This window comes from Poromitra crassiceps (genome assembly GCF_964638095.1).
Source record: "Poromitra crassiceps genome assembly, chromosome: 18".
Classification (NCBI taxonomy): Eukaryota; Metazoa; Chordata; class Actinopteri; order Beryciformes; family Melamphaidae; genus Poromitra; species Poromitra crassiceps.
The window spans coordinates 2,957,112-3,101,290 of record NC_139636.1 but is presented as its reverse complement, the minus strand read 5'-3'; the positions used below and the strand labels follow the sequence as shown (position 1 = coordinate 3,101,290).

The 144,179-nt window shown below is 44.3% G+C and overlaps 3 protein-coding genes across 3 annotated transcripts; 1 reads left to right on the top strand and 2 right to left on the bottom strand.

Annotated features, from left to right (window-relative positions):
- Positions 1–29,161: 29,161 nt before the first annotated feature.
- Positions 29,162–66,731, bottom strand: tmtc3 (transmembrane O-mannosyltransferase targeting cadherins 3). Its single transcript, XM_083654916.1, has 14 exons — positions 66,670–66,731; positions 65,411–65,624; positions 64,921–65,139; positions 56,756–56,855; positions 52,127–52,242; positions 50,326–50,498; positions 45,268–45,520; positions 42,369–42,517; positions 41,808–41,928; positions 41,408–41,519; positions 37,523–37,626; positions 36,790–36,959; positions 33,696–33,922; positions 29,162–31,838 (listed from the first exon to the last, which is right to left on the bottom strand). Exons 2-14 carry the CDS (start codon positions 65,597–65,599, stop codon positions 30,955–30,957), a joined length of 2,817 nt encoding a protein of 938 aa, XP_083511042.1. The 5' UTR covers positions 65,600–65,624; positions 66,670–66,731; the 3' UTR covers positions 29,162–30,954.
- A 1,903-nt stretch (positions 66,732–68,634) lies between these two features.
- cep290 (centrosomal protein 290) lies at positions 68,635–116,219 on the top strand (the record flags this gene model as incomplete). The annotated part of the gene is made up of 47 exons (XM_083654148.1): positions 68,635–68,778; positions 69,001–69,054; positions 70,342–70,488; positions 71,252–71,434; positions 72,775–72,864; positions 73,637–73,759; positions 75,074–75,197; positions 78,741–78,913; positions 79,446–79,608; positions 79,743–79,843; positions 79,932–79,998; positions 80,498–80,607; positions 81,846–81,930; positions 82,365–82,498; positions 83,242–83,400; positions 83,720–83,869; positions 84,155–84,270; positions 84,412–84,514; positions 85,088–85,318; positions 85,934–86,107; positions 86,271–86,382; positions 88,211–88,416; positions 89,685–89,836; positions 91,318–91,429; positions 92,180–92,635; positions 93,285–93,449; positions 93,830–93,937; positions 95,158–95,292; positions 96,198–96,467; positions 97,553–97,660; positions 98,880–99,079; positions 101,224–101,437; positions 102,287–102,424; positions 102,827–103,048; positions 104,061–104,177; positions 104,615–104,757; positions 105,897–106,052; positions 106,366–106,489; positions 110,177–110,311; positions 110,661–110,747; positions 111,030–111,194; positions 111,363–111,485; positions 112,841–113,010; positions 113,424–113,565; positions 114,084–114,157; positions 114,584–114,678; positions 115,557–116,219. 47 exons carry the CDS (start codon positions 68,635–68,637, stop codon positions 115,799–115,801), a joined length of 7,005 nt encoding a protein of 2,334 aa, XP_083510274.1. The 3' UTR covers positions 115,802–116,219.
- A 600-nt stretch (positions 116,220–116,819) lies between these two features.
- Positions 116,820–124,129, bottom strand: LOC310792900 (carboxypeptidase A2-like; the record flags this gene model as incomplete). The annotated part of the gene is made up of 11 exons (XM_083654670.1): positions 116,820–117,007; positions 117,137–117,221; positions 117,445–117,644; positions 117,770–117,860; positions 118,477–118,587; positions 119,579–119,680; positions 120,320–120,421; positions 121,323–121,421; positions 121,742–121,876; positions 122,780–122,861; positions 124,065–124,129. The coding sequence occupies 11 exons, from the start codon at positions 124,127–124,129 to the stop codon at positions 116,820–116,822; spliced, it is 1,260 nt and encodes a 419-aa protein (XP_083510796.1).
- Between the last annotated feature and the right edge of the window lie 20,050 nt (positions 124,130–144,179).

Sequence of the window (144,179 nt, the reverse complement as noted above, 5' to 3'; positions counted from 1 at the left end):
GGTGCTTCACAGAGTAAAAACAAACCTAGCAATAATAGCAACATAGTAAAAGCACATAAAACAGATCAGCTAAAAACAGATCAGTTCACATAAAAGCAACATATTAAAAGGCACATAAAACAGGCAATAAAAGCAGACAACATGGTCAAACTAGGGCCTAGGAGAAGGCACAGTGGAACAGGTGAGTCTTAAAGAGCATGGTGCAGGTTGGAGACCACATTGCATTCATATGTGGAAGGGGTATATAGCAATGGGATTTGGGGGATTCTTTTTTTTTCCCCAATCACAGATAGCTGCATTTAGACTAGTTTTTGTAACCAGCAGGGGGCACTGGTCAATTTCATGGAACTCCCACTTGTGATGTCACAGGGATGCAAACTAGTCACCTTTAGGTGACAGTCACATTTTTCAGCCCAAAATATGAGGATGAGTGGTTTTATGTCTGCCCTGGTATCTGTCACCTTTTTTCACTCTCCATGACTTTGCATCCCTGTGTCAGCCCCAGCAGAACATTCTCCTCTTGTGATGTCACTCCTGTTGTTATGTCACACACCCATTTATAAAATGCCACCTTTTCCTCCATATTTATACCCTGTGTGTGTGTGTGTGTGTGTGTGTGTGTGTGTGTGTGTGTGTGTGTGTGTGTGTGTGTGTGTGTGTGTGTGTGTGTGTGTGTGTGTGAAATCATGAATGGTTGCTGATAGTTTTCTTCCAACCAGGCGCGGCCCTCGGCCATTTTTCGAATGCACTGTGACTGTCTTCTTTTTTACCCTGCTCATGAACAAAAAGACGAAAAACTAAAAGCATTTCACATATATTTGTATTCGATTTTAGTCAATGTTACAAGTAGACAAAATGGTTTTAGTTTTGTTAGTCTATGACAATAACACGTCGTTTTCATCTTGGGTTTTAGCTTTGATTTTTTTTTTTTTTTTTTTACTTTGATAATACGCCAAGCATGCTGTGAGCAGCTGGTCATGGTGAGACACAGCAGCACGTCTTTCAATGGATCCTTTCTGTGCTGCAGCTACAAGGCCTCCAGCCGAGGGTCAGCGTGAGGCCACCTCCTGTGTCGTTTAACGGTGGTCTGACACATTTCCATATACTTTAAAGATATGACGGGTGTCGTGCGTCAGCTAACTTACTTTACTGTAAAACACTTTCATCTTCTCCTTCCTGGGATGAAATTAGGCAGAATAAACGGAGCTGTGCGTGTGAGCTTGCTGTGTCCCGCAGCGTTTGACGGTTTCACTCTCTCTTAACTCATCTGTCACTGCTGTCATCTTGACAGTTACAGTATGTCACATGACAGCTCACGTGACCCTTTAGACTGAGCTGCTTTCATCACCCTTGGCCCACATTGAGCTCACCTCACTGTCAAAAATGTGTGTGGATCAGGGGTTAAATGTATTTGTGCAAAGCCCCCCCAACAGCGGTGACAGATTGATTGTTGATCTTGAAACTAACCATCCGCACAACATAACACAAATATGCAAATGTTGAAAACAAGCCAGCACCAGCACGTAATTCAAAGGGATACTTTCGAAGGGAGTTTTCCATATGTAACTGTTTGGGAAAGCATAATGTATAGCAGATGTACGGTATGGATTTCACCGCTGTTTGTTTGTCCTGGTTTGACCTATTCTTTCCCACTCAGGCCTGATCTACTGTATAATTATAATGACCTGATCTATAATTGTATAAATATAATTGGTTCATAGATTGACGCAGATGCTCCCCTGCCGATCATTTACTTATGTCCCGGAGTCACTGATGTCGGGTTGGCTGGAAATATTAGCTGTTCTGTGATTTATGTCAGGAAGAAAATTCCAATGGCTGCATACACTAACATTCAGATACTGTATACACACAGTAATATACACATTAGGGTTTCATTATGATATGAGATACTGTAGCTGCTATGAAAGATCAGGCCCCTATGATAGAATTATTGCTGGCATGACATTACAGTAAAACCCACATTTAAATATTTAGCTATCTTCAGTCATTTATTTACACAAAGAGGCTTTTGCACAAATAGTACACTTTAGAGGATGTAATCATATCTGGGTTTTGTCCATATGAACACGTAGCATTGAATCACCTTTTTTGCACTACTCTCGTTACCAAAGATAAAGTGATTAGTGCACTAGCACCTCCTCTGGTCAGTCGGGGGGCGCCTGTTCGGGGCGGAAGCGAACTGGTGGGAATAGCGTGATCCTCCCACGCGCTACGTGCTGCCGGTGAAGCTCCCCGCTGTCGGGTGAAAAGAAGCGGCTGGTAACTGCACATGTATCGGAGGAAGCATGTGTGTGTCTACGGCTCTCCGCGACTGGGGCAACAGGGGGAATTGGGCCAAGTACAATTGGGGAGAAAATGGGGTGGGGGGGAGAATCTGTCTCCACAGACAGCCTTCCTGTGTCCTCTTGCCCTTCTGGTCAAAAGACATTTCTCTGTAAAAGGCTTGTTGCAAATACATTGATATCAGTCTCATGTGATTCAGTGGCACAGACTCTTGGGCACCATGTGAAGGTATGCAGCGGCATTCCACACTGAAGCATTTCTCCACCGGGGCTTTAGACAGTCTCACAGTCAACCAAACCAGCTCCCTCATAAGAAACTGCATATAGGTTCATTCCACGGTTTACTGGCCTCTCTCATTACTGATGTGACTGACGAGCTACAATTCTTGAAGAGCTTGAGCAGTGACCATCGACCATAGCATTGAAAACTTTGCCCACTCTTATGTGTTTTTTATCTTTGAATGATGTCCGTAACATCTCCCAAAAGATGTACAGTATGGCACTCTGCATGTTGTAGAGAGTGTGTGACCCCCACCCCCATAATCTGGCTTTTATGTTGACAGTCAACAACATCAAACAGATAAAACCAGCTGGCTACCGTCCATGTGAACATTGTGTCCTAAACTGTACTGCACGCGACTGCAGGGGGAAACAAAACGAAGCACAAAAAAAACGATCCATGCGCTGTGTTTTGTGCACAATGGAAGCGCTCTCAACATGATTTCCATAGCGTTCTTACTGAAAAAAGCACGTTGGGTGTGAACGCTTAGAGTACCAGTCAAATATTTTGGCCCAGAAGTGAAGGGCAGAACCAGAAGGCATGAGACAGAGTGCCCTCTGACACCTGACACCTGTCACACAGTGGTGAGACAGAGAGGAAGAATTTGTGCAACTTGTGTTTAGAATAGTGAAGACGATGAGCGACTTTAAATTGAATCAACTGGTGTCTGCTATTAACTGAGTAGAGTTGTACCACAGACAGACCCCTTTCCCATATAAAGTCAGATAAGGCAATACCAAGTTGAAAAGGGCCTTTCTGGTGCATGTTCTCACTGTGCTGACCTCCATAAGAACCCCCCACTAAAAACATGCAAGAAGATCGTCGCCTGACCAGTGGAAGAACGGTCCCCGGGCGCTTCACTGCACACTGCCTGCCGCTCCTGGCCTGAACCACGGAGGATGAGCCAGGATGGGTCAAATGCGGAAGATAAATTTCACAGCACCTCCAAGCGTGTGTGTGTGTGTGTGTGTGTGTGTGTGTACTGGCTGCCGTGCATGTGTGTGCTGTGCATGCATTGGTGCATTAAGATGGCATTTGTCCATCCTGCTTAAAAAGCAGCAGTTGGTGTTGGCACTTGGGCAGAGTGGACAGGTCAGCAGATACCCCGAAGTCTATAGCCTATCTGATCAAGTTAGGGGTAATGTCCACCAGCTCCGGAATAGATGTTGTACGGCTCCGGTACGGCTGCGAACAGACACACACTCATGTAATCTGTCAGACGTTTGCGGGATCCGACAAAAATAGAACAGGTGCGTACTTTTTCCATAGCGCATGTATTGCCCATCTACTGTATTAACACAGGGGCGAGAGTCGATCCGGCAGTTTTACCAGATCCGCATTGCAGCCGTAACGTATCTGGTGTACATTGCCTGTTACATTAGTCCAGATGAATGGGGTTAGTTTAGGACATACTGTAGCTGTGGAGAAGAGGGGCTCATATATCGCACAGTGGGGAAACATCTGGAAGCATTTTGTGAAGCCTCATCTATAGCTTATGTGTAGGCTCAAAATGATTGAATAAGGCAGCGTCTAGTGTTAGCAGGGCATTTGTGTCTGATCACTAATGTGCCTTTCCAAAGCTCACCCTCAATATTCAATCCCACTTCCTGCTCCCAAAGTACTTTAATTTCTTCCATAGAAAGTGAACTAACATTGGTTTATAGATTTGAGAAATTAGGTTGGTTTCTCCTGCTCCCAAAATGTCATCAGTCAAACAGGTTGTGTTTTCTCAACATTGGGAGAATATTTCCTCACATAGTCCTCTGAAAATATCTGAAGAAAATATGTCTGGGGAGACCACATTGGACCTGGAGTTGATGAAAGGATGCGAAAATTCCTTCAAAGAAAAGGTTGCTATTAGTCCGGAATCGATACCAAGATCTCTCCATTGTGTAAAAGCAGAATCTATAGTAGATGGAACAAATGATTGATTCCCAGCAGTTGGTAAACGACAAGAAACAGTAACCCACAGAGCCTAGATCCTCCATGCACCGAAGGGCCAATACTGCGGCGTAGCACTAGCTCTATTGCAGCGGATTGGGTTCTCTTTTACCCCTCCCGCGGGCAACGTTGCAGACAGAGTAGTAAGGCTGATCCGTAGCGGCTTCTGGGACGTGAGTCGGGGTCTTAATTGGCCTCGGCTGGGTCTACTGGGCGAGGTTGTATGATGTTGACAGACCCGAAACACCTTACGACCCCAGATAACATCACTGATGACACGTCCTAGCGCATGCGGCAGTAGTGTATTTGAGAATGTAGAATCCGGGCTTGCCTCTGGCCAGTGACACTTAGGAAAGACTAGGTGACAACCAAGTATAGTTTGGTGACGAGCTGGAGAGACAGTTGACGGCCGGAGAGACGGCAACCGGTACGGGATGGGATTAGCACCCCTTGGCTCTCTCGTGAGGGAGAAATCCACAAACGCTACGGATTAGCCTCCTGAAAATCTGCGCAAGATCGGCGCGGCCTGGGGTCCTCCAGGCTAGAGCGAGGTGCTCGACGCAGGTAAATGACGTGCAGCGCACAGGCCCTCTTGAGGCGTCCTTGAGGTATCCTCTCAGCCTCTGGATTGCCTTTGCCACGGGAGGGTCTGGTGAGACGAAGGAGGAGCACGGCCAGGAGTAACCCACAGAGCCTAGATCCTCCATGCACCGAAGGGCCAATACTGCGGCGTAGCACTAGCTCTATTGCAGCGGATTGGGTTCTCTTTTACCCCTCCCGCGGGCAACGTTGCAGACAGAGTAGTAAGGCTGATCCGTAGCGGCTTCTGGGACGTGAGTCGGGGTCTTAATTGGCCTCGGCTGGGTCTACTGGGCGAGGGTGTATGATGTTGACAGACCCGAAACACCTTACGACCCCAGATAACATCACTGATGACACGTCCTAGCGCATGCGGCAGTAGTGTATTTGAGAATGTAGTCTCTAATTTAGCTGAGCTTTCATCTGTTTCCAGATGCGGATGGTGCTGTGAATCATGCTATTTGCAATTGTAAATTGAGTTGTTTATCTTTGTTGGTGATAGAATCCTGATCCTCTCTTTCCATTTTAATCCAAACAGGATGTGTTATGATCTAATGTAAAATAATAACAGACACACACAAAAGACATGTGCATGTCTTTTTTATTATTATTTTTTACGTACAGGATGATCTAGCCACATGATGATAGTTCAGAGAGCAATCTGTTCAAACTGTTTAGGGAATTGCATTTTGAATTGAAGGAGAGGCAAAACCTGACATAACAAGTACAGTAGGAACTCCTCGAACTCATCCTCGGTTTTTTTATGAAGACTTGTTTACGGTTATATTTAGTGTTTATTGTGATTTTATTATGTTGGATTTGTTCGAGAAAGATCTGATCAGGAAAACAACATCTGAGTCTTGTGGGACTGTAACCACACGAAAGTTCTCTCCTTTCTTTTTTACTGAATGAAAGCGAGATGATCCTACCAGCAGTCGCGTCATTTAATCTGAGTGTAGAGCAGGGGTTCCCAAATTTAAGAATGCCGCGGCCCACTTTGAAATGTGAAAATCTTCCGGGGCCCACCCAACCCTTTAATCACGACTCTGATCAACACACGAGACTAAGATGATGTATTCCCCTATATGTTTTTTATATTATATATATTTTTATTTCATTAGCAGAACATGTGAACTTGGGCACAAGGGAAATTAATAATCCATCCAGATACAAAAACATTTTGGCAAAATACCAAAAAGCAGATCACCCCCCCCCATCCCCCTTACTCATCAGAGGTATTTGCATGCATGTGGGGGGGTGACTGGTTACCATGCCCAAAACACAAATGTGTTTAGGCAAGAAACATGCTCTGATGAAAGCTTTTCTTGCCAACATGCAGTAGCTTTTCCATGGTGTGTGCTCCAATAAATTGAAACGTGAGAAAGTAAGAAATCACTCTTTCTTGTGTTATATAAGAATTTCTTCTTCTTTTTCTTCTTCTTCTTGGCTCAGCAATCTGCAAACAAGAATGACATTGTCCTGAAGTTTGAAAACAGCTGCAGTGTGGTGTGGATTTTACCACCTAGAGGCAGAGGGAGCCCGGCACCCGAGTGTCAAAGTCAGCTTTAAAGCAGATGAGGTGAGGAGTCACGTTTGCCAAAGGACTTTAAAGGCTTTCTCCAAGGCAGGTTTACTGGCCTTCAGTGATGTTATGACCATCCCCAAATCCAAAGGCTTATCGTTATCCCGTTCTTGTTTGCTGTGTGCTTTCAAGCATACCTGGGGTCAAAGTACTTAACCCAGTACAGAGAACCTTCACCCTGCATGAAGCACTACTGGAAACTGGTAACTAGCCTACTGGAACTGGAACCTGGAGACAAGGTTGTTTCCACTTTCAGTTTGATCCAGTGGCTGAATCATCATCATCATCATCATCATCATCATCATCATCACTTTATTGTCAGACACAACAAGGTCCAATAAAAACACACAATACATATAAAACAGGTAAACAACATAATAAGAGCAACTCAACAATACTACAATAAGGCACTGTACCAATGTTTCCAGATGGAAGACAGGTATCTATAGTGTCGAGACAGCAACATAATCAGCATATTCTGAGGTTTCTCAGCAGGGCATGAAAGGTGCTAACTCCTGCTCCACAAAACATTTCACTGGCGCTGCAACACATTGGCTTCCTAAGAAGGATCCTCAGGGAGTCATTATAAGCTGAATTTATTTATTTATTTATTTACTTGACGAATTAAAAAATATAATACACCAACAAGCATACAGTATAAAATAATTAATCAGGATATCACTATAAAGTCGTTACACTTATTTCCATTGTGGTCCTGGCTGAACCCACCTGGACCTGAACAGGCTTGTTGGATCAGCGTCAGCTCAGGAATTATTCTGTTTGACTGTTTTAGAAGGATTATGGAAAAACTACACTGGCGATTTTCATGAAACTTGGTGGGAGGGTGTAGCAGGGTCCAAAGAAGAAGATCCGATCCGGGGAAGGACAAGGAATGAGGGGTGTGTAGGGGGAGTGGGAGTGGCTGGGGGGGATGTGGGTATATATATATATATATATATATACTGTATATATATATAGTGTGTGCAGACTTTATTTATTTTCTGCTTGAATAATCGTCCCATTGGTTGCAGCAATGGGTCCTCAATGCATTCATGGAAAAATCTTCTGAGGGAACTGTAAGAAAACATGGGTGGTGAGTCACTCTGGATAAGAGCAGTAGCTAAATGCCTAAACTGGCATCTTCAAAGCCAATCTTTCAGCAAGTGCAGGCCAAGTGTCAGTCAAGGCTGTTCTGTCTTCATAAGCTGTGAGGAAACAACTGAATGTCAACCAGTCAGTTGTACAGATGCTTTGTTGAGTCAGTGCTGACCTCCAGGCCCACAGCTTAGCTTGGTTCTCTCAATAAATTGACTGGAGCAACTGAAGCTGGAGAAAGCCATCTTGGGACTCAAACAGCACTGGCAGATGAAGAGCTGTTATATTTACTTAACTTTTTCTATTCTTTATTCAGATGATACTACTACTAATAATAATAATCATCATCATCATCATCATCGCACGGTGGCTCAGTGGTAGAGCTGTCGCCTCACAGTCAGAAGGTCCTGAGTTCGATTCTCGCCTGGGACACTGTGGGCGCTGTGGTTGTGTTCCCCCCATATCTTCAGTGCCTACTGCCCAGGTGGGGTATCTCGTCGTAAGGGCCTTTCTCTCTGTGTGGAGTTTGCATGTTCTCCCCGTGCTCCCCCAGGGGGTTCCTCCGTATATAACCCCCCCACTAAAAACATGCAGAAGATCAGATCAGATCGTCATCGTCATCCGACCAGTGACGACAACACCCAAAGTTGGTCCCCGGGCGCTGTACGAGAAAGCGACCACTGCTCCTGGCCTGTCCCCTGGAGGAAAGGACATGCCTGGATGGGTTAAATGCAGAGGACACTTTTCACCGGCCACCGTCAGCATGAGTGTGTTGTGGCCGCATGCATGTGTTGTGGTGTTCGTGTGACAATAAAAGACGGGGCTTGTCCCGTTACGAGAGTTTTTTTTTTTCATCATCATCATCATCATATTAATCATAATAAATATTGTATAGCACTTTTCAAGCATATAGTAGAGCAAACATGCTTTCCAAAACACAATGGTAAAACAAAGACAAAAACTAAAATACAAGAGCGAAGATAAAATACGAAACAAAGACAACAATAGAAGAACAGGGATATCAAAACACTGTTACGAACAGAAAATCTGAACAGCTAAAACTGGCAAAAACTGGACAAAACACTAGCAGGTAGGGGGCACAGCTGTTAACCATTGGGGAAGGCAATTTTGTAAAAGTGATGTTTTATGTGGGATTTAAACACATGCAGGGACTGACCTGATGCTGTGTGGGAGGCTGTTCCAGAGCCTAGGGGCCATGACAGCAAACGATCGATCCTGTCTTGATATTCACCTCAACTCTGGGACAGCTAAATTGACCAAGACTGGCGAACCTGAGGGCCCTCCGTTCTGTCAGGAAGCCTTGGCATCACTTTCCCAAGAGAAAGGTCGCAGCCCCTCATAAGAAACAACGTGCGTAATGGGGTGGGCACGGTGCGCTGGTCACGTGACCTTGAATTCTGGGAAACGAGGTGTTGAATTCAGAGAAGCGAGGCGGGCCCTCACGTGAGATGAAGGCTTGTGGGCAGGTTACCGATGATGCGTACCGCTTTTAAACGCCAAGTGGAGCCCGGTGCTGGAAAGGCCGGCTGGAAGGCTGCCTGCTTCCCCGGAGGAGGAGGAGGAATACGCCACACTCTCGCGGAGCTTCCATCCCTAACCTTGACCCATATCCAAAAACCCTAACCCCAACCAAGTTGCTACCCATGCCTAACCATAACCAACCACAAGGGGGACCATTGCCTAACCCCAACTACCCTGCTCATTGAAAACTACGTCCCGTCATCTGAGGCGGACAGTGAGGGTTTCCCCCGGAATGTCTCTCTGCCCTATGTCACGCCATCACTAATCCTGATAGCCCCATATTGACCAAGCAGACCATGGACGCCGGAGTTAATATGCCTCCTCCAAAGTCAGCCGTGGCCGCTGCCGTTGCGCACGGATATAGTATCCCAGGTGAACGGCCAAATATTTCATCCTCACCCCGAGCGGCTGGCTCTCTGGGGCTTGGCACGTGAAAGGATGAATTTGGAACAGTTGGGTCTCCCCCTGAAGGTGATCAAGACTATCCAAAGTGCTAGGGCGGTCTTTGTATAGCAACAAATGGCGCAAATTTGAAAAATGGTGTGAGCTCAGGTCTGTCATCTGCATTCCAGTGTCCTGTTCGGGAGCTGCTATGCTTCTTGCAGGATTTAAGGATGAGGGCAGGGCCTTCTCCATCATTAAAGTCTTATCTGGCCTGGTCTATCTCCACCTGTCACGTGTGTAAACGCTTGGTTCCTTCTTGGGATCTGCCTAGCGCCTTGGAGGCACTCTCTAGCCCGCCTTTTGAGCCTTTGGAGAGTGTGGAATTTAAATTCCTCTCTCTTAAGAATATCCTACTGCTGGCTGTAACATCAGTTAAGCAGATAAGTGAGTTGCATAAGTGACTCTGTGCATGACTCTTGCTTACACTTCACACATGGTGTCATGGTCAGGTCACACCAAGGGGTGAGCAGGGCAACCTCTCTGTGTGTTATGAGTACCGCAGCCAGGGATGAGCAGGGCAACCTCTCTGTGTGTTATGAGTACCACAGCCAGGGATGAGCAGGGCAACCTCTCTGTGTGTTATGAGTACCGCAGCCAGGGATGAGCAGGGCAACCTCTCTGTGTGTTATGAGTACCGCAGCCAGGGATGAGCAGGGCAACCTCTCTGTGTGTTATGAGTACCGCAGCCAGGGATGAGCAGGGCAACCTCTCTGTGTGTTATGAGTACCACAGCCAGGGATGACCTCTGTGTGTTATGAGTACCGCAGCCAGGGATGACCTCTGTGTGTTATGAGTACCACAGCCAGGGATGACCTCTGTGTGTTATGAGTACCACAGCCAGGGATGAGCAGGGCAACCTCTCTGTGTGTTATGAGTACCACAGCCAGGGATGACCTCTGTGTGTTATGAGTACCACAGCCAGGGATGACCTCTGTGTGTTATGAGTACCACAGCCAGGGATGACCTCTGTGTGTTATGAGTAGCGCAGCCATGCCAGGGATGACATCTTTTTGTAGGCTTACCCAGAAGTCCCTGGGATTTTTGTATGGGAATTTCAGTTAAATGCATGAAATAAGGTATGCGGCTAACAAAAGTTTAGGAAACAGCGAAGATAGCAAGAAGCAAGATGCATCTTCACAAATGAGGACCATTATATGGATCAACTTCACCTGTGTTTCAACTGGCATGAGGAGTAAGTTGCCCAGACTATCGACATCAGCGTGAGACATCCACTTGGCGGTTGGGTCAACAGCTGCAAAAGGTTTCTCAGCTGAGAGGCGATGATGCGAGAGCAATTGATTTGTTTAGGGCGGAGGGTGTAAATTAGAAGACAGGTTGAGCTAAACACATTCATGAAAGTAACATGGAAGTCAGCCAGTGTTTGTTGAATTAGCTCAAGGCTATGACAGACATTCTTTCACTCAGTTTAGCAAGAGTTGATTCAATACAGTATGTATGCACACGTGTTGTTTCTCAGTAAAGCCTGCTGGCTGCACTCCACTCCACTCACACATTCGTACCTGGAAACTGCTCTGTGCAACCGCAGACTTAATCTGGGCTGGTTGTGATCTTGCTCAAGGGCTCACTGACAACCAACCTGTCTGGGGTTTCGATCCAGCAGCCTTCAAGCAACATGTTCACTTCTTCAACCTTCAAGCTGATCCTGTCCCACAGATCCAAGTCTCAAGTCCTTTCAGTCTCATGAATGAATACATTTTTATGTGGAGCATAGAGACAGTCTGTGTCTCATCACAGACGCTGGGGCAGGGTGGCGTAAATCCCCCGTTCTCCCCATTCAGCATAATTAGCATTTAGCTGCTAGCTCAGCCCAGGCAGACACGATCAGGGATTCAACCACCGCAGTAAACGCACTTCCTGGTTCATAGGTGTAAAAGGCAATGGGATTTTTGTATGGGAATTTCGGTTTATGACATTTGAAGCGTAATGCATTTTTTAATGCGATTTTCAGAAAACGCTTCAAAAGTCAGAAAAGTTGTTTTGTGAAGATGATCTTGCTGAACACAAACTTTGCTGTTTCATACGTAAACTTGTGTTAAATAACCACAGACCTTATTTCATGCATCCCCATACAAAAATCCAACATGTTTAATACACACTTTTAGACCTGGATGAATTTGTTTTGACATAACAGCCATTATACCTGACACGCAAACAATTTACTTTGACAAACAAAAAACTGTATTTTTTTATGTTAATAAATACTTTCCACTTCTCCGATGTGCTTCTTTCACATCACAAGGAAAGCTGACAGAATAGACTCGCTCACTGCATAGTAATTTAAGGAAGACAGACTGAGACTTGCGAAAATATAATTTTCTTTTATTTGCCCATAAAGTGCTCGGTGCTCATAGTGAAAATAAAAAAGCAAACGTTTCGGTCCTAGGACCTTCGTCAGTGCTTGGTATGTGGATCACAGACAGACAATGGCTCTCATAGAGTTCTAAGTAGACTCAGCTCAGGTGCTGAGGATCATTAATCAAAATCATCACCATGGTGATGGGGTGTGGACTAATTACAAAGAGACTAAAGCTATGCAGTTTTTGACCCAGGCTATTCATAGCTTTCAAGGGGCGTTACGTGATGCCGGGAACGCCCACCTGACGGTCAAACAGTACTGCTAAGTACTGTTTGAGCGGAAGACAGCACAGGCATCACTACAGTATCTTCTCTTTTAGCAATAGTCTCACTAATCCCACAGTGGTTTACCTGCTTTTGAGATCTGCAAAAAATAGTTTGCTTCTGTCTCACCCGTTCTCCCTCTCTCTTCACACGCGACGAGGGCTGTGCTCTCTCTCCACAACATTATAAAAACGAGTCCGCACTCCGCACGCAGTTTGTTGTGAAACAATTTCTCCGAACTGCCATGTGTTGGACAGTAACGTTAACGATAGTTCGGTTTGTTTGAAGTGCCCAAAACGTGCAGTTTGTTTAGATATCGTTCTTTTTCAACGCTTGATAGATGGTCTAAATATTCCTGACTGGAAACTGGTGGAAAAAAGACCGCTTTTTGCTGGAGCTGCGTCTGGTCAGTGTTCAGCGCCATTGTTGTTTTGAGTTTTGACCGCCAGAATGGGCGTTCCTTGTACTTACGTAACGCCCCTTGAAAGCTATGAATACAAATCATGAAATAGATTATACATATATATATATATGTTCACATTCTTAATACACAAAACACATTTCAACAGGAAGTTTTACATTGATAAGTTCATATTCTTAATACAAAAACATTTCATCATGAATAAGTATACAAAGGTCCTATAGGTAGCATTGGAGGGAGAGATCTTCATTCATGCCCCCTGGGTTAACAGACTGCAAATAATATATCCATCTAGATTCAGTTTGAAGGAGTTTAGTTTCTAGATCACCACCTCTTCTAGATTTCTTAACTTGTTCAATTATTATGAAAGACAGATCTGCTCTGGAGTGACCGGCTTCCATGAAATGTCTGGCAATGGGAGACTTAATGTCCTTACGTCTGATGACACTCATATGTTCTATAATACGTGTGCGAACTGGTCTGGAAGTTTTGCCTACATAGGCCTACTGGAGATTACACTTACAGGAAATCATGTAGACTACATTAGATGAACTGCAATTGACAAATTGTCTGATAGTGTATTGTTTGTTAGTCACTGCACTTTTGAATGTGTTCATTTTCTTTGAATATTTACATGCTACACAGTGTGTGCAAGGGTAGAAGCCGGTGACTCCATCCAGCCTCCCCGTGTGTTGCTGGGGCGGTATGTAGCAGTCTGCTTTCACCATATAGTCTCTGATGCTTTGAGATCTATAGTTGGAGAAAAGAGGAGGATCAGTAAACAATTTAGCACATTCAGGATCAGCTGACAAAACGTGCCAATGTTTCTCTAAGTCTAGTGTTCTTTCACATCACAGCCAGAAAGAAATGGTGGGTGCTTCCTGGATTTATGGTCACATGAAGACAAAATGTGCAGTTGCCTAGATAGGGGTCACACGTTTGACGCAGTTTATTTTGTTTGGTGAATTTGTTTATTCCCCACTGGTTTTTATTTGGCCTGTTTATTTTGGGGAATGTTTGTTTGGGCTTTTTGATTTTGTTTGTGACACAGCAGTCAGCCAAAGCAGTTTCTAGCCTAACCCAACAAATGTCAGTACCCATTCAAGCCATTGTGGATCATTAAACTAGAGCCTAATTCATTAACAGTTAACCAAAATTGCGTTGATCATGTCATGGCATCTGCGGGCAGTGGGCAGCTAATCATGTTCCCATTTAGCATAGAAGCCGCAATAACAACAGTTTCAAATGTTGGCAGATGTTACACGACTAGGAAGTTCCACGCATTTTCATTCAAGTAAGTAGAGAAATGTTAAATCAAGCGAATACGAGGGGATGTAAAATGTTTGAAAAACATGAAAAAAACGCAAAAATCTTAGGACATTATGAAGTCAATTTTGTAGCAAGGTCCACTGACTTCTTTTTATTTCCCAGGGTGCTGAGAAAAAGAACATGTGGCTGCCTGGATTTGTTTGTCTCAAAAGGAAACATTTTTGTGACATGAGCATTGCATTCACATGCTCATTTTTCATGCTGCTGCTGCTGCATCCTTTTAAAGATGAAAATGAGGTTTAGGGCTCCAGTCGGGAGTGATGCTTCCAGCAGTTTCTTCATAGAGAGAGAGAGAGAGAGAGAGAGAGAGAGAGGAGAGAGGAGAGAGAGAGAGAGAGAGGAGAGAGAGAGAGAGGAGAGAGAGAGAGAGGGTATCCTGGTTGTTGAGTGACTGCAAAATGCTGAGACAGCATATCGACCCCCTTCGGCACCAGCACCAGATACAACAGGCTTACATTCCTCAAGCTTTGGACTTAAAGTATAAGCAGCCAGAGTTTTGCAGCTAGAGGCGAACATATATTTCTGTGTATACAGTATGTTACATACTACTGCACATGCTTCAGGCAGTGTGTGTGTGTGTGTGTGTGTGTGTGTGTGTGTGTGTGTGTGTGTGTGTGTGTGCGCGTGCGTGCGTGCGTGTGTGTGTGTGGTATTTGATTCATAATCAAGCTCAAAACGACAGCATAAAAAGTTGCTGCTCAAACTCTTTGCTCAAATAAGTGACAAATATTCTGCCATGTATAATGTCAAAATGGAATAAATATATATCCCCCCCACCCAAAAAAAGAGAGATAATAGTTTGTCAATGTTTGAAGACGAGCGAACTGAGTTTATTCCCATTCTTTTTACATACTGTTACGGTTCGGTGACTCGGGTCTAGGCGTAGCAAATGGCACCAAATCCCGTAACATTCAAAGACGTGTTCTGGCCCAGGTGTTGCGTTGAGCTACCATGGACAGCTCAGGCCGGTTGATTGGATAGCGTCTATTTTCGATACACTGTCCCTCATTCTATACGTTCTCGTGACATCACTTCCTGAGCTAACGCCCTCCTCCTAATCACAGCCAAAAATAGGAAAGAAATAAAAGACGTATGGAAAATTAATATTATCATAGGCAAACTGTAACAATACCAGTATGCCAGCTTCATGACCCAGGACAGACCATTAGATTTATTATTGTCCAAACTCATTTTGTCGACCCATTTGGTGTCTACATAATGATAAAACAAACCATTTAAAGTCTTACGTCTTAAAATACATAGCTGCAGCTTGCACTGATGTAGGCTACTGTACTGTACCACATAGTACACAGTATGGAAGTGAGACTCATTGACAAATAATCGTGTGCAGTCATCAGTACAGCTGATGCTCCTCGAGCAAACGTTGACATCATCGTCTTCAATGATGACATCATTAAAACCTTCAACAGTGACATCATCACTGTGGCATCATAACCCTCAACAGTGACATCATTATGTCAAGAGTGGCATCATCAGTGAGATCATCAACGATGACATTATCATCAATTATGACATCATCATTGTCAACATCATCACTAGAAAATGCAGGAGCTACATCAGCGAGGAGGGAACAGACACACAGACGGCTTCGCCTCTGGTGGAGATATCACTGTGGCATCATAACCCTCAGAGTGAGACCATCCAACTGTGAGAGGCAGCAATGTGCCGCAAGGCATCCAGTCTGCCGGAAAGTCATTAGAAGAAGAAGAAGACAGACAGACAGACAGACAGACAGAATAGGTAACAGACAGACGGACAGAAACACACACACACACACACACACACACACACGACCCATCTCTGCCTCTGGCAGAGATAACTAGGAGCAGTCGCAGTGCCTGGGCCGGGGACCAACTCCAGTTCTTTTACCAGTGCCTTGGTCAGGGGCACTGACATGGGTATTATTAACCCTTACATGTCTTTGATGGTGGGAGGAAACCGGAGCACCCAGAGGAAACTCACACAAACATGGCGAGAACATGCAAATTCCACACAGAAAAGACCTGCGGCGGACCAGGATTCGAACCGAGGACCTTCTTGCTGTGAGGCAACAGTGCTACCACTGAGCCGAACATGCTATCTATCATCTGAGAGAGTCTAATGTAAAAACTCTGCAGCATACAGTAGGTATGTATGCATGGTAGCAAAAGCCCTGAGGAAAACCTTTCAGCCACATGAAACGCACAGTGTGACTGATGCCTTGTGGCAGCTGTGCTCCAATCTACTGTAGTACAAAATGATGGGCTGTTGAAAACTTTTGTCTTTGATTGTGTGCTGCTTCATTCACCACGTTTTAATGACCCTACTGAAGTTATTCTTCATTGGCGCGTTGGTGGTCAGCGAAGCCTGCAGGTCTCTGGAGTACAGTGTCTTTCCTCTTTGCTCCATTACAACTTAACAAGATTCCTTCTCTAACTCGTAAAAACAACCATAAACTACTCCATGGCAGGAGATGATTGATGGAGGGGAACGTAGGTGTGGGATGGAGATGATGGAGGAACTTGTGGGCACAAGAGCCTTATCTTGAAGGAATGACTTAAAGTTATTAAGGTGTGAGAATAAGATAATCTGAGACTGAGAAGAAGCTGTTGGAGCTACAAGTCAGCAAGATTGCATTGCGTCCTTTCAGCACCATGGAGGCGAGACGTAGAGACCGGGGGGGGGGGGGGGGGGGGGGGGGCAAGAGGGAGTTCAATAGAAAACTTGATTTCTGATGGAAAATATGTTCAAAGACCATTTTACTAATCCTTTTTTCCTCCAAGATTTGGTTGTGACTGTTGCCTTTGTTCAGTGTCTTGTTCAGGGTTTTGTATTTATTTGTGTGGTTCCCTGTCTAGTTCTTGTACTTCTGTGTGTCTAATTGGTAATCACCTCCTCATGTGTTAATCAGTCTTGGCGCTTCATCGTTTCCTGTTAAGTGTTTGTTATATGTCGAGAGCTCGTCTTTGGTTTTGCACATTGAATCGAGTCTTGGGGTTTGATCACCACTCACCTTGCTGTCCTGCTTTTGGGTTCTCACCTCCACCGTGACAAGTGTGAATAAATAGGTTTACATAATCGTATTAAAAAATTAAAAAACGACTCCGCGCTCCAGCATCTGGTGCTTGTCACCGGTGCTTATGGTACACACGGCACAGTGTTGCCAGATTGGACGGTTTTTCGTCAATTAGGCTGTTTTGGGTTGCATTGTGCAGGGGAAAAAATGGGCTTGGGCGGGGGGGGGGGGGGGAGCACTGTCAGAGTCACTTATTTCCACAGACCTGCAGTTGCTTGGGCGGTTGTGTGCGTTTGGCGGTTTTTCAACAGTCTTTGGGCTGGAAACCATCAGCTGTATCTGGCAACACTGATGGTGCAATGAGATCAGAAGCACCTTGAAGTTAACCTGGCGAGGCAGCTGAATTCGCAAGATCAAACACTGTCATGATCGTGGAGGTAGAATGTGCAGGTTTTCACTCCAAACGTTCTGCTGCTCATTTCCTTTGACATTGAAAGAGCCTGGACCTTCCGGATGTACGCCTATAGTTGTTTCTTCACCAACACTTTCCTCAGAACACATGATGCACCACTCGGTTCACAGACACTAAACTGAACGAGACCACCTTCTCTTCACTAGCATTCCCGGTTAAGTGAGTGTGACTGACTTCCTGTAAGCCTTCATGGATATTGTTTGGACAGCAGGTATAGCTGCTGGGTAAAATGCAACTTAGATGCCAAAAGAAAAAACTTGTGCTACACTCTTTGTTAGGACAGCCCTGCTTCACTTTCATATATACACACATTCACATCAGGGAGTTGTTGCAGCTATAGTCTTCTGTTACTGTTACTGTAATCCAAGCATTTCCAGAGCCAATATTCATATATTCAATATTCATATTCCACTGCGCACTACGCAGGCTCAATTCCTAGGCTCGCCCTGCTGCAGCGCGCCGCATACGCAGCTCTGCGCTGCGCAGCCTCGCCCACAGCTCGGCTGCTGCGTGGCCTCGCCTGCTCGAATGGTGCGCGCAGGTGTGTGTGTGTGTGTGTGTTGCTCACAAAATGTTATTGTTACATGCGTGTGGGTGTGTGTATGTGTGTGCCCCTTAAGTTTACATCCATCAGTTTTATGACATCAGTGATGACATCGTCAGTGTCTTATGACATCACTGATGACACCATCAGTGGTGTCACAATGCACAATTGCTCAAGTGGCATCATTTATGACATCATCAGTGGGACAAAAATTGAAACAGAGAAACAGAACAGAGCCCACATTGCCAAATTTATATAGATAGATAGATTATATAAATAGATAGATAGATCAACAGATCCCGCTTTTAAAACAATAAAGCGGGAACTGGGTCTGTCATCATTTTGCATCTCTTTTCTTGGTTTACACTAAAATTTGTATTTAAAAGTAAATGTGGATCCAGTCTCCCAAACAGGAAGTGCACCAATGCATGGACTGTACATAGGCATCTCTCTCTCACACACACACACACACACACGCTTAGGAGCAGTGAAATTTGTCCTCCGCATTTTTCCCATCCTGGCTCGGGACCAACTTCTTCCGACTGCTGCTGGTCAGACAACCATCCTCTGCATGTTTTTAGTGGGGGGTTATATATGGAGGAAACCCCAGGGGAGCACGGGAACAACATGCAACTCCACCCAGAAAGGCCCTTTTTACGAGATAGCCCACCTGGGCACCAGGCACCGAGGGCATGGGGAGACATATCCGCAGTGCCAACAGTGTCCCAGGTGGGAATCGAACCCAGGACCTTCTTGCTGTGAGGCAAGGGTGCTAGGCAAGAATGTTACCACACCGTGCCACCTGATTCTAAATAATATAGCTGAATTGCTTGGTTTGACCAAGTAAAAGCCTTTTTATAAGTATTTTACGAAATGTCTATGGAAAAAAAGAATGGTGGATGAAATCCCTTGGTTCATATGCCTAAACCAGAACGGGATGTGACTTTGGCTCTCAGTCTCTATTACACTTGAGGGTGTGCTGCTTTACCGTCAAAGGTCCATTATGCTTGACTGAAGCTATTGGCACTTCAGTGAAGATAGGTGAAGTAGGTTTGTACGGACCGCTCGGCGTCTGCCAATAATGACGACAAAGCCACGCCCTCTCCTGTAAGCCACGCCCTCTCCTGTAAGCCACGCCCTCTCCTGTAACATTCATTCAGCAGTGCACAGCTGCCTCGTGGCAGACACGGGTCGGCTGAGGTAAGCTTTGACTGTGTGTTCAAATGAAGGCTGTACGCTGTCAGTTCTTCTTGTGAAGTCATTCATTTCATTGTTGCTGAAGCCAAATGTATTGACATGTTTATCCGTTATTCTCTGAGCACCTGGCGCAGCCCCCTCGGTCTGCAAGTGATCTCAATCAAGTCTGAGATTAATCTTTAAACAATCAGAGTGGAAAGTACCAATAAGGCCCAAAAGCACGCATGCATACTCACGGAGGTGAGGTTAGAGGAGGATGGGCCGCAGAGACAAAGCACACACGCACGCACGCACATATTTAAATTTTGTTGACATGGTTGATGTTTTTGAAACTACAAAGTATGTTTTATTGTTTGTATGTTCAAAACTACATTTTGTTATTGTTTGTTTGTACTGTTTGTACTACCCTGTATAATGCGCAATGTGCTTTGGCAATACTGTACATCAATATGGTCATGCCAATAAAGCTTCTTTGAATTGAATTGACAAAAGCTGGAGATTGTGTTCATAGTTTTGCACAATAATGAAGATCAAGAGATTTAACTTTTTTCAATGCAACAGTTTTAAACCTTGGCAGATGGTACACGACTAAGAAATTCCATGCATTTTGATTCAAGTAAGTCATCTAGAGCAGAGGTTCTCAAATGTTTTTCAGCCAAGGACCCCTTACAAGATAGAAAATATACCGGGGACCCCCTCATTCTGATTTTGGGCTAAGCTTAATTGTTTCCACGGTAACGTGCTTGACTTTTAATTTGATAGGTTTGTTATTAGAATGTAATCCATGAACCATTTTAGATTTAAAGCATAAACTATTTTCGTTGAACTATGAAGATTTTGCAAAAAAATATATATATATTTTTTTTTATTACATTACATTTACATTACGCATTTAGCAGACGCTTTTGTTTTGTCCAAAGCGACTTACAATATCACAATTTGTCAACAGTCCAGAAAACCACTATGCAACACAATCAATGACAGCCAAGATATTTTGATAGACTAGCACCATGTAGGAAGTAGTTTGAGAAGGAATAAGTAACATGTAGCATTTTCTTTTTAATAAAAAAAAAAAAAAAATTTACTTGAAAAGTTTTCGCGGACCCCCTGGCAAAGTGCCACGGACCCCTGGGGGTCCGCGGACCCCCATTTGAGAACCACTGCTCTAGAGGATGAAAGATTCATGCTGTGCTGGGACACATCATCAGTGATGTAACCCGGGGGTCATTTGGGGTTTCAGGTCTTTCAACATCAGACGCACTCGCCCAGGCGACCCAGCCGGTGGTGATCAGACCCCAGCAGACCCACTCGCCCAGGCGACCCAGCCGGTGGTGATCAGACCCCAGCAGACCCCACGGATCTGCCCTCTTGATCAGAAGCCACCTGGCTTTCTTCCCCAGCTTCAGGAGCGGATCTGATTGCTTTCCTCTGCGCCTCCCCGGTGATGCCCAGTAGCGTAAACACTTTTCCAGAGTGAACGCCAATCCTCGGCACTCCACCTCCACAGGCGCTTCCTCTCATTGGTCTCATGCATGCACTCTTCCCAGCCGGGCACTGTGAGCTCCAGCATGAGCAGTTGCATGGTGGACTCTGAAACGATGATCATGTCTGGTCGAAGCCGTGTTGATGTTATCTCTGGGCTGGGAACTTCAGCTACTTCAGCAGCTGGTTTAAAGCTCATCCTTGCCCAGGTGATGAACTTCTCTAAGGCCTTGCCCTTGGAGTATCTACCTGCTGCCCAGGTCAGGTGCAGTGACTGTCAGCTCATCCATGATTGAGATGGTAAGACTGCAACTCTGCCTCCTGGTCTCAACTCTGGGTTGTCCGGGTGTAATTGGCGTACTAATAAACTCTGCCATATGTTATTTTGATAAGAGAGATGCACCATCCAAAGTGGGCTGCCGTCTCTCCTAATCAGACCAGGTTTTCCCCAGAAGGTCGGACAATTATCTACAAAGACCACACCATTATCGGGACACTTCCTCGACAGCCAGTGTTTGAAGGAAGGTTTGGGAGGGGTCCAGAGAAAACCACAGTGTCTGACATTATTGTCTTTGCAAAATTACACACCCAATCAATACTGAGTTTGGTGACCTCCGATTGGTGTAATCGGGGATCATTGCCGCTGACGTGTATACAACTTGACCATATTTACGCGTATCATTTGCCAGCAGTTTTAAATTGGATTCAATGTCGCCTACTCTGGCATTTGACTATGGTTGCTGGTGTCGCTGCAGTATATTGACGTGTCGCACTAGCTGCCAATAAGCAGAGTTGGTTTCTCAGCGGGTGTGTCGCTGAGTGGTGAAAACATGTTGGAAACGTGAACTGGTTGGCAGTGTCAAATAGACCATCAAATAGGGCTGATCCGTGGGCTTGTGGAGCTTATGCGTCCCTTAATAAGCAGACTTGCGAAAGATGCCTTGCCCCCTCGAACAGGCACCCAGCCGCCCCCTCATCTCCTGGCAGAACAGGCACCAGGCTCCCGGCTGCTCGGGAGCAGAAATTAGATGTAAAAAAATATATATAAATAAATGGTGGGGCATTCTTTGTCAGCAGTCCTGCTTCACTTTCACACATGCAGGGAGTTTGCACAATACAGCCACAGTCTTCTATTGTTACTGTCACTGTTGTCAGAGCATCTGCAGGGCCAATATTCCACTTAGTTTTGAACATAGGGGTCATTCTTCTTGACCGCCATGATATCCAGAATATAAACCACTCGCCAAGATGAGATGCAGCTGGAGGAGTTTGGAGAGTTTGGATGAGGCCATGGAAATAAGCCTGAAAACTTACATTGAACACGTTTGTGAACAGATTCAACAACAGATCTTGCTTTTAAAACAATAAAGCAGTAACTGGGTCTGTCATCATATTTGCAATGTTAATATTGGTTTACACTCAGATTTGTATGAAAATCCAAGTAGATCCTGTCTTCCGAACAGGAAATACCACTCCTAAATGGTATCGCTCCGCTGCAATGTTCCCTTATAGCAGTGATACTCAACTTGCGGCCCGGGGGCCAGATGCGGCCCGCGACAGGGTGCAGAGTGGCCCCCCGACCATTTCCTAATAATTTCACGTTAGTTTTCAGTGTGAATTAGAATTGAATTCACAATAATTGTCAAATACCGCCGTCTGCTCACTACCCAGGCACTTATGTATGTACTTAACCTAACTAACTATCCGGTGTGCACAACATTGTCAGACTAAACTCCGGCTGACACCCCAAAAAACTACAATCCGCTACAGAAAAATGTATATTGTTTGTTTATTAACTGGCCCCTGGCCTTCTATCATTTCATGAAAGTGGCCCCCGGGCAAAGCAAGTTGAGTATCCCTGCCTTATAGCAACAAAAATTCGATTTGGCGAAGCTATGTTCTAAAACGCCTTATTATAGGACTTACGTCTTACAATTCTTTCTAATGTTTGAAGCGCTATCTCCGAAACCATTAACACTTGCAGCCAATGCATTTACCGAGTGTGCCAAACTGAATGCATGTTCTCTGCTTTACACTCAGTTTGCAATTTAATAACACACTTCTAGCAAAACTGTAAACACCACTCGCTACATTGCTACACTATTTGCCAATAGATACAGTCAGTGTCTCGTCATAGGTAGCTGGCTGGGGGCATGGTGGTCAGGGTGGGGTAAATCCTCCCATTCTCCCCATTCAGCATAGTTAGCATTTAGCTGCTAGCCCAGCCCAGGCAGACAGGATCGGTGATTCAACCACCACAGTAAATGCACATCTGAACAGACATCTATGTACCTGCTCTAGAATCCCCAATCCTGTAGTGTAGAGCCGCAGCACCATCCTTTAGAGAGTCAGCCCATTGAGAAATATGGGGGGTTTCGCGCGCCAGCCTTGATAACATTTGTGGGTGTTCCCACACAGATCGACTGTATCTATTGCCTTTCCACACTGACACATGTGAAAACACTTTTAGATAATGAGTTCACTTACAAATCAGAGCTTAAGCACTCTAGGCTACAGTTTTTCTAAATCGCTTAGATGCATTTCCTGAAACTCTATAACCTCATTCACAAAACTCTAAGTGCAATTCCCAAAACAGTAAAACAATTTCTCTTAACACTATTACTATACCACCTGTGCAAAAGAACTATTAACACTCAAAATGTTAACCACATGCGTCAAAAGAGTCAAAAGACACAAAGTCAGTCAAATTGCTACAACGCCACCAAATGTATATAGCACCTTCTGAGCATTGCGTAAACCCTGGCACTGACTCAAGACAAAGTATTTGCATCAACACTGGATAGACTGTGTACATAATTATGTTGCTGCCAATGTAAAATATTTCCTGGACACACAAATGTGAAAAAAACAGGTGTTGGGTGAGAGAGAGAGAGAGAGAGAGAGAGAGAGAGAGAGAGAGAGAGAAGGTATCCTGGTTGTTGAGTGACTGCAAAATGCTGAGACAGCATATCGACCCCCTTCGGCACCAGCACCAGATACAACAGGCTTACATACCTCAAGTTTTGGACTTAAAGGCATATAAGCAGCCAGAGTTTTGCAGCTAGAGGCGAACATATATTTCTTTATGGAAGCCCATATATTTCTGTGTATACAGTATGTTACATACTACTGCACATGCTTCAGGCAGTGTGTGTGTGTGTGTGTGTGTGTGTGTATGTGTGTGTGTGCACGTGCGTGCGTGCGTGTGTGTGTGAGAGAGATAAATTTGTTGTGTCTTTACAGTGTACAAATCATATACACATACCCGCATGCATCTCATTCATATGTGTCCATATCTCCTTAAACATTATTGTTGCGGATAGTGTAACAAGAGAGAAAAAGAAAAGAAACCTAAACCAAAAAACATTTATCCTAGTTTTCATCACATATTACAGTCGGTCTTATTGGGCATCCAGTCTCTCCTCCCTGCCGTGTACCTACCTTTCCTACAATATTTTAAATGAGGCAGAGAGTTTACTCGCCTTTTCCAGATCGACTGTATCGATCAGTGAGGGGAAACAAGGTGGGTAAACCACTCAGCTTGGATAGTTTAACCCACCTCTGTATTTACCACTACACCTCTGGCCACACACAGAGATGGGCGAAAATACATCATAAAGTATTTTGATACAAATTACAAATACTTGCTCAAAAAATGTATCACAATACAAATACAAAATACTGGTCTGAAAAATGTATTTAAGATACAAATACGTATTTTGTATTTTGAAAATACATAAAAATACATTTTATAAAAACTGATAAAGAGCTGCAACAATTAGTCAATCCATCAATTCATTGCCAAATATTACATTAATTGCCTATTTTGATCATCTATTCATCATTTTGAGCCATGTCCTAATTCTCTGATTCCAGCTTCTCAAATGTGAAATTTTCTGGTTTCCTTAGGTGGTAAATCATCTCTTAGTCCTCTGTGACAGTATTCTCCTTTGTGTACCCTCTAACACATTACAGTTCTTTCATTTCAGTTTTAGCTGTTTTTCAGCACAGCTAATTTCTCCCTCACGCTGTTAATCACCTTCTGTGAGGGCTTTTGATTTACAGGCAGCATTTCTACATGTTAACCTCAAGTTTTGGAACTTTGACCATGTTAGCCCTAGATATCTGACATCATAACAGTATCCCTGGAGATGATGCGCCATGGCTACAGTTATGGAAATTGCCGGCTCCGCGGGCTCCCAAAGTCATGACTGACAGACAGACAGACACCGCCCACCCACCTTGGTGCCATTGTGCAAATGTGCGCCATCGGCTCATAATACATCAGAGTTGCTCGAGTGACATCACTGATGACATCACAACTGCCTGAGTGACATCACAGTTGGGCAATCAGTTGCTCGAGTGATGACATCACAATTGATCGAGTGACATCACTGACGAGATCACAATCATGACCCACACTGCCGCCACACACACTGCCACCCACTTTTCCAATTTTAGTTGTGTCTTGATACATACAATTCATCAACATCAAAACTGATGTCTTTCCTTTCAAGGCACAGAAGGAAAAACCGTCTGGCATGTCACAGCCACCCTCAGCTGTGATGTCCTCACAACCAGCATCAGTTGCATCCAGTAAAGAGAACTGGTTATGGGCTGAAGTTACTCACTCCAACCACCCATCATACTGGCCTTCTCTTTTGTACAAACACACGGCTCTTTGCACATACAATATTTTGCCTGCGATGATTTAGCCAATGAACAACTGTGCCAATGCGAGCGGGAAATGTACATAGCTGATTGAGCAAAAATCAATCTGTTTTGACTGCATGTCATCGATGGTTGAATGAGAATCTACACGATGAGAGATGAAATAGTGTAGTGGCCGGTTGCATTACTGTAATGGTTTGAGGGTTTTGAGAAGCGCTGTTTAGAGAATGAGGTTAGAGTTTCAGGAAATGCATCGAAGCGATTGAGGAAAAACTGACCACAGGTAAACATTTGGTTTAGACAAGAATGGAGAGCAAGAGTGAACTGTAACGTTTCCCTCTTATTTGTATTGACAGTGTTGTGTTCAGAATATACATACTTTTTACACGATTTGGACAACTGTGTGTTTACTACATGGATCAGAAAACGTGTCATACATTTATGTTTTTCATTTATAGCCTACTATCAGTGCTTCAAATGATATTTTGTGTGTACTGTATTGATGCAACACCTGGCATAGAACAGTTGAATGTGAGCTGAGAGAATAAAACTTACATGGCGCGCCTTGCCCCATCATCCTATCCTTCCTCCTTTATTATATAAATTTGCCAAAGTGGCATCTGTCTGTCTGCGATATTGGTCCCACATTGAGATTTGTGATGATTTTGGTCAGTAATGATGTCACTGATTATGTCACAATGTCTATGACATCATCAGTCATGTCACTCGATATCATTAGTGATGGTCACTCGAGCAATTGTGATGTCACTGATGATGTCACAATGTCTATGACATCATCAGCGATGCACTCAAGCAATTGTGATGGCATGTCTATGTCATCAGTGATGTCACTCGAGCACTCAATGTCATCACCTATGCTCTGTCACTTCCTGCTTCATTCTGATGAGGGCAGTGTGCGGACTCTACTTTTCTCTCACTACTGATTACTCACTGACGTCATCGGTGATGCGAAGTTGAGCAATTGTGCACTGTCACTCGAGCACTCCGTGATGTGATCAGTGATGCTCACCCGAGCAATTGTGATGTCATCAGTGATGCAAAGTTGGGCAATTGTGCGCTGGGCATCATGCCAATACAGCAGGCGAGCCTAGGAATCGAGCGTGCATAGCCCGTGAGATTTCTAGTGTAAGAAAATAGCAAAAGACTGAGATGAAGGGCGTTGGATTGTCGGAGCCGTATTTCACAATTAGGAAGAAGAGGACTAAGTATTGACGCAAAAAGACATTTTTAAGAGTTTGAAGAGTTTTGCAAGAATGTATTACTTTTGCAAGAGATGTATAATGTTTTGCTGGTGTGGTGTAAGGTTATATGGTTAGTGTGTAGTTTTGCAAAATAGCGTATAGTTTCAGAGGTAGTGCATAAGCGATCAGAAAGAAACTAATAGCAAGTTTAGAAATGATTGGCATTACTGTGGGTGACAATATCTGTTTAGTGTTGAGAGCAGGTGGAGAGAGAGGCAGAGCTTCTTGTAGAGCCTTCTGGGGGTTAGTGTTGGGAGCGGGTGGAGAGAGAGGCAGATCTTCTTGTAGAGCCTTCTGAGGGTTAGTGTTGAGAGCAGGTGGAGAGAGGCAGAGCTTCTTGTAGAGCCTTCTGGGGGTTAGTGTTGAGAGCAGGTGGAGAGAGAGGCAGAGCTTCTTGTAGAGCCTTCTGGGGGTTAGTGTTGAGAGCAGGTGGAGAGAGAGGCAGAGCTTCTTGTAGAGCCTTCTGGGGGTTAGTGTTGAGAGCGGGTGGAGAGAGAGGACCTTCTGGGGGTTAGTGTTGAGAGCAGGTGGAGAGAGAGGCAGAGCTTCTTGTAGAGCCTTCTGGGGGTTAGTGTTGAGAGCAGGTGGAGAGAGAGGCAGATCTTCTTGTAGAGCCTTCTGGGGGTTAGTGTTGAGAGCGGGTGGAGAGAGAGGCAGAGCTTCTTGTAGAGCCTTCTGGGGGTTAGTGTTGAGAGCAGGTGGAGAGAGAGGCAGAGCTTCTTGTAGAGCCTTCTGGGGGTTAGTGTTGAGAGCAGGTGGAGAGAGAGGCAGAGCTTCTTGTAGAGCCTTCTGGGGGTTAGTGTTGAGAGCAGGTGGAGAGAGAGGCAGATCTTCTTGTAGAGCCTTCTGGGGGTTAGTGTTGAGAGCAGGTGGAGAGAGAGGCAGAGCTTCTTGTAGAGCCTTCTGGGGGTTAGTGTTGAGAGCGGGTGGAGAGAGAGGACCTTCTGGGGGTGTCATGGTCCAAATTGAACCAAACATCTGCTGTGGGAAGTGAACGAGGTCCTACCCCGATGACATCACTGCTCTCACCCATTTCCCCCCGCTGTAACATGCAAGCTAGACTTCAAGTGCACTCCTAATAGCACAAGGGGGAGTTACATCATATCCTGTGCACTGGGAAATGACATTACACTAAAGATACTATTTGGTCAGAGAGACTGACAACGTACAGTACATTTCATCCACTGAATTTCAATTTGATATTTCAGATTGAGTTTGGCATCATGCAATGACGATACGTGAAGGGCCTGTGGGACAGAAACCACAGAGGAAGAAACCACAGGAAGCCACCTCTCTGCTCTAATGATCCAATATATCTTCTGCAAGAAACTCCCCGACAACATTAGTGCACGGTTCAATTGTGATTATGTGCATGTCGAACACATCACACTGTAGTAAACTATAAAAAAGGGGCAGAGTAACAGGAGTTACCTGACTTTATTTAACAACTTAGACGCCCACCACCAAGGGCTATTGCAATAAAAAAACAAAGGGAAACCGTTAAATCTTTGTTAAATCGTACAAAAGCAATTAAACAATCATTCAGCAACTTCAGGTTAAACACAGGATTATGTGATCTGGACGCTTGCTTTTTTTCCAAATCTGTGCCCATTTCAGCAGCTTGAGGGTGTGTGTGAATGTTTCATCCATGTTAACAGAAATGAAATGTGCATTGATGGTAAAGGGTGATCACAATCTTTTTTTTTAAGAAAATGAAGACGGACACATAATGTACCGCGATTTAAAGCATAATACAGTCAGTGGTTAACAATAGCATGTTTGCAGTGCATAAAAATAAAAATAAATAACACTGGATAGATACACATCTGTACATATAACCTAACTAACTAAAGCAATAGATTTCTTAGGGCTCAACATGGAAAATGCATAGTAACACTGTAACAGCATCAGCACAGGCCCCGGCTACTTAAAGGAACACTCCGCCCATTTTCAACCAGCTTTGTATCAATAGAACATCAGTAGTATATCAGAAAACTGTCAACTGTTTTGAAGTCTGTCATTTAATTTGACAGTTATTGAGTGTTAAAGTGTGGACCAGTGACATCACTGGTCCACACTAACTCAAATTCATAACTCATTACCTCAAATCAATTCTCAATAACTGTCAAACTAGATGAATGATGAATAGTTTGACAGTTATTGAGAGTTGATTTGAGTTAATTAGTTATTAATTTGAGTTAGTGTGGACCAGTGATGTCACTGGTCCACACTTTAACACTCAATAACTGTCAAATTAAATGACAAACTTCAAAACCGTTTACAGTTTTCTGATATACTGCTGATGTTCTAATAATACAAAGCTGGTTGAAAATGGGCGGAGTGTTCCTTTAATGCCGCCATACTAATCGTTCTCATAACACATCGTGTCCCTTTTAGAAAATTTAACGACTTTCTGATTCCCAGTTAGAAGTGCATTAAGCACAGTGTCACAGTGAAGCTGAATTATTGCACTGTGGGGGGAAAACATGACAGGGGGGCGGCGCTATGAACAACAGCTCATCATGTCGAGGAAAAGAGAAAACTACAGTTCCGCTCAATTTGCCAAGTACAGTAATGAGCATGATTAAATAGTGCAGAGCTGCCTCGTGGAACAGACACACTGGTCGACTGCGGGTTCACGTGAGGCTGTATGCTGTCAAGTCATTCTCGTGAGGCAATTCATTTCATTCGGATGAAGCCAAACTTATTGACACGTCGATCGGTTATTCGCAGAGAAGTTGGCGCAGCCTCCTTGATCTGCGGGTGATCTCCATCACATTGGAGTTTCATCTAAACACTCAGTGGGAGGTATGCATTGCCCACTGCATGCTGTGGATATCGGCTGGCTGGAGGGAGACAAAAGCTGGGGATTTGCGTTTACAGTTTTGCACAATACTTAATCAAGATGAAGAGATTTTAACTTTCTTTCAATAAAACAGTTTTAAATGTTAACAGATGGCAGACGACTAAACAAAGCATTAGCATTTTCATTCAAGTAAAGTAACGAGAAGAGAAATGTTAACTCAAGAGGAATACAAGGACCTGGGAAAACTCGACACTATCGCAGGGCTTTGTGGTCTGTGAAGTCCATTTACTCCAAAGCCAGTCAGCAAAGCCAGAGCAGAGTCAACACGCTGCGGCGGGAGAACCTGCTTTCTGCTTAGCGTGCTGTGAGGAGCACATGGAGAAGCCCGGGGCCGAGGATGAGCCATGTGTCAGTCAGTGCAGCGATCATCACACACAACTGCTGTTGCAGCAATCCAACCCATGATCCAACCCATGTGCACACCGGCTTTTTACAGGCAGGCAGAGCAGGAAACCACTCGTAAATGGACGCGGCTGTGGCGGGCTGAAGAGTGTGTGTGTGTGTGTGTGTGGGGGGGCGGGGGGGCGTGGGAGAGGTAATGTGACAGAGTGAGATAATCGTCTATAGATGGGATCACAATGGACTTTAGAGGGAAAGCGCCTGCGAGCGCCCGGGCTGATGACGCAGCGGCAGGAAGCGCCGAGCCAAATCAATAAAGATCAACAGAAATTACCGCAATGCAGCATAAGCCTGGCGGTCGTGGAGTAGTGGAGTCAGTGGATGTAGTGTTATTTTGCCTTGTATGTAGGGCGGGTTATTTTGAGGCGCGTACGTTATGTAGATATCATCCTGCCTGGAGGAAAGCTGGAGAACATGTCACTTCCTTTAATTGTCCGTGATACAATCATTCCATTTTTAAAAACAACAACAATGCACAGGAGTGACTCACATCTTAGGAAGAAGGGGGGAAAAATCCAGTGATAAACAATTGACTACACAAAACAAAAAAATATATATAGAACTACTGCACGCCTAAGATATGTGAAATGACATTCAGATGAAGCACACGCATTGGCATCCACATGTGTGATAAGATTGAAATAGATGAATCCCAAATGGCCTTGTGCTTATTGTTAGAGGAGCGCCACGTGTAAAATACAACATTTCCCTTCTTTCCGTGATTGGTGTTAAAACAACAGGACCATGCAGCAGCAAATGTGCCTAAAAACACAAACAAATCAAAGAAATAAAATGGCAATGGATTAAAGTACACATTCCTATTGGGGCTGGGGCGATGCAGTCTTAAAGAGCGCTATAAAAAGTAGTCCAGCTATGAATCACACCAATGTCAATCGCCACTTAATATGCGCTCAATCTCCTCTAGTCTCTTCAAGGCCGCTGCCCTTTTTGTCTCTATATCCTTAATCTCTTCAGTCGACTTGCTCTTAGTCCGCTTGTCAGCCTGGTGACCGTCCAGCGGCTCTGATGGCTCCTCCCCTACGCCTCTGAGGCTTTCTGCAGAGGATTTCCGCACATTCTTCTCGTCCCCAGCCCCCTCCTCTCCACCAGCACCGGCACCCCTCCCTTCCTCCTCACCTTCCACAACCTTCTCCTCCACCCCTTCCTGGACCCTCTGCGCCTCCTCCTCCTTAGCTGACACGGCAGCTCCCTCTGCTGAGCTGAGCGGCTGCCCCGCCGCACTCATCGCAGCCATTTTACCACGGACGATGTTCAGGTGGCGACGCACGTACTCCTCGTTCGGCGCCAGGGCCAGGGTCTCCTCCAGGCAGCGCTCGGCCCGCGGCAGGTCGCGCTCCTCGAAGTAGACCACGCACAGATTGTGCTTTCCCTGCACGTTGGTGGGATCCATGCGCAGGATGCGCTCGAAGCAGGCCTTTGCGCCGCGCGTGTCCTTCTTGTGGTTCATGAGGATGTCTCCTTTCAGGATCAGGCCCTTGATGTGCTCCGGATGGTGGCGCAGCAGCTCGTCCAACACGGGCAGCGCGTCCATCTCGCGTCTGGACTGAGAGTAGAGCAACGCCAGGTTAAACAAGGCGCTGCGGAAACCCGCCTGCAAACCGATGGCCTTGCGCATCCAGCGCTCGGCTGCCGCGTTCTCGTTGGCGTCCATGGCCAGCATGCCGAGGTTGAAGTAGCCGTTGGCGTCGTCCGGCTCCTCCTCCACGTAGACCAGGAAACGACGATTGGCCTCGGGCCGGAACTTGGGCTCGCCTGCAATGAGAACCAGAGGGAGAGTAGAAGAACGTAATGAAAATATAAAACAATCAGAAGGACAGTTGATAGAATTAAGGTGTTTTTGTTTGTTCAAAAGATGGACATGAATCTCTTCAATGACCCCCCCCCCCAGTTTGTTCAATTTCAAGAATTTCACCTGATTGCAGTTTAATTCCAAAATGCATAGTGCATTTTCTAAAGTCATTCAACACCTCCAAAGTTTGGCGAACAAGGTCTTAAAGGAATAGGAAGGACTTCAGTTGTTTTGGAGAGGGCTACTATGGCAACCTCCCTGTGTGATATATGGACACATGTTTGCCTCGACTTGATCTTATGTTACCAATCATTTTTTTCAAGTGTAGTTGTCACTTTTCCCCCCAAAGGCAGACATGTCATTTTGAAAGGCATTACTAGAAAGTGGGGGAAAGCCTTTACACCTGTGCTGACTTTCCAGGAGAAGTCAATGTGAACGCTTGACTGGTCGTGAATCACGTCGAGCTGAGCACGCTGGAAAAGGAAAGCAGGTGGTGAAATATCGCTATCTTTATGACTCACCTTCTCCTGTGAACTCACTTTTTATCGCTGACAATTACAACAAAGTATTTTCATATATTGTATGCACTTGGATTAACCCGCAGAAAGAATGTGCGTGTGGTTAAAGAAGACGTGAGTAAACTTGGCCATGAACTTTGCCAGTACAGGTTTCAGCACAACAGAGGCCACTTCTCATGAACCCGGCCACGCCCCCAAGGTAAAATCAGGTTATTTCCTTTTCTCTTACCCGTCGGTGTCACATAACTGGTGACCTGCCAGAAGTGCCAAATCTTTCCTAATAAATGTCACAGGTCATTATTTACCATACCTGAAACCAGTCATGCCTTCATTTCACTCCAGCTGGAGATTAGACTTGATTCAGATCGTTGACTGTTCATTTCCCCAACTAGGGCATTCACAGACTAGTCGACTACGGTAGTCGACTAGTAAAACCACTAGTCGACACTGTGCTTAGTAGTCAACTAGTCGTTTTAGCACATTTTTTTTTTTTTTTTTTTTTTATCTTTAAGAAAGAACATGAGGTATTACACGACATACATGGACTATCATATCCCATATCCCATATCCCCCACAAATAACATCAAAACACAACAAGAAAACTGCATAAGATACACAATAATCCAAGAACAAACGAGACTATTGGACAAACAACCAAACAAAAACAATGCATTCAAAGTAAATACATAGATCTTGCCCTGTTGGCAGCTAGGAAATGCATAGCTTTAAATTGGAAAGCATCCAATCCCCCAGCTGTAGTTCACTGGTGGAATGAACTCTCAAGCTACCATACGTTGGATAACATTTACTACAAGAGCAAAGGCAGATTCTTAGACATCCCCAAAATATGGCAACCACATACAGAGTTGGACTTTAAGAACTTTTTACCCCAGTGTCATTAGGCTTATCAGGATAGGATCTGAATGCATTGTTTTTGTTTGGTTGTTTGTCCAATAGTCTTGTTTGTTCTTGGATTATTGTGTATCTTATGCAGTTTTCTTGTTTTGTTGTGTTGTGTTTTGATGTTATTTGTGGGGGATATGGGATATGATAGTCCATGTATGTCGTGTAAATACCTCATGTTCTTTCTTAAAGATAAAAAAAAAAAAAAAAAAAAATTGCTAGTCGACTAGTAAAATCTACTAGTCGTGAATGCCCTATCCCCAACATATGCATATGCACGCACGCACACACACACACACACACACACACACACACACACACACACACACACACACACACACACACACACACAGTCTCACTCACTCACTCACTCACTCACTCACTCACTCACTCACTCACCAGACTCCTGCATGAGCAGGGCTGAGTTAAAGAGTGCCAGCTTGTGTCGTGGGTTGAGCTCGAGGGCGTGGTTGAAGTTCTTCAGGGCCTCTGACGGCTCCTTCATCTCGATGTTGACAATGGCCAGGTTGTACCACAGGTCAGCGTTGGTGTGGTCTAGCTCCAGGGCGCGCAGGTAGGCATCCCGGGCCTCTGTGGGCTTGTTCATCTTCAACAGGAGCTCCCCTCTGGGTTTCAACAACCAAACAACACAAGCACAGTTTGTGATGAGCCAACATGATGCTTTGAGAAGACATGGTGGGCGCAGCACACTTTTTGCATTTCGAGCTGAGGCTTCAGGAAACTGAACTGCTGGCACAATACAAAGGTAACTTTAGGCTACATTTATTAATTTATAGGAAAAGAGCTGACAAGACAGATAAACTAGGCTGCAGAGCAATCGAACAAAGAGAGAAAACAAAGCTAGACACATAGTGAAATATCACTATAATACAGTATTACTACAGGGACTTAGTGTGTCTATGGTACTATAAATAGTGAGGTTATGGTAATTACTGGGTATCGTCATTCATTCATTCATTGACACAGCAATACTATACAAGGCTATCTGTTGGCTCCAACTCTGACACGCATGCATCTAAATATCAGGTACAGCTGCGTCCTGTAATGGTATTATGTGCAGTTACAATTTGAGTTTTTTGGCAGCGGCAGTCCTGCATCAAGCCAATCGCAGCTTACCACAAATCATGTGCTTGTTTGTGTGCAAAGCATTCAATAGACTTTTGCATAAGCCACTTCCCCTGCATACCAGAGAAGCAAAATACAGTGATAACAGTGTGATAACAGTGTGAGAGCGGCATAGTGCCCTGGCATGTTTATGACTGGACGGAGTGGCGGAGAAGAACAAACAACGTAGAGAAAGGCAATATAAGGAGATGAGATATCTGACAAAGGTCATGTTTGTGTTGCACTGTGAAAGCACATCAAAGGGGAATGCCGCTCAGTTTCAAGCTTCATGTCCACCAGATACGCTCCGGCTCCGGCATGGGAGCTGTGCTTCATGTCCACCAGATACGCTCCGGCTCCGGCACGGGAGCTGTGCTTCATGTCCACCAGATACGCTCCGGCATGGGAGCTGTGCTTCATGTCCACCAGATACACTCCGGCTCCGGCATGGGAGCTGTGCTTTATGTCCACCAGATACGCTCCGGCATGGGAGCTGTGCTTCATGTCCACCAGATACGCTCCGGCACGGGAGCTGTGCTTCATGTCCACCAGATACACTCCGGCATGGGAGCTGTGCTTCATGTCCACCAGATACGCTCCGGCACGGGAGCTGTGCTTCATGTCCACCAGATACACTCCGGCATGGGAGCTGTGCTTCATGTCCACCAGATACACTCCGGCATGGGAGCTGTGCTTCATGTCCACCAGATACGCTCCGGCATGGGAGCTGTGCTTCATGTCCACCAGATACGCTCCGGCATGGGAGCTGTGCTTCATGTCCACCAGATACACTCCGGCTCCGGCATGGGAGCTGTGCTTCATGTCCACCAGATACGCTCCGGCATGGGAGCTGTGCTTCATGTCCACCAGATACACTCCGGCTCCGGCATGGGAGCTGTGCTTCATGTCCACCAGATACGCTCCGGCATGGGAGCTGTGCTTCATGTCCACCAGATACGCTCCGGCACGGGAGCTGTGCTTCATGTCCACCAGATACACTCCGGCATGGGAGCTGTGCTTCATGTCCACCAGATACGCTCCGGCACGGGAGCTGTGCTTCATGTCCACCAGATACACTCCGGCATGGGAGCTGTGCTTCATGTCCACCAGATACACTCCGGCATGGGAGCTGTGCTTCATGTCCACCAGATACGCTCCGGCATGGGAGCTGTGCGTGTGCGGGATGTGCCCATGTGAGTCAGCGCTGTAATGTCCACCGGGGGCAGATGTGTTGCGGTAGTGGCACGGAGGCCGCCTGGAAGCCGCACGGCAGTTTCAGCTGCGCCGTTGTTTTGCTGCGTCTGGTCTATTTTTGCTGGACTCGCTTGCATCTGATAATACGCGGAAATGCAATTTGACTGCATACAACTCAATCAAACAAGTGCGGTGTACATTGCCAACCATTCCGAAGCCATTCCAAGCTGCATCTGGTGGACATAGAGCACCGCAGGGAGGTCTTTTTGTAGACGGAAGGCGGGAGTCCCTGACATGTTGGATCTTCAGGGGGAAAGTGAATGGGGTTTTAGAATGGGGATTTCACTTAAATGCATGAAATAAGGTCTGTGGTTAACAAAAGTTTATGGGAGTGGTCATTTTTGTTCAGCAGGATAATCTTCACAAATGTGAATCACTTTTATGACTTTTGAAGCGTTTTCTGAAAATTGCGGTTAAAAAACGCATTTACGTTTCAAAAGTCATAAAACTTCACATTTGTGAAGATTATCCTGCTGAACACAAATTACTACTCCCATAAACCTTTGTTAACCACAGACCTTATTTGATGCATTTGCTCCAAGTGAAATCCACATTCACTTTTTCCCTGAAGATCATTCCTGCGGTGCTCTATTGGGCTTGTAAATGCGGCCCCAGCTATTGAATGAAGTGATCCATACAGTAACTGACAGAAAAGAAGGGGCTACAGAGACTGGCAAGTAAGGGCAATGTATGAGTTTGTGAGTGGAATTCCGCTGATGTTCATGTTATATCTGAGTGTTAGGCAATTTTCTCACCTCTGTAGGTGAAATAACAATGGATATTTAACCACATAAAATGTATAATGTGTAATTCATGTGTGCTTGGGGGGTGACATTTCCCCCATACTTTTCCAGATGTATTGGATGTAACTTTTTAAGACCTTCCAAACCTGCATAAGAATGTTTGTCTTGCTATAGGAAAAATGTTGTATGTTTGCAAATGCAGATCAAGGCGACCAAAGGCACATTTTAAAAAGGTGAAATTAGTGATCATCATTCGATCCCAAAGAGGGAAATTAGCATTTGAAGTTAGTGTGTTCCCACTTGAGTGTGAATGGATATTAATTCTATCACCAGGATAGTGAACTGAGATCTGATGAGTGCAGTATTCTTGCCTGCTGATGTAGGCTTGCTTGAAGTCTGGTCTCATGCTGATTGCTTGTCGGTAGAGCTGGTCGGCCTCTTCTAGCCGTGAGTCATTAGCACGGATCAGATTAGCCAGGTTGATGTAAACGTTCAGGTGGTTGGGGGCGACGCGTGTGGCGTACTTCTTACCAGGAATAATCTGAGACATGGTCGAAAGAGAAGGCATTAGTCTTACAACACTGTTACGATATGAGAAGCTTTTCTATGGGCATGACACGGAATTCAGCTCACAGATGAAAAGGGGATATACTCTCATTGCAAAGGAAAGTCGCTTAGCCTTGCCTTTTTGAACAATCCTTGTCTCAGTTGCAGTGTTGAGCAAGTTACTGAAAATTAGTAATTAGTTACAGTTACTAGTTACTTCTCTCAAAAAGTAATTTATTTACTTTAAAGTTGCTAGTTACGTCTGGGGCTTATAGCCTACTCAAAGTCATTAGCCTGGGGGGCTCTGGCTGCAGCTGCGGCGTGTGGAGCATTTTTGCAGGGCATCTCTCCCCGGGCTAGATCTGATGATCATAAAATGGATAATCCTCTGAAGTTGGACGCTATTTTCATGTCCTAAAGTAACTAGTAACTAAGCCAGTCACTATTTCAATAACTGTAATTGAGTTACTTAATTTGAAAGAGTAATTAGTTAGATTACTTGTTTCTGAAAAAAGTAGCTAAGGTACAGTAACTAGTGACATTGACATTTTGAAATACCTGTGGCATGAGGGATTTGGCAATCAAGTAGGCATCTTCGGCCTCTTTGGACTTGTTCAGGTTCTTGTAGGTTCTTCCCACGTTCATATGAGCACCAATATCATCTGCAGAAACATTGTATGGAGCATAATAAAGGTTTGCAACAATAATGTATCTACAGTGGAGTGAAACGTGCAGTAGTCGCCTTTCAAATGGGCATTTTAAAACATTATGTTAGTTGGAATGCCATCGGTTCAGATTTGCCAGGTCGGTAGAGTCTTAACCAAACACACTTGCGGCTGCAATCAAAACAAAGGGTACTTTGATAAAAGTATTAACTGCGTGGGAGGTACACTAAACTTATGCAACCAGGGAGTTTTATTTTTTCATTTTTTATACACGTTCAGAAATGAGTAGCCTTTTGTTTATACCGTTTTTGCTGATTTGTATGTCCAGCTGAAACTGAATAAGTCCAATTTAACGGGCTTTCGTTTCAGGCCTCAGGCCGCCAATACAAACGATAACATTTTAATGGCCCCTAGACCGATACTCGCTGTGTGTATGGATATTTATTTATTTTATTCTATTATTTAGTTACTTAGAGTATTTGTATTTTTGATTCTTCCCCTGGTTAAGTCGATTTTATTTTTGTGTATTTTGTTGATGTCTCTCCCCCCCTTTGTATATACACATGTAGACTTTCTTCCCCACTTTGGTGTATGTGTGCAGTGTTAAAACATAGAAGCAAACAAAGTTACAGTAAACTAAGTAAACCCGAGGAGAAATAAAAGCATCCTGCTGTTTGCTACTCCAGAAAATCTGACTTTGTTGACCTAAAAAGAAAACAAGCTCTTCTGGGAAGCAGTAAGGAAAGTGAGTTTGTTCAAAGCTGATGCCTGATGATTAGCAAAGCAGGAAATCCTCATCGGGTTAATGTGTTTACATCATTCATCTCGGGGGAAACACTCTTGGGCGGTGAACCGGCAAAAATGTTCATGTCTATACCGAGGAAATGCTTCCTGCGAGCTAAGCTATTGAGACACGCTGGAAAAAGGCCTGACGTTCGTTAACGGAAAAGTTTCAAACTGAATCATGTGACTGGTCAGGTGGGTGCAGTAGTCACAGAACACTGAATGGCTTTCAACAAAAGCAAACAATGTGCCGGCTTTTCAGTCAAGCCATGTGTGAAGAGAATTTTCTGGGTGAGGGAAAATAAATGAAAATCCAAAACAAACAGCTTAACTGCCGTTATAATCGTACCATCCATCATAAAGTATATTTACGATACCCGTTCCTTTCAATACTTTTCTGAACCCTGTACATTTTTCTCATCTCCTCTTGGCCTCAGGGAACATTTAGACTGACCACCTCATTTGGCACAAGCACCATGTCTAAATTGTCTCTAGTCTTAAATAGCCTTCTTTAGCCGGTCTCAAGACTTAAGTCACTTAACAGGTGCAACCCACAGGGGATCGCAGCCTTCACCTGGATTCACCTGTCCACTTCATACAAAGAGCTGGTGATCAAAATGATTTATACAGTCAATTATGCTTGATACAGCAAAAAAGGTTTGATTTCACCCTGAGTAAGCTTGGGCCGATATTCAATATCAAGTGTGGTGATATTTGCTGCCATAATGCAAATTATATATACTAGTGGACCTGTGGGAGTTAGACCCCCATGGAATACAGTGGTCCCCTCCCACCACTTATATAGCCTCTTCTTCTTCTTCTAATGGCTTTCCGGCAGACTGGATGCCTTGCGGCACACTGCTGCCTCTCACAGAATATTACACAAACTGCAGACTCGGGGGTCCGCCCCCTCCTCAATGTTCCTCCCTCTGGTCGCCTCGCTCTCCTCTTCGACCGCCGTGTTCCCGGACCTCTCGGCCCTCGTGCCAGCCTCCCTCGCTGCTCCACGGCTCCCGTTTCGAATCCTGCTCGACGGCCTTCGGAATCCTGTCATTTTTGCTTTAATCCCTGTAAAGGTATTTAATCTCTTGCTGGATACCTTGTAAAGGTATTTAATCTGGTGCTGGATTTGTTTGATACACAGTCACTGAATAACTAAATCTAGGAAATGAAAATAACAAGACAAAAATTAAACTAAAACTATCTTGTCTACTTGTAAGGTAGTCCCAAATTTAAATTTGTTGAGGAGGAATTTACCACGCTGTAAGAACGTTATAACATAGCTGGCAAAACGCCATAAACTGACAGTCCTTCAAGTCAGTGTTGGTGGAGCACGAAGTCCTTCCTCACTTGTAGTGGTAGGAGGGAGTCGACTTGGTTCAGGCGATGTCTGCCCAGCGCTTGGTGGATCCTGAGCGCCTCGGGATCCGCCCTCACCTCCAGCTCTGCCCTCACCTCCAGCTCCGCCCTCACCTCCAGCTCCGCCCTCACCTCCAGCTCCGCCCTCACCTCCAGCTCTCTGCCCTCACCTCCAGCTCTGCCCTCACCTCCAGCTCTCTGCCCTCACCTCCAGCTCTGCCCTCACCTCCAGCTCTCTGCCCTCACCTCCAGCTCTGCCCTCACCTCCAGCTCTCTGCCCTCACCTCCAGCTCTCTGCCCTCACCTCCAGCTCTGCCCTCACCTCCAGCTCTCTGCCCTCACCTCCAGCTCTGCCCTCACCTCCAGCTCTCTGCCCTCACCTCCAGCTCTCTGCCCTCACCTCCAGCTCTGCCCTCACCTCCAGCTCTGCCCTCACCTCCAGCTCTCTGCCCTCACCTCCAGCTCTGCCCTCACCTCCAGCTCTCTGCCCTCACCTCCAGCTCTCTGCCCTCACCTCCAGCTCTGCCCTCACCTCCAGCTCTCTGCCCTCACCTCCAGCTCTCTGCCCTCACCTCCAGCTCTCTGCCCTCACCTCCAGCTCTGCCCTCACCTCCAGCTCTCTGCCCTCACCTCCAGCTCTGCCCTCACCTCCAGCTCTGCCCTCACCTCCAGCTCTCTGCCCTCACCTCCAGCTCTGTGCCCTCACCTCCAGCTCTCTGCCCTCACCTCCAGCTCTGCCCTCACCTCCAGCTCTCTGCCCTCACCTCCAGCTCTCTGCCCTCACCTCCAGCTCTCTGCCCTCACCTCCAGCTCTGTGCCCTCACCTCCAGCTCTGGGCCCTCACCTCCAGCTCTCTGCCCTCACCTCCAGCTCTCTGCCCTCACCTCCAGCTCTCTGCCCTCACCTCCAGCTCTCCGCCCTCACCTCCAGCTCTCTGCCCTCACCTCCAGCTCTCTGCCCTCACCTCCAGCTCTGCCTGCTTCAGGGACACCAGGGCCGTGTCTGTTGGCACCGTGGTGCAGGAGTAGCTGGGCGAAGGCCACCTTGCACCCGTGAAACAGCACCATATTCAGCAGGCGAGAAGCCTGGAGCAGCAGGCGGAACTCGGAAGCAGCCCAGCTGGTGGAAGGCGGCGCTACAGTAGAGAGGAGAGCGGAGTCCACTCCCGTTGGAGTCGGCCCCGGCTTCCGGCAGGATACGGATGCAGTCCAGGTGACCATGGTGCACGGCCCAGTAGAGAGGTGTGCGGTCTATGTCATCAGCTAGGTCTACCTGCGCTCCTTGGGTGATCGGGTAGGCCACACAGGCAGCACGACCCACCCTGGCTGCCATCCCCAGAGGGGTGAGAGCACTCTCACCGAACACCACCGACCATTGATAGACCTACGTCCTCTGATACTGCACTCATTGCAGGTTCATGGGAAAGAATTTGGGCACCCCTGCTCTAGTGGGAGATACTCGTTCAATGTCCCCTTTCAGGCAGTTAAAAAGTAATTGAACTTAAATTTCATTCCATGTGTGACACAAAGTAATGTAACAAGCCCTGACAGAATGACATTTCGTTCCACGTGTGATAGCATCACCTCATCCAAGGAGCTCGGGAGACTTGAATGATTGATCCATGTGTTGGTCTTACCTGGCTGGACTCTGGTGGCCTGCAGGAAATAGCGCAGGGCTTTGTGGTAATTGTTTTGGTTCTCTAGAGCGTGGCCAACATTATTCCACAGCTTGGCATTGTTTTTGTTGACCTGAAGCGGTGGACAACAAAAGAAAAACACAAACACAAACTATGAGAATAAGCTTGCTTTGTTTCGCAATGACTGAGCCACATGCCCACTTCTGTCATTTAGAGATGATCAGTCATTTTTTAGACTTCATGAGATAAGATACTGTAATTAATAACAATTATGAAATGAAAGTTTGGCACTGACATGGGAAAACAGCCAAGATAAGCCGGCAATGTGAGCCAAGATATACTGGCAATGTGGGCTCAATTGGCTTTCCAGCCAATATATATTATATATTATACTTTCTACCTTGAGGGCAGAAGTGAAGAGCGTGTACTCAGACTCCCAATCCCAATTCCTGTGGAACGTTTTCACTGCATGTGTGGTTAGCAGCACTCCGATCATCAACCAGGACATCTTCTTCAGGTGTCTACAAAGGAGAATTTGTTTCACAGATTTTCTGCTTACCAACAACTACATAGGTTTGGTTGGTAATACTGTACAAGATATTCAACGTACACAAATCGCTAACATGTTACAGCTCAGATTGACTGATGACTCTCGCGTGAGTGTGCCTTGTATTCGTTTTTATTAAGTAACAATTGAGTAACTTACTTCATATACAGATCTACATATATGCAGTAACGATACATGCCTCAGGCAAAATGTAACCCATGTTACCCTTGTTTTCCATGTGAGAAATCTCATTTGGATTGTTTGGCACAATATACAGTTCATAGTTTTATCTTTTTTTTTTTTTTTACTAAAATAAAAAACAAAAGCAAAAACTACATCACATTTTTCCTGCTACAGTAGAAGCCCAAGGCGGACCCCTTTAAGGCAGTAGTTGAAGTTTGAACTAGCACTCACCCTTTATGTGAGGCAATCCTGAATCCATGTGCAACGAGCACACAGAAGCCCATACTGGGCACATAAAGCACCCGCTCCGCCACAACAAAGCCCACGGGGAAGAAGAGGTTGGAGGCAGGAATGAAAGGCAACACGATCAAAGACAGGGCCTGATGGAGAAAGACAAACAACCAAATTCCATATGAGCCGTCTTATTTCAATGCATTTGTACCCAATTAGTGTAGTTATGAGCTGTTGCCATATGTAATGCTATATGCCCAAATTGTAAATCCAATTGACGTGGGTTATAAATAATGCTATGCAGAATTACCAGTAATTGGTATACTGGAATAAAGCAAATTTCCCCCTAAATAGATTCTGAAAAATGTACTCAACACATTTGACATAATTAATTGGATCAAGTATTGTCAAGTACGTTTCACACAGATCACAGTGCCCATATACATCCAGGTGTAGGCTACTGTATATTTAAAAAGGCAATCATGATTAGATATGGCATGAGAAAGCATGACCATCATTTTTCACTTGAAGAAAATTGGGATTTTTGGAAGTGTTGAGTTACTGAAATAGTTTGGCTATTGAGTTGGCAAGTTTTGACTTTAGAGTTGGAGTGATATTAAGTGTTGTGAGTGAAAGCGCAGTGGGAGGTCTGGAGGTCTTCCAGAAACTTTCTTTTCTTTTTTTGTAATGTTATTGCAATCCAAACTCTAAAACAGAGATAGATAGATATCAGTGTTTCCCCTACAATTGTACAGGCCTGGCCAGGCCAACGAGGCCACCGCCAGGCCTGAAAAAAGGAGACTAATAACATAAATGACTAATATGAATGAATATGAATGAATAATGACATCACAACAGTCTAATCCTAATGTTCATATTCTCCAAATCTGGCTTCAAATGGCCAGCGAGGGTCCTCCCCCGCTGCGGTCAGTCCCTGCAGGCCTGAAAAGAATTCTAGGGGAAACACTGGATATCATCGTATCTTTAATTGTAAGCACACTTTCAAGCTATGTTACACATTGTTACACAGCTGTTTACACACGTCTTGATTCTTCTTTATCTTTAACTGTACGCAAAGAAAATACACTTGCTTTGGCAATTATACATGTTTCTCATGCCAATAAAGCCTTTTAACTGGATAGATAGATAGATAGATAGATAGATAGATAGATAGATAGATAGATAGATAGATAGATAGATAGATAGATAGATAGGCAGGCAGACCCTATATAAGTAAATAAAAAAATGACAATCTCATCAACTGGCTATCAAACTATTGAGTGGTATAACTTCTCTTGTTGGTTGTTTGTTTGTGCATAATGTCTGACAGTCCAGAGTTCAAACCAAAAGGTAGGCTGTGTCGTTGTCATTCAAACTTGCAGCCAGTCACCAGAAGTGGACAAAGACTTTTATCAGATGCTCAACAAGGTGTTCTCTCCAGTGGGATGCCAGCAGAGGTCTGGGTTGTGCTGGACAGCGCACAGCTGTCAATGTGTGTAACTGTATAGACCGTTTTAACTCGACAACATAAACTTTTTAAATTGCCCCTAGCTTACTTCCTGTTGCAGTGTTTGCTAATACAATAGCCGACAGGAAATAAGCTAGGTTTCAAACTGTTCCATAGCAACAGAATTCTGTGAAACACGTCTTTAAAACGGTGGCAGGGTGTTGCTGAAGAAGAGCATGTGAGCTCAGTGGACTTTACCTGAATAAAAGGTACAGATCTGATGTGACTAATATCACAGCCGTTTGTGAAGGCCAACTCTGTTTGAGCAAGAGCACAGCCTAACAAAACACGTGATGATTAGTGACCCTGTCAGCGAAAATAATGCAATTCAAAATATTTTTCTATGCTTTCTGTGAGAGAAGAGGCCTGAAGAGAGACTTTTGTGTGCGTCTCATGCGTCATTTGAGACAGTTGGCAGCCCTGCGTCGACGCAGAATAGGCTGATGCAGTATGATTTTGTTATGCAACATGTTCCACAAGGGTCTTAGCAACCAGAGTCAACACTGCCAAGGTACATTATTCAGATTAATTATGTTGACTTGTGGTTCCCTTTTGTCAAAGGGGAGCCAAGAGTGATACTGTGAGGAAGTTTACTGACCTATAAGTAAGGAAGTCGCAGGGCTTATTGCACAACAGATGCTCATTTATTTCCAAGCACCACAACAAACCACCACTCACTCACTCATTCATTCATTCATTCACAGTGCGAGGCCGAGCTGCTCTACATCTCATGTCTCTTCATTTGTTCTGGCCCCTAATACCCGTTGTTTATTTACTTGTTTTGTTGTTCCGTCTTTGTTTATTACGATGCATTTTTGATGAAACGTGCCGATTCTCTTCTGCGATCTGGGTCTCAGCTTCTTCTGGCATGACTCAATTTCCAATTGATCAATGTAGCTGGTCGTGGCGCTGTGCCAATGATGGTCTGAGGACCCAAACGCTCACTTCATCACTTTTTAGCTCACTACGTAAATACATTTTGTTTGTTTGTTTTTGCATCCAGAGAGCCTCCTCAGTTTTGTGTGTGGGCCTTTTTCAATGTCAATTTGAGCTGTGTGTGTGGTAAGTTTGTTTAGTCTAACGCCCACTTTAGCCGCTAGCCTAACACAGGGAGATCTGGAGGTTGGTTTAAACACCAGGAAGCGCTGTAGCCAACAGATTAATAAAGTCCACTTCCTGCCCTGACGTGTGGCAGGGTCTTTGTTTCTTTTAGAAGGGTGGAAAACACTGCAAGATATCCTGTATTTCTTAAATGAATTATATCCACTAAACTGAGAATGTAGGCTTAGACCTATTCTCAGCCAAGGTCACAAATACAGCATACAGAACAGATTCAAGTCTGACCTCTGAACTTTGCTGACCCAATTGTAGGACCCTCCTAGTACTACTCACCATGATGACGGTCTTGGCAGAGCTGTGTCTGTAGCGCAGGCTGTGGTAAGCCAACAGGCCCAGTGAAGAGTAGAATAAGAGGGTGGCCAGGTTGCGGAGGTCTAGGACCGACTCAACCAGGGGGATGGTGCCCATCGTCCAGTCGCAGCAGAGCTCTGAGGGACTCAGCAGCAGCCATGCGTTCACAGGAAGTAGGTAGTTGAACGTCAGTTGTCTAGTGGGAGTGGGGCTGACCGCTGCCGGGTTATCGAATCTACAGAGGAAGAGGCAGAGAGAGCAGTATACGAGGAATCAGGAGGTTGGTAAACAAACGGGCTTCAACAGACTTCCGGGTGGAACTGCCGTTGGTTTAAACAGCAGTTCATGGTGAAACCATGCCCTCTTTGAACTCTAACTGCTCCTTCACACTTTAAGCTAGACACTCCATATAAACTTTAAACGAGGGACCACTTTTAGGACTATATCACCTTAATTCATCTTTAATTTATCTTGTGTACTGTTTATGTTTTATGCTCTTATGCCAGCCTTGAGTGTGTCTCACTCTAGCAGGCTGTACTTTTGACAAAATTCCCACATATTAAAACTGCGACAGTTCACACAACTTTAATACTACATACATATATTATTCATCAGACCCTTGAGCTACTTCTGCTTTCACTCACAAAGAAATACAATAATGATCATATTTGTACGATAATTTACCACCAAAACCAATAGCATAGCCTCTGGTACGATAATTCGACACTGCCCAGACCCAGAATGCATTTCGGCTGAGAAGAGAAAACTCAGTTGCCTTTAGTGGGGAAATGGCGGAGCTGAGTTTTCTTGTACTTTCTGTTTAGTTTGAGCTCTCTATCTATAGTTAATATGGCACTTGATGAAGTTTTTAATCGTTTCAGCGGTCAAACGTAACTAGTTGACCCCCAATATGCAATCGGTTTTTCAAAATAACGTCTATTTGCAAATGTAATTTTGGAGAGCCGTCAGACCGCACAGCGGACCGACCACCTCAGCTCGTGTAACCCAGCTGCAGAATGGAAGGCAGTGGATAACTTTATTGTTGGAGACGGTCACAAGTGGCACTCGCTGTAGAGGAGTTTTAGCTCCAGACTGAGGGGAGGAGTTTTAGCTCCAGACTGAGGGGAGGAGTTTTAGCTCCAGACTGAGGGGAGGAGTTTTAGCTCCAGACTGAGGGGAGGAGTTTTAGCTGCAGAGTGGAAGACATGTAGGCTTCTGTACTGCAGTGAGCCGCCTCTCGAATTACGCACAGACGTTGGGCATACATACGGAGGTAATGATGACCTGAGTGTTTATTGTGTATTAAAATTGTCACAGGTGTTATTGCTAGATTTGCGGGTTTTTATGTGCGCGTGCCAGAAGCTTAACAAAAAACAGTCTAGATGCAGCTATGTGTGAGGGGAAAACAAAAAACAAAAGAGAATCCTAATTACTACATAAAAGTCCCACCTATTAATGCAAAGTGATGTCTAACCTGCACCATGCTCTTTAAGTAAAGAGGCAGGCAAAGTACAAGAACAGCACGTTGACTCTGAAGAAGACAGTGTACGTCGAAACGTTAGTCTGCTTGCACCTTATTAAATTGCTCAACTTTGACCGTGTGCTCCAGATTGCTCCTTTCTAACAGGTTCACTCAGTCCCACTTCTGAGGCACTTCTGGCTTGGTTCGTCGGCTGAAGCACGGATATTCCCTCTTTGTTTTACAAGAACAGCACATTAAACACTTGAACGCATGCTTGAGATTTACATTTCACAAGAGCGTGGGGAGAGTTTGTTTTAATGGTCAGAGAAGGCCAGTTATCCTATAATAAAACTGCCTAGGTGGGCGGGCGGTCGGGTAGCGGTCTATCAGTCACGATTTGCGTCACGAAAGTGACATTGGGCTGGGGCCGACCGTTACCACGCCACCACGCAAACACAAAAAGTGGTTTATCTTCAGAACCGTTTGTCCGATCAATTTCAAACTTGGGGAGTGCGCTTAGGGGGACCTGATGGAGTGCTATGCCAAATTTCATGCAATTTGGCATAGCGCCACCTACTAGCAACACAAAAAGTGGTTTATCTCAGAGTGCAGTGCAGAATTTCCATTCATCGGATTGATTGACTTCAAACTTGCGGAGTGCGCTTAGAGGGACCTGACGGAGTTCAGTGCCGAATTTTGTGCAATTCGGTATAGCGCCACCTACTGGCAACACAAAAAGTGGTTTATCTCAGAGTGCAGTGCAGAATTTCATGCAATTTGGCATAGCGCCACCTAAAACCTAGAATAAACACAGGTGCAAGCAACACACTAATGAGGGTTTCCAAATTCCAATCATGGAAGTTGGAAACCCTAATTAGTGTTTTGCTTACACCTGTGTTTACCCTGCCTTTTCAACACAAAATGGCCCCCGTGAGAAGGGTCTACTGATGTCCATTCAAAACTGTGTGTGGTGTCATGTACCAAACACTTTCAATCCATTTTTACACACTCGTTTCCCAGCATCTCTATGAGCCTTGCCAAGAACAGGCTGTTTCTGTTGCTGCGTCTTTAAGGCTCATAAATATTAACAACCCTCTGTTCTGATTGGCTAAGTGTTTCCAGAGTTAAAAGCAAGAAACGTTGCACCCATTCCCTCTGTTCCAGGGCGCTGCTTGGCGCATTATAGCTTTGTAGTGCATCAATTTCAAAAATTCCTTTTCTGAGTTATAAAGCATAAATAAAGCTGGAAATAAGGTTGTAAAAAACCAGTATTATCCTTTAACATTTGAAAATAAAAATAAAATCTCTAACAGCCTTGGTGATGGCAAAACTTTGAAAGGAGGCATTTCACAAACCTCTGAACATGGGAAAACAGCCTGCTCTCTGAAAAATTAAGGAATGCGTCTTTATTGTGTGTTTTGACTCCATAGCCAGCATCAGCATCCCATCCCAGCATCCTTAAGCCTTATCGCTCTTCCTTTGGTGTTCATGGTGACGTGAGCGCCTGCAGCCTGTAGCCTGTATTTGTCACACACGTCAGATACGCCCGACACAAAATAGTTCCAACATGGTTCGGGGGGCGACCTCTTTGGACATCACCGATACCATTCACAACGAAGATGGTGATAATCGTCATATGCAGAATTGTTATGACTGGTGTTTTCTGATCGCACAAATTCTCTGAGACAAGCTGGAGACAGCTTTAGGATTACCGCGACTGAGGATTAGTACATCCAGGCTAATCTTCTGGAATTTTATCTTTGAGATCAAATGCCATCAGGTTGTGTCTGTGCAGATTTCCTGTACAAACAATTTAGAGTTTAGACGCAATAAATACGTTATTCAGTAGGGCTATTAAAATTTGTCTTCATGGTGTTTTAACTGTTTCGTAGTTAGAGAAACACAATTTCTAGTTCATGTTAATCTCTTTACTGGAATTTACCTTCAGGATGTGTACAATCAGTACTTACAGTATTTAAAAACATATACAACACAAGTCAAATATCTGTCTCTTGGTCCAACTCAAGCTGTGATTTTGCTGCTACAAAAGACCTTACACATTTACACTCACTAACATCTTTGCTTCAAACAGCAGAAAGCTGCTTCTGTCTGTTCTTTTGCCTTTTTTCAACTTCTTACCTTTTCTCCCCAGCACTTATTTCTTTACCTTACAAGTCTCTGCCATACAATCACTATGAGGATATGGGAATATCTGTCAAATCAATGATCAGGATGCTGTGGCTTTGACTCTTGTCAGAACGGTTGCTTATAACTTTTGCGATCTAGGAATTGGAACTTACTCTACTGTGACACTTCATAAGCTTTGAATAAGAGCAGCAGCGTCAGAAGGTGTAGAGATGGAACGATAAGCCTATCCCACAATTCATTACTATACGCGATATACACGATTCAATACATCCACGATACGATATAATAAATACAAGTTCAGGGACAATGAGGTCCGACTGTGCGGGATTATGTTTCTTTCTGAGCCAGAAATCTTTCTAGCGACGTCATTGGCTTAGAGTTCTCAGTTTCAGCCCGAGCCCGAGAGGGCCCAAAAAAGGCCGTCAGGGCCGGATTCGAGGCGACAAATTATGGTAATTGCTCGGGTCGGGTAGGGCTCGGGCTGTGCGGGGGAGGGGGTGGAATCTGTGTGCATTTACAGTAGGCTAATTTTTAAATGTGAGCATTCAGCGCTGTCCATGGTGCTGATTACTAATTTTAGAGTCAATCAAGAGGTTTTCTACTTAGTTCATCCAAAATGTCCTGTTTGCTGTAGCTATAAGGCAATGTAAGCTGCTACCTCAGCTTTAGAGAATGCGTTTGACCAATGGGATATAGTCAAACAGAGGCGGGGGCTGGGGTATCCTATCAAAGATAACAAGGTCAGAGAAGAGGACATGACAAGATGGAAGTGACAATAAAAAATAAGATAGCCACAGGTGAATTATACTCTAGTCTCAAGAGAGGGGAAGTCAGACGTATGGAAGCTGGGATTGGATGACTTGGACACTACCTGGTGAAGATGGGAAGCTGGGATTGGATAACTTGGACCCTACCTGGTGAAGATGGGAAGCTGGGATTGGATAACTTGGACCCTACCTGGTGACGATGGGAAACTGGGATTGGATGACTTGGACACTACCTGGTGAAGAAGGGAAGCTGGGATTGGATAACGTGGACACTACCTGGTGAAGAAGGGAAGCTGGGATTGGATAACTTGGACACTACCTGGTGAAGAAGGGAAGCTGGGATTGGATGACTTGAACCCTACCTGGTGAAGATGGGAAGCTGGGATTGGATAACTTGGACCCTACCTGGTGAAGATGGGAAGCTGGGATTGGATAACTTGGACACTACCTGGTGACGATGGGAAACTGGGATTGGATGACTTGGACACTACCTGGTGAAGAAGGGAAGCTGGGATTGGATGACTTGAACCCTACCTGGTGAAGATGGGAAGCTGGGATTGGATGACTTGGACCCTACCTGGTGAAGAAGGGAAGCTGGGATTGGATGACTTGAACCCTACCTGGTGAAGAAGGGAAGCTGGGATTGGATGACTTGAACCCTACCTGGTGAAGACGGGAAGCTGGGATTGGATAACTTGGACCCTGACGATGACCAGTAGCAGGGTGCTGATGATGAGGACAATGAGCTTGAGGACAGTCTGCAGCACAGCGTAGGGGAAGCAGTCTTTACCCCGCACGACCTGAAGAAGTGTGTCCAGCAGCACGGGCAGGGTGAACTGAGAGAGGCAGAGAGAGAGGAGGGATGGACTCAACCTTACAGCACAGACACCTTTTCAATGCCAGAATTTCTACATTTTCTTAACGTCTTGACTCCAGTGGAAGACTTTAGTAAGACTATTCTGATATAGAGCTGAAACAATTAGTCAAATAATCGATTGACATTAATCGATTACAATTCTGATAATCGATTAATCGTTTTAGTCATTTATCAAGTAAAAACACCAAAGATTTGCTGCTTTCCTCTGTTTCATAACATTATACTGTATAATGAATACTCAAAGGTATTATATTTTATTATATTATTTTAAGTAAGCAATTTTAAGAATCACTTTGGGCTCTGGTAACTTGTGATGGATGTGTAATTTATTACATTTTACAGACTAGATTAGTAGAAACATTATCACTAGATTAATCAATAATGGAACAAACGTTAGTTTAGCCCTATTCTGATTATACTTCTGATTATTCTGTGTCCATAACTATGATGTCTAGCCTTAAGTGTATAGGGGCTAAACAACAATATCTTTGTGCAATTGCAAAACCTTTCATGACCTGGACATCGTCATTTTCCATACCTTTGGAAACTTTCCAGACATGCATAGGAACTCTGTGCAAAGCAAAGCGATCCTCCATGGGGAGTCTCCCTTCAGAACTGAGGTTGTTGAACTTTGTGAGCGATGAGGACTTTTCTTTTTCCCGCTGACCATTTCATGGAATTTAACCGCTATACAATATGAAGACTATCCAGTTTGAAGACTGTCTTCATTTCTTGAGCCCTGGACCAGAGGAAGGCCCTAATGCTCTGAGCCCACACAATGGCAGTACTATGAAGCATAAACAATGGTGAATTGATATGGCCAGATGAAGTATTCTTTTGTATTCTGCCACAGATTCAAATGTAGGAGCGCAGAAGTAAAAATGGAGAGATCTAAAAATCACGCTGTCCCTGCTTAGATAAGCCAGAGGCTGACCGGGGGAAGAAAGCAAGGAAACAGCTGCTTGCCATCACTCCTTTTCAACAACCAATAACATGTTTGGAGGCAGTTAGGCAAAAGAAGAGGAATTAGGGATGCACATTTTCCGCAAATTCCAAACTCGATCATTGCTAACGTTAACAATCAATCAATCGATTACGGTAATTGTAATTAAAAATACAAAATTTTCCAAACCATACCAAATGCGTTTTTTCCTCAATAAAATGTTTATTTATGCAGCAGCAACATATTGTATATTTCTCACAGCATTGCATAGCATAGCCTACGCTATGAAACACATAAAAAACGTGGAGGCATAACTTTTTAAACATGTCAACATTTGCCCAGAATCCCCGTCACACCCGCGCAGGGGCTCACTTACCCAGTGATATCATTGCGCCCTCTGGAGGATCATTGAAAAATGATTTGAAAACACCATTTAATGCGTTGCTTTTTGTTTTTGTTTTGATCGAGTAATTTTTCTTTGCTCGAGTAAATCCGTAACAAGCAATTAATCGAGTTTCGATTAATTGTGTGCATTCCTAAGAGGAATAAAAGAACAGTATAGCTAAAAGCCAGGCGAGAGATGTTGTTGTAGGCATGACCAACTGACGGTGAGGCAAACAAAGAGTGACGGTTTGGATCCTTACCCCTTGTGCCACAAACACCTCATGAACACAGCAGATGCCGACGACAGTGATTCCTTGCTCCTTACATAAAGTTGCTGCAGCCACCAGGACCACAGTCAGCGCAATGGGGGTCCAAACTGAAAGATGAAGAGTAATGTGAGTAGCAGATGAGCCAAACACAACATGGCCTCTGACAGCAGAGCTTATCCTCTTATCTTTATTATGGATACCTCTCTGCAAAGTGCACACGCTGGCAAATTCTCAAGACAACTGCATGACTGCACACGGTTTTCTTCCAGGAGATGATAAAAGTCTTAAACCAAGGTCAATAGATAGGTGCTTGACTGTTGGCCACGAAGGTCAAGCACACGCTCTCTCTCTCGTAACGGACAAGCCCGTCTTTTATTGTCACACGAACACCACAACACATGCATGCGGCCACAACACACTCATGCTGACGGTGGCCGGTGAAAAGTGTCCTCTGCATTTAACCCATCCAGGCATGTCCTTTCCTCCGAGGGGCAGGCCAGGAGCAGTGGTCGCTTTCTCGTAAAGCGCCCGGGGACCAACTTCGGATGTTGTCGTCACTGGTCGGATGACGATGACGATCTGATCTTCTGCATGTTTTTAGTGGGGGGGTTACTGTATATACGGAGGAGCCCCCTGTGGGAGCACGGGGAGAACATGCAAACTCCACACAGAGAGAAAGGCCCTTACGACGAGATAACCCACCTGGGGCCGGTTGCACCAACTGGTCTTAACTATGCCTGGTCGTAACTCCTACGTCGGTCTTAGTTAAGACCATGGATTTACGCCTGTTGCACCAACACGGCTTACTCTGGTCTTAACTACGCTGGTCGTAGCAATGCGCGTTCATGTGAATTGTCGGGGAATGCCCTCTGATTGGCCCACATGTGCCTCGCGCCGTCACCCACTACTGTATGTGCGTCACTACACCCTCCCTCCTCCCACCCCCCTCCTCCTGTGGAAGCCCCGGGGGAAAATGGCGGCGCCCATTAGTGTCAGGGAGTCTGAATGAAATTGAATGTAACGTTCCCAATTCTATGTATTAAATTCTAAAAGAATTAACGCCAACATTTGGGAAGGCTAAGCCACACAAGTAGTTAGTTATAATCTAACGTCGTGCTTTCAAAGACGGCGAACTGGCGATGTTACGACGATGACGGTCAAAAAGGTCTCCGCGGAGATCTCTGTTACAGGCTACGCCTCCTCCTGACGAGGCGTAGGAGTTACGCCTGGTCTTAGTGAAAAGAAGGCTTAAGTCGTCTTGGTGCAACCGGCGTAGCTGTAGGTCGTAAAGTTACGACCAACTTAGCTTAAGACCAGTGTAAGACCAGTTGGTGCAACCGGCCCCTGGGCAGTAGTCACTGAAGATATGGGGGGGAACACAACCACAGCGCCCACAGTGTCCCAGGCGAGAATCGAACCCAGGACCTTCCAACTGTGAGGCGACAGCGCTTACCACTGCGCCACCGTACCCCCGTACACATGACACGATGTATGGGGAAAGTATTTGAGTCCAAACTAAGATGAAATAGCAGCATTAAAAGCCCAAGTGGAATTAGGTCTTGCATTTAGAATCTCCTTGACCTGCTCAGACCAGCTGGGGAAGGTGGTAGCCTCAAGGTTGGAGATCAGGGCTTGTGTCCAGAAACCAACCACTGTTCCAGTGCAGCTGCTTAGCAGATATCAAACTACACTGGAGCTGCACTGGGCAGCTTCTATCAAATTGAGTATGTGGGCGAGGTTTGTTTGTATGTTTCAATTCAGTGTCCGGCCACAGCCACGCCCTTTCAAGGGTCATCGGGCTGAAACTTTCAGGCGGTGTAAAGGCCACCAGTGCCGCGGTGCGGGTGACCTGACAGGGCCAGATTTTTTGAATAAGGCTAATTAGCTAATGATGTGATGTCATCAGTGATGATGTCAAAGGTGATGTCACTGCGCACGCGCAAGCACACGCACACAAGGCAAGCCTCACCGCTCGTTATTTAATTAATTGATTCGGTTTGGGTTTGAATTTACGTTCAGAAATAACATTTAAACAGCAATAAGACACACAAAAACAAAGGCTATAATGCAATCATCCAAGAAATTTATTTTATCGTTATTTTATCGTTACTCAAATTGGTGGCTTTATCAGTGCACTTTGCTGTCGCATTTATGAGCAGCATGATGTGTGGTGCGGGCAGATGCTTTCAGATTGATAGAGCCTTTGGTGAAGCCGTTTTTCTTATCCACCTTTTCACAGATGGTGCAGAACATTTGATCTTTTACATCCACATTTTCAGTCTGACCCATGAGAACTTCTCCTGCCATTCTGGGTTCAATCTTCAGGAGTAGCAGGAGCGTGACACTTTTCTGTCGTCTTTCTGGCCTCGGCTGAAGTAGCCTACTTGCACCATCATTACGTTTTAAAAAGAACTTGCCCAGCAATGTGTGCTTTGCCATTTCCATCTCGTCAAAGCGCTGTCGGCCGTCCGCCGCCGCGGGATTCTGCTGCAGCGCAGTGTGCCTACTAAGTATGTTGCACTACTACAGTAGTTTTAACTGCGTTTAGAACACGGCTCTCTTGAATACTCTATTCTGATTGGTCAATCAACAAGATTCACCGGTCATTATTTCTCGACAACCGACCGCTGCTCTGCCACACCTGGATTAATCAGTTGATAAGAGCTTTTTGTCAGCAAGACACTACTAATTAGGCCAACCAGTTGCAGCTGTGGTGTCTTGTGTGCCAATTACGAATGAAACCGCTTTGTCGTTGAAAACGCTATTAAAAAATCTATTTGAATAATTATTTTTGTCAGATTATTGAATGATTTAGTTGTAGGCCGTGTTCTAAGCGGGATAATGTATATTGAGGCGGTGATTACTGGGAAATAATAACCTTCAGGTGAACCATTAAGCCCTCCGCTACGCGTCGGGCTCAATCCACCTGTCGGTCATTATTTCCCCCGTAATCACCGCCTCAATATACATTATCCCTTACATATAGCCTAGCCTCATTGTCTACAGCATTTTGAATGTCTACAAATGACACTTTATTTTGTGCTGAGCAGGCATTTTTGTTCAAAAAATAATAATCGCCTAGCTCAATTCTGAAAAAAAAAAAAAAAAAACGCCTGACTCTAATTGCCGTCTTTACCGCCTGGGGTCCAAGTTGATTTAGCATAATAAGCGGCCGGGCCTTTATTGACAGAATTACGGTAAATAAACAGGCAAAAAAAACACGAATACGACTTAGGAATTCAGTTACTACAAAGAAAACCGTGTGCAGTCATGCAAGCTATCAATTATACTGTATTTGTCACACATCAATTAAGTCGAGAACTCTTTGTGTGTGTGCCACTCCCCAATTTTACCAAAACAAGCATCTGCCCACCAACAGTCTGGAATGAGTTCCCGGCTGCGCCACGGAAGTTAACCAGTGTCACAGAGAGCTGCCAGCAGCCTGAGGTAAGCCAGTTAACAACCAGGTGGCAGCAGTTGACATCACAACAGTCTGCAGGAGTACAAGTATAGCCAGAGGGGAAAGACAACCTCCTTCACAGGTCAGAGCCCGACCGATACTGGATTTTTGAGGCCGATACTGATATTAGCGAGTAAAAAATTCCGATATCGATATATCGGCCAATATTCTTATATTAAATATACACATTATATTACACAATGTTTTTGCAATGATCCCTCAAATATCAAACACTTGACAAAGATATGACTTGACATGACTTGAGATATGTAATGTAGGCAGGATATTTTACAGCTTATCAATCAACTTTGTTGTCCAAAATGACATCAATGCAATGAAACAGTCAACTGAACTGGGGATTGAATAATTATAAATAACTAGAAATACAAAAAACACAAATAGAACAAATATAAAATATAACTTGAATTAAGAAAAAAGATCAAATCTACACATCATGTTGGCTATGACTTAAAAAAGACAAAATAAAAAAATATCGGCATATCGGCCAACATATCGGCCAATATCGGCCGATAATCTCGCTGGACCGATATATCGGTAGGGCTCTAGAAAGCTTGTGGCATTATGTACCTATTGGTTTGTCGCGCTGGAATGTAAACACAGAATCAACAAGGCAGTCGGAGGAGCGCAACATCGCGGAGGACCTTCCAGGTCAAAGGTCATGGATTAATTTGTGTCCGGACTAAACAAGCATTCTGTTGTTGCTGTTTTTTTATTACCCGTTTCTGAAGAATCTAGGTAGGTTGTGCACAAAACAATAAATGATGCTTATCTCTTTTATGGCACAGGAGAACAAAGACACACAAACATATTTTGCCTTCCATGGGCCACACTGAAGAAGGCAGTCCGCCCAAAACGTTTGTGTGTCTCTTTGATTCTTGTGCCAAAAAATATCGAAGATAAGCAGCATTTATTGTTTTGTGTGCACTGTGCAACCTTCCCAAATTCTTCCCCAGTTTCGCAAAAGATCTGCATCAACAAGCAACTTATTTCATGGTTCTGTATTGAACGGTTTGCAAAGATATCAGTGGTCATGATGCACACAGAAAAACATACGCATCAAAACAGACGTGCTGAACACAGCACATCTCCCAGTACATGGGCTGCAGGAGCAGAGTGGTGATGAGGGACCTCAGACTTACCGATGGAATGGTCTGCGCCTGTGGAGCGAGTGTAGGCCAGGAAAGCAGCCAGGAGGAAGATTGAGGAGAGGAGCTCCGCTCTGCCAACCACACCTGTGACCTAATGACACAACGTTGTAGTAATAGTAGAAGTTTAGTCGTAGTGCAGTAAATTAATATATCCCACTATAGGACATTTCCTTTAGTACAGATACACACACACCTACAGCCACATAGCGCACAAGACAATACATGAAAATAAAGCCAAATTAATAATTAATAAAGACAGGTGTTTCTTGTCAAAACAAGACTTTTATCAAACAAGAATTGTCTTTTCTTTGAAGAGAAAATGAGTGCGACCTGCAGAAACTACAATCCATGTGTTTAATACCCAGGTCAATGGAATGCTTCAATCCAGCTGTGAAAACAGGTCTATTGAAGTCCATAGGATTACAAGCACATCAATTATTTATCATTTTATCACCATACAGCAGTTTGTCTAACAGCTGCCTCTGCTATTTGTATAAATGCTTACTGCCCCCTTGTGGCAGAAATAACAGTCTTGCTACCATCACACCTAAAGGCTTGAGGCAAGGAATTCGATCTCCCCTAACACCCCCCCGCTACACACACACGCACACAAACCACACACACGCACACAAACCACACACATGCAGTAAACCACACACACGCACACAAACCACACACATGCAGTAAACCACACACACGCACACAAACCACACACATGCAGTAAACCACACACGCACACAAACCACACACATGCAGTAAACCACACACGCATACAAACCACACACATGCAGTAAACCACACACAGGGTTTGACAAGGCACTTGACAGAGAGTCTGATTCCACAACAGCTTCCCAGACAAGCAGGCAGACAGTTTTAACAGCGCAAAAACCATTATGAGCCTGAAATGTTCCTTACTGCTGTGTGTGTGTGTGTGTGTGTGTGTGTGTGTGTGTGTGTGTGGAAGGGGGTAGTCAGCACACACTCCACTGCACTTATTTCTATATAAAACTAGTCCAATGACAAGAACAATGGAAAAAAACTGACATGCTTCTGTACTGAATGAATATTCAACACACAGCATCTAGGCTTACAGTATAAGCCTAGTGTGCAATGAGGGTAATTGAAGCCCCCCAGAGGTCACCTGGTACAAAAACCATGCACACAGATTTGTAATATCTATGTTGATAACATCAAAGAAGGGCGTCGTTTAGGCCTATGTACAGTATGTACAGTGAGAAGGGCGTTTAGGCCTATGTACAGTGAGAAGGGCGTTTAGGCCTATGTACAGTGAGAAGGGCGTTTAGGCCTATGTACAGTGAGAAGGGCGTTTAGGCCTATGTACAGTGAGAAGGGCGTTTAGGCCTATGTACAGTGAGAAGAAGGGAGTTTAGGCCCATGTACAGTGAGAAGGGCGTTTAGGCCTATTTGTACAGTGAGAAGGGTGTTTAGGCCTATGTGTACAGTGAGAAGGGCGTTTAGGCCTATGTACAGTGAGAAGGGCGTTTAGGCCTATGTACAGTGAGAAGAAGGGAGTTTAGGCCCATGTACAGTGAGAAGGGCGTTTAGGCCCATGTACAGTGAGAAGGGAGTTTAGGCCCATGTACAGTGAGAAGGGCGTTTAGGCCTATATGTACAGTGAGAAGGGCGTTTAGGCCTATGTGTACAGTGAGAAGGGCGTTTAGGCCTATGTACAGTGAGAAGAAGGGAGTTTAGGCCCATGTACAGTGAGAAGGGCGTTTAGGCCTATGTGTACAGTGAGAAGGGCGTTTAGGCCTATGTGTACAGTGAGAAGGGCGTTTAGGCCTATGTACAGTGAGAAGGGCGTTTAGGCCTATGTACAGTGAGAAGAAGGGAGTTTAGGCCCATGTACAGTGAGAAGGGCGTTTATCCCTATGTGTACAGTGAGAAGGGTGTTTAGGCCTATGTGTACAGTGAGAAGGGCGTTTAGGCCTATGTACAGTGAGAAGAAGGGAGTTTAGGCCTATGTACAGTGAGAAGGGCGTTTAGGCCTATGTACAGTGAGAAGGGAGTTTAGGCCCATGTACAGTGAGAAGGGAGTTTAGGCCCATGTACAGTGAGAAGGGCGTTTAGGCCCATGTACAGTGAGAAGGGCGTTTAGGCCTATGTACAGTGAGAAGGGAGTTTAGGCCCATGTACAGTGAGAAGGAAGTTTAGGCCTATGTACAGTGAGAAGGAAGTTTAGGCCTATGTACAGTGAGAAGGGAGTTTAGGCCTATGTACAGTGAGAAGGGCGTTTAGGCCTATGTACAGTGAGAAGGGAGTTTAGGCCTATGTACAGTGAGAAGGGCGTTTAGGCCTATGTACAGTGAGAAGGGAGTTTAGGCCCATGTACAGTGAGTGAGAAGGGAGTTTAGGCCCATGTACAGTGAGAAGGGAGTTTAGGCCTATGTACAGTGAGTGAGAAGGGAGTTTAGGCCCATGTACAGTGAGAAGGGAGTTTAGGCCCATGTACAATGAGAAGGGAGTTTAGGCCCATGTACAGTTAGCCATTACACACAGCTTGGCAAACATGCAGTATAGTGAGCTGTAATAGCCTTTAGGCACCTAGAGCATACTGTATATGAACCATAACCATTGATTAATCACATCAGTAGGTCTCATTTATGATGCGATCTGTGTTTTGGTGACAATATGAAACCCATTTACTCCTTATAAATCATGCATGCAGAAAAAACATGTTAATTAAATGTTATATTATGCAACTTCATGGGCCGTTGTGGTGTCCCTGTTTGACATTATTAATATAAATACAGTACATGTACAAATCCGTGTGCAAGGTCTACTAATCCACAGGCATGGTTTAGGGTTCCATACGCATGGTTTACCAATCGGTGCCCGCCAGAACAGCCAAAGAAATGCCACATTCTTATACTGAATGATGATTGTAAATAAGGTCAGAATCAGAATCAGAATCAGATATCATTTATTCGCCATTATGTTATGTAACATATAGGAACTTGTTTTGGCATTAAGGTGCATTAATCTTTTTTCACATAAGAGCACAGTAACGCCACAGCAGCCATGGGCGGCGCCGTCTGTCACTGCCACTGCAGTGGCAGTTGTAACTGTTCTTCCCGGCAATGTGGTCAGATGTGGGAGTGCGCGCAGAGCGGAGCGGCGTTGTGTCTGGGACTGACCTTGTGTGGAACCAGCACTTTGTTTCTGCTGGTTGAGCACAGAGTGCAGAACAAAGAGCAGGTTCCCTTCATTGGTCACACCAAAGTGTCAAACGCTTTCCCACTGGCACCACCCGTTTAATCAATCCAAACCTATGGCGGTTTTTTACTCCCCTCTCACGCGTGTATCTTCACCAGCTTTCATAAACTTTGTTCCCACATTTCTGTGCTACACTACGGAATCGGTGCTACATTGTGATAGAAAGTAGATTGCTGTTCATGATTGGAAAAAAAAAAAAAAAAAAAAAAAAACTTGGTCGCATTCCATTGGCAAATGTAATATAATACTTTGCTTTGCTGAATATGATTGGATAAAAAAATGCAGCAAAAACAAAATCTTTTTTTTTTTTTTTTTTGGGTCGAAAATACTTTGTGAATCTAGAACGTCCATATGCCGGAAATCCGGCACCTGGCCGGACATCTTTAAGCCCTGATTTCATGAGTGATGTGCATCATCATCATAATAATATTATTAATCATAATAATCATAATAATAATAATCATAATAATATATTTGTAGGAGTAGTCTGTGGGACATCAGGATTTTGATGAGGCGGGTGTGTTGTTCTCCATTTGGCCAAGATGTGGTCATTTATAGCTGTAGAAATATTCCACTGGCTCTGTTTTATTTCTCTTGATTTAACAGAATATAACAGTAAAAACTCAAATGTGAGCCATAGCAATTTTCTCTGTTTCCTCCATCGATCAACATCAGCTTACAACATGTGCCGCCGGCCGGGATGTGTTGTGCTCTCCACAGCCAGACTCCACAAATGTGCAAAAAGCTACCGACTACTGTTAGCTCAATTCAGTCCAATGACTCAGACCACAAATCACATCTTTCTCCCTCTGCCTCCCTCTTCATAGTGAGCCTTCTCCTAATGCCCTTTTAGGACCTTTATATACGAGGGATCAGCCAATCAGCATTTTGGTAAACAAACCACTGGGTGGAAACAGCAATGGAACCCAGACCCTTTCAGTTTGTAAACAGCATGATGTATTTTGTGGGCGGAGTCGAATTCGTTGCAGAAAGTTACAACTTTAGAAACTAAATATGGAAGATCCTGCCGCCTCCTCCACATATTTTAAAGCTTCGCCAGCAACAGACAGGTTATCTTACACAAATAAGCTATAACTCTTTCAATGGAGTGAGGTTTCCTGACCCGTACTCACTGTCAGGATGGGTCTAGGAGCCAATGCATCGCCAAAGTTGCAGTGCCGCACATCGTCATATTCCAAGTGGGAATGTCCAGCGTCTAGACGCATACGGCACACAACGTCTTTTTCCTGTATTCCGGGGATCTCCCTCGTTTCGGCTTGAGTTCCGCGGAGTTGTTGTCGCGCAATTACCCCTGTGACGTCGACTGTAAAAAGGGTCTGAGCCAGCCTTGAGTGTCTCACTCTAGCCGGCTGTGCTGTTTACTATTATAAAAACTGCGACAGTTCCCACAACTTTAACACGACATGCATATATTATACATCAGACTCTTGAGCTACTTCTGCTCTCACTCAGAATGTCAAAATATAAGCAATGTGATGTATAGTTTTTGAGATATTAACGTTTGTTTGGCGCACAACTCATACTAGTTAACTGCCGCAGGGTTCCGCATTTCTGGGTGGTTGTGATGTCATGCTGATTCGTCCTACAGGACGAAGTATACCGTTGTGGAATATAGCGAATAATTTGCATCTGATGATCTTAGCAGATGCTCCAAGAGGACAAAATAAATAAATGTAAGTCTCCATTCAGAAAGACGGATAACCAGAAAACGTACTGAGAAAGACAAGGGGACACACAGGGACTCTTTGTCCGTACTTATCATGAAGGGACCTTCAGTGCTTGGAGCATAAATGAAAAACAAATGATCCGTTGAGAGAGAGATTCCAGACGGAGATAACACGGAGGGCCTCTGCTGGACTAACTCTAAGGGCTCATTTGTGAGGCAAATGGTCTCCTTTCAAGAAGTCTGAGAGACGGCGCTTAGATTAGAGAACATTAGGAAGATTGGCGCAGCGGTGCACAGTGTGTAACAGTAGCACTCCACCCCAAGAAGCAGAATGTTTTCTTTGTTTTTCTACTCTCTGGTCAGGGCCTGTCTGGTCATCAGTTCAGCTGTGTTGAATAGGATGAAATACAAGTCCTAATTGGAGGAAGAGGGTTTTAATACAGGGCCTGTGGAAGGGAATGGGGTCAACGAATACACCGAGGTTTTTGGTTTCACATCAGGTTCAATTAGCTTCTTTTTTTCTGCCCGTTTGTGTTCCTGATCGCATCTATGAAAATAGATGCAACTCCAAAAGTTGCTGTCTCAGAACCAATCTGAAAACATGGTACACATCTATAAAAAAATAGCCTGTTTTCAAGAATTCAAATACAACATAGTGCATCGCCAATCACACCAGCTTGCATTAAGTGTCAGGTGTGTGTACGCGCTCAGATCGGATGTTGGCAGGTCAGTTGACTGGTTAAGACTTGAGACATCAAAGGCTGTCAAATATTTACTGAAGTTTTTAAGTGACCCTTTAATTTGCCTGATACTCTAGGTTAATTCTGGGGAAGGTCACATTTGAATTTCTCAAAGTTTCAGCAAACAAATATACATTTAGTCCTGAAACTATTTACAAAGGTTTAACTCGTCAGGCTGGCTGCATTGAGATCTGATCTCAAAATCAACATTCGGAGGCGACCTGTGTCGTTTCTCAGTTGTGTGTGTGCAGTGCACATAGTTCAGTTGTGTGTGTGCAGTGCACATAGTTCAGTTGTGTGTGTGCAGTGCACATAGTTCAGTTGTGCGTGTGCAGTGCACATAGTTCAGTTGTGCGTGTGCAGTGCACATAGTTCAGTTGTGCGTGTGCAGTGCACATAGTTCAGTTGTGTGTGTGCAGTGCACATAGTTCAGTTGTGCGTGTGGCGTATCCAGTACATAGTTCAGTTGTGCGTGTGCAGTGCACATAGTTCAGTTGTGTGTGTGCAGTGCACATAGTTCAGTTGTGTGTGTGCAGTGCACATAGTTCAGTTGTGCGTGTGCAGTGCACATAGTTCAGTTGTGTGTGTGCAGTGCACATAGTTCAGTTGTGCGTGTGCAGTGCACATAGTTCAGTTGTGTGTGTGCAGTGCACATAGTTCAGTTGTGTGTGTGCAGTGCATAGTTCAGTTGTGCGTGTGCAGTGCACATAGTTCAGTTGTGTGTGTGCAGTGCACATAGTTCAGTTGTGTGTGCAGTGCACATAGTTCAGTTGTGTGTGTGCAGTGCACATAGTTCAGTTGTGTGTGTGCAGTGCACATAGTTCAGTTGTGTGTGTGCAGTGCACATAGTTCAGTTGTGTGTGTGCAGTGCACATAGTTCAGTTGTGCATGTGCAGTGCACATAGTTCAGTTGTGTGTGTGCAGTGCACATAGTTCAGTTGTGCGTGTGGCGTATGCAGTACATAGTTCAGTTGTGCGTGTGCAGTGCACATAGTTCAGTTGTGTGTGTGCAGCGCACATAGTTCAGTTGTGTGTGTGCAGTGCACATAGTTCAGTTCTCAGTTGCGTGTGTGCAGTGCACATAGTTCAGTTGTGTGTGTGTACTGCACATAGTTCAGTTGTGCGTGTGCAGTGCACATAGTTCAGTTGTGCGTGTGCAGTGCACATAGTTCAGTTGTGCGTGTGCAGTGCACATAGTTGAGTTGTGTGTGTGCAGTGCACATAGTTCAGTTGTGTGTGCAGTGCACATAGTTCAGTTGTGCGTGTGCAGTGCACATAGTTGAGTTGTGTGTGTGCAGTGCACATAGTTCAGTTGTGCGTGTGCAGTGCACATAGTTCAGTTGTGCGTGTGCAGTGCACATAGTTCAGTTGTGCGTGTGCAGTGCACATAGTTCAGTTGTGCGTGTGCAGTGCACATAGTTCAGTTGTGCGTGTGCAGTGCACATAGTTCAGTTGTGCGTGTGCAGTGCACATAGTTCAGTTGTGCGTGTGCAGTGCACATAGTTCCTGCCACAATCTGGATATTCCAGTCAGTCATTAATTTACCACGGCCCCAAATTTGACATGAGCCACGGTCGCCCTTTTATGCATGAAAATGGAGGCTGTTAAAGGAAGGCTTTGCTGATTTTCAACCTGCTTTGTATCATTATAATCTCTGCAATATAAAGCAGATGGACAGGGCTTACCTTTGGTGTAGGTTTCCTGCATCGAGTAATCCACGTTTGACTGCCTGCAGAAAGCCCGCCGCTGTCAGCATGGGTCATTAACCCTCGTTAATAAGGCTGCCCCTCGATGAGATCCTCCGTGGATGTGCGCATACAGAATAAATAAAAAGAAACAATAACAGCCGCCCTCGAGCAACAGCCGTTCCCTTCCACATCCAGAATGTCCAGAATGATGCACAACACGTCATCCTGGACACAGAAGTGCTGGGATAAACTGCGGAGCTCTCGGTGCAGGCAAACATGAAGACAAGGTAAAGGCTGCCCATCTGCATAATGACTGATATTGTAATGATACAAAGCGGGTAGAAAATAGGCAAAGCCTCCCAATAAGTTTTTGCCGCTGAAGATGCTCTCTGAGCAGGAGGCATACAAAGCCAAAAGTATGTTTCCTCACACGGAAGTTCTTCAGGCACTCTCTCTCTCTCCACTGGGACCATAAGAGCACTGAGGAATATGATTTGTGAATAAAGCACAAGCACTCTCCTCAACTGCAGCCTGTTCTACTGGTTTAAAAAAAAGAAGAAGGGAGAGCTTGTCTTGCAAACGGCAACATATTTCTTGATTATCGCAGGAAAAACAAATCTGATCTCATATTATCTCACCACAGGGATGTAATCTGTGGACACATCAATGCAACCTGATCTGAGATCTGGCAGTTGTGATTGCTGAAGTTGCATTGAAAGGACAGGTGTAACACCACAACTTGTTTCCTGCCATACTATAATAACATTGCATCACTTGACTTCATTGGGTAAAGTGAACACTTACAGCTTCAGTGTGGACGGGGTGCACGGCAAACAGCAGTGCCGCCACCAAGCTGGAAGTGTTATCCAGAAACAGACGGCACACCCTCAGGAACAGCACGCACACCGCGGCGTGTAGCACCACGTTGAGCAGGTGGTAGGAAGCTGCGCTCAGCTCACTGAACAAGTAGTTCAGCCGGAAGGTGAGTACAGTCAGGGGTCGATAAGATTTATGGCTCCGCTCCTATAGACGGACGTAAACATGCTGTCAGGTGCAGGTCACTAACTGGTTAGAGACATGAAAGGTTGTCAAAGTTAATTCGGGAAAGGTCACATTTTCAGCAGACATAAACATTTCACTCATGAATCCACATCAAATTGCTAATAACTAAGTGGTGAAAGTAATTACAGGTGTTTAATAACCAGGTCATTACAAGTTTGAAAAATGCCATCTTAAGTTAAAGATTGTACTGCTTGGTAAAGCAGAGAAGGGTGTCATGGACCATTATATTCACCTCAGACATGGGCGTTCCCCAGAAGTCATTGCGGAACAGGTTGCGGAGAGGGGTTGAGGGCCGCAGGTCCTTGTTGTCAAGTATTGCTGAGACATCGTCAAACACAAAGCCACAGGACAGACTGTTCCAGTAACATCCCACCACCAGTCCAGTCAGAAGCAACATCTCCTTCCATGACACGACAGCCATCGCAGACCAAAGGCTTCATTGATCACTATCCAGCAAAACAAAGAGGTTACCAGATCACAAAGTTAGGTGACTCTGACTCACTATGTGTGATGCAGTTGTCTTGTATTGTAGAATAACTTCAAAACTGGACTTTTGTGTTTTGATTTTGTAGAAAGTCATGGTATTTTGTCCACATACTGTAATGCCCTACACTGGGAAGTACCTGACAAATCTGCGAGCTCATGTTTTATTTGCTCGTGCGATGTCAGGCTAGTAATGTCCTACTAAATAGGCCAAGAAAGTTCACCAACAGCCTAGGTTTCAAAACTATTCTTTGTCAGTTTGGTTACCATCTCTCTGCAATCACTATCTCTTATGATAGGACTGCATATTTGATTTGGGCCACCTTTTCCATCCAAGTCTCCTGTGACTGTCTTAATGCATTCAAGCATTTAACCTACTATTAAATTACCCAGCTTATCAAACTATGCGATATCTGTGTGCACTCTATCCATTCTATGCACTGTCTCGTACACCTAGTCATGTTGGACCAGAGCGTAGCCTTATCGCACTTACTCTAGTTTCTCTCTCCTGACTAGAACCTTGCTCGTGTTGTATCAAATCTCATGTGGTACCTCTTCTTTGGATAAAAGCGTCTGCCAAATGACAACTGTTGTAATTATAACTGACGTTAAAGTAGCTAGCTCACAGCAGGTTAACTGATCTTTGTCTGTGACGAGGCTAGTGATGAGTGACAGTCAAGGTACTAGCTAATGTTGCTCAGGTCAATTAGCTGACTTGCTGACGTCGGGGAAGTGAATACCACCAGCATAGCTTTAGTTCGTCGTTGCAAATTAACAAAGCAATGAATCTCATAACGCTACATAATATCCTAACATTGACAAATAGATCAACAGCCTAGCTAACCAGCCTAGCACAACGCTAGCGTTACTTTAGCAGCCAGTGCTAGCTATACTCTATTAGGTAGCCAGATCTTCTCTTCTATTCGTTTTTCGAATTTCCTCTCGTGTCTACAGCTAACACGTGCCTGTAGAGCTCATATCGAACACTTTGAATTTAGAAAAACATACGTTAGAGTACAATTCAGCAAGCGACATTCCACTTGTGCATGTTAGCTCTTCAACGACCAACCACTTCCGGTGCAGAGTTGAACTAACGTTAGCGTTAGCTACTTAGCGTTAGCTAGCATGTTGGAGAATGACTGAGGGCTTGTTACAATAAAGAAACGTCAGTCTGATATATTGGTTATTCATGAATATGTTACGTTGGTAAAGCTAGACACATGAGACCAGTTACTAACGTAACCAGCTTGATTTTCTACTAAAACACCGGGAGCGGCTGTTTTCTCGGCAGTTGCTTTACGACAGCCGTAAATACGTTGTACGTATGTTTACGTTTGTTAGCAGCAGTTGGCGTCAAACGGTAACCTAGCAGCCCAAGCATCGCTTCAACGTTTAACTACATGCATACACTAACGTTATCGTTAGCATCCCCACGGAAATGCATTACCTAGGCTAACTAATTATTTCGCAAGATAACCATTAACTTGAGCCTACTCAATTCCTGGTGAAATCCCCAGAAACCTGTCAAGATGCCTGCTGTTCTTGATTGGGATGTAGTGTCGAGGGTTGACCCAGAAACGCTTTGTGAAAGTGAAGACAGCCAAGCGGATTCTGTCAATAATATGCTGCTGATGGTAATTATCCCCAGTTCTTCCTTGTTTAACTGGTTTTTGAATGTGTGGTGACGCGCTATGGTTTAGCTAGTTGCCCACAGGACTAGTGCTAACAATCCATATGTTTATCCAACAAGCTCTGTCAGCTATGCCCCAAGATTGTTCTGCATGTCTGTCCTCCCCTCCACATTTACTTGTTGACCTGAACAAGTATTTGTGGAACACCACTGCTCAATGCAGACTCTGCAGAGCAAACCCTGCCAGATTAAATCGAGATCAAAAGACAGTGAATCTGACTATTTCTCATATTAACCCATGGTTCCATGCAGGCGAAACGATGGGAGGTGAAGGATAAAACCCCAGAGGAAATTATCCACGGCTTCAGACTTTTTCAGGCCCTGCTGAAGGTTTGTTGTTTTATATAAGTGATTTCAGAAGCATTTGATGTGATCATCATCATAGAAACAACGTGAGACTACTTTGTTATTAATGAATGGTCTTTCTCTCTATTAGAGGAAGAATCGGGAACTTGTCCTTGCCTATGACCTCATCGAAAACACTGGGTTAGAGCAAGCTAAAACTGGTTAGTGTGCAATTCAAGTTTAATATTCAAAAGATTCCGTTGTGATTTTGCTAACAAAGAGCATCTTTCACATTGTTGACTAATTTCTGTACTGTAGAAAAGGAACTCCTTGACAAGGTGCTGAGGCTGGAACAAGAGCTCGAGGTAACTCTTCTCAGCGCTGTCTGTCTGTCTGTCTGTCTTACAGTATGCACCTGTCTGACTACATACGTACATATTATGTATGTACTACATACCAACAACATGCATGCGTACATTATCGAGGCATTACTGTGGTAGAGAATTAGGAGAAAAAAAAAATTACCTACATTTTTCAGTGGGATAAATGCAGATAGCAGAGTAAATGTGAATGTCCACTCCACACTGATGTTGGAAATATGGCATGTTAACAGGTTTATTTGCACTGTAGGTCACAGTTCATAGTTCATGCTGCTCTGCTTCCGGCAACAGTGCCAACAGCCAATCAGAGGGAATCCTCGCTGCAAAGGGGATTGGGGATTGGGTGGTGGGACTATTGAATGAGAGAACCTAAGAGGATTACAGCTAATTCTTTGCATGCTCAGCCATTTCTTCTTGTTGTTGCATCTTTCATCGTGGATGTTTTTGCGTATTGAGAATTTCCTCTGTAATGAGAAAGTTGTTCTTTGTCTGAGAACGTGCCACTGATAAGTAAATGCACGAGTTAGTGCTGTAAACAGATGGAGATCAAGCGAGTCTGAGAGTGTTCTTGGTGGGAGCCGGTGTTTAGCCGTTTGTTTGCTGTGTTTTCTGTCCAAGATGGCCCAGCGCTCGGGTACGGGGCGAGACACCCGCTTCCTGAGAGATGAGCTCCGGCAGCTTGAGAGCCAGTTGGAGGAGAGTCAGAGGGAAGTCGCCCAGATAAAGAAGGAGATGAATAAGGAGAAGAAAACCAACGAGGAGGTATGAGCTCATTACCCATCATTCCGACAGCTCAGCACTACGGATTCAGTATTCAGTAAAGTTTTACACCGCAACACCTAAAAACTACAAGGGACGCACGTGCACATACTGGAACAAGGCTATTGCAGTCATGCCTTTCCAGATGTTTCTTGTGTGGCAGGTCTGGTTAATCTATCTGGCACCTTGTTTCCACATTTGATTCTTTCCGTTGTGTTTTTCTAGTTGATTGTACGAGCGGAGGAGGCTGAGAATGAGACCAGGAAAGTGAAAAGAGAGGTTTGTGACAGTCGACGACTTCATACAGATCATAAAGCGTTCTGAAGTCATCTTTTCATTCATCTGTTCATTCTCTGTAGGTGAAGGTCACCTCACTGTTCCCTGTAATTCTGTGACACCTGTGTCCACCTTCAAACTATCCTCTAGTGTCTCTCGCTGTACCATCTTTCTTACATCACGCAAGTGTTTTCTCCACTTTCATCATTTCTTTTCTTTTCATCTCTTTCTGTTCCATCGCCATAGACAAAACAGCTTAAGAAGAAGGTAAGAGGCAGTATAGTCAAGTAAAAAGTCTATCTAATGACTCTTGGAAGTAAATATGAGTCTGGTAGAATTTTGTATAAATATAGTAGTATCAAGGTTCAAGTGAGGTACAGTAGGATGCACACAGACTCTTAAGTTACTGTGTAGAAGGTTAGATTTTATCATTACATACTGTACATACATACCGTACATACATACATACATACATACATACATACATACATACATACAGTATATTGTAGCAACATGGAGTTGCTGGATGTGTGTTCAGTGTCCATCTTGCTAAGGGCTAGAAAAAAATAATTTAGATATATTTTTTCATATAATTATGCCAAACTTTGTAGAAGTTAAAATGTTACCACTTTGTGTAGAGCAGACAACCACTCAACAGCCTCTGTGATATAGAGCCATTGTATTGCTTTGATTTGTTTGGCTCATGATGAGTGTACGGTGGCCAGCAGGGACAAAGTTTGGCAACAGGCAATACCACTGTATAACAGTGCTATTTAAATGGTATTGCCTCAGAGGTTTTATACTGGCATTTAGCACTTAATGGGTGTTAATTTCTGCCACTGTGTGAGTTTGTGTGCATAGTGAACATTAAACAAATAAGATGTTTATTATTGTATGTAATGTAGTGTGTCTTGACCAGTGGTTTTCAAACTTTTTGTGGTGAGGCACACCAACGGGCTAGACAAAATCTCAAGGCGCACCTATATATCCATGCAAAATAGCCCCCCCCCCCCCACAAAGTAATCCAGGAATCCTTGAAATAACTTTTTTAGGGTATATAATTTGCCTCTGTATTGAGAAATGAGTGCATAAAAACAGTACTGATATAGTCAATAAAAAAAACACTAAACTTTTTGTCTAGTTTTTGGCTTTATTTGCAATAATAATGTATGGTTTGTCACAAAATCCCAAGGCACACCTGGACTTGCCTCACACCATTTGGGGACCACTGGTCTAGACTAGTGTAGTTCTTCTTCTGTGTGTAAGCCTGCCCCCCCTGTTCCATGACAGAACGAGCAGCTCCAGCAGGATGTGGACTTCTACCGCAGAGAGCTGGACCGCAAGGAGCCCGTCCTGTCCCGAGACGAGAGTGCCGAGACCCAGAGGAAGCTCACCTCAGCCAACCGCCAGCTCTACCAGTGCATGGAGGACCTTCAGGTACTCCGCAGTCCACCCCACAGCATGGCACAGCACAGCCAAGCACCATCCACATACTGTAAACCTGCCAGTGTCAGTGTTAGTAAGTACGTAAGAAATACTTTATTTGTGTAGCACTTTTCAAAAGAAGAGTTATATTAGAAAGTGCTTTACAACAGGAAATAAAAACTATAGGCAGGTTACAAACAAAGAAACAAATAATAAAACAAGGCAAGAGAAAACCAAATAAATTAAAACAGATAGTTGGTCCTGGTTAGGAGCCTTGCAGCTGCATTGAACAGGCTGTAGCCTGGACACAGTTTTGTCACTGAGGCACGTAAACAGAAGTGACAGTAATCCAAATGTGAGAAAGTAACAAGCATGTAAGTATCTCCATGTGCTTTGCTTAGCTGAGTTGACTGATTTACTGTAAGTGTGGCTATGTTATGGAGTTGGGAGAAAGCAGGATTTTTTTTACATGCAAGTTAAAATTCTGTGGGTCACAGAGTTTGTTGTTTGTACAAAGTCTTGAAAGTTTGGAAAATGCTTAATTTTAATGTATGTTTTCAAGGTTAGGAATAGAGTATTGCAGAACTGTTTCAATTTATATCTGGTATTTTTATTGCCTACTGTATGTCTGACTTTTATGTTTTCTTATACCTGGAAAGCTCTTTATGTCAGTGAGTTGCAACCATTGACTGTCAATGTTGGGTCAACATATACAACAGGTCAAATATAAGCATCTACAAAATAAATCAAGTTGATATTGTTCTGTGTCTGGCAGCGATCTGAGGATGAAATACTCCACTTGAAGACACAGAATGAACAAATGCAGAAAAGTCTGGAGGAGTCTGTGAGGGAGATGGAGAAGATGACCGACGAGTACAATAAGATGAAGATCGTGGTACAGCAGACTGACTCCATCATGGACCAGCTGAGAAAAGACAGGGATCACGCCAAGCTGCAAGTAAAAAAAAAACACAACTCAATGTTTGTCTTCCTTTTTCAAGCCAGGGATGTATTTTATTGCACCTCTAGGTGGTCGGTGGTTTGTGAAATTAATTTTCATGCCAAGCTGCACTCTGTCACCTGCCAGGCTTTGGCATACTTATACTTGTATCACCTATATAGGACATGAAGTGCTTTATTACTTGTATCATGATGACTTGACACGGTGGTTGGCTTTTACTGCCATACTGTTCTGCTGGTACTGAATAGTGTGTGCAATGGATCTGCATCGACGTATCGATTCAACGATCAACAATACAATAGCATCGATGCACAGTGAAAACATCGATATGAATCGCCATGATGCCTTAAGAAATCAACATTATTTCTATTATTTTATTTTGAAATCCCGCGCCACGTCTGTGTCACCATTTCAATCACACCTATTTCTGCATATAAACAATGCGAGCGCAATGGCAAGAAAAGTAGGGAGGAGATATACCCGCTCCCCTCTCAGATATAAATCAACACATAATATTGTCTAATATCGATCTCAGCCCCCTGAATCGATTCGTATCGAAATCGTATCGTGGCAGATTTGTGTGATATCGGCAAATATTGCATCGTTGTCAATTGAATCGATATGATATTGTATCGTGATCAAACTTGTGATTCCCACCCGTAGTGTGGAATAGTACTTTAATGCGCGGGGTTACCTGGACTTAAGCCCCCGACCACAGGGGCCGCACAAGAATAAAAAAGAAGAAGAAGAATACAATTGCGTGACATTACTGTCAGGGCTCGACACGAACTTTTTTCACCATCGTCCCGGAACCGTCCCCCAATAAATCTGAGCCGTCCCGAAGCTGTCCCGATTTTCAAATCTTTGTTTTTCTACATTATTATTACGTTCAAATCATTCAAAGTGACCTTTAACATAATGTTCAATCATCATTCAATCATTTTTATTGAAATCCACCTGAAAAGAGAAACCAATCATCATTCAATCATTTTTATTGAAATTCACCTGAAAAGATACATTTTAATGTATCTATCTATCTATCTATCTATCTATCTATCTATCTATCTATCTATCTATCTATCTATCTATCTATCTATCTATCGGATTAGCGCGATTAGACGAGGTAAGCAGGGGGAGAGAGAGAGAGAAAGCAAGCGAACTTTCTCGGTAAATGGCTAAACACTAAAGTTGTGTGTGTGTGTGTGTGTGTGTGTGTGTGTGTGTGTGTGTGTGTGTGTGTGTGTGTGTGTGTGTGTGTGTGTGTGTGTGTGTGTGTGTGTGTGTGTGTGTGTGTGTGTGCGTGCGTGCGTGCGTGCGTGCGCGTGCGCGATGGGCAGGTCAGAGAGCTAACAGATCAGATCCAGAGCCAAGCTGAGGAGGATGACCCAGTCATGGCAGCAGTCAATGCTAAGGTGGAGGAGTGGAAGGTGGGTGTTAATCCAAAAAACGCTTGTTTCTTCCATGTCTGTCGACTCCACCAGCCATTTATATTCCTTCTTCCATGTCTCTCCACCAGCCATTTATATTTGAGCTAGCCTGCTCTGTACCATTCAGCAATTTGGTTTGCCACAAACACCCCTTATGCAACATATCACTGTGTGACTTATACACGTCTGTAAACTGACCATCATTACACACTCGACCTGAAATTCATTGGCTCACACTCATTTACAAAACCCTCCTTGGTCTGACTCCTCCTTATTTGATCAACTTGTTAAAACGCAAACACAAAGTTCCCTGTGTTCCCCCACGCTTCTTTTGGCCAGTCCTCCTTCCAGTCTGCTGCTCCCAGCAGAACCGGTTGTGAAAGTCGTTGAAACTGGAAAAATGTACCCCCTCACTTTTAAGGACTCTATTGCTGAGATGCTCACACACACACCTGCAACTGTCACCCAGCCTTTAACTGATTTAAATTTGTATCATTGTCTTGCATGACTTGTAATTTTATTTATTTGTTTGTTTGTTTGTTTGTTTGTTTGTTGTGATATGTGTTTTTAATTATTTCCCTGCCTCTGCGATGTATTCATGTGTCTTATCTGCATAATTCGTTCAGTGTTTTGATGTATGGGGGTGTATTTAAAGTTTTTTTTTAAATACGTATGTTTTTTTGTACCAGATTATTCTGAAGTACTGTTTGTATGTATTCTGAAGTAATGTCTGACCCTTCCACTGTGCACATCTTCTTCTCCCCTCACTCAGAGGGTGCTCTCCGGGAAGGATGATGAGATCCTGGTGTACCAGCAGATGATCCGCGAGCTGAGGGACAAGCTGCGCTCGGCACAAATGGACTCAGACAAAAGCAACATCATGGCCTTGCAGCAGGTCTGTTTGAAGGAATCCTCTTTGTCTATATCTGTGGCTTTTTATTTCCTGCAATTGAGATCGCACTTATTATCAAAATGATTTTGCTATTGAAATAATTTCACTTCTTTCTGGTAAAGCAGTGTGTGGTATTTATTGACACATGCAGAAACAATACACAGGACATTAACAGGGTTCCCACAGGTCTTTGAAATCCTTTGAGAAGAAGAAAGAAATCAAGACCTTGAACGTTTTTGAAAATAGACATGGGTCATTGAAATTGCTCGAACTTCTATCATTTGTGCACGAATAGAAATTGAGATTATTATTATTTGTACTTAATGTGCACAGTTTGGAAGTGTTCACACATTCAAGCCCTGTGAGCTTCTGTAAAGCCTGCTAGTTCTCATGATAAAAATTCTCAGTGTAATAGCTGTGACTCAGGAGGTAGAGCGGGTCGACGTCCACTAATCAAAAGCTCGGTGGTTCGATCCCTGGATCCTCCAGTCTGTATGTCGAAGTGTCCTTGGGCAAGATATTGAACCCCATATTTCTCCCTGCGTGGTAGCTTGCCGCTATTGGTGTATGAATAGGTGTGTGAATGGGTGAATGTAGACATGTGTTGTAAAGCGCTTTGAGTGGTTGGTAGACTAGAAAAACTCTATATAAATGCAGTCCATTTACCATCCATTTACAATAATTAGCCTTGATCCGTGTCTCAAACTATGCCATGTTGGCTCCTTGAATTTAAGGGAATTGGGCCTGCAAAGTCCTTGAAAATTCCTTCAATTTGAGGTCTAAGAAGGTGTGGGAACCCTGTTATATAGGACATTGCAAGTCTCATTGCATGTTGATGTGTTGATGTGTTTTTCATGGTGCATGTATGAATGTATGCAAATGTTTGTTTGATTGTGTGTGTGTGTGTGTGTGTGTGTGTGTGTGTGTGTGTGTGTGTGTGTGTGTGTGTGTGTGTGTGTGTGTGGTGGAGGGGGGGATCCCGAATATTGGTTGTTCTATCATTTTCTGTTCTGCCAACTCCCTTCATTTCCCCCACTTTCTCTCCACTCATCTTCATCTTGTCTTGTTTTATCCACCTGCCCTTCCTTCCCTGCCGCCTCCGCGCACCACTGCCTGGGGCCAGGTCATATATGAACTCTGCGCTGTAAGTTTCTCTGCTCTGCATGCCTCTATTATGCACTTCTCCTCCTCTGCCTTCCCTGCTTTTCATTTCGTACATTTCCGTTATGATGAAAGTCTGTGAATTCAGTGTGCTACATACAAATGAGCTCCGTTTTACACATCAAATCAATTCAAATGGTTGGTGAATGTCTCAAGGCCGTCCAAGAGAGAGATAATCAAATCAAGATGCTGGGCGAGCAAGTGGAGGAGTATACCAGGGAGATGGAGAAGAACGCCCTGCTCATTGAAGAGCTGAAGAAGCCCGTGAAGAAAGACAGAGGTGAGCGGCCTTTTTACCAATGAAAACGGTGACGGAGGTTACGTGTCCAGATTGTCTAGGACAGCCATTCCCAAATGTCAGAACGCCGCAGCCCACCCAACCCTTTAATCACAACGCCGATCAATGCACGAGACTATGATGTATTATTTCCTTATATATCTTTTATAGACAGAACATGTGAACATGGGCATACGTCAATGCAGTACAAATTAATAATCCATCCACATACAAAGATTGAGGCAAAATACCCAAAAGCCTGATTGCTAACATTTTCCCCCTTACTCAAACTGTGAACAACAGAAAGAAAGAAAGAAAATCACAAGCTATTAATCCTATTTAAATGTCTCCATGGACAGACATCTGACACACAATTGTAGACTCTGGAATTGTCCAGAAAGATGAAGAAAATCCTCCAAAGTAAGACTATTTTGCTGGTCCTCGCTTCCTTAAAGGGCTATTTTATGGTTGGGATTTTAGGGCATCATCATTCCAAAATAAAAGTTCAGTCATTATCTCCTCACCCCCAGGTTGATTCAGTCGTTATCACCAGGTTGAAACCCTTTTGAAGTTTGTAGGACCACCAAACACACAGCACAGCCTCAGTAGTTCCATCTTAGCATTCTGCCAAACTATTCGAGTTAACGGGACCATCTCTTTAAAGCTCCCCAAAAAAGCACAATCAAATTCCTCCGAACAGTTCATACAGCATAATTCAAGTGTTTTGTACACAAACGCTTGCGCCGCGGTACCAAAAGTCCAATATCTACCTCATTATCTCCTGTATATATATTTTCCTCACTGACAGTGCTCTGGTCGTGACTGTTGGTATGTTCTACAGCAACGCATCATCAGTGAGGAAAATATACTGTAGGATGTAATGAGGTTAATATAGGACTGTGCTTGTGTTTGTTTGTTAGCCCTTTCTGCCTTTCGGCCTTTCTGCCTTTCGGCCTTTGCAAAATGTCGCAACAACGAACCACTCCCAGTAAGGCGTATCCTGGACAGATTCCCCCGGTCACACCATCGCCCATCACTCATAACCATACCATCACTGATCCAGCCTGTGGAAGGAAAAGACGCCAAAAGGTGGAACTTCCGGAAAGCAAACTGGGTAGGCTTCACACAACAACTGAACAAGGCAGCTGCTGGTCTCCCACACCCGTGCCCCTCCAACTTGAACAACGCCTATGACTCATACTGCAAGATGATACTGGCTGCCGCCAAGAACAACATTCCCCGTGGTGTACGTAAAGCCTACGTTCCCTGCTGGGATGACGAATGTGAGGACCTACTCCGCGCCCACACAGAAGCTCAAACCAGTGAAGACCGGGACGTAACAGCGAACAACCTATTCTGCAGGATAAATGAGAAACGAAGGCAAAGATGGACAGAGACAGTGGAATCCATCGATTTCACACACTCCAGCCGAAAGGCGTGGCAGACCATGAACAAGCTGACAGGCAGGTCGACAACTACAGCACAGTGTCCCATCACGGCAAACTCCATCGCATCGCTACTGCTGAGCAACAGCCGCTTCCCCAATGCAGACAAGGACTTCGCCAGAACAACATCGGCAAGAGTCCATGAGCTGCACAAGGCGATGGGATGCGACTCCAACCTATCCCACGATTTCACAGCACAAGAAATCGAGCAGGCCATCAGACGGCTGAAAATCGGTAAGGCACCAGGCGTTGACAACATCCACCCGGAATACATTAAACACCAAGGCAAGAAGGCAACCGACTGGCTGTGCTCCTTCCTCTCCATGTGTTTCCGCTGCGTGAGGCTGCCAAAGATCTGGCGCCGAGCCAAGGTGATCGCCCTGCCAAAGCCGAATAAGCCTAGCGATGACCCCAAGGGATACCGGCCTATCTCACTGCTATGTGTGCCTTTCAAGCTCCTGGAACGTATCCTCCACTCACGTCTCAATCCAGTGATCGATCCCCAGCTGCCCAAAGAACAAGCTGGCTTTCGAAGTGGTAGGTCTACGGCAGACCAGGTGACCCTCCTGTGTCAAGACATAGAGGACAGCTACCAGGCAGGTGAGAAGGCCGGCGCTGTATTCCTGGATCTCACAGCTGCATACGACACTGTTTGGCTGCGTGGTCTCCACATGAAGCTTCTGGAAACCATCCCAGACAAGCACATGGTGAGCTTCATCATGGAGATGCTGAGCAACCGCAGTTTCCGGCTACACACCAGCAACGGCCAATGCAGCAGAGTGAGGAAACTCAGGAATGGCGTCCCACAGGGCTCAGTGCTGGCACCGATGCTGTTTAACATCTATATATACGACCTGCCTGCAACTCAATCAAAGCAGTATGGCTATGCAGACGACCTGGCCATCCTACTCAGCAAGCCAACTTGGGAAGCAGCCGAAAAGGGCCTCACTGAAGATATGAACATCCTGTCTTCATACTTGAGGAACTGGCGTCTCAAGCTCAGCATGGGAAAGACAATGTCTACAATGTTCCACCTCAACAACAGGGAAGCGACCCGTGAGATGAGTGTCATGGTGGATAACGTTCGGCTACAGTACCAACATACCCCCACATACCTCGGTGTGAAGCTTGACAGAACACTGTCATTCAAACAACACCTGGAAGGTGCCAAGGGAAAAACAACCGCCCGTGCCGCGCTGATACGACGACTAGCCGGCACCACATGGGGAGCCTCAACAAAGACACTGCGCATCTCCTCACTGGCCCTGGTGTTCTCTGCCGCCGAGTACTGCGCCCCGGTCTGGTGCCGCAGCACCCACGTGAAGAAGCTGGATGTTGTCCTCAACAGCGTCCTGCGGACAGTTTCTGGTTGCCTACAAGCCACACCGGTAAACCAGCTGCCCGTACTCGCTGGTATTGCCCCAGCTACCATCAGACGAGAAGCAGCCACACTGGCCCTTGCCCGCAAGGCACAGATCAGCGCATCCCACCTCCTTCACAATACCACCACAGAGACACCACGACGCGTGCGCCTAAAGTCACGGCGCCCCTTTTCCATGCAAGCCCACAGGCTACTCCACACAACACCACCTGACACTTCCAAAGCCTCCTGGGTCAGGACGAGATGGAGGGACCAGTGGAGGTCAGCAGAACCATCCAGGCTGCACCTCTACATCAATGACCCTCTGGACGTCCCTGGTCAGGACTTGCCCCGGAAGCAGTGGACAACTCTCCTAGCCTAAGGACCGGCGTCGGACGCTACGGTGCCTCAATGAAGAGGTGGGGTCTTAAAGACAGTGCCTCATGCGAGTGTGGAGCCCCTGCACAGACTGTGGAACATATAACCACCAGTTGCCCCAAACACCGGCCACCGCATGGAGAACGCGGCCTGATGGAACTGGACGATGAAACGTTGGCCTGGCTTGCCTCAACGGAGCTGCAGGTCTAAAGACACACGCCAGAAGAAGAAGAAGCCCTTTCTGCCTGTTCTGCTGGTGAAATAAAGAAAGTGGCAAGTAAATTCTGAGGTTCTGCAATCCACCACATGGCCACGGTAGTTGACAGATACAAATATATTTTCCTCTCTGTGCCCCGCCCCCAGGCACGCCGTCAGCCAGCCAGCAGAAGAAGGTGGAGGAGCTGCAGTGGAGGCTGCAGGCTGCAGACAGCAGAGCGCAGGAGGCTGAGCGGGTGGCGGAGCACGCCGAGGCCGACGCCAGGGAGAAAGACAAAGACCTCAGTGAGACTCTGAACCGCATGAGGCTGTACGAGTCTGTAAGTCTCTCTTTGACCCTTTCTTATTTTTGTTTTCAATATGTTATTTTAATTTTTCTATAGAACACAAACAAAACAAAACAAAACAGACAGACTCAGACACAAGAAAAGAAAAAAACAAAAACAAACATACAACATAATGAACAACATTCAACATTACAGCCACGTAAGGTGCTTATGTGCTTGCAGTCGATGTACGAGGCGAGTCACCCGTCGCCCCTAACCTCATCGAGGTAGGCTAAAAACGGGTCCCATATAGTTCGATCCCCCTTTCTCATTTACTTTTGGCTTGCATCAAAGTTTTTGTTTTCAGAGACAGACAGTGAAATGACTACAGCATGTGACTGTGGGTGTGATCAACGTGCTCTCTGGGTCTACAAACCCAGTATTTGTTTTCACGCCATGTACAAACACATCCTGACATTCCCAAAAAGGCTGTCAGTTACTGTAACTCGCAAGGAAATTTTCCAACATAATAAAAGAATTGTGTTTTCGATGGACTAGTAACTGTAGCTCTGTTGCTGTGCTGCAGGGCACGGATGGCTTGAAAGCAGCCATCACTGAGATCAAGGAGTGTAAAAGTCAAATAAGATCGAGAGACCGTGAGGCGGAGGCCATGACCAAAGAGATCAACCAGCTCGAGATGAGAATCAATGACCTCCTGGATGAAAACGAGGATTTCCGAGAAAGACTAGGTCAGATAAAAAATAAAACGTTACTGATCGCATTTCTCAGTCTATCACGATTACACCTTTTGAAATACCTGAAGCATTGCAATTGACAGCTCTTCTTCTGTCATTTTTGCCTGTTTGCTTTCTGGCCTCCAAAGGTCTGGGACCAAAGGAGGAAGTGGATCTGACAGAGTTCAGGCGAGCCAAAGATCTCAGACAGCGTCAGTACAAAGCAGAGAACCAAGTCCTCACCAAAGAGGTAATGTTGGACAAAGAGGGATTACACAACCTATCATGTCTGCTCTTCAACTTACTTCTGATCTCACCAGCTGACTTGTGTTTCCCAGATTGAACGGCTGGAAGAGGAGAGACTGGAGCTGAAGAAACAAATCAGACGCATGGTGAAGGACAGAGGTGACTCCAAAGTCATTGTATTCTTTTTTTAGTCCCCCATGGGATGAAGCCGAGCAGGTAGGGGGTGCTATAAGGGATCAGAATGGGTCCATCTGTCTGCCATCATATCTCAAAACCACTCGTCTGATTTTGACAGAAACCTCTAGAGAAGATTATGACTCATCACACTGTTTTCTAGTGCTTAAATAATTACACTGATTGGACTCATGAGGGCACTATAATTAAAGAGTGAAATTTCATTTTGAAAAGCCATAATTGCTACATCATTGATCCAATTTTGACAAATCTTGTAGGGATGATGCATCTTGTTTCTGATTGTCTTTAAAGCACTTTGTAACTGTTCAAAAGTGATATACAAACAATGTTTTTATTTATTGTTTGTATTATTATGTATTTGATTAATGTATTATTAATGTATTTATTTATATTATGTATTATTATGCTGATGTTCATACCCTGTTGTTTTTAAAATCCTAATGATGATGAACTCTGTCTGTAGGGCTCACAGAGTCAAACTGGCTGCTGGAGGAAGACCCCAGGTCCAGCAGAACATTCCAGACGACGCTTACACAGAGCCCCTCTTATGCAGATGAGGAGATCAGACGCAAGGTAAGCTCCTGTCAAATGTCAAGGGAGAGATGTTCTGGTTTCTTGCTTCATCATCCATTAACTCATTGAGTGCCAGCCACTTTTGGAGAACGGACGCTCCCAGTGCCAGAGTTTCAGAGCGTTTTCAGTGATTTCTCGAGGCCCACAGAATATTGTGTGATATTACTATGTAAACACTGAACACACACAAAGAACGATGAGACTCTATTCTATCATCTGCAAAAAAAAGTTTATTGATCCCATTTTCCGTTCTTTAGTTATGAGCCGGAGAAGATAGCTTGATTCATCCAAAAACAGTAATTTTTTCCTAGAAGCTGAGATAATTGGCCTTTTGTGAAATTAAACATTTCAAGCACATCACTGACTCTGAAGCTAATCTTTTCTAATGTAGTCACACCTCAAAAATAATTTCCTTCAATAAAACAGTTTAGGCCAGGGAATTTTGTTTGGCAGAATAATATTTTTAGCTACAACCAGCAGCGCTGGCCCCTGCGTGCGCTGCTGGTTGCAGCTTCTTGCTGGTCTTGATTTGCTGCTGGTGGGCATCGGATATTCTGGCTTGCGTTTGTCAACCCTGTCCTGCTGCCTGGGTCTGTCTGGCCGTTGCGTGCTGCTCTGCGTGCCCCCCCCCCCCCCCCCCCCCCGCCCCGCCTCGCCTCGCCTGCACACTCCTCCTCCTGTCTGTGGTGGCTCTCTGCTGAGTTTGCTGTGCGCACAGTGAAGGGTGCGCAACATCCCGTTTTTTTACAGCGTTCCGCGTGTGTTTGTCACCGGCAACGATGCTTCCAGTTGAGAATAATAACAACTCCACGGTGTGGATGTGCGGATGTGCTGTCGCAACCGACACGGAGCGGCTCAATTGTGGGAGCAGATTGGCTGCTGCAGGCACAGCTGCAGTAACGTGCTTCAGCATATCGATGCATACGGATGCGATGCGATTTCCGTTTCCATAACGACTTCTTCTTTGTTTTTTCCTTGCCTTTCTGTTATGTGGAGAGCACTGTCGCCACCTAAGGGTTCTGTAAAATAGGTTATAGACCTCCAATAGCTACTATAGTTGTACAGGAGCTGCGGAAGGCTTTGATCGACGTCCCACCGTCAAAAAACGCATTGGACGTCGAAGGACGTCCGTGGCACTCTACGTCACTATTTAATTGGACGTCGAAGGACGTCCATGGCACTCAATGAGTTAACATTGAGGCTGTAACCATATCAATGACATAACACTGTTTTTACAGAATGAGCATCTGCAGAACGAACTGAAGACGAAAGAGAGAGAGCTGGAGTTTCAAAAGACCCAGTCATCACAGTTTCGGGTCAAATGTAAGTATAGCCATGCTGTTGCGGAAAAGACAAAACTGCTTTAGTGTTTTTCATAGGTCAATTTAAACATGACATGCTCATTTATACAATATGTGATGAGAGTTTCATGACCCTTAGCTGTCAGTGAGAAAATGAACTTTCTTTTAATCATAGCCGCTCTCGAACCACTTTATGGGTCACATGAGTAAAAGTTCACCGCAGGAAGTTAGACTCCAGACTCTCAATCCGGAGACGCGAGTTCAATTCCCGGCAGGAACATTCAATGTCGCGGGGCTATTAGACTCTTTGTCATGTTGACAGATGTGTGTTTTTTAATCTGTCAACTGCAGTAAGTATGAGAGAGTGTGTCATTTTCCTCTTTCATAGAAATAACCTCTAAATAAGCTAAGACACCGTTTGACAGATCTTGTCCCCACCTGTGTGTTTCTTTCTAGTGGAAGAAGTGTCCAAAGTGAAGAGGGATCTGGAGGGTACGCTGACGGATGTCCTCCAAGCCATGAGGAGTCATCAAGAGGACGCACCATCTCAAACTGCCGTCTCTATCGCCAGTCTGGAGAGGTTGGCCAATGTAAGAGTGTCCCCTCGCCACTGTTCTCACAATCTGATCGGAAACTTTGTCATTTCTTATGAATAGATGGTCATTCCAATTTTTAGATAAGAGTATAGGGCTGAACAATTAATCAAACTATTGTCGAAGTAGCAAAATAGCCAAGTGCAATTTCTAAAGAGCAGGTCCTGCAATTTTTTGATAAAGGTAAAATGTGTCACAACAACATACCATTTAATGAAGCAGAGATGCCCCGGCCTGCAAATCATATTCTAAAGATGTAATGCTGCATGCTTGTTTGGTACAGACCCCAGTAAAAATCACATATTTTTTTCCTCCCCCAGTGAAAATGAAATGCAAAAATTCCCATTCCCACTAAAACTCATATCGCAATTGCAATATCTGTCAAAATAATTGCAATTTTTATTATTAATTTTTGCATATTGTTTAGCCCTACTAGAGTAGTATACAGTATTTTGTATGTCCACTGTCCAGTAACAGCTTTACACTTGCTACATCACCCAGAAGGCATATCTAATATATTAGAATCATTAATATTGCTTCTTGTCTCACACATTACAGTAAGTGTGATAGTAGTGTGACCTGTCATAGATGGTTTGGTTACATTATCTGACGAGCAGCACCTCAAATGATCTTCTTTGCTTGAGTTATTGTACAGTACAGTAATAATAATGATAAATAATGCATTTTATTTGTATTACTTTTCAACTGCTTCTTAACCCTACTCTGCTTCCACACCACAGGCCATAGAGTTGAAGAGGTCGACGGGGACGTGCGATGCCACCTTGCAGTCCCAAATAGATCAGCTGGTGGGGAGAAACGATCAGCTCAGACAGGAAGTGAAGTCGACCCGGGAGGAAGCTGTCGGCACCTTGAGTCAGCTCGCCAGAGCCACAGAGAAGGTGCGTCCAGATTACTGTGGGCCAAGAGACAGTAATGATACTATTGAGACAGACAGCGTGATTCCCCCCCTCTAAGATCATGGTCCATCTACTTTTTCATTTAACCTTTTGTTAGCTCGACCAGCCCCTTCCCAATAATTGGACTCCTTTGGCAAGAAAACAATGCAGTGTTGTTCACCCTGTCAGGTTCCCTGGCTACACATTTCCATAACTTAGGGCAGAGATATACTTGCTTTCAACTAGGCGTTTGCATGCGCATGATGGCTGAATTGAAAATGTGTCGGAACTCCGATTGATGCTCTTCACCTTTTGTGGTCAGGTGAGCCAGCTGGAAGGCGAGGCGGAGCAGCTGAGGAAGTCTGGAGGCAGTGGAGTCGTCTTCCGGCCTCTGCCCCTCCCTGACGACCTGGCGCCCTGCAGCACCGAGGTCATCAGCTCCCTGAACGAGTACGCTGTCCGACTGCTCCAGGTCAGTGTCACTGCGCCTCCGGCTCAGCACCACACATAAGTTCAATAATTATTCTACATTATTTTATTATTATTATTATTATTATTATTATTACTATTATTATTATTATTATTATTATTATTATTATTATTATACATAATCTTTCATTATAATCTGTACAGTAGCTTTGGGACTTGCTTGCATGTAATGTTCTAGGAATTTGCACTCATTCAAGTCATTATTGCAGAAAAGAGTCAGCTAAATGTCTTACGTAAATGTAACGTTTACATTACTTATGATAACTAGGAGCTCAAAAACAAGGAGGAGTCAAGCAAGCAACTGGTGGCAGCGCTGGAGGAATACAAAGGGAAGATTGCTGTAATTCGCCACCAACAGGGACTCCTCTATAAAGAACACCTAAGGTGGGCCAGCCAGACGTTTTCACACAGGTTATGTCAAGTGTGTTGGTGTTATGTAAGCTAGTTAAGTGCAAAACCTGAAACAACAACCAGAACATGTGGACACTCCGTCACTAAGTGGCGCACTCCTGTGTCTTTGCTCAGTGACAAGGCGGAGTGGCAGAAGGAGAAGGAGACTTTTACAGAGATGAAGAACAAACTGGACGAGCAGAAGGAGGTGGATGCTGTCAAAATCCAAGAGTTCAACGTGAGTCAGACTGATATCAAAAAAGGTTTTAAAAATGAAAGCTACTCAAGTGTCCCAGGATAGTGTAGTGGTCGAGTACATGTATCCCTGCTGTCCCAGGATTGAATAATCCCACGAAAACCTTCTGAATAAATAGGAAACACTAAGAGCAACAGACCACCCTCTCTCCTGGGAGGCATTTTAAAATGACTAATGAGACACTTGGCTCAGTGGTTAGCACTGTCGCCTCACAGCCAAAGGACCTGGGTTCACCGACCTAGGTTCACCCTTTGGGTGTTTGCCTGGGTTTCCTCCCAGATCCAAAGATGCAAATCAAATGGGTTTGAGAGTCTAAATAAAGCCCTGTGCCTTCTGACTCCAGCACTCCATAAACATGAAGAAGTAGGTCAACAAAATTTATACGAGGCACAATAAATGAATGATAAGGAATTGAAGAAGTATCTTACCAAATGAAATTGTAGAGGACACCTTTGCAAATAACATACTAGTTTGCTTCACCATGCTTTAACCCAATTAGTCAAATGGTTAACCAGAGTTTGACTAGAGGACTTGTCCATGTCACCCATGCACCAGGACCTGGTGGAGGCCCTACAGAAGGACCCCGAGGAGATCAGGAGACAGGTGGGCGAGGCGGGTCGCAAGCTGACGGTGCTGCGGGTGAACGAGAAGTCCCTGACGCGACGCTACACCATCCTGCTGGAGCAGGAGCAACACCTCCGCAAGGAGAACAGCAAGCTGAGGGAGGACAGTAGCCACATGCAGGCTTCCGTCACCAAGAGGATAGGAGACCTCCAGAGATACAAGGTAGACAAGAAGAGCATAGGAGACCTCCAGAGATACAAGGTAGACAAGAAGAGCATAGGAGACCTCCAGAGATACAAGGTAGACAAGAATAGCATAGGAGACCTCCAGAGATACAAGGTAGACAAGAAGAGCATAGGAGACCTCCAGAGATACAAGGTAGACAAGAAGAGCATAGGAGACCTCCAGAGATACAAGGTAGACAAGAAGAGCATAGGAGACCTCCAGAGATACAAGGTAGACAAACAGCAACAGGATGGATTGTGGCTGTTCTCCTAAGTAGAACAGTGAAAGTATAGAGTAAGCCAGTCAGCCAGTTCTATGCAAAGATGATCAATTAAATGAAAGCTAATGCCAGAGTTTTCCCTGAATGACCTGCATGGCAAATGAATATCAGCCAATTGCCAGTAAACTTTGGTTGTGCCTGGAAGGTCTCTCTACCCAATATCACTCTATCTCACTTACTATCATTGCTTATATTTAGCTTGTTAAACAGTGACAGAGGCTGGTGGATTTGCCAGTGAAAAATAAAGATAGTTTGCTGCATTTTTTTTAAAGACATCATTATGACTGACCATTTTTATCGCCATTTTTGATGGTCCTTTGTTGTGTTTTTAGGAAATGGCTGCATATAAGGTTGCAACGCTGCAGAAGGCCTTGAATGACAGCGTCCCTTCATCAGACCTGGAGAGGGCAAACCAGCAGTACACAGAGCTAACCGTCAAATACAGAGACATGCTACAGAGGGATAACCGCATAATACAGAGAACCACCACCCTGGAACATCTGGAGGTAGGTTGTTTTCAATGCTACATCCATCTTTATTGACAGAAAGGGCCACCGACGGTAGCAATTCTTTTAACCATAAAAACGTGTGTGTGTGTGTGTGTGTGTGTGTGTGTGTGTGTGTGTGTGTGTGTGTGTGTGTGTGTGTGTGTGTGTGTGTCTCTTTCAGAATGAGAATGCATCTCTCCAAGAGCAAATCTCGGCCCTGAACAAAGAGCTGGAGATCACCAAGGAGAAACTGAATACTTTAGAGCAAGCATGGGAACACATCAATGCTGTTGGTAAGCCAAAGGAATGAGAGATCGTGCAGACAGGTTAATGCATCAAAATGTATCAGACCTTACAGATAAGCTCTACTCGGCTCCTACAAATATCTCTTGATAGTCTCTTCCTATAGCTTAACAGCAATATTTGCAATTGGTCAAATCACTTGACTGTGATTGAGAGACATACATTCAGGTGGTGTCTCGTCATAGACGTGTGCAGGGGCGGACTGGGACCATAATTCAGACCGGGCATTAGATAACATGCAGGCCAGACCAACACATGCAGACACACATGCCGGCGAAAAATGTGGTCCATTTGAAGCAAGATTTGGTGAATATAATGCAGTATGCAGTAACATGTAACGTGATGTTACATGTTATGTTATATATTTGTTCACTAATAGAATTCAACATTGCCTAGATAACTGCAAGTATTGAAGATGTAAAAACAAAAACATGCCTCTGTACAAAAGCTTCACAGTGTCCTGTCTTGGCTTGTCTGAGGTTAAATGCAAATACAAAAAAATCTAACTGCTTCATCTCCACTTTAAACTGTATTGTGCAGTCCTACTGATAATCCCATAAAACACATTACTGTGAAAGCAATAAGCATATAGCCTACATGTTTCACTTTATGCTCTGAAATTGTAGCCTACCTGGTTCCTGATTCTGATAAGTTCAACACCACCTCCAGCTCTGCAGGAGCACCTGCTGCAGTGCTAGTGCTGCTTCTGCCTCCTTCTCCACTTTTGTTAAGAAAACCCCAAAAGCAATCCAACCCATACTTTCAGTTTAGCCACTACTGTTTACATTTGACCAATGGGATTTTTTATATAGCCTAATATAAATAAATAAATAAAAATTTGTGTTAATTTAATTTATCTCGAATATTCTAGAGGCAATAGACAATTGTCTACCACTGATATTGTAGTTTAGGCCAAGACACAACATAGGCTCCTTGCTTTCCACCTCTCTGCACCTCTTTTCTTCTCCATTTTGGCACCATTGAACAGCAAGCCCCGCCCACCTGCGCTGGGGTCTCAGCAGCTTTGACTGAAAAGTTAACTCATTCCTCCCTGCCTGGCTGCCTGCAGCCTGCCTGCCTGCAATCTGCGCAACTAGGAACACTTATACATACTGGCCTGCGGTTCGGTGACTGGCCTGGCCTGCAAACATTTTTTTTTTTTTTTTTTTTGCATGCCAGGCCAGGCCAGGCCACCGGGCATCTGCTCGAAGCGCCCGATTATGCAGTCCGCACCTGGACGTGTGTGTCAATGGGTCAGCATGGGGGAAATCCTCTGATTCACCCCATTCAGCATAGTTAGCATTTAGCTGCTAGCCTAGCCCAGGCAGACAGCATCAGGGATCCAACCCCCGCAGTAAACGCACATCATTCTGAACAGACGTCTGTGTACCTGCTTTTGAATCCCCAATCCTGTAGTGTAGAGCCACAGCACCTTCCTTTGGTGAGTCAGCCCATTGAGATATATGGGGGGGGGGTTCCCCCCACCGTTCTACACCAGAAGTAACGTTTTGTGGGCATTTCCACACAGACAGACTGTATCTATGGATTTGCTGCGTTAAAGCTACAATCAGGACACGGTTTAGGGTCAGAAAGGCCCAGTTGACCGATTGGTGTAGTTAATTAGAGTATATGACCGTTTAACATGACTTTTACATGGAACGTGAAGTTCTAAGAGGTATGTTTACAAACCAATATTTTGAGCGATGATGGGTTAAGAAAGTAGAAACAGCTTGCTTTCTATCTAAAATTCAATCTTATTATATGATCCGATTATAAATGTATTTATCAAAAAGGTGATGGTATTTTCCTTGATATCAGGTGGTGAGAGCAGCATGGACAAGGCGGAGAAGGCAGTGGCCAACAGTGAGATGGTATCAGCCTCCAGGCGGATCACGACTCTGGAGATGAAGGAGCTGAATGAGAGGCAGAGAGCAGAGCATGCTCACAAGATGTATGAACACATTAGGAAGTCCCTCAGGGAGGTGGAGGAACGCAACCAAGAACTGGAATCCAAGTTTGCAGAGGTAAGTGCCTGAGGCATGCATCAATATTCATGAAAGCTAGGCCAAGAAAAACTATGTCAGATTCGTTTTTTTCTGCCACATATTTTAGATCGGAGCTGTTGCTCAGGGCAAACGACATGACTGATCATTCAATAAATCATGTAAGGACAGATTAATGGTGCAAATATTTATTCACCGTCCTGGCATACATGCACTCTTAACACTAAACAATGCTTTGGAATGTTACTAGCAGGAGTAACAACAACTTTTTATGTGACAGCTTTTATGCAAGTCGAAATTCAAAGCATCAAAAACAAGTGAAAACTATCTTAACCCATTGATACCTGATGCAGCATTTGCGTGTATATCCCTCATTTCTGTGTGTATCCCTTTAAGACCGTCTTAAAGGGATACACACAGAAATGAGGGAAACAAACAAACAAATGCTGCATCAGGTATCAATGGGTTAAAGGTCACTGAAGCTCTCTACATCAGTTTCAGTAGCTGCCTGTGCAATATAACCTGATGCTGGTTTGTTACACAGAACCATCTGGGAGCTCATCATTGGAAATTGGTTTAGAAAAGGGGGTGCACGTTAAAAAAATACCCGGCAGGCGATTGGATGGAACATCTGTCTATCACCGTCTATAACGGGCTCGCTTCTCGCTGGCGTCACACCTAAATCCCGCCCATAGCTGCCTCTGGACACTGATCAGTCTGGTCTGGTCTGGTCTGGCCTGGTCTGGTCTGGCCTGGTCTGGCCTGGTCGGGTCTGCTGGGACGGAGTTAAACCAATAGAGTACTGTCGGAATGAGTCCGGAAGTAGCATGTTGGCTCCTCAGGGGAAAAGTCTATGGGGTTTTAGAATGCGGATTTCGCTTAAATGCATGAAATAAGGTCTGTGGTTAACAAAAGTTCATGAAACTGCGGCCTTTGTGTCAGCAGGATAATCTGCACAAATGTGGACCGCTTTTATGACTTTTGAAACTTAAATGCGTTTTTTTTTAAATGCGATTAAAAAGGTAGCGCTCGAAAATAGGTGTGATCCAAGTAAGGAGACGCCCGCTGCCCCCCCCCCGTCGTGGCTGGTGTGATCCCATCGTAAGATGGTCTCTAGTTTTTCTTCTTTTTCATTTCTTCTTACTGTAGGCCACTTTTCACAAAGAGTAGAGACACAATAAAATATCCCCGTATTCTAAACATGATTTAACCTTATTGGCCATTTTGAATGGTCAAAACTGGCTTAATTTACAGTTCACCTGGCTTTATTGACCTGTGGTTGTCCTCAGTTGAGCAAGCTGAACGCGGAGGCCCAGAGGGTGGAGCGGGAGCTGAGAGATGAGCTGGCAGACAGCGTGAGCAAAGCGGTGAGCGACGCTGACCGAGCCAGGATGGCCAAGCTGGAGAAAGCCCAGGCAGAGCTGCGTATGGAGGCCTCCAAGTATGTATGACAGGGTGCAGACCTGACAGCTTGATCCTCATCAGAAATGAGTCTCATTGGAGTGACAGATTGCATTTTCCAAGCCAGGAAAAAAAGATCAATGTCTTTCTGAAGGATTTCGAAAGGTCACGGCAGTGTAATCAATAATTTCTCAAGGAATCAAATTAAACTTGTCCAGGCCAAGGCCGAGCTTCGTATCGAGGCCTCTAAGGGACCATTTAGATGACAACAGTTTCTGCATAAAACGGCAAATTTGGATGGGTTCCAGAGTGGAATCTTTTTAAAACGCCACCCTTAGCATCGCCGTGTAAAGTGGCAATATGCAATTCTTGTCAAAACTGTGACGACATGGCCCCACTTTGCACATGGCTATTACTTATTCAGCATAATCGGCATGCGCGAATAGAAGAACAACAAAAACAATGGCGACCTGCATAATTAGCTGTTTCAATGCCGGGCTTCTATCGAACTCTACATTATTTGCACTGTTTCCCCTGATTGGTTACGTGACGATTGGTTAAGGTTAGGGTAAAATAGGACGCAACAAAAGCTTGACATTTTATGCAGCGTGCAGACCGTTCTCGTCTAAACAAGCCCTAAGTACGTCTGACAGGGTGCAGACCTGACAGCTTGATCATCATTAGAAATGAGTCTCATTGAAGTCAAATATTGCATTTTCCAAGCCAGGAAAAAAGATCAATGTCTTTTTGAGCGTTTTGGAAAGGTCACAGCAGTGTAATCAATAATCTGTCAAGCAGTCAACAGAACTTAAAGTTCTCAGGCACCGTCCCTGATAGCAGGCATAGAGCAGGTGTAAAGTCATATAATACTTAATTCAATACATTGTATCCATTTCCTCCTGGACAACTTTTCAGGCTCACAAATCTTTTCTTGCTTTAACCCGTGGGTCAAATGAAACTCCTGACCAAGCTGGAGAAAGCCCATGCAGAGCTGCGTATGGAGGCCTCTTAAGTACGTCTGACAGGGTGCAGACCTGACAGCAGAAATTAGTCTCATTGGAGTGACAGATTGATCCTCATTAGAAATGATGTGACAGATTGCATTTTCCAAGCCAGGAAAAAAAAGATCAATGTCTTTCTAAGGTTTTTAGAAGGTTACGGCAGTGTAATCAATAATTTCTCAAGCAGTCAAATTAAACTTGTCCAGGCCAACAATGGGGAAAGTTGTTTTGTAGTTTTTTCTTTTTCTAAAACATACATTTACAATACATTTGGTCAAATGTATCCTCCTACCTTTTCTCCTTGGCTCTATTTCCTTTACCTAGCAATTCTCTATACATGATCATTCCTGGAGCACAGGACTATCTGCTATGTCTATTGACAGGGAGCTGTTGCTCTCACCCTTGTGCTGTCGGTTGCTTGGTTGCTTATGCTACTGTAAATTGCTCAGGGTGAAAACATCAACTAAATGCCTAAATTGTAAAGATTGTAAATGTGCAAAACGTGTGGTTGTTGCTACAGGCTTCGGGAAGTGGCTGACATAGCTAATATGCAGGTGTCTGCTGTAGAGGCCAGACAGCAGTCCAGAGAGAAAGAGGTCGAGGCTCTGAGGAGACAAGTCCTGGACTACCAGGTAACTTTTTCCTTTTCTTTTCTTATTTGTTTATCTTTATTGATCCAAGGAAGGCTTTTGTTGCGCCTGCATGTTCTTTTTCAGTTAGACATTCCATTAGACAGCATGCATACAGTTAGACAAACGGATCCAAAACAGGGAGGAACAGGGTGAGCCATTCATAAAATGTTTAGCTTTTGAACTTGTATAATAGCTTGCTCAGTCAATTCTGGAGTGGAGAAAAGCATCTTCAAAATGAATCAAAACATAAACAAATATGGTAGTGGGTTTTGTTTTAGGGAGTGGTGTGACGGTGTTTCAGTTTGCGTCGATCTCAACACCGTGTCATTCTTCAGTCACAGTCAGATGAGAAGACCCTCATAGCCAAGCTGTATCAACACATCATGGCTATTGGCTAACCCTAACTCTAACCCTTCAGTCACAGTCAGATGAGAAGACCCTCATAGCCAAGCTGTATCAACACATCATGGCTATTGGCTAACCCTAACTCTAACCCTTCAGTCACAGTCAGATGAAAAGACCCTCATAGCCAAGCTGTATCAGCACATCATGGCTATTGGCTAACCCTAACTCTAACCCTTCAGTCACAGTCAGATGAGAAGACCCTCATAGCCAAGCTGTATCAACACATCATGGCTATTAGCTAACCCTAACTCTAACCCTTCAGTCACAGTCAGATGAAAAGACCCTCATAGCCAAGCTGTATCAACACATCATGGCTATTAGCTAACCCTAACTCTAACCCTTCAGTCACAGTCAGATGAAAAGACCCTCATAGCCAAGCTGTATCAGCACATCGTGGCTCTGCAGCTCAGCGAGTCGGCCGCCGCGAGCAAGCTGGCGGCGGCCGCTGCTCGCGCCAAGCAGCTGGAGGTCCACAATCTCCGCGGCGAGCAGCGACTGGACGCTAGCGAGCGAACCCTGTACCTCGCCCGGCAGGAGGGCAGGAATCGCACCAAGCACCTACGCCAGACCATCCAGGCACTACGCAGGCAGTTTGCCGGAGCGCTGCCGCTGGCCCAGCAGGAGAAGTTCTCTGTGACCATGTGGGCTCTGCAGGAGGACAGAGCCAGAGCCCAGGAGGAGAGGAGACAGGCAGAGGAGGAGAGGAGGAGCGCAGAGGCCCGGGCAGCAGAGCTGGAGCTCAGGCTCCGAGGGCTGGAGGAACTCACCTCAACGCTGAAGGATGTGAAAGGAGCCCAAAAGGTCAGTGGGGAACGAATGTTGCTGCCGTATCAAATGTAGGGCTGCAACTAACCATTAATTTCATTACTGATTAATCTGTCCATTATTTTCATTTGGTCTATAAAATGTCACAAAATGGTGCAAAATGTCGATCACTTTTTCCCCAATGCCCAAGATGCCATCCTCAAATGTCTTCTTTTGTCCTGACCAACAGTCCACAACCTAAAGAGAATCAGTTTACTCTCATAGACTCAAGACTCAAGAAAGGAGAAAATATTAACATTTAAGAAGCTGGAACGAGGGAATTTTAGTATTTGTTTCTTAAAAATTAGTCTAAACGATTAATCGCTTATAAAAAAAAATAGTTGGCGATTAATCCTCTGTCAATCGACTAATCGATTTGTATTGACAAATCATTCATTGCAGCTCTAATCAAATTTAGACATGTCCTTACAAGAGTCATCATCTTGTTCATAATCAGCATCTGGTTGGTTGATGGATTGATTCAATTCATTTGACAGTATTTTATTTGAAAATGTATAGTTCCTCTAAAAACACTGACAACAATTTGATCACACATCCGGATGAAACACTATTGGTCTATTGTGGTCTCAGTATCTTGTGCACATCTCATAAGCTGTAAAGGTTGAAAGCCACTGACTTCAAACAGGTGACTGAGTGGCACAAGAAGATGGAAGAGGCTGGCCTGCAGGAGCTGAGGAGAGGCAGGGAGCTGGGCCTCCAGAAGGAGGAGATCAAGTACCTGAAGAGCCTGCTGGGAGAGCAGGAGAGCACCATCCACTCCCTGGAGGAGGAGGTCGTGCAGCAGAACTCGGTGAGAGCAAAGTTCTTGGAACCAGCCACAAATCCACAAAGAATGTTTCATTATGTTTAAAAATTTAAATAAAAACATACTGCACTTAAATTAAGTGATACAAAAACAAGCGCGAATATGCAACAGCTGCGACCACATATGTGAATTTACGAAATACAGGATGGCAGGGGCAGCCCACCCTACTCTGCCTCTGCCACCCTGCAGTTGCATTTGCTAAATTGTACGATTGTAATCCTATGATTCTCCAGATTCAAGGACTTCATTTGTTTTCGATCTGATATTCAAAGAACTGTAGCAATTTCAATGGATTTTCCTCAAAAACATGTTTTTAGCTCATGCCCAAACACATTCACCCAGGAAACCCTTCCTCTCTTTGTCAGCTTCAAGAAGCACGTCAGCTTGCATGGGATCAGCGAGAGGTGGAGCTGGAGCGTCAACTAGACGGCTATGAGAGGCAGCAGACTGAAATTCTGGGCACTGCTGGAAAGGTAGAGTGACTGCACTCTGCACACTGGACACTGCACACTGCACTCTGCACACTGGACACTGCACACTGCACACTGCACTCTGCACACTGCACACTGCACTCTGCACACTGGACACTGCACACTTCACTCTGCACTCTGCACACTGCACTCTGCACACTGCACTCTGCACACTGGACACTGCACACTGCACTCTGCACACTGCACTCTGCACACTGCACACTGGACACTGCACACTGCACTCTGCACACTGGACAATGCACTCTGCACACTGCACTCTGCACACTGGACACTGCACACTTCACTCTTCCCATTTGCACATTTATTAACCAAAACTGCCGTGGTTACACTGCCTACTCAAAATGTTTGTAATGACTAAAGCAACGGAGAACACACTTTAACTGTGAAGTATACTAGGGCTGCAACAAACGATTACTTTCATTGTCAATCTGTTGATTCATCGATTGTTCGGTGCATACAATTGTGAAAAATGTCGATCAGTGTTTCCCAAAGCCCAAGATGATGTCCTCAAATGTCTTGTTTTCTCCACAAACCAAAGATATTCAGCTTACTGTCATAGAGGAGTAAAGAAACCAGAAAATATTCACATTTAAGAACATTTAAGAAGCTGGAATAAGAGAATTGTGTCTTTTTTTTTCTTAAAGAATTACTCAAACCAATTATTGATTATCAAAACAGTTGTCGATCATTTAACAGTTGACAACTAATCAATGAATTGTTCTTACAGCTCTAAACTATACTGGATTCTGGATTAATTACTTGTTCTTACTTACAGTGAGAGCAATGTGTCCAGTGGAAGGCAATTGTGAACAGGCGCAATATGCAAGACTGCATTGCTCTCATGTTAACTTTCTATACATAGCTCAGATAACTAAGACGTGTTAAGTTAGTGTCTACATACAGTAAGCAATTATATGAAGGGTGCACACTTCTCTCTATATGAAAATTCATATTTTACATCACCAACATGTTTCGGAATTATAATTACTCTGCCAATTAAAATTTATAGGCTTCGTATTTCAATTAACCCCCATTATACAATTTATACTGATCATACTACTGCCTCCCAAAACTAAACAATGGAAATCTGTTAATCCCTGTATAGGCTAATTTACCTGAGGTAAACTCCAAAGGACGCCAAACCGTGCCTCACACTTCTTTATATGGGAAACACTGAGCGTTTGTTCTTTGGTTGTGTTCAGTTTGAGGAAGCTGCAGGTACCTTACCGGACCCAAGTCTGCCCGTTGCCCATCAGCTGGAGTTTGCCTTTGGGAAAATCAAAGAGCATGTCCGCACCATCATGGAGACACAGGCCACCTGCAAACATCTGGATGAGGTAGAGTGTTCAGACCCTTCATTCATATTCATACTGGATCTCCCCATGTTACATGCATTCACATCCATTTTGAAACGCACATGTTTTTGCTGTCATGAAAAAATTATGTCTCATATATATTCATATAGACCATACAACCAGATAAGCATATCACATTTAATGTGTATATATACAAGGATAATCTCCTACTCCTAATACATTATACTAATACAGTACTACATGCACATGCCCTGTGTGTCAGTATGTACTTTGAATCTCTGTGATTGGCAGTATGTCTCTGTGCCAAGGTCGCCAAGATTAGTTCCTATGACTTTTTATACATGTTAAACCGGGGGGTTTCAAAGTCTGAGACTCCCCGCAAACAAAGCTTGGGAAAAGGTGCCCCCCTCATGATTATGTAATTTTATCCCTATATAAAATTAAGTAAGTGTGTGGGCTCTGTCTTTCTGTCTGCGATTTGGGTCCCACATTGTGAGATTTGTGATGATTTTGGTCAGTAATGATGTCACTGATGATGTCACAGTGTCTATGACATCATCAGTCAATGTGCAGACTACTTTTCTCTCACTACTGATCACTCGCTGACATCAGTGATGCAAAGTTGAGCAATCATGTGATCCGTGATGGTCACTCGAGCAAATTGTGATGTTATCAGTGAGTGATGCGAACTTGAGCAATTGTGCACTGCGCATGCCAATAGAGCAGGCAAGGCCACGCAGCAGCCAAGCCACGGGCGAGGCCGTGCAACGGCCGAACTGCGTATGCGAGCCTGCGCAAGCAGGAATCGAGCGCGCGTAGCTCACTCAATTTCTATGTCTGTCTCTCTGTCAGTCACGATTTGTGACGGAAGTGATGTTAGTGTGTGTGTCTGTGTTAAACAAAATGGTTGTGATTCCTTCTTGCAGAAGCTAAAGCAGAAAGAAGCGGCTTTGTGGAAGGTGGAACAGAACGTCGTGTCCAGAGATAAAGTGATCAACGAGCTGCGTCTCCGCCTCCCGGCCTCTGCCAGCAGAGAGCGCCTCCTAGTGGACCTGAGTCAGCAGGACGAGGGCAAGGCAGCCAGCCAGCCAGCTCTCAATGTGGCTCGTCAGACCATCGACAATCTCCAGAGTCGACTGGAGCAGAAAGAGGAAGTGCTGAAGAAATACCAGAACAAACTGGCCCGAGCCAGACAGGTAAAGTACCGCAAGGTTTGACCGTAGCTTGGCAAGTAAATAAACTGGTACATAAATCGAGGGATGGGGATCATACATTTTTATTGATATTGATACCATTTTCGAGACTGCTTAATGATCGTTTTTTATCAATACCAATACCAATACTTTATCGATAGAACAGTTCAATGGGTGAACCCAAAGAGGATCCTGGAGTACACGATTCACTGAAAAAATATTTTTATAAGGTGCAGTGACTTAACGTTTCGATGCAGGCTTCCTCAGAGTCAAAACAAAATCTGTTTTGACTGTGAGGAAGACGAAACGTTTGTCTAGCGTCCCGTCACAGGCTATGCCTGTAGCGTAACTGATAGTACATAGAGGTCACGTGGAGGCTGTGTTTACCCAGGCTACCTCTGATCGGAGGGAGGGGAACGCTCTACTGTACGTCCTGCCGGGGAAACTCTTCGCTGTCAGGTGAAAAGAAGCGGCTGGCAACTGCACATGTATCAGAGGAAGCGTGTGCTAGTCTGCACAACTCTCCCCACATCGCCAGAGGGGGTGGAGCAACGACCGGGACAGCAGGAGCAATTGGCCAAGTACAATGGGGAGAAAATGGGGACAAATAGAAAAAAAGATTAAAAAAATAATCTTCTTTGTTTAGTTGAACAGCGTTTGCCAGGATATTCAATTGAATTCAAAAACGTTATTAGACAATCAATGTTTGTGCACCAGTGATTTGTTGTAAATAACATCTCTCGTCTCTCGAGACATAGGACCTGCTAGTCTTGATAGCAGTATCGATAAGCTCAGATCTTATTGATTTCCTGGTTTTGAGAAATTTGGAACTGCGTCCCAATACTGGGTCTCGATCCCCATCCCTACATAAATCCCAGCAGCTCGCCAAGTAATCATTGAATCATTGGTATTGATTAATAACCCCACAGATACTGTATATTCTGGCCATTTTGTGCTATGCGGTAAAAAAAAAGAAGAAAGAAAAGTGAGTCCCTGTAGAGAAATCTGAGCAAAAAGGATGATACTATCAAACCTTTTAGAAGGTGGAATTGACTCTGCTTCTAAACTCCATCCCGTCTGAACCTCAGGACCAAGAGGAGATGACAAAGAAGCATGAGGCCGAGGTGAGAGCACTGCATCACAAGCTGGACCTGGACACTGACACCTCCCTGGACCGCTTCAAGCAGACTGCAATGGTACGTTTGTGTCCATGTCTCTCATGAGCCCTTTTCACATTACACATTCTAAGCCCGGGGCTAATCTTAGCCCCAGGCTAAGAACAGACACTGGGTTATCCCGGGGCTAACCTTAGCCCCAGGGTAAGAACAGACAATGTGTTATCCCGGGGCTAACCTTAGCCCCAGGCTAAGAACAGACACTGTTATCCCAGGGCTAACCTTAGCCCCATTCTAAGAGCAGACACTGATTTATCCCGGGGCTAACCTTAGCCCCAGGCTAAGAACAGGCACTGGGTTATCCCGGGGCTAACCTTAGCCCCAGGGTAAGAACAGACACTGTGTTATCCCGGGGCTAACCTTAGCCCCAGGCTAAGAACAGACACTGTGTTATCCCAGGGCTAACCTTAGCCCCATTCTAAGAGCAGACACTGATTTATCCCGGGGCTAACCTTAGCCCCAGGCTAAGAACAGACACTGGGTTATCTTTGCCTTCAGGGCTTTTAAATGTATTTCTATCCATTCATATTCCCGTTTACATGCTACAGAGCAGAGTCCGATTGACTGATGGCGCTCGTCCACATGATGTCCTACATCGGAGTTTCCTTCCTGAATTTAACGGGAAAGCCTTTCTGTCATGTTTCTACCATGGTAGGAACAAGATGTTGGTAATAAACACCACGATTATTTCGTTTGCAGAGTTTATTCAGTCTCACACACCGGCGCCGACATTTTCATCATCGCCAGAAGCGCTCCCACCGCTCATGTGTCACCTAGTCAAGGTGAAACCACTTTTACCGTAAAGAACAGAGTAGATAGGAAATACAAGTTAACAGTTGGGACTTCTTTTTACCGGTGGCATCCATCTTTTCTTTTGTAAACAAGTTCCACAACTTCGCTGCATGCTAGACTCTAGTCTAGAGCATGTGTCGTCAAGCAGTCTGACTGCCATATACCTGTAACGAAATGATGTGAAAACTCTGATAGGACATCATAGGTGTATGCATGTCTACAATGCACATCGATAATGCAACTAAGATCGAATACTCACTTCGACTATTGCTTACTGCGACTACCTTATTCCCGTTAAGGTCATCAGAAAATGCTGTTTACATGGCAGTGTCTTATTCAGAGTATTGTCTTAATTGGGTTAATATCGGAATATTGCAGTCCATGTAAATAATGGACTACGTGGTCAATGTATCATCATTCCCTCCCTTCCCTTCCCTCCCTCCTCCAGGATCTGATGAAGAAGTCCTCTATCTGTGTGCCGACCTCCAAGCACCTGGAGCGCCTGGCAGAGCTGGAGCAGACTGTGTCGGAGCAGGACATCTCTCTCTCCTCCCTCACAGGCAAGCTGAGGCTGGCCACGGCAGAGCTGGAGAGACAGGCCGCCGCCATGGAGGCACGGGCTCAGCAGCACGCTGAGGAGAAGTCCAAGTGAGTGTCTCTGAACTTAGTGAAACAGGGTTATTAGATTAGATTAGATTAGATTAGATTAGATTAGATTAGATTAGATTAGATTAGAAAGCTTTATTACTTCCCGATGCGGAAACTCATTTGCCACAACAGACAAATAGCAACAGACAATATCAGGCAGCTACAGTCACAGTACACAGACACAATAAAAAGCCATTGAGACAAGATTAACATCTGTGTTTGTTAAAAAATCTGAATGCTGCTGGTACAAAGGACCTTCTGAGTCGCTCAGTGGAACACTGAGGCAACACAAATCGCTCACTAAATGAGCTTCTGAGTCTGTTAAAAACATTATATAGAGGATGGCCTTCGAAATAAAGAGGTGTTTTTAGTTTGGCCTGTTTTTAATCATCTGCACTGATGCTGCCCCCCAGCAGAGGGCAGCATAAAAGAGGACACTAGCAAGGATTCCATTGATAAAAAAACAAAAACATAAAGGAGCTTCCAGCTGATGTCGAAGGATCGAAGCTTTCTCAAGAAAACTAGTCTTGACTTTGCCTTCTCAAAAACGCTGTTGCTATTCTTTTTTCACTTTAGTTTATTGCCGAGGTGGACACCAAGATATTTGTAGGTGTAGCGAAGCTTGTTGGCTTGCTGGAGGCAAAGCGTTTGGGCTTGCCTCGTGAAGTGTGCTGGATCGTGGATGAAGGCTCACGGGCTGTGACCGATCAGAATCACGGAGATGGAGGTAGGGACCGACTTGTCGGTCCTGGGACTCGGTTGAAATACCACTGGGATGACTGGGTGTAAGGCAATCAGGCACCAGGGCCTGGCCGGTTGGAAGATGGCCAGGATTCAGTTCGGGTCCGGGTTTGGTCGCGGTGAAGGTGAACATTATGAAGGAAAAGGAATCTCGGAGGAATCAAGCAGATCTCTCGGATGTGGTGAATCAAGCTGGAATCTCTTGGATGAGGTTAGTCAAGCTGGAGTCTCTTGGATGAGGTTAGTCAAGCATAGCGTCACAGGACACCTGGCTTATATGCTCGCGTTTCGGTGTATGACATCCCGTCATTGGTGATGTCACAACGTTCTAGGGAGCTATGACATCATCGATGTTATGTCTGACATTGCCGATGACCTCACAGGTGAGCTCTATGCTATGACATCATCGGTGTCATTGTTGATGATGTCATCATCATTACGTCGTGGCGCGCCGGCTGGTGGGCATCGACTGCCCCAAGAACAGGCTTGACGGTGGGCCATTATGGGCCCTTTTCTACAGTAGGACTGGACAATTTCTGTGTGTTTACCTGTGAAGCCAGAGAGATTCCGGCACTAGCGCCTCCTCTGGTTGGTCGGGGCACTTGTTCGGGGCAGAAGGGAACTGGTGGGAATAGTGTGATCCTCCCACGTGCTGCGTCCTGTCAGTGAAGCTTCCGACTGTCAGGTGAAAAGAAACGTCTGCGCATGTGTCGGAGGAAGCATGGTGCTAGTCTAAGGCTCTCCCCAGATCGACAGAGGGTGGGGCAGCGACCAGGGCAGCAGGGGGAAATTGGCCAAGTACAATTGAGGAGAAAATGGCGGGGAAATCAGAAGAAGAAGAAAAGAAGCCGGGGAGATTCCTTTAACTCCAAATAAACACAATCAGAATCAGAACCTCTTTAGTTGCATTCAGTTCATTTATTTCTTTACTTAAGTACAAAATAAAAGTACAGACTTTCAGAAGATTCTTTAGCTATGTTCAAACAGGTTTTTGTCTTTATTTTGGTTTTGAAATTATACTTCACTTCCTGGTACGATTAATAAGGTCTCAAGAAGTCTGTTGATTATAGAGCCGGGATTTTCAGTCTTGTGATTACCACCACAACTGTGACAACCACTTATAGAAACGCCAGATTGTTACATTTACCTCATTCCACTATATAATTATGATTACAAAATGTGTTAATTAGTTAAATTAGTCAATTAAATGGACTTATTTACTATTTTATTTGAATAGCATTTCTCTCAATCGTTACAAAGCACTTTACAGGCAATACAACAATAATAACAGTAAAAATGACAGGCATAAATAAAGAACGCTGGGTTAAAAGCAACTAAATTAAACAGTGAGAAGCAACTGTGTGAGAACATTTTGGCAGCAGCCTAACAGGGAGGTGTTGCAGGCTGGAAGATCAGCATGCTGCCCAGCTGAAGGCTGTGTCTGAGGAGCCTGAGGAGCTGAGGAGCCAGATGGCCCAGATGGAGAAGGAGATGCAGAACCTCCGCAGCGAGCTGGAGGCCCAGAAGCAGGCCAACCTCCGCTCCCCCAGCAACACCATGAAAAACCTGCTGGAGAGACTCAAAGCCCAGCTCGCTCAGAAAGAGAAACAGCTCAAGGTTCAGCACATAATTATTATTTTTTGCAATTCTGGCCGTAATTTGTATAATAATGTATAATAGTATCCTTCTTTGCCTTGTATATATTCTTAATTTTGTCTGCTTTTTGCAAGGTATATTTTAAAAAAAAAACTTTAATTGGCCAAATCTTTGCCTATACTGTATATTCAAGAAAAATATTGGTATCGGCATAATATCGGTATCGGCAGATATCCAAATTCAGGTATCGGAATCGGATCGGAAGTGAAAAAAGTGGATCGGTGCATCCCTATATATATATATATATATATATATATATATGTGTGTGTGTGTGTATATGTATGTATGTATGTATATATATATATATATATATATATATACATACATACATACATATATATACTGTATATACAGTATATATTAAAGTGTAACACAGCACAGTTGAGAAGTGTACACACATTCAAGCCTCATTATAAAAATTCTGAGTGTCGTAACAGTAATTAACTTTGATCCGTGTCTCAAAAACTATGCTGTGTTTGATCCTTTAATTTGAGGGAACTGGGCCTGGAAAGTGCTTGAATTAAGAAGGTGTGGGAACCCTGTACTACATTAAGCTACATTCAAACTATTATGTCCGTTTGTTGTTTATCAAGTTGAAGTAGAGGAGGAATGTGTGAGACGAGGGGATGTGAGCTATTCCTTAGCAGAAATGGATGGTGGTGCATTGTCGTGATGTAAACCCTCACTGGTTTCATCCTGGAGGCTACAGTATGTGTCTGCTCCCTCTGGTTTCATCCTGGAGGCTACAGTATGTGTCTGCTCCCTCTGGATTCATCCTGGAGGCTATGTGTCTGCTCCCTCTGCTTTCAGGCTCTCAGTAAGGCTCTGCTGGAGCTGCGGGCCGAGTTGACGTCTATGGCGGAGCAGCAAGTCATAACCAACGCTGCAAAGAAAGAGGAGAGTCTCAATGTCCAGATGCTAGTTGACAAACACACCAAAGACCTAAAGGTGGGACCACGTATTTGTATGTATGTATATATATATTCCTGCCATTTACCTGCTTTGTACATACTGTGTGCACAACATTTTAGGAACACCTTCCAAATATTTAGCTGCACTCTATTTCCAAATCTGTCTCAATTACAGATTTTCTCCTCTTATTTACTGTATCTATATGGCCGCGCATTCACAAAGCATCAGGCGCTGTTAGAAATGTGTGTTTTTGGTGACTTTGAACGGCTGTACCGTTTCCTCCAATTCATTGGTGATACTAAATAACTGGACCACTGAAGCTCACTGTATACTGTGATGGGAAAGGTATTGTGTATCTTGGTTATGTATGGGCGATATGGCAAATGGACGAAACTCCCAAAAAGTTGGCGTGTCCCCTTAAATCTCTTTCCTCCAAAGGCCCGGGTGCAAGAGCTCAGCGAGGAACTTCAAGCTGCCAAAGAGTCCTCCAGAGCAGCCAGAGGGCGGGAGAGCGGCCTGAAGGAGGAGGTGGAAGGCCTGAAGCAGGAGCTGCAGCGCAGTCAGAAAGCCCAGAGACGCCTACAGGCTGACAGGGAGGACAGAGAGCAGGAGAGCCACGAGCTCCACCAGCAGATCAACAGGCTCAGCAGCGCTCTGCAGGTCAGCAGATGTGTACGCTCACTCAGTGCAATAGCTTGTACAAAACTGAAAGTTTGTGCAAAAGGCAAATGTGCAAAATACAATCTCCCATTCCATCTACTGCAGTACTTTATAATTCAAGTGCAATAACATGAGCACACTAGCACTTTAGCACATGCACTTTAACACCAGTCACTTTAGCACTTGGCACTTAAAATCGTGGTCTCCCCTTTCTCTGGTTTCTCTCGCCACTTGCACATAATGTTATATTGTCGTTTGTGATATAGGTTGTATTTTTTGTGGTTCTGAAGTTTGTGTGGTTTTATGCCTTGTATATGTACTGTTGTTTGCTTTTGTGCTTATGAAGTTCATGTACACTTGTATACTGTTTGAAATTGTTTGTTTTATGGAAATTAGCCTCTGGCTATAATCTGGCATATGTACATTTACATGCTAATCAATATGTATTGTAAGCTATCTTCAATAAATAAACAAGCAAATAAGTTCACAGCTACCACCCACATCCACCGCAGGGCTCCCACACAAGTCTGGAAATCTATTCAAAATGTATCTTGATTCTGAGCATTTCCATGCTGCCTCCAACTGGGTTTGGGAACACTTATGGGAAAATAGGGGGAAATAATTGTGCTCAATTCCGATACACATATAACTAACGTTACACGTTTTATATGGTTCTAGACCAGGGGTGGGCAATTATTTTTCCTGGGGGGCCATATGAGAAACCCAGATTGTCCCCGGGGGGGGGGGGGGGGGGGGGGGCAGTTTTTTTCTTTGCAATGCCGTAACCTCGGATTTCTAGACCCACTGTCATTTCATTTGTTGTGAAATTAAGAAAATAAAAAATGATTTGTTGTTGTTGGCAGCCTCATCACCCAGCTGCTATCCACAGATATAATACTCAACAGTGACTACAATCTAAGCACACGGAGCTATACAGGACCACCGTACACTAGCTGACAAAAGTGGAATGCCATGAAATAATTATAATCTATAATATTGTTTTTGCCTGTAGAATGAACCAGAGCCAGATGGGAAGAGTTCTACAGTGGAGATTCTGCAGAAGAAGATCAGGAAGTTGGAGTATGAACTGGACAGGAGAGCAGAAAGGAAAACGGTGAATGTTGATAAGGTAAAAGCTGACGTGTCAATTCAGTCAATAGCAAACATAGTATTAGGTTAGGTTAGCTTATACTTTATTGTCCTCGGGGGGGGGGGGGGCGGGGGGGCACATTACACGCTTGCTTCGTATAAAACATTAAATAAATCACACAACATAAAGTAGAATAATTTGACACAGTGTTACAAGAAAACAAGAACCAAAACACACACACAACACAACAAGGACCGTTTACATTGACAACATGGCGGCTCAGCCAAGGCACTACAGTAAGTGCATGTGTGTTATTTATTGCACATGGCTAGATTTAACTACTTTAAAAAGTGTTATACAAATTTCAAAATTTTTACATTTGCACCATCAATTATGAAATTGCCTTCATTGCTCGATGCATGTTTCAGTTCATCGGACATTCATTTGATGCGTGACTTGTTTCTCTGACTCTGCAGTCCAAAGAGGAGCTTGTGCGCTGGGAGGAGGGCAAGAAATGGCAGAGCAAGATGGAGAAAGTGAAGAGTGCACTGAAGGAGAAGGAGCGAGAGACAGAGTCCGTGGGCAAACAGCTCAGCAGTCTCAAAGAGCTGTACGCCAGGTTAGTGCCAGGCATACGCATACATTTTTGCATGCATATAATACTGGGGGAGGGGTTTCCACAGCGCGCTTCCATGCTCCACTTTGTGTTGTATATCAGGTGTAGTTCAACTGCATGAGCAGCTTGGCTTGGCATGTACAGTAGGTGTCTCCAAATGGCTGCGACGGGTAACTATTTGAATGTTGCCGATTTAAAAATGCAGATATCATGTAACATGACATCATCAGTAAACGTCACACAACTCGCTCATGTTTACCAAACGACGGGTCTGTGATGCTTTAACTTTAGACCAAAGCAAACAAAACAGATGAGAGAGAAAAAGATCTAACTTTGGTGAGTCCAGTTTTTTTCTGGACTAGGGATGTGCATTTGAATACATTTCCATAATCGAAATACAGGGCAATTAATGATAATAATCAATTATCGATTTATCATTTATATATATATATACTGTATATATATACTGTATATATACATACACACACACACGCGCACACATTTATTTTTATTTTATTTTACAAAATGTCTATGGCTGACAATACTAAAGGGAGTGTGTTGAGGCTGGCTCAATCACATTGATCAAGTGTTGAAAACCGTTGCCCTCAACAATACATGTGGGCAGCATATCCGTCTCGGATGAGGTTGCAGATTCCCTGGGTGATCCTGTCTGCTCTTTGGCCATCACGTCTCCTCCGCGCTAACACTGAAGTGATGGTAGGCTGAGTGGGAGAGGAGGACGAGGGTTCCTGCCTTGTGCAGCATTAATGTACAGATCAGAAGGAAGCAACACCTCAGAAGTAAGGATCGTGAGGTGTAAATGCATCCAAATCCAAATGTCTATGCCAAGTGTTGGATATACATACAGTATGTGTTTGCGGGTTAGATGTTTGTCACTCTCAACTAGAACTGTTGGATGTGTTTGTGGGTTTGATGTAGATGAACTGTTTGATGTGTTTGTGGGTTAGATGTAGATGAACTGTTGGATGTGTTTGTGGGTTAGATGTAGATGAACTGTTGGATGTGTTTGTGGGTTTGATGTAGATGAACTGTTTGATGTGTTTGTGGGTTAGATGTAGATGAACTGTTGGATGTGTTTGTGGGTTAGATGTAGATGAACTGTTGGATGTGTTTGTGGGCAGACTGGAGCAAGAGAAGGCTGCACTGCAGAAGAAGCTGAAGGTTCGTGGTGTGACTGCTGACCAGGTGGTGGGGGTGCGCTCCACCGAGATGGAGAGGCAGATGGAGGAGCTGATGAGAAAGAACTCTGAGCTGGAGACCAACATCCTCGCCATAAGGTATTTATTGTTATGTTGGTGAAACTTTAAAATGCCCTCATTCTGCTCTCTTGTCTTGTGTATTATATTATGGAGAAGTATTGTAGTTAGTACACAACAATACAGTTTAAACATTGCCCTTCTTAATATTGATATATACTGTATATTGTGGTTTAAAAAAAGAAGAATTTGGTCAAGATAATAGTATACTATTAAATTTGCAGATCAGCACAGGCCTAATTCCAAGTCGCTCTTGATCCAAGGGTCAACAAATTGCTTGAAATGTGGCCACATAATGCAGAGCCAGATCTTCAGTAGGTGATTTACCTTCCAGACAGAAGCAGGCTTTACCTCGAGATGCTGCCATGGAGGACCTGAGCCTGAGGAACCGCTACCTGGAGGAGAGACTCCAGTCTGTGGAGCGCCAGATGTCCAAAGAGTCTTCCTCCAGACCTTCTGTAAGTGCTCATATAACCTCTGTCTCACATGCTCACTGACACAGTGCAGTGCCACTGTTTACATGCAAGTCTACACAGGACAGACTTTGTCACTGTGTCACCTGCAGTATTTTTTATTGATTGATTGATTGATTGATTGATTGATTGATTGATTTTTATAGCCGCTAGGGATGGGATGATATAGCGATACATATGCAAAAAAAAGTGACAATACATATCGTGGTGCAAAACAATTAATGGTGATATTAGATCAATGTTATTCTCCTGTAGTCATAATCACAAATGAGACTGCTTGACATCACAATTTCTCGCTCTCCATCCAAAAGATATTATTTTCCCTTTGTAATGACATTTTTAAATTGTTGTTTACATTCTAGCAATCGCACTGGCTTGTTGGAATGTAAGCACCAATTTAAAAATGTCTAAGATTAGTGGCTCAGAAATAAACATACTTATGCAGACTTTGTTGTCATTGAACTTTTATTTGTTGTTGAATTGAATCGTGAAGCGTATCAAATCATATTGAGATAAGCAGATCGACAACAGGACAGTACAGTACACATAGTACAGAGACAACAGGACAGTACAGTACACATAGTACAGAGACAACAGGACAGTACAGGACACATAGTACAGAGACAACAGGACGGTACAGGACACATAGTACAGAGACATCAGGACAGTACAGTACACATAGTACAGAGACAACAGGACAGGACAGTACAGTACACATAGTACAGAGACAACAGGACAGTACAGTACACATAGTACAGAGACAACAGGACAGTACAGTACACATAGTACAGAGACAACAGGACAGTACAGGACATCCAATAGACAGCAGACAATACATATCACTCTACATGTATTCAAAAAGGCATCATCCTATCTCTCCATAGCATTTGGCCCAGGTCTGCTTTAAATGAAGGCTTTGCCGATTTTCATGCTCCGTAATATAAGCAGATGGACAGTGTTTACCTTCTCTATATATATTTTCTGCACCGAGAAATGTCCGTTTTGTCTGCCTGCAGAAACGCTGCCCCCACCAGGTGGCATGGGTCATTAACGCTCGTTAAGGCTCTCGATGCATTCGCCATGGATGTGCGCAATCTGCGCATACAGATTTTCTTTTAATCTGTAGTTGGAAAAGCTGCACTTGAGCAGAACATCTTTTCACTTCTGTGTCAGAATGACGCAAAACGCGTGCCTGGAGTAAACTGCAGAGCTCACAGCGTAGGAAAACATGAAGAGAAGGTCAACGCTGCCCATCTGCTCATATTACCCACATTGTAATGATACAAAGCGGGTTGAAAATCAGCAAAGTCTTCCTTTAAACGGCCCCAAACGTTTTCCTTTTATCTCTCTGTTCATCATCACCTCACCTTCTTTCATAATTTGTTTCCTACTTTCTTCTCTTCTCTCTGCATCTCTTTCTTCACCTCCTCTCTTCTCTCTGCATCTCTTTCTTCACCTCCTCTCTTCTCTCTGCATCTCTTTCTTCACCTCCTCTCTTCTCTCTGCATCTCTTTCTTCACCTCCTCTCTTCTCTCTGCATCTCTTTCTTCACCTCCTCTCTTCTCTCTGCATCTCTTCCTTCAACTCCTCTCTTCTCTCTGCATCTCTTTCTTCACCTCCTCTCCTCTCTGCATCTCTTTCTTCACCTCCTCTCTTCTCTCTGCATCTCTTTCTTCACCTCCTCTCCTCTCTGCATCTCTTTCTTCACCTCCTCTCTTCTCTCTGCATCTCTTTCTTCACCTCCTCTCTTCTCTCTTCATCTTTTTCTTCACCTCCTCTCTTCTCTCTGCATCTCTTCCTTCAACTCCTCTCTTCTCTCTGCATCTCTTTCTTCACCTCCTCTCTTCTCTCTGCATCTCTTTCTTCACCTCCTTTCTTCTCTCTGCATCTCTTTCTTCACCTCCTCTCTTCTCTCTGCATCTCTTTCTTCACCTCCTCTCTTCTCTCTGCATCTTTCTTCTCCTCACCGGATTTCATTCCATTCCGTGCACATGAAGGGAAAAGGCTCCTCCTCCCCGTCTCTGAGAGGGCTGCGTTCTCTCACGTTTGATGTCGGGGATTCAGGCCCTGGCAAAGGCAGCACGGGACCGCCTTCTGTCGCCCACACCTGCCCCTCTGACCAGCAGAGGGAGCCAAAGCAAAGGCATAAAGAGAAAGAAACCGCCTTAGTGGAAGTGAAGGATGTGGAGAAAAAGCGATCGAGCCCTCGTGCGGCAGGAAACAGAGGGCAAGAAGGAAGCTCGCCTAAACCCCAAATGTCCCCTAAACTCCAACGCCCAAAAGGAAGTGAGTCCAAGGCGGAGAGACCTGGATGGGCTCAGTCACGTTCTAAATCGGTGGGAGCGACTCCAAAGCAGGTGAATGCAGAGGGCATCGGTGAGGGGAAGGCCGAAGCGAAAGATAAGCCGGATGATTCCTGCACGGCTGAGCTAGATGCGACCATGGAGCGCAATCTCGCAGCGCTAGATCTGGCTTGCAGTTGGCATGACTCTTGTGTCATTGCTGATGGCGACGTAGGAAAATGCAAAAGCAGATCCCCTAGTGACATGAAGGTACCTCCAGCTTCCACAGTCACAGAGACAGTAGTGTTGTGACCATGCAGCTGTAGCAGTAGTGCTAGCAGAGCAGGGTGGCTTGTGTTCCTTGCAGTCCTCCACTGTGTGTTTGTCACGTTTTGCTGCTGTTGAGGAAAAACCTTGTAACTGTCATGTCTTTAGTTGGGGTTCCCACAGGCCCTTGAAATCCTTGAAAGTTGGTGAATTTGAGAGAGAAAAATCTAGGCCTTTTTTTTTAAATAGACATGGGTCATTGAAAGTGTTTGAATTAATATATTTTTTTTGCAAGAATAGAAATTTAAATTCTTTTGATATATTTTTTACATTAGTAAGCAGGCTACCTTCTGCCATTCTGTCTGCATGTGTGTCTTCCATCCTTGTTTCACGCGTCACATCTCTCTTTTTAATAGTTGTCTGTGAGCTTCTGTAAAGCCTGCTAGTTCTCATAAGAATTCTCAGTGTTGTAACAGTAATGTTGATCCGTGTCTCTCAAAGTATACTGTGTCTGGGTAGTGTAGAGGTCAAACACTGGCCTACCACCGCAGAGACCCGGGTTCAATTCCTGGTAGCGGTACTTCCGGCTTGGTCAGACGTTCCTACAGACACAATTGGCCGTGTCTGCGGGTGGTAAGCCAGTGCGGTATGAATCCTGGTTGCTGCACTAGCGCCTCCTCTGGGCGGTCGGGGCACCTGTTCAGGGGGAGGGGAACTGGGGGAATAGCGTGATCCTCCCACACGCTACATCCTGCTGGTGGAACTTGCTGTCAGGTGAAAAGAAGCGGCTGGAGACTGCACATGTATCAGAGGAAGCATGTGCAAGTCTACAACTCTCCCCAGATCAGCAGAGGGGGTGGAGCAATTACCGGGACAGCAGAGGGAATTGGCCAAGTACAATTGGGGAGAAAATGGGGGAAAGGGGAAAAAAGTGTGGGAACCCTGTTAGTTGAGGAGGTTTCTTTACCTCAGGAGCCTTGAAACCTCCAGAACTGATGTTTTGAAGATACAATGTTTCCATCCAACAGCAGCAAAGTTTTGCCCCTTTAATGACTTTGCTGTGACTGATTTTGTGTGCATGTCATGAGCTGTATAATGACAACTGTTCTTGGCTTTCCTCTAGACTTCAGGACGAGGCACGGGAACGCCATCACAGAAAGACGCAGACCTCCAAACAGAAAACCTCAAGCTGGCCTCCGAGAACCTGGAGCTCCGCTTCCAGCTGGAGCAAACCAACAAGGACTTACCGAGACTCAAGGTACACAACCCAGTCCAGAGAACTAGCTACTGGCTTGGCCCTGAAAAATAATTCTCAGACTCAGAGTTCTAGTATGTTCTGGTATTGGTGCTGATTTTAAAAGCAAGTCAATTATTCGGTTCTGTTCTGTTTAGACATTCATAGCATAAGAAAATATTACACAAAGCATACAAACTTAATTTGAATAAAGGTGCTTTCATTCAACAAAGAGATATATAACAAGTAGTATTTTCCTACTGGTATTTAAATCAGTATCACTGTTGATAAGTCACAGATGTTTGAGATTAGCAAAGGGAAGCTGCAGTGTGAAGGAGTGTCATCCTCTTTGCTCCTTGTGTTTTTTGGACAGGATCAAGTGGCACACCTGAAGGACATGTGCAACGCGCTGAAAAAGGAGAACGCAGAGACGGAGAAAAAACTGTCCCAAATCCATGAGGTACATTGAGTTACCCATGAACTATATACACTCCAGTTTATCTGCTCAGAAAACACACTTAGACAAAACAATTTAGAGGTTAAAAACAACAGCAACCTAATGACCTTAAAAAAGAATCTCACCTAAAAAGAGACAAAGACAAAAGTCTAGGCAAGCAGAGACACTGAATTGAATAACTGCAAATTCACTGATGGTGTCAGATTCAAATGTAATTCACTCATTCAAGATGTAAGGTTAGTCCTGTTCCACCTGTAAAATGATGTTTCATCTGTTGGTCACCAGGGCGGTCGCAGTGGCAAAACAGTCCCTGAACTGGAGAAGACCATTGGCTTGATGAAGAAGGTGGTGGAGAGGGTGCAGAGGGAAAATGACACCCTAAAGAAATCCCAAGCACCCGCAGACCAGGAGCGACTTGCTGCCCTGAAGCAACAAAATGAGAAACTAAAGGTTATAACCACATCACAAGCAAAGTCTCCTATAAGCACTTTGTATGTGTATTAACTCTTATCTCTTACTGGCTCTGCCTTAAGTCTCCTATAAGCACTTTGTATGTGTATTAACTCTTATCTGTTACTGGCTCTGCCTTCACTCATTGTTTTTCTTTTTCTTTTGAAGACCGACTATGAGAAACTGAAGAGTCAAAGTGAGGCTGAGCTGAATTCCAAACTTGAATCTAAAACCAAAGGAATGGAGAAAATTGTGATGGAGAACGAACGTCTACGAAAGGAGATCAAAAGGGTAATTGCACGTACATCGGATGTGGTTGGTTCCACACATCAAAATCACACGTCAAAATATGGCGTTGTCACCCACTGGTTTGTGGACTCGCCATCTTGGTTATTTAGAGCCAGAAGCAGGTAGCACGAGACCAGGGCTCTCCTACAGAGCCATCTGCTATCAGAAGCAGGTAGCACGAGACCAGGGCTCTCCTACAGAGCCATCTGCTATCAGAAGCAGGTAGCACGAGACCAGGGGTTTCCTACAGAGCCATCTGCTATCAGAAGCAGGTAGCACGAGACCAGGGCTCTCCTACAGAGCCATCTGCTATCAGAAGCAGGTAGCACGAGACCAGGGCTCTCCTACAGAGCCATCTGCTATCAGAAGCAGGTAGCACGAGACCAGGGGTTTCCTACAGAGCCATCTGCTATCAGAAGCAGGTAGCACGAGACCAGGGGTTTCCTACAGAGCCATCTGCTATCAGAAGCAGGTAGCACGAGACCAGGGCTCTCCTACAGAGCCATCTGCTATCAGAAGCAGGTAGCACGAGACCAGGGGTTTCCTACAGAGCCATCTGCTATCAGAAGCAGGTAGCACGAGACCAGGGGTTTCCTACAGAGCCATCTGCTATCAGAAGCAGGTAGCACGAGACCAGGGCTCTCCTACAGAGCCATCTGCTATCAGAAGCAGGTAGCACGAGACCAGGGGTTTCCTACAGAGCCATCTGCTATCAGAAGCAGGTAGCACGAGACCAGGGCTCTCCTACAGAGCCATCTGCTATCAGAAGCAGGTAGCACGAGACCAGGGGTTTCCTACAGAGCCATCTGCTATCAGAAGCAGGTAGCACGAGGTAATCACTGGACAGGCCCAAATCACACCCCAAAGCATAGTCTGCTTTATCATCTATTTGATTCTAAATGGGACCATAATTTACTAAATGAACATCATGCTGTATTGAAGACTTACATCTAGTGATTGAGACCATAAACTCATTAGGAAAGTGTTTACTGAGGTCATAAATCAAGTGAGAAGTAGGGTCCTTTTCCCATTGACTTCTATATAATCAGACTTGTTTTGCAGCCAGTGAAGTCGCCCCCTGCAAGCCATTCAAAAGAATGTGGGTTTAAGGCACTTCCGCATTGGCTGCATTTTTAGAACCGGGGGTTGCCCCTTGGTTCAAAAGCCAGATAGGAAGAATTTCATTACAATGCTGTTTCCAGAGAGAAAAAAACAATCAATCTTCAATTAAATTCATTAAGTGAATATTGAAAGAATATAGTACTACCTTCAACTGATTTCTCCTTTTTGAATCAAACTATCCAGATGTGTGTTTTGAGCTCTTTTCTCCCTCCTGGACACTGTTTGTGTTCCTGCAGGAAATTGAGGCAGCAGAGAGGGTGAGGGTGACCAAGACGAGCCTGGAACTGACCAATGAGAAGCTGGAGGCGGAGCTAGAGGAGACCAAGCAGAGGCTCCGGGCGTCGCTGTCCAGAAGCCTGCCAGAGGGAGCAGACAGCAAGACCGGGAAGGCTTCTGTGGTGACCAGGTCAGCAAGCCGCTTCTAGGCCCACCTTAAAGGATAGGTTCACCCAAAAATTTAAATGTCAGTCATTATCTACTCACCCCTGTATATTTTTTTTAATTTAGGACTCGGGCGAGATGTTTTTACAGTGATTTAAGATGTTTCTACAGTGATTTAAGATGTTTCTACAGTGATTTAAGATGTTTTTACAGTGATTTGAAGAAATCTGTTGCTCCTCCTCGGACGGCTTGGACTGAAGCCGAGGGGAGACACTGTTGCTGGGAGGAGGGCGGTAGGGGCCGGCTCGCTGTTACCGTGGAGATGACTGAAACCTGTCGATGAAGTATAAAATGGCGTGCGACTCTTTTATTTCTGTCGAGAGACACTTGTGAAAAATGTCGAGTTAAGCTTGAGTCAGCGCCTCTCTTTCTCCACAGGATGTTTGAGAACAAGATGAAGGAGCTGGAGAGAGAGCTCTCCCAGAAAACCTCCAGCCTGTCAGAACTCAAGCAGCAGCTGAAGCAGCTGAGCGAGCGTGAGGAGAGCACGCAGAAGACCCTCCGCCACCTTGAAGATCAGGTACAGCTTCTCTGTTTCGATGTGTGTGTGTGTGTGTGTGTGTGTGTGTGTGTGTGTGTGTGTGTGTGTGTGTGTGTGTGTGTGTGTGTGTGTGTGTGTGTGTGTGTGTGTGTGTGTGTGTGTGTGTGTGTGTGTGTGTGTGTGTGTGTCATGGAGGTCATGGAGGTCATGGACAACTGAGCAACTTGAGTTGGGAGTGGCCAGTTTGTCAGGTGTGCTGGGAGTGGCCACCTCCTTATTATAGAGGTTCTCAGTCTGTTCCTTGTACATCTCTATGACCACAGGCCTTTTCAGCTTCATGGTAGAAACCCAGCTCTCCTTCGGTGATGGAGAAGTCCTGGGTCTAGTACATATCTAGTACAGTACTATATATGTGTGTGTGTGTGTGTGTGTGTGTGTGTGTGTGTGTGTGTGTGTGTGTGTGTGTGTGTGTGTGTGTGTGTGTGTGCGCACACACACACACATTACATAGTAGCATTTATTTAATTAATGAATCATTTATTTATTTGCTGTGCTAGGTGGAGCTGTTGAAAAGCTTTCCTCCTGGTGGAAGTAGAGATGCAGGCCTCGGTAAGGAGCTCCAGACACTGAGGTGTGTAAAACTCTGATAATAGAATAATCTACAGATGGTTTTTTGTGTTGTTGCTAGGGAACAGTTTGGAAGCTAGCTTATGTCCTGTCAGTTATTGTACTAGCAAACACTGCAACAGGAGGTAACGTGGGGGAAATTTAGAATGTTTATGTCGTGTTGTCAAGTTGAAAATGTATATTGCATGATCAGAGGAGGACATCTTTTCTCATTGATAAATCACATGCAGTGTTTCCAATGCCTCAGTCACCTGCCTGAGAGTGTCTGAAGACAAACTAACCAAACAGCCAATCATTTGGCTGGTACCAGTCAAACTCCTGGACGGTGGAACTTGTGGAAATGAGAATATTCCTTTTGACAAAATCTACAAGAGCCTTTTCTTACGTTGTATCTTAAATCTAAATGAGCCTTTTCTTCTTGTATCTACAGATTGGTCAACAGTGAGCTGGAGAAGGAGAAGTTGGAGCTGAAGCAAAGGCTCAGCGAGCACAGTGAGCGATACGGTGAGCCGTCCAATCAGCAAGGTGAGACTCCCAGCAGTACTGTAGTGCAGCCATGCAGGGTATACAGAGTATATACCCTGCATGGCTGCACTACAGGGTATACAGAGTATACCCTGTAGTGCAGCCATGCAGGGTGTACAGAGTATATACCCTGTAGTGCAGCCATGCAGGGTGTATACCCTGTAGTGCAGCCATGCAGGGTGTACAGAGTATATACCCTGTAGTGCAGCCATGCAGGGTGTATACCCTGTAGTGCAGCCATGCAGGGTGTACAGAGTATATACCCTGTAGTGCAGCCATGCAGGGTAGTGCAACCATGCAGGGTATACAGAGCAGTGGCGCCGAAACGAGTTTGGAATTAGGGGGACAAAAGCAGGGGCGCCAATTTTTGTTTTGTTTTTTTGGACGTTTGGATGATTTTTAGCCATATTTAGAGGAATATCTCATTTTAAATTAACATTAGGATTATACTGTAGTGATGTCATTATTCAGTATTATCCAGAAGCTGCCGAAAGCGAAAGCCGAGCAGTGAGTCGGAGTGGGTGGGGGCGGGGGGGGAGTGCTCTCATGCACTGGCTGTGGATTCTCCTCTTTTTTCCCCACTCTCTCTCTCATATTTACGGGGACAAAATGTCCCCTTGTCCCCCCCCTTCCGGCGCCCGTGATACAGAGTGCAGGCCTGCAGGGTATACCATATTCCTTTACAATGAAAATGGAAAATACATGTACGGTAATTTTACTCACTTGTACTTATTTTTGAATTCCTAATAAAAATATAATAATTCAAGGAAAGACAGTATACCCACTTCTCCAGGCACCACTACACCACTGCCCCCCAGTGCTCTACTGCAGTGAATGAACAACTGCCATGACATCAGTTTCTCTCTTTGTGTTGCCAGGTTACGGGAAGCTTAAAAACCTTCTGAAGGCAGCGGAAACGGAGAATTCATATTTGCAAAGCGAGGTTAAAAGGTTGAAGAGAGAACTTGAGAACTTTGATCCCACCTTTTTTGAAGAGATCGAAGACTTGAAATTTAACTACAATTTAGAGGTGAAGAAAACCATTGTGCTGGAGGAACAGCTGAAGAAGGTGTGCGCTCGGTTCGGTGTGGCGGCCGACATTCCCAGTGTGTCAATCAGTTAACTCAGGGTTACTGTGCCTTAGGAACAACGTCCAAAACTTTGATTCAACTTTCTCAGGCAATACTAACAGTTACACAAACCACCTAGGACATAACTCAAACTCTTTACTAACGCTACTAACGTAGCAGGAGGGCGCACCGCTACTTTTCTATTGCACACACAGAGAAGAGAAGGGTATATATCTTCTCGTCTTACTATCGATAGGTGAATCTCCCAAAATGTTGCTCTGTTCCTTTAACACGTTGAGCTTCTTCTACAAGGCAGCTTTTCATATTATTGCCCAGTTCTTGGGCTGAAGATGTAGCTCATATAGCACACTGTATCATATGTATGTATGTATGTATATAATGTATGTATGTATTATGAGATTTTTGTGTATTTGAATATTTTTCTTTCCTAAATAGTGCTTCGATATACATGCCAATAAAGCAAATTTCATATTTATTTATTTCCCCCTTTAATATCACAAATGTGTCAATTGCTCTCATTTTTAAATAAAAAAAAAACATTATCTGAACTTACCATCCTGTTCTATTATTTGCCTTTACCCATTTAGTCACTATATCTGCATTACTGATTATTGATCATGAACCTTGTGTAAATAGTTTGTGAAAGCACCAATAGTTATCCCTGCAATATTGTTGCAATATCAATATCGAGGTATTTGGTTAGAAATATTGTGATATTTGATTTTGTCAATATTGCCCAGCCCCAACAGTCTTGTTTTAATAAAAGTGCGTGACACGTGGCTCTGACTTAACACTGATATCAATAAGTTGATGGAGACTGGACACTTCCTAGCTCTAGCTCAGTCAGATAAACAGCTGCTTGCTGTGTAGTTGTTCACTGCTGCAAACAACCAATAAAATAAACCATACTTTCAGAAGGGCTTTATTTGTTTAACTTACATCAGTGTGAAATATGCTATGAATTGACCTCATACACATGACGTCAACCTAGTTGAACTCTTATGCAAATCAAAAGGAGTTGAAATAGATCCTTCACTAGACGTCTGTGGTTCAATAAGGGTGGTCACGGACGTACTCCATGATGTGTTTCAGGCCCAGCCAGGTCTCAGAGGCGGTGGGGATGATCTGATTGGCTGGCAGGACGAAACCATAGCGACCGGTGTCCCTCAGCTCAAAGGCGAAGGAGTACTTGATTCCCAGGTTGTAGGACCAGTCAATACTGCCCCCACTGGCTTGGTCTGAGAGGAGGGGAGCAGAGGAATGATCAACTAATAAGCTGTTTTTTTTTACAAATACTCTGTAGGCTGACTATCCAAATAAAATCTTCCATCCATCTATCGATCTATCACAGGGAAGATGGTACTTACAGATGATTTTGCAGATGCTTCCAACCTTATACCTGGTGCCATAGAGGGAGGTAAGTTTCTGCACTGCAGCCCTGCCAACAGAGTCCTACAGGAGAACCAAGGAAAGACAAGGTGTTGAGGGAGAGGACAGTCATGACAGGAGCAGCAGGAGACATGAGGTGGATCTCACTCAGGTGCTCTTATGATATCACTATGACATCATCAGTGGGACAAAAATTGAAAAGGAGAACAAACAGAACAGATTGAACAAGATTGTGGAAGAGATACACTTGGTTGAGAGAGTAGAATAAAGTGAGCTCCTTGCTCACCAGCTCAGGCTGATGGGGCACGTCTTGGCAGTTGTAGCCGTACGGGTACATGAGCAGCTGGGAGTAGGCGTGGACCGAGATGAAGGACTTGAAGTTGCCGTGGCTTTCGACCAGGTTCACCACGTTCTTCACCTCCACTTCAGAGTGGGCCGACGGGCCGTGGTACAAATCTGAGCAGGGGTTCGTACTGGTACCGGGGCCTAAAACACACACACACACACACACACACACACACACAGTTTCACACACATTCCCACACACTTGCTTTTGTGTAAAGAGAAGTTAAACCAAACTAAAGGTGTGTAGCTGTGTTTGCTGCACCCACCACCGAAGCCGGCGTCCCAGTTCCTGTTGGGATCGGTCCCGCGGCAGTAGGAGCCTGGGTTCCTGGAGCGAGTCTTACGCCACATACGATCCTGCACATCAGAGCTTCAGTCATTCAAGCACCACATTTCAAAATCCACATCACTCATTTCCCTTTACATGCTTATTTATCTGGTGAGTGAGTTTCCGTGTCCCATGGGCCTTTAAAGCCTTCTAAAAAAACATTGTGTAATATTATGATCCAATACTTGGTCATCAATGAGAAAATAAGTGTTCTGCTTTTCTTCCCTCTTAAAAACTTGTATTTTGCAGATGTGTGGTTTGCAACAGCAACTCGCTCTGGCTCATGTCAACCATGATTCCCCCTTCAACTTTCCATTTAATATTAAAAATGTCATAAAAGGTTTGTAATTGTTACAGTGTAAACAGAGCTGAGAGAACAACATCAGTGAGGAGGGGGTGGTGGGTGCAGTGATGTCAGTCCCGTGGTCCCGCTGAGTGCCAGTGACCTACTTTTAGACTGTGTGTAGGCTAATGCTGCAGTCGTGTGCTCCTCATATATTATTTACAGTTGCAAGCACATGAACAGTCCTCCAATGTCCTATTTACAAGTGGGAAATTGGGGGATTTCGGTGATACCCGGGTTTCCAAGTTGTGACGTTTTGGGACTACAAAAATGGCGGAAACTATGGAGTCCGTGTCACCTACGTTGGAGTGTGTGTAGGCGTAGCCGTCAGGGTTGGCCAGGATCAGCAGGTAAATGTCCATGGTGTTCAGAAGGGAAGTCAGGGAAGCGTCGGTGCCGTAGTCGTTAGCGATCTGAACAAGGACAGAGAGCAGGTATTTTGTAGAAACTGCATTCCCACAATGAAACTATCTTTGATGTATATCAGGCATTTAGCTGACTCTGTTATCCAGAATGAAATATAATGGCAGCAGTAATATAATGAACTTTATAAAAATAATAAATAATAAATCACAACCAGTACAAGCTGCCACTAATAAGCCCTAAGCACCACCGATAGCTGTGACAAATGTTCCAGAGTGTCTTGAGTCTAGAATGAGCAAAGAGTCATACGATGATGATGCATTATTATTATTATATAGTACTAGATCTGATACCCACTGGAGCACACAATCACACACACACACACACACACACACACACACACACACACACACACACACACACACACACACACACACAGCCTCTCCTCTCTCTCCCCACTGTTTTTAGAGGGCTGTCATGGTCCACTTCCCTTCCTGATTCCAACTCCACCCATGTGTGCTCCGTCAGTGGCTAACCAATGTAGCTCTCCATGGTGCTGAGCCTCTGTTCACTCATTTTGGCCACTAATGAGCTATTTTTGGCCATTAAGTTGGCCATAATGACCTAATTAAAAGAATCGGCCCTGTCACCATCTGCTCGGGACCCCTGCCGGTACCCGTGCCAAATATGAATGTAATGATTTATTTACTCGAGAACAATCATGCGTGGTGTGTTTCACGACTGCTTATGAGGAAGGTACATTGATGTGCAGCATTTTCTGTATGAAGAGCTTTCTAAACCATACACTTTCTTTTTTTGGGAGGGGGGGTCACCATTTGATCTTTCTTGCTCATATTTGAGATGATTACATCCTTGAAAATGTAAGCAAACATCTGAAGATAGCTCATAACCTCAATAATATTCAACTGAGTTTTTCTTTTAGGGGACAGCAGTTATGCTGTCAGAGGAGGTCCACCAAATGTCATTTAGTTTATAAATGATTTGTCTTCATCTCACTGGCTTACTACAGTGTCCTCTTACCTTGTTGGCTGTCCACACCCCGGTAGCCGGAGACACCCACTCTCTGGAGTGGATGCCAGTGTCAATCCAGATGGCAGGACGTGTGTTGCCTCCAGTGCTGAACTGAAGAGACAACACACAAACACTCATTGTACTGTGTAAGGCAACACATGATACACAGCATTTTGTGATGATGTTCTGTGTATTTAAATTTGGCCATTTCATGCTAAAAACAGTCCCAAATCCCAATATTACAAAAAATACCAAATTACCATTACTGCCTCCTCTGCATGGTTGCATGAAATCATAACCTCACCTCCAGCATATCATCAACACAAAGCCAATATCCCACTGCTAAGTAACCAATATACATATCGGTAAAACAGTAAAACAAACACCCAGATCTCTTACAGTACAAATACACACTCAAACACATGCATGCTGACAGGTAGCCTACTGTACAACCACGTGAAGTGTTTCTCCCCCTGTTTTCTCCCTAAAACACTGTACTTAGCCAAATCCCCCTGCTGTCCTGGTTGTTGCTCCACCCCCTCTGCTGATCTGGGGAGAGCCGTAGACTAGCACATGCTTCCTCTGATACATGTGCAGTCACTAGCTGCTTCTTTTCACCTGACACTGAGGAGTTTCACCGGCAGGACGTGGGAGGATCATGCACACACACTGTTCTCTCTAGCTGAGGTCTGGCCTACCTTGATGCACACACACTGTTCTCTCTATCTGAGGTTTGGCCTACACATGTACCTTGAGAACATACATGGGCCTGTTCTCGTAGGATTTTCCGATTTCCTCCTTGGTGACCAGCTTGGGATGCTCAGCCACCAGTGTGTCCATCCAGCTGTAGATCTGAATGGCAGCGCCACACACACACACACACACACACACACACACACACACACACACACACACACACACACACACACACACACACACACACATACACACACTCACACACACACACACATACACACACTCACACACACACACGCACATACACACACACACACACACACACACACACACACACACACACACACGTGCAAACACATTCAGGCTAGGTCCTTGTCACCTGTGCTACTGTGTGTATTGAATGTATTATTGATGAAAAAGATGAGAAGCCATCTAATAGAAGATGTGCATAGTGTGTGTGTTTATACTGTGGGAGTGGGAGTTCTGTGTGTGTGTGTGTTTGTGTGTTTGTTTGTTTGTTTGTTTGTTTGTGCGTGCGTGCGCGTGCGCGTGTGTGTGTGTGTTTGTGTTTGTTTGTTTGTTTGTTTGTGCGTGCGTGTGCGCGTGTGTGTGTGTGTGTGTGTGTGTTTGTGTTTGTTTGTTTGTGCGTGCGTGCGCGTGCGCGTGCGCGTGCGTGCGCGTGTGTGTGTGTGTTTGTGTTTGTTTGTTTGTGCGTGCGTGTGTGCGTGTGCGTGCGCGTGTGTGTGTGTGTTTGTGTTTGTTTGTGCGTGCGTGTGTGCGTGTGCGTGCGCGTGTGTGTGTGTGTTTGTGTTTGTTTGTTTGTGCGTGCGTGCGTGCGTGTGCGCGTATGTGCTAGAGTTCTCAACGGTCCTGAAAATGCAAACCCGACCTGACCAATTAACATAAATTGTTAGCCCAAGCCAGTCGTGTCCCGTCAGGCTCACGCTGAAACTGAGAACTCTAGTGTTGTGTGCGTGCGTGTGTGTGTGTGTGTGTGTGTGTGTGTGTGTGTGTGTGTGTGTGTGTGTGTGTGTGTGTGTGTGTGTAAATAGCCCACTGTCTCCAGACGATGATAAGCTCCAAAGTTGAAGCTCCTGGTGCTGCGCTCCCTCATCTGGTTCTCCTCCATGTCATCCTTCTCCTCATCCAGCAGCTCCTACACATGACAAACACTATTTATTCATTTATTTGATTGTTTATAGTTTTCACAGTACAGTTCACATTACAATACTTTATATATCTACACACAGCATAGGTTACATACACATTTGACTAGATTGCATTACAATACTAAACACAGCATGTCTTTGGACTGTGGGAGGAAACCAACGCAACCACGGGGAGAACATGTGTAGACTCCACACAGATCAATTTGATCGGGGTGGAGATTCGAACCCACGACCTTCCTGCTGTGAGGCGACTTTGAGGTGCTAACCACTGAGCCGCCGTGCCATAATGTGTTTGGGGCTGACAGACCTGGAGGTTGTTGATGAGGACAGAGGAGGGGATGCTGTGGGCGTGGAGGTAGTGCTCCACAGCGCTCAGGCTGGCGTACGGCACTCTGAGGTCCACCGGGAGCTCCGTGGAGACAGGGTGCTGCCAGAAGTCCAGCTGAGAGGAGGGTCACACATTTGACTGGGAACCTTTTGTACAGCTTACAGAACGCTCATTCCTTTCATCACTGTACTATTATCGTACATCACTTCTTGGACTATCTTCAAATAAAAAATATAATGAAATTAAACTGTTCCTCATTTGGCCAGGGACTCCATGTAGTTCCCTCAAGGGCCCCCGGAGGTCCCTGAACCCCACTTTGCGAATGGCTCAGGCACCTCCCTTGAGAGTGTCTCTAGCCAAATGGTATCATTAACTTACTATATTATACTGTATAATGTATATATAATAGTGGTATAATTCGCTAAGATCACTAGAAATATTCCCAATGAGAACATGACGAAGAATGATTATTCTATAGCAATAATAGGTTTCACTCTCACTACTATCGCTCCATGTAGAGTGTAGACAGGCAACTTATACAATTCAATACTAAATCAACAAAACAAAAACTGTCTTATATCGGGCTCTAAAGTGTGTCTATTGTTTATTTGTTACACCGATGCCACCAAGACACTGACTACACTAGTCTGTATATTTATTGCGCTTAACAAAATAAAAGTGATGCTGACTCTGCACCCAAGGTGTTCAATAATCTAAATCAGATGCCAAGGACTACGACAAAAAATTCATTCAATTTTTATGAGAAAAACAAAACATTCAGAGAACAATAAATTCAGATGGAAGGTCTATCTCTGTTTTTTTTTTTTTTTTGCCTGACAGTTTCTGACTTTTTAGGATGCAGGATGACTCTGGTAACTTTTCAACATTCAATATATTGTCAGTTGGAATCTATCTGTGGGTCGATGATGGTGCTGAACTCAATTTGCCCCATTGAAAATGCAGGCGTGAATGTGTGATGCAAGCAGCTGAGACAAGTTGAGTGTGGGTGTGTAGTACCTTCCAGTCCTGTTCCCTCTCCAGAGCCTGCAGGAGTTGGATCTGTTCCTCAGACTCCGCATTGACCCTGATGACCTGATCTCTGTAAGACAAGTCAAAACTCACTCCTGTCTCTTTACATTAACATGAACTCCTCAGGTGTTTAGCTGCTGTTCATATCCAGAGTGACTTACAATGAGCTCAGCAGTAGAATCAGATGAAATTCCTTGTTTAACAATGTTACAGATGACTAAAAGCACCAACCAACAGGAGAGTCATAGTGCCCAGATAATGGCTACTCTTCCCATACCAACCTATACTTCAACCATGGTTTAGTCATATTCTACTCATATATTAACCTATACTTTAACCATGGTTTAGTCACATCTCACCAATATATTAACCATGCATTTAGACACAAATCAGACATGCTGGATAGTAACATTACTTCAAATAAAACATGAATGGATCAAAAGGAGGGAAAACTGTCTCCCCATATTTTCCTTTCAACTATAGAAATTGAATGGGAGACTGAGTTTATGGACTTGAGAATGTTTGCTTGCATTTTAATGCCCAAATGAGGCTTATTGTATTGTAGTATTATGTAAATTTCTGAGAAGATGTACCCCGTATCCACTATAGGTGCTCTCCCATTCACTTTGCTCATCTTTCCCAGTTCATTACCTCCGTCCGCTAAGGAGGTTATGTTTTCAGCGCCGTTTGTTAACAGGATGACGGAAAACCCACTGGGCTTTAATTTCATGAAACCTGGTGGAATGGTGTTGCATGGGCCAAGGAAGAACCCGTTACATTTTGGAGCGGATCCGATCCGACTCACAAAATATGTCTACACTCTCTAGTGCAATTCTAGTTTTCTATGGAGCAGCTCCAGAGTTTCTACCTGCCATCTCTACCAGACTTAGTTTTAGTTTTGTGGTTTCTGGCTTTTGGAGGTTGTTAAATTTCAAAAGTGATGACTCAGATGTAGCACTGTTCTTATAACGAGCTCTCAAAGGAGCTGATCATTAGATACAGAAAAACAGGATTATTTTATTCTTGCAGAGGGAAGTATTGATATCAGAGTGCACATTTCCTCCCACTCATCAATTCAACTCAACTCAGTTCAAAACTTTATTATTCTCTGAGGGAAAGGTGGGTTGCAGACAGACAGACAGACAGACAGCCAGACAGACAGGCAGACAGACAGACAGACAGACAGACAGACAGACAGACAGACAGACAGACAGCCCTACAATGAGATACACAGTAAAACAGCTCTTCCTGCAGTGTGCACAGATGAACTCACCCGGTGAAGAGGCGCTCAGCGTGGGCTGCAGCCAGCAGCACAAACAGCAGCCAGCAGCCTGTCATGTTGCCTAGTAGGTGTCCAGACTATCAGAGTTTCAAGCTGGTCAGGCATCAGTTCTTATAGGTTGTGAACACCGCCGGCGACATGTGGCCTGTTCCCAGGACAGTTACCTCACAGCTCTCCTCCCGTCCGGAGCTATTCTGAGAGTTGAACATGCTGATAAAGCTTTATTTATCTTTCCAGTGCTCAGCTGCATATCACCCTCTTTTTCCCCAGAGATTTGCCCAGCTTTGTTGAACTGCAGTGGTACACACCTATAAGGACAGCTGGAAGAAACAATGAATTCTGAGACACTGTCTGACCATTCTGCCCTGCAAAGCCAAACAGCAGTTTAACGGTATAATTCAGAAAAAGTATTTACAGGAGTGCATTGTCAATCATTTAGCACAGTAGTTCTCAATATGGGGTTTGGATCGCCAGGGGGCCTTGATGGGGTTCCAAGGTGTCCCCAGCAAGACAAGATTAGAACAGCAGTTCCCTAGCTTGGGTAAACCCAGCCTCCACGTGACCTCTATGTGCTGAAACTAGCTTAGGTAAACCCAGCCTCCACGTGACCTCTATGTGCTGAAACTTACGCTACAGGCATAGCCTGTGACGTCACATTGAAGGCTGTGTTTACCCAGGCTAGCTCAGGCTAGCTAGCAGTTCCCAACCTTTTCCAACTCATGGTCCACTTGAACATCTGAAAAATGTCCAGGGCCCACATCTGACCATAAACAGTACAGAGGCCAAATAATGAGTTCTCAGAGCACTTTATACAGTGTATATATATATATATATATATATATATATAATGAGTTCTCAGAGCACTTTATACAGTGTATATATATATATATATATATATATATATATATATATATATATATATATATATATATATATATATATATATATATATATAATGAGTTCTCAGAGCACTTTATACAGTAGGATCTTGGTCTCCCATTTGGAGTTGATTTGTTGGCTGTCGCCATCTTGATTTTTCGTCAGCTGAATGGGAGGGAATGGGTCCTTGCACAGCTCATGTCACGTGAGATGGGGGTTTCCCAGAGCCGCAGCTCCGCCTGCTATTGGTCCCTGATCGGCAAGCTGCGCGATCACTGGACAGGCTATCTGTCAATCACCCCCTTTTCTATCATCTATTTTACTCCGCTTTGCTGAATATACATGTAATCACACCTTTAGTTTCTTTCTTATAGCATTTACAAATTAGACTTGTAAAAAGAGCGAACAACACATTTGAGTTTTTTGCCTCCTCAGGTTTGTTAGCACCCTAACACTCACAGAGTGTTAGGAGCACATAGTCTCAGTGTCAGCAGTGCAAATTATTCCCATAGGAATTAATGGATTCAAATGCAATGGAAGTCAGTGACAAAAATAAAACTTGTCCAATTTGTGTATCTCTCAGAAATGCAAGGTCCAAACTCCAAATCATGAAATGCTGCAGACATACTCACACAGCCAAATAGCCAAGAGTGAAAAAGTGGCTAACCCATAGGGTTTTACATTGTTTACATTAAAATGAATGAAACAGTCGCTAGCCCATATATCTAGAGTCTTACATTGTTTACATTAAAATGAATGGGGTGGGGGATGCAACCAAGGTCCTTCTCTGGATTTGAACCCTGCATGGATATCACAGTTACATGGTGAGTCAACTGAGGCACCAGGGGACCTGAGGAAAACTGAGCCACCAGGTGATCTGAAGAACACTGAGCCATCAGGGGACCTGAGAAACACTGAGCCATCAGGGGACCTGAGAAACACTGAGCCATCAGGGGACCTGAGAAACACTGAGCCATCAGGGGACCTGAGAAACAATGAGCCACCAGGTGATCTGAGAAACAATGAGCCACCAGGTGATCTGAGAAACACTGAGCCATCAGGTGACCTGAGAAACACTGAGCCACCAGGTGACCTGAGAAACACTGAGCCATCAGGGGACCTGAGAAACACTGAGCCACCAGGTGACCTGAGAAACAATGAGCCATCAGGGGACCTGAGAAACACTGAGCCATCAGGGGACCTGAGAAACACTGAGCCATCAGGTGACCTGAGAAACAATGAGCCATCAGGGGACCTGAGAAACACTGAGCCATCAGGGGACCTGAGAAACACTGAGCCACCAGGGGACCTGAGGAACACTGAGCCATCAGGGGACCTGAGAAACACTGAGCCATCAGGTGACCTGAGGAACACTGAGCCATCAGGGGACCTGAGGAACACTGAGCCATCAGGGGACCTGAGAAACACTGAGCCATCAGGGGACCTGAGGAACACTGAGCCATCAGGGGACCTGAGAAACACTGAGCCACCAGGGGACCTGAGGAACACTGAGCCACCAGGGGACCTGAGAAACACTGAGCCACCAGGGGACCTGAGGAACACTGAGCCACCAGGGGACCTGAGAAACACTGAGCCATCAGGGGACCTGAGAAACACTGAGCCACCAGGGGACCTGAGGAACACTGAGCCATCAGGGGACCTGAGAAACACTGAGCCATCAGGTGACCTGAGGAACACTGAGCCATCAGGGGACCTGAGGAACACTGAGCCATCAGGGGACCTGAGGAACACTGAGCCATCAGGGGACCTGAGAAACACTGAGCCATCAGGGGACCTGAGGAACACTGAGCCATCAGGGGACCTGAGGAACACTGAGCCATCAGCGGACCTGAGAAACACTGAGCCACCAGGGGACCTGAGGAACACTGATGTGGATGTGTGTTCCCTTCAGTTTGAAAGGGCAGCAGCTCTGTGATTTACACCTGATAACATCAAAAGCTGAAGCTTAGTTTTTCTGGCTTTGGGATGTTCAAGTTGCACATTCACAAATGGCAATTGGTAAATTCTAGATGTGAATGAATAACATATAAGCTATTCTTTAAACAGGATTTAACAGATGTAAAGATGAAATCTAGGCTTGTATGGATCAGATCTGTTGGGTTTTCCTTGCTCAGCCATCATTGAAACGATCATTGGTAAAACCAACAAACATGATACATCCATAGTCTGCTAGGGGAGGGGTCCAGCCTCTTAAGGTCAGTCACATGTCTCTGTTGAAGATAGGTAGAAGGATGGCATCATTCAAGGTGAAGACCATGGTGACAGTCAGAGTGAGATCGAAATAGATCTGTATTTATTCACAGTAACTATAATGTCTCTTTCATCATGTAAAAAAACAACAATGTTTGTTAAAGGTAAAGAAATGTTAAACTCCAGATTCTGGTTAATATTCTGTACTTTTCTTATCCTGTTTTTCCTTTATGTACGGTAGGCTATTATGCTGCACCACACAGGGATCATAACAACTTCATTGAATCCAATCAAAATTGCAGGAGAGTGAAAACGACCAATTTTCCGGTTTCATGTCCAGGTGATGAACTAAAACGGTGATTACTGTCATAGTGTACTGAGCATTTTAATTCTACACAACTAATGAGCATGTTATTGAAAAATCAAGCGTTTTGCAATCTACTGTATGTTTCTCACATGAAAATAATTTACTTAAATAAATAAAAGTCAATAGAAAGAGCTTCTATCTTTACATGATTCTTGTTTTCCTGCATAGGCTACTTAAGACATGAGATTAGAAATACAATCAGATGTAGACCATGAGCTGTAGACCTCCAATATGGCCGCCATAGGGCAGCATCCAGCAGCTGTCAGCCCTCTCTAGAATATAACCACCTGATCCTCACAGCAAAAATATAGATCTACTACACATATTTATCATCATGTCTATATTTTGTTCCCGATTTTTCTGATCTTTGGGTCTCTCCAGGCAAAAAGGTTGAGAACCACTGGTCTGACAAACACATGTGGGCAAAAGTAACCAGTAGATGGCAGTGCATTACTTACAGCGATGAGGTGCCATACAGTAAATAATACACACACCATGTATTGCTACAGTGAACGGCATCATAACATGGAAGCTGAAATTATTCTCCATCTTAAATTATTGAGCGCTCAATTAGGTTTTTAATCAATGTCATTAAACATGTTTGTGGGAACGAGTGTGTACTGTAAGGGCTGCATGTAAAACTGTATGACATCACTCATGATTTAGTAACATTTCATATTATTCTGCATTATTTCATCATAGCAAACAGGAACAATATTCACCACTGGTCACTTGCTACACTTCATAATGCTTGAACACATAGCCTAGTTATCCGTTATGAGTGTTAAAGGTAGATTGACATGTAGTATCCTGTCCACAGTGAAGTGTGTCTGTTTGTAGCTACTCTGTGAGGCCCTGCTCTCCTTCATGTGTATCAGTAGAATGTAGTATACACAGTATGTACTGTGTTGTATGTGTGTTGCTCATATTTGTCAGACAGCAAGTCCTGGTACTTTGTGATTAATGTGATGCAGACTGTATAATGACCTTCAGGATCCACAGTCATCTGTGAAGACTTCCGTTCTGGAGCAAAGACAATCATATTTTCTGACTGTTAGCAGACTAAGGATATGGTCTTTTCTGACTGTTAGCAGAGGATAATGGTCTTTGTGTTACAGATGCAGCCACCTTGAATTGCCGGCTGATCCTTGACAGAGACAGGGTCCCTCCAGATCAGTGGCAGATTAAACAAAGATAAAATAAACTTACGGTAACTTAACTGATTAAACTGAACTTTTACTGAACTGAACTGAACTGAAGCCAATTCAGCCTCTTAATAAACCATATAGATGTCCTGATTTTCTCAAAAGAAATGTCCCTGGCTGGTCTAACCAAGTTCAGTTCTTTGGTACGGCAGCCGGCTGGGTGCGGCAATGGTCCTTTTTCACAGCAGCCATTTTGTGTCTCAAAGGCAGGGTAAACACGTGCAACCAAAACATTAATGAGGGCCCCACTGGAACCCCTAAATGGATTGGAAGTTGGAAACCTGGATGCACCGGTGTTTACCCTGCCTTTTAGACACAAAATGGCTGCTGCGAAAACGGGCAATTCAAGGTGGCTGTCACTGTAAGTTATTCACGATGATATCAGAACAAGGTTTTAAGATGTCACTAACCATCCTTTCACTCCAAAACTATCCCATCAGATAAAGCAGGATTTGCAATGGGCCTGGGAGGTTAGAGGGGTGGGAGTAGAGCTGGGTGTCCTTTTTTGTTGCTTTAAGTAATGTGGAAATTTTTTATTTCTGTCCTACTGCATTTAAAAGTTTAATGTCCCTACAAAAAAAAGTGACTTTACACGCAAATGTGGTTTTGGTGTGTTTGTCTCCCCTGTCATTTGGCTCTAAAAGCTATATGAACAAGGCACCCTGAGTAGCCCATTCCGCATGGCTTCCTCTGGCTGCCACACTATAAATAGAACCATTTACATTGCATTTCATGGCTCAGCTCTCTCTCAATATTTCACAGGCCCACCAGTAAATTGACCATTAATCATTTAGTACTCACTTGTTCATCTCATGTTTTGAACATATGCTTAGATATTGCACAACATTCACATACAATGCATTCATTCTTTTGATCGGTTTGATATTTTCCATGCACAATAGTGCAATTCAAGTCCCTGCTGGTCCCCAGCCAAAAAGGGGGTCATTTATTTGAGCTATAATTCCATTCATAAGTAACACAATGACTATTTTGGTCATGGGTTTTATACACTTTCTGTAATAAAACATCTAAAAGCATCAATCTTATTATATAGGAGACCGTGGGACAAAATCCTATCAAATGGGGGTCCGTGGTCTAATCTTTGTCAGTTTAGGGGTCCTTCATGTGAAAACATTTGAGAACCACTGCTGAGAAGAGATGACTTTGAGTCCAATAACATTGTGTGTGTGTGTGTGTGTGTGTGTGTGTGTGTGTGTGTGTGTGTGTGTGTGTGTGTGTGTGTGTGTGTGTGTGTGTGTGTGTGTGTGTGTGTGTGTGTGTGTGTGTGTGTGTGTGTGTGTGTGTGTGTGTGTGTGTGTGTGTGTGTGAGCTGCCTGGCGTGCATGTGGGTCACCTGAGCACATACTCGCTCAGGTGATTCCCCCTTCTGTCCACTCTGGTGGTCACATGACAGAGGAGAGGACAGGTCAGGCATCCGAGCAACTGTTTGTGGTTTTTAATGTAACTTCTATGTTGTGATTATTTCACGGGTGTACGTTAAAACCTAAGACACTTGTCTGTCATTATGTGATAGACAACAACGTTTTTTGAATCTTGAATCTGTTCTAAGGAGAGAGCACCCTTCGACTTGACTTACACTGTTCAATATGAATGTGTGATGTTCAGTGCATTCCAGGAGTTATTGGCACGTGTAATTTACTTTAGGTGCACTCAATGTTGCTCAACCTGCCTCATCTACTTCCACTTCAGTTCATTACTTCCTGCATTTCCCAGAATGCCTTTTGACAACCCCCCAGAGAGCCGCCGTGAACTACTGTAGCGATAGCATGCTAATAACTTTTCCACTCAATAAAATCCTACGCTTATTCAAAACGCAACATGTCTTGAGGCTGCAATGCATTCTGGTCCTATTGAAGCTACTGTGGGTGGAGACATTCCTCTCTGTCTCTTCTATGATGGATTTCTCCCTTTGTGATTGTTGAACATCTGGTGAGTCTAGAGCTTCTCAGAGACTGACACTAACACCAGATGTTTAATGCTGATCTTTCACATTATTTCTGCTATAAACTCCATTGTAGCTGCTGGAAATATGTGAATGTGATATGCCATGTGTACATTTGGAAAGTTGGGAAGATGAAAGATATACCAAACATTACAACAAAAAATATGGACCCAGAAACACAACATAGGCCTACATTAGTGGATTTACCTCTTAAGCTGCTTTGTAAGGAATACTGAATCATAGTGCAGACAGTGGCTTTCTTTAAATGCATCTCATTTTCTATCTTAAAGGAGAATGTCCCTGAAGTTGAGGATTCAAATGATATTGCTATAGGGCTTAAGAGAGTTCGATCAGTAATGTACTTGAAGATATAACCTGGAGAAGCAAGACTCAAAATTGAGGTTTCCTCAGTAGACAATAAGCTACTTTGCTGACAACATTCCCCAGTAGCCCCATTCAGGCTTTTACACTTGGATGGTCTCTATAAAGGTTACATAAGCTTTAATTGAACCGGAGCCGCATCTCCAGAAAACCCTCCATGGCACTGTCACATTTACATTCCCCATCTTTAACAATAGATTGTGGATGGAGCCATGGTACATCTGCCTGACATCACAGACTCAGAGCGGGCGGATAGACTGCGCCGCCAACGTGATGGGGCAACAGCGGTGAATGTTAACTGTCCTAAGGCACATATTGTAATGCGGGAACTCAGCACGGTCTTCCTCTTTAATGTCGTTTCCTCTGCATACTGCAGATGACACGACTCCCCCCAAGACCAACTCATTACCTCCTCCGCTGTCAACCAAGCACAGTAAAAGGCCAGCTGACACACGAGGCTCCAGGCTCCACGAGCCCATCAACATTACAGCACACATCTGTCGCGCTTTGGCAACATGTGATAGGAAACAATCACACTCATTTACAGAGATCCATCAAAACCCTCTGAAAGTCTCTCTGTCCACTGTTCATCTACACGCTGCTCTCTCAGGCACGATCGGCCGCGTTCCTTCTGGGCCCGATGCGATACCTTATTCTGCATCGCGCCTCAAGATTTGTTTGATTATGTAACAACCGTTGACATATATATATATAACAACAGTCTAAAGAAGAGAGCACGACAAGCCAGGGAGGCTTTGGCTGCTGTAAAAATAGAGAGCAGTGCACAAAGCGATATGGCTATTTTTAGCAATGCCCCCCACCTTCCCCTTCTAAGAATAGCAGCAGAGATGTTTGACTGTGCCTTGCACCTGCCAGTGCATTTCTTCACTGCAGCTTGTGAGCAGAGTGGACAGAGGGATTCTGAGGTGCGTGTCATCAAAGTTTGACACACTACTCCTTAATTCAGTGGTTCTTCAACGTGCGGTGCGGGGACCACGAGAGGTCCTTGAGGGGGGGGACCCCAACGAATTGAAGATTTGTTAAAGTTGAAGTTAACACAATTGGAGAATGTAGAATAATGACTATTTTGGGTTGATTTTGAGTCTCTCTGCCTGTAGTCTGATATAGTCATGGAATTCTGGACAAAATCATATCAAACGGTATTGTCAGATTTAGGTCCGAGAGACAACATCTTATTAGATGGGGTCTGTGGGCCTGATGTGGACTAAGTTAAGTTGAGAATCACTGCTTTAATCCATGACTCATCATCACCTGTTTCAGCACAGCTCTAGACTTGTCTCCCGGTTGATGAGCTTAAAAAGTGATCATCTCGTTAAGAGTTCAGTTTTGTTCTCTTTGGTGACACCTGAGAGATCCAAACAGTGTTGCATCATCTGTGTCACCACAGACCCCCAGTTCATAAATGCTGCAATGCTGAAAAACGCAAAGGCTTCCATCAATGGGTCATATAGGGACTTAACAGACATCTATTTACATGGAAATCTTTGAGAATAGCACTTTAAGGGGGAGATGGGAAAATAAGAGTGGCGGGAAGCACGGCTCAGAGACTGAGGGAGCTCCCTGTATGGCTCAGGCCATGTTAACACTCCTTCAGGTCTGCTTATTGCTCTGTGTGTGTGTGTGTGTGTGTGTGTGTGTGTGTGTGTGTGTGTGTGTGTGTGTGTGTGTGTGCGTGCGTGTGTGTGTGTGTGTGTGAGTGAGCTCCTTCACTCCCTCCTCCTCCTTGCTTTATTACAGCAGTCTCTTGGCTGCTGCCCATTACCCTGGCTGCAGCCAGAGGGGGCAGCAGAGAGCTGCATATTAAACACTTTATTGTTTTTGTCTGTGTTGGCTAAATAACTAAATGGTGGTGACAGTGCAGAAGCTGCTCAGAGATCAACAGAGATTATTATCAGAATCAGAATCACTTTTATTGCCACAGTATGCAAGTTACATACGAGGAATTTGTCTTAGTGTCTGTATGCAGCGTATGTCCATTGTGCATCTGACTGATGGTCATTATCATCATACCAAACATTTACATTATGCAAATGTATGTGGCAAATAAAGCTGTTTGTTTTAGGATTTTTATTGTTTTTAAGAACCCCCATGTTTTAAGATGTACTGTAAAATACTCTAATTTGAATAACAATAATTTGTAAATTAATTAAAATTCAATTATCTTGTTAAAATCCTTAAAATGACATCTACTCCTTCTCCCTGATAAAAAATTCAAGAGTCTATAAACATGCAAATATATTTCATCTCAAAAGTGTTCCTGCTGGACACAAGATGTCTCCTACTTGACTGTAAAGTCCATTCTCTGTGTATTTGCACTGCATGCTTCATGTTTCCACGTCACATTTGTGTAAGTTGAAAATTGAACCTGAATTGGCTTCCAAACTATTTGTGATGTCACAAATCATGACATCATGCTTGAAGGATTTTGGATTTTTGTCTTGATTATTTTTATGTACCCAGTTTTTTTGTGTTCATTGTCTCATTTGATTTGTTTAATCTTTACAGCTGTGAGGGTACAAATGTACGCGGACGACACGGTCATATATCTTTACTTTTATATATATATATATATATATATATATATGTACACGCTGACTCCAAACAGAAAGCTGCATCTGTGCTCACAGTCGCTATGGAAAAGTGAGCTAATTGGCTGAACGACCCCTGCCTGACCTTGAATGTCTCTAAAACCGTGAATATGTATTTCTGTATAAGGGGTAATAACACCCCTCCACCTGACATCTTTGTTAAGGGTCAGAGAGTGGAGGTTGTCCAGGAGTTTAAATACCTGGGTATTATTTTAGATAGCAACCTCTCCTTCAAAAAGCACATAAAGAAAACTGCAGGGACTGTCAAACGTAATCTTCAGCAATTTAGATTAATTTGATGTCAGCTGAGCACAGATGCGGCGAAACTGTATCTTCATTCTTTCATTTTATCACATCTGTCTTACTGTGCCACTACTTGGTCCCAGGCCAATAAAACAACAACGCAGCCACTCTTTATTCTATTCAAGCAAGCACTGAAGGTCCTGGATAAAAAAACCTAACAGTTATCATCATTGTGACATCATCAAGAAATATAACTTTCTAACTCTTGAGAATTTTCTGTTGATGGCAAATGTCTGTTTGTTGTATAGGATCTTCCACGGCCTTGCCCCCCCCCCCCACCTTTCAACAAATTAGTGACAAATCGCAACACCAGTGTGAGAACAACAAGAGCCTCCACTAGAGGGGACTGTTGCGTGCCTTTTATATTGACTAAATTTAGTCAATCTGCATTCACGGTTAAGGCGGGCATGCTGTGGAACACCCTGCCACAAGTAATTAAGGGCTGTAGTACCCTCAGAGGTTTTAAATCCTCCATTAAGAAGTGGCTGAGAGAGGGTCAGTCCTGCGGCCACCTATAGTCATTGGTGTGGCCTCATATAAAACACGATTTCACGATTTCAGAAAAAAACGATTTCAGACGGACAAGCCCGTCTTTTATTGTCACACGATCACACATCAACACATGCATGGCCACAAACACACTCATGCTGACGGTGGCCGGTGAAATTTGTCCTCTGCATTTAACCCATCCTGGCTTGTCCTTTCCTCCGGGGGGCAGGCCAGGAGCAGTGGTCGCTTTCTCGTACAGCGCCCGGGGACCAACTTCGGGTGTTGTCGTCACTGGTCGGATGACGATGACGATCTGATCTTCTGCATGTTTTTAGTGGGGGGGGTTATATACGGAGGAACCCCCTGGGGGAGCATAGGGAGAACATGCAAACTCCACACAGACAGAAAGGCCCTTACGACGAGATACCCCACCTGGGCAGTAGGCACTGAAGATATGGAGGGGAACACAACCACAGCGCCCACAGTGTCCCAGGCGAGAATCGAACTCAGGACCTTCTGACTGTGAGGTGACAGCTCTACCACTGAGCCACCGTGCCCCCTGTATACTGTTTCTTTCTGTGCTATGTCATTTATTTTTTACCATTTGCCAATGTGTGATTTTAGTGGATTGCTATCTACCTCTATGTGTTCTATTTTTACTGTTATGCGCATTGTATATGTTGTATCTTGCTAATAGTAAGTATAATTTTTTGTCATGTATCTTGATTGTTTAGACATTAGGATTTTCCTTTAATTGCTGTATTTGATATGCACTGTGTGCGCACAGGACTCTGTGTGCCCAGGGACTACAGATGCAAATGAGCTTTTAGCTATCTCTGGTGCAATATATTTATTGTATACTGTCCGTCCCTGCTTCAATAAACAATAAAGATAAAGATAATGAGAGAAACTAAAATTACCTATAAAATGTATATACAGTACAAAAGTGGTTTTATTGTTTTGCCATGTACTGTCAGCCTACCATGCTTTGGGGGAGAAGGGGGGCTTAGAGTGCCAAATGAAAGCTTCTAAATATAGCTTCAAGTGGGAGGTGAACATAATAACACAACATTATAACTCAACGTGCTGATACACCTTCAGATCACAAGGAGCGCTCGTTAAAATCTGGAATGGGGGGGGGAAGGAAGTCAATTGGCCGTAATAGCACGCTGTCACTCGTTACACTGCAGCCTACGCACACCTCATGTCAGCGCTCGCCAACAGCCTCAACTCATTCTGTTGCTGTTCTGAAGAGCGGGAGGCAAACACATCATATCCAGTGAGGTCATGATGGTCTCTACCATGAGGCGTTCGTTCTGTCATGTGACATCAGAGAGAGAAAGAGGGCGGGGCGTAATAACGCAGAGGCGTTCTGTCATGTGACATCAGAGAGAGAAAGAGGGCGGGGCGTAATAACGCAGAGGCGTTCTGTCATGTGACATCAGAGAGAGAAAGAGGGCGGGGCGTAATAACGCAGAGGCGTTCTGTCATGTGACATCAGAGAGAGAAAGAGGGCGGGGCGTAATAACGCAGAGGCGTTCTGTCATGTGACATCAGAGAGAGAAAGAGGGCGGGGCGTAATAACACAGAAATGTCACCAGTGTAAACCAGAAATAATGGAGGACACATAATGGACCTAATGGAGAAATAATGGCGTACACGCGCCCTCTGCATCTCTCGTGTGGTTAATGTGTTTATGAAGACAAAGCAGAATCAATCAAATGAGAGATTCACATGTGATGTCTGTGCGTAGGAGGAACCTTCTTTTCAACATGGATTAGAAGGTTGGGGCTTTGATTTTCAGCATCATGAAGGAGATGGTTCCATGGTGGCTACACTGTGAAACTATATTGCACTTGCTGAATTGTCTCTCCTGGCTGCCACTACTACACTGTACTAAAAAGCTTCCTGGCTCCCTTTGGGATGAACCCCTAATCAACCCCTTTCTTTTTAGAGTGTACTGTAGTAGCCCCTTACATAATGTGTGTGGCATGCAGTGACATTATAACAGACTTATAACAAACTGAGTTTGATATGAATATTTATTTAAAGATTGACATTTCTGACAGAAATATTTATCTTATATCAATCTTTAGTGGCCTTCCCCTTTTCCGATCAGAACAGTAAAACCCGTGCTGTCTTGTGATGTCACTAACGAATTAACGAATTGATTCAAGATGTCCACTTTATTTGGATCGTCCGACCACAGAGAGAGTCTAAGAGTATTTGTAACATTTCAACAGCTTACTATTGGTGACATTCGCTTTGTCTGTAGATCAGGGGTGTCAAACATACAGCCTGAGAGCCAGAACCGGCCCACCAAAGGGTCCAATCCGCCGCACAGGATGACTTTGCAAAGTGTGAAAATTGCACTGAGAAGTCCATTCCAATTTTTCAAGCTCGGGATTTGACACTATTGTATTGATGGACTTGTGAAGGCTAAGAGGTGCCAGGTTTCAGGAGCAAGTTACAATATGAAGTAGCATCATTTCATCACTAAATCAATGCTAAAACTATTTTCAATACCCTTGAATATAGAGAAGAATTGCACAGTCGCCGTCAATTGTAATGCGTTACAGAGAGTCGATTTGATATGATAGGCCTGATAGCTGAGTGAAAATGTGTTCTTAAAATGTACCCATAGGCCTAATATTTACACTAAAAAGAGTAGATTTGGAGGTGTTGTTATTCATAGGTTATTATGCATTTATTTTCTTTGTCTGGTCCACTTGAGACCAAATGAGGTCCCATGTGGCCCGTGACACCCCTGCGTAGATGTTGGTCTGTAGATGTTGAACAGATTGTGTTTGCTTCCCATTCCACACATCTGATTCTCATCAGCTGGAGCTTCTCAATTAGTCTGAGAATATGTAGGTATGTTCATGAATTGTCACATAATACTCTATAGATAATCTGTTCAACATCTACAGACAAAGCGAAACAGTTGCATTGTTGAATGTCAACTGATAATAAGATGTTGAATTGTTACAATTGTTCTGGAGACTCTTTAGGCGAACTATCCAAATAAAGTGTTACTCGTGTTAATATTATGGATCAAAGGACAAAATTTAGTTTGGGATGGGTCTTTCAGTGGTATCACATGCGTCTTGCATCAGGCCCTGAATTATGAGTGTCGATGAAAAGAGCAGTTGGGATAAAACACTTTGGCAAATGAATGTGCTCCCGTCCCTGGTAAGGTTAGTTCAAACATGAGAGCATGTCAGTTTTAGTTCTGGGCAGCAATATTCTCTTAGGTGGGAGTGAGACAGCCCAGTTTTTTTCTGTTCAGATCCTCCTCCCTCTTATTCACATGACTTAAACCACTGACTCTGAGAGAATGGTGCGGAGAAGAGACACGGGAGTGGCTGTGCATCAACTACCAAGAGAAAAAGAGTACTACCGACACTTATTAAAGGAAGAGTTCACCCAAAAATGAAAATTCCTTGTCGTCATCTGCTCACACTCAGTTGAAACACAGGGGAAGTTTGTCCATATAACACACAGGTAGGCTGCCAGCACAACTCCATAGCAGGCTTATCCAAAACAACTGAACTCAGTGGGGGAAAGTTCTTAAAGAGATCCACATCTTAAAGGAGAAATTCACAGAAAAACAATGCTGATTTATTTTGCACGTCATCCACAAATGACACCACTGGTCCACAGCTGAATTCAAATCAACTCTCAATAACTGCCAACCTAAATAAATGCCTGCAAAACTGTTTGAAGTTTTCGGATATTTGTGAGATCATGTGCATTGTTTTTCTGTGAAGTTCTCTTATAACTACAGCGGATTGACTTGCAACAAATAATGGTGTATGGGTCTTTCTAGTCACAGTGTGATTGTTTGGCTCTGTTTGTGTTGGAACTCTAAAGCACTGGTCCACATGGACTTCAGTTGTTTTGGAGATGGCTGCACAAAGTTGTGCTGCAACCTCCCTGTGTGTTATATGGACTAACAAGTTTCACCTGTTTCATTTGGCATGGAGGGAGGAGACAACGACGACGACGACGACATAATTTTCACCTTTGGGTGAACTGTTCCTTTATCAAAGAACAATTTGAAGGCATTGCACAATTCCAACAATGATCAGTGATATTTTTAAGGCAAAAAAGTTATCTAGAGCACACAAAGATGTCATTTCACAACTGTTTTTTCCCCTTCTCTTGGTTAGAAAGAAATTACACGTGCAAACATAATGCATGCTACAAAAAGAACAGGATAAACAGGATATTCATCACGAGCATTCAATTCAAATCACTTTGTTAATATCATAAAGTACAGTAAACAACTTCCATGTTATTCATGTTATGTGTGAAGACAACTACGTGGTGTTTTGAGGCGCTGGGATGCAGCAGTCGCCGGTTGGCCCCCGGCATGCTGACACGACGGTGCCGTCTTGGCAAAGTGACACGGATGCCAACGACGAAGCCGTGGGAGGCAGCGAGGTGTGAGCCTACACGTTAATAAAGCTGTTTGTCCACCGCCAGCACGCGCTCTTCTCGCCTCGTTGCTTTTCCTACACAATAAATGCTTTAGATTGCTACACCGCCTACGCCGCCGCAGCCTCTGATCGGCACGCGCCACATCGCAGCGGCATGTGACAAACCCATCTGCAACACGGAAGACTTCCAACTCCGCTGGCTTTCTCTCCCCGATTAGCAATCGTTTCCTCTCCCCGAGGGCAGATCCACGCACGGCAGAGAAGAGCGTATATATATATATGCCTTCCTATCTACACATCATGAATATAGTTATGCAGTTGGCTGATGTTACTATAAATACCCAGTGACTTTACCTCTGAAATTCTCCACTGTTACTGTGGGAAAAGTATGAACCCCTTCCTCTTCACTTAACCCTGTCTTTGTTATGTAAGTTTCATGCATGTTTCATGTACAAATACATTGTACTGTATGTATATATGAGCACGTACATGTACTGTATGTATATACGAGCACGTGGGTGCGAGACGAAGTTGACACATCTTGTCGTGATAAATAAATGAAGGGCTCTGCCTTCTGTTTCAGAAGGAGAGTCACAGACTCCCGGCAGTTCGCTGCAATTCAACTTAACTGTAGTAAAAAAAGAAAAGAAAAGAAAAAAGGGGAGATTGTTCCTGTGTGATCTGGTCTGATCTGGTCTGATCTGATCTGGTCTGATCTGGCTACATTGTGCAATCCGCTATCGCACTGACAAAACAACAAGAGGGAAGAGTACAAAATCCATCAGCCTACCTCTCTCCACTTGAGGGACCCTATCCACCTTATTTCTAGCTGCCATGATGCCTTATGTGAAATATGGGTGCTTCTTCCGGTGTAATCCTCCCAGCCTCCTCCCACCGTTACGTTGTTGACACGGACACAACATAGCCCGTCTGTAAACCATGTTTCAAAGCTGCAGGCAGGCGAACCGCGAACAGAGAAAATCACATCCGGCTTGGCCAGAAATCTCGCCGATAAATATCCCGAGTTGTTCAAAGAGCAAGAGAAATCGCGGATGTGATAGATAACATTATTTCATTCCCTCAAATAAGTCGTCAAACGAGTGTTGTGTGACAAGCAAATTTTTCCAGCGTCGGAGTTTTGGGGAAATGTGCACAGCTGCAACAATCAGTCACGTTCTAGACCGGACCTTGTTGCACCCATCATTATTTTACAGCGGGGCATTCAAAAACAAGGTGGATTGAGAGCCAAAGTGAACGTCACTTCCTGCCTTTCTCTGGCTACCAGCGTGTGAAAGAAATACGAATGGGGGTGAACGGCGAGAGAGACGATACTTTTTTGATCCCGTTTGAATTGTGCCACGGGGGGTGCAAAGGTTCATTTTGTCAATTTAAAAGATAACCTTTCGTGTCAAGAAAGTGGCAGTTTGTGGTACAACTGTGGCACTAGAAGTTATAAGTCAGAAAGACTACGCACAACCAGTCGCATAAAGTGACGTCTCTCCCGCCAGTCCACGTTGTTGACGGACACCAGAGATGTAGTCGATTGACAAAACTAAACCTTACGTTTCAGTTTCAGGGCAAACTGCGACTTTCTTGACATGCATACTGTAGTTATCTTTTAAATGGACAACATTTGACATGTGCACCCTGTGGCACAATTCAAATGGGATCAAAAATGATCATCTCTTGTTCACCCCCATTCATATTTTTTGCACACGCTGGTACAGAGAAAGGCAGGAAACTAGGGGTGTCACATACACTAATTTCACGATATGATACGATACACGATATTGGGTTCACGATAACGATACGATACGATATTTTAACAATATTTTTTTTAACAAAAGTAAATCATTTTTATGTATTTATTTATCATTTATTTAACCATGTGAGTCCCGTTGAAATCGAAACCTCTTTTCAAGGGAGCCCTGGGAAAATACTGGAAAAATACCGGTAGTCTTTCATTTGAAATACACAAAATACAAAACAAATGCTGTTTTTGGAAATTGTTATTATAATAACTAGAAAACAACATGGAAGATAATGCTTCTCTTGCAATAGAATGTGTCACACTGTCACAAACTAAATGTTTGTTGCATGGTGAAAGAAAAATAAAGTATACAATCTATTTCTTAAATAACTCATGCTCAATGGTCCCTAAACGTATGTAATCTTATGTACCCCTTGAGCTGTTTTGCCATGCCAGTAGTAGTCTGCCCCCTCACTCATGCGTGTTCATTCTGCTAAATTTGTTCTATTATTATTCAGGAGCAAAAATAAATAAATAAATAAATTACGATATAATTTTTTTCTGACGATACGGATATCGTGACGTTTCGATATCGCGATATATCGTGCGACGAAATATCGTGACACCCCTACAGGAAAGTGACGTTCACTTTGGCTCTCTATTGAGTCAAACTCTTTCTGGGATGAGTCCAACAGGAGGTGCTACACTTGCAATTATGAGCCAACTTCATTTGACAGAAAATGTCTGCTACTGAGTTACTGTGTAGGCCTACTCCATCACTGCTACTGAGTTACTGTGTAGGCCTACTCCATCACTGCTACTGAGTTACTGTGTAGGCCTACTCCATCACTGCTACTGAGTTACTGTGTAGGCCTACTCCATCACTGCTACTGAGTTACTGTGTAGGCCTACTCCATCACTGCTACTGAGTTACTGTGTAGGCCTACTCCATCACTGTTACTGAGTTACTGTGTAGGCCTACTCCATCACTGCTACTGAGTTACTGTGTAGGCCTACTCCATCACTGCTACTGAGTTACTGTGTAGGCCTACTCCATCACTGCTACTGAGTTACTGTGTAGGCCTACTCCATCACTGCTACTGAGTTACTGTGTAGGCCTACTCCATCACTGAGTTACTGTGTAGGCCTACTCCATCACTGCTACTGAGTTACTGTGTAGGCCTACTCCATCACGGGGTCTACTTTTAAACGTCTTGCACACATGAAACATACTTCGTGATCGCTTATAAACAAATACAGGCCTGTCATTCATGATTTAAATATGATTAACTTATAAATATGTATAAGGCCTGTTAGTCATGATTTAAATATGATTACAGGCCCCAGTATAAAAATGTTACACCTATATCCACAATAAAGGAGCAGCATTACACATGTACTGTATTTACCAATACACAAATAAAATGCAAAGATTTGTACAGTGTATAAATGTCTAAGAAAATGGTTTACAAGCAGTTTACAAGTAGACGTTTCCATCATCATCATCAGCCAAGGTGTATATCGTGTTTTTGAGGCGCAAGATTAAAAAATGCTGTAAACTTTTCCTTAACATTGATTACTTGACTGAATAGCATCCTAAATAGTACAGAGAATATTTAAGATTGACAGTTTGTAGTACAGAGATGCAGAGTACGATGTATACACACTGTTCTTGACACATTTACATGAGGCAGAGTAAGAAGGGACATGGGTCCGGTGTCTGTAACTGTCCTGATGTGAAATGGTTTGTGCTTTTTGAAACGGTTAAATTTGTATATACTGTACATTAACATTGGGCAAAACAGTAGGGTTGCATTTAAGCCTCACCCTGAAAACGTGGCTCAAAGTGACAGTGCAGTTAGCTGTTTTGAGTTTGAGACTTGGGTTTGAGTAATTAGAGGATTAGATGCATTGCTTATAAACTTCATGTTCTAGTTTTGAACTTGGGTTTTAGTGACAATGCTGGGACAAGAAACAGCTGCTCTTCACTATTTTAATATCTGAAGGGGCTCTCTGAGTAGGAGCTCTTATACAAATGTTAAAAGACCAAAAAGCATCTTTGCTTCTTAATCTATTCTGGTGAACTGTTTTCTGTGCAGATATTCACAGTGTTCTGTTACCACAAAGGTGTGAGTGAGCCACCTGATCTGATAGCAACCAAGGTGTAGAATTCTCAACTTACAGTTTGGCAAATATTTCATGAATACTTAGTGAGAAAGGTCAAATTGTGAACTCTACTGGAACATACCAACACATTGTTATTTAAACAACACATTTTTTGGCAACACCAAACAAAGTGAGAGGTAGAGAGACGGAAAAAAAAGAATGGTGACGGTCAGGTGACGCAACACGCGGTCAGGTGACGCAACACGCGGTCAGGTGACGCAACACGCGGTCAGGTGTGGCAGCAAGACGTGTTTATGACTTCTGGGCGCCTTTGGAGATCCACATTTTCAGAAGCCCTGGTGAACACGGTGCCTGAACGTATCCGACAAGAGAGTAAGGCTGGTTTGAGTCCCTGCTGTATTCCATTTGACCAGAGGGGGAGCAACACCTCCTCTTGAGCCAAGGCAGGACAGTAGAGCTGTAACAAATAGTTAATTAATCGATCGACAGAAAGTTAAACGCCAACTATTTTTTATAATCGATTAATCGGTTAGACAATTTTTTTTATCTCATTCCAGCTTTTTAAACGTGAATAATTATTTTCTGTTTGCATGTCCTCTATGACAGTAAACTGATTCTCTTTGGGTTGTGGACTGTTTGTCAGGACAAAAGAAGAGGTTTGAGGACGTCATCTTGGGATTTGGGAGAAAAAGTGATGAACACTTGTCACCATTTTGTGACATTTTATAGACCAAACGACGAAACGATTAGTGGAGAAAATAACTGACAGATTAAACGATAATGAAAATAATTGTTAGTTGCAGCCCTAGTGGACAGAGCGGGGAAGCGAGTGGGGAAGATTTTGAGGGGGGGTTATGGTTTGGGTCTTAATGGGACGTGGCAGTAGTGGTGTCAGGGGATCAACAAAGCCCTGAGTGCAGGACAACACTGCATGCTTCTCTAAAACTAGCACATGCTTCATTAGAAATGAATCAATCAACAACGCACACGCACGCTGTTACCTACTGTTTTGTACAAGTCGCAAACCCTCCCGAGTCTCTGTGGCCAAAAAAACCAGCAACATAACATTTCATAATATTTTATGAGTCTGACAGCATCTCATATTGAGCGGTATAAACGTTTCCTCCTGGAAAAAAAGTCTCCACTTGAGTCCTCGACTTTGTAAACATTTAGAGAGAGAGAGAGAGAGAGAGAGAGAGAGATGGTTTTGTGAGAGAGACGTGGAAGAGGAAGTAGAAATAGCAAACAGATGTACAGTGTTTCATGTCTCCACAGATTGGACCATTTCAGTCTGACTGGTCAGTTCCTGTCCTGCTCCTGCTGGACGCTCTTCCTGGTTCATTTTGGTGACCTCTGACCCAACCCCCACCGAACACCAAC

What these genes read in the sequence shown, in the direction of transcription:
- tmtc3 (XM_083654916.1), bottom strand. Translation starts at nt 65,599, where the DNA reads ATGGCTGTCGTGTCATGGAAGGAGATGTTGCTTCTGACTGGACTGGTG. An exon ending in AGGATTGCCTCACATAAAGG is followed by an intron (nt 41,929 to 42,368) that starts GTGAGTGCTAGT and finishes TCTCCTTTGTAG; the next exon opens with ACACCTGAAGAAGATGTCCT. An exon ending in GGCCACCAGAGTCCAGCCAG is followed by an intron (nt 37,627 to 41,407) that starts GTAAGACCAACA and finishes ATGTTTCTGCAG; the next exon opens with ATGATATTGGTGCTCATATG.